We start from the raw sequence: 144,179 nt of genomic DNA, 5'->3' as shown, positions 1-144,179 counted from the left end.
GATCAGGAAAATTATTGTTCAGAAGATTTCGAGCTCGCAGAGAAAAATGAGCCTGCGCTCCATCCTGCTGATACCAAACATTGCGGAAAGCTTCTCCAGCGATATTTTGAATAGCCGGTATCACTTGGTTTCTTAGCAAATTGCAGTAATTTTCTGCATTTATGTTTCCTTCAATGAAAAACGGTTCTACAATATGATTGAGCAATATTCCGGCCCAAACGTTAACCTTCTGAGGATACTGGGCATGACTGTCTCACATCCAATGTGGATTTTCGTCTGCCAAATACCTCATGTTCTGTCGATTTACAGAACCGTTCAGTTCAAACGTAGCTTCATCCGAAAAACAGGTCCAGTTGAAAATCTGATTATCATCAAATCGTGTCGTCATTGTATCGCAAAATTCCACTCTTCTGTCAATCATCTTCGGATAGCTCCTGAACTAGTCGTATTTTATAAGGATGATAATGATGCCTCTTCAAAATTCAATGGACTGATATGGCGCTGACATCATTTTGTTGTACTCCACTCGAGACAGATGTATGAGGATTATCATGTACAGTGTCAGAGTAATAAATCTAATACCTTTTAGATTTATATATTGTATTATCAAAATGACTGCATTATATTGTTTGAGATATAGTTACATAGTTACATAGTTACATTGTTAGTACGGCTCAAAAAAGACACATGTCCATCAAGTTCAACCAAGGGACGGGAAAAGGGAAGGAAAAATTTCTACACATAGGAGCTAATATTTTTTTGTTCTAGGAAATTATCTAACCCTTTTTTAAAGCCATCTACTGTCCCTGCTGTGACGGCTCCTGCGGTAGGCTATTCCATAGATTCACAGTTCTCACGGTAAAGAAGCCTTGTCGCCTCTGCAGCTTGAACCTTTTTTTCTCCAGACGGAGGGAGTGCCCCCTTGTTTTTTGAGGGGGTTTTACAAGGAACAGGATTTCACCATATTTTTTGTATGTGCCATTAATATATTGATATAAGTTAATCATGTCCCCCCCTTAGTCGTCTTTTTTTCAAGGCTAAATAGGTTTAATTCTTTCAATCTTTCCTCATAACTTAAATTCTCCATGCCCCTAATTAGCTTTGTTGCTCTTCTTTGTATTTTTTCCAACTCCAGGGCATCCTTTCTATGAACTGGAGCCCAGAACTGAACTGCATATTCTAGATGAGGCCTCACTAATGCTTTGTAAAGTGGCAATATTACATCCCTGTCCCGTGTGTCCATGCCTCTTTTAATACACGACAATATCCTGCTGGCCTTTGAAGCAGCTGATTGACACTGCATGCTGTTATTGAGTTTATGATTTACAAGAACACCCAGATCCTTCTCAACAAGTGAATCCGCCAGTGTAGCTCCCCCTAGGACATATGATGCATGCAGGTTGTTGGTACCCAGATGCATAACTTTACATTTATCTACATTAAACTTCATCTGCCAAGTGGACGCCCAAACACTTAGTTTGTTTAAATCTGCCTGCAATTCATGAACATCTTCCATAGACTGAACTATATTACATAGCTTGGTGTCATCTGCAAAAATAGAAATAGTGCTATTAATCCCATCTTCTATATCATTAATAAATAAGTTGAATAATAGTGGTCCCAGCACTGAACCCTGGGGTACACCACTTATTACCGGGGACCATTGAGAGAAGGAATCATTGACCACAACCCTCTGGATACGGTCCTTGAGCCAATTCTCAATCCAATTACAAACTATATTTTCTAAACCTATAGTCCTTAATTTACCCATTAGGCGTCTATGGGGGACAGTGTCAAATGCCTTTGCAAAGTCCAAAAACACTAAATCCACAGCGGCCCCTCTGTCTAGGCTTCTGCTTACCTCTTCATAAAAACAGATTAGGTTAGTTTGACAACTTCTGTCCTTAGTAAAACCGTGCTGGCTGTCACTTATAATGCTATTTATCGTCACATAATCCTGTATATAGCCCCTCAAACATTTTCCCCACGATGGATGTTAAGCTTACTGGTCTATAATTACCCGGGGAAGACCTAGAGCCCTTTTTGAAAATAGGCACCACATTTGCCCTGCGCCAGTCCCTTGGCACTATACCAGTCACTAGAGATTCTCTGAATATTATGAAAAGGGGGACAGAAATAACTGAACTAAGCTCTTTTAGAATTCTACGGTGTAACCCATCTGGTCCCGGGGCCTTGTGCACATTTATTTTATTTAATTTAGCTTGGACCATATCTACATTCATCCAATTCAGTATATCAACTGATATATTAACAGCACTGGCACCGGCTACATCAGCTGCTCTTTCTTCTGTTGTATATACAGAGCTAAAGAACCCATTTAGTAACTCTGCCTTCTCTTGATCCCCTGTGATCAACTCCCCATTACCATTATCTAGGGGTCCTACATGTTCAGACCTTGGCTTTTTAGCATTTATATACTTGAAGAATTTTTTGGGATTTGTTTCACTATCCTTGGCCACCTGCCTTTCATTTTGTATTTTTGCTAATTTTATTACATTTTTACAGATTTTATTAAGCTCTTTATATTTTACAAAGGCTACAGCTGTACCCTCAGATTTGTATTTTTTAAATGCCCTTTTTTTGTCGTGTATTGCCCCTTTCACAGAATGTGTAAGCCATGTGGGGTTTAATTTGAGTCGTTTATACTTGTTACCTATAGGAATACATTTTGCACTATAATAACTCAAAGTAGATTTGAAAATCTCCCATTTATCATTTGTTCCATTATTTGACATTAGTTCTTCCCAGTCCATATCCTGAATTGCAGCCCTCATCCTGGGGAAATTGGCTTTCTTAAAATTAAATGTTTTTGCCCTCCCAGCCTGCGTTTTGTTTTTTACAGTATAGGTAAAATGTAACTATATTATGATCACTGTTACCGAGGTTTTCACGAACATTGACATTCCCAACAAGATCTGCATTATTAAAAATGACCAGATCCAACAGAGCTTCACCTCTAGTCGGGTCTTGCACAAACTGGCCCATAAAATTTTCCTGCAACAGGTTGAGGAAATGTCTCCCCTTTGCAGTTGAAGCTGAACCATGACACCAATTAATATCCCAGAAATTAAAATCTCCCATTATCACTACAGTACCCGCCTGTGCAGCCCGCTCCATCTGTTTATATAGCTGAACTTCCATCTCCTCAGTTATATTGGGGGGTCTATAGATTACACCAAAAGTAATTTTTTTCAGTGTTTACCTCCCTTTCTAGTTCCACCCACAAGGTTTCAACCTCCTCACAGTATTCACCCACTATTGTCTCTTTCAGACTCGCCTTCATATCATTTCTCACATACAGACATACACCACCGCCTTTCCTATTTGTCCTGTCTTTCCGAAAAAGTGTAAAACCCTGTAGATTTACAGCCCAGTCATGTGAAGAGTCCAGCCATGTTTCAGCAACACCAACTATATCTATATTTTCTTCCAGTATCAAGGCCTCCAGCTCCCCCATTTTGCTTGCTAGACTTCTGGCATTTGTGAACATACACTTTAACTTGCCTGTCAGTTTTTCACTTTTATTATCAGAAATGTGATTTGACATTAATTGGGCCTTTTTATTTACACTGATGTTTTGTAACGAAAGGATCTCCTTATCTTGTTGTCTAGTCCTCTCCCCACATTCTGTTTCTCCCCCCACCAATATAGTCTGACCCTCTCTAACCTGGCTACCCCTTTTTTTTCTACATTGACCTCCCTCCTCAGCCCTAGTTTAAATACTCCGCCACCGCAGCTAGAATTCTCTCCCCCAGCACAGCGGACCCCCTTCCATTTAGGTGCAAATCATCTGCAGAATACAGTTTGTACCCCAATGAAAAGTCAGCCCAGTGCTCTAGGAACCCAAATCCTTCTCCTCTACACCAAGACTTCAGCCATGCATTTAACTCCCTGAGCTCCCGCTGTCTTTCCTGTGATGCGCATGGCACAGGCAGTATTCCTGAGAATACTACTTTGGAGGTCCTTCCCTTCAGCTTGTAGCCTAGTTCTTTAAAATTATTCTTAAGGCTCCTCCACCTACCATTTATTCTGTCGTTGGTACCGACATGGACCACGACAGCTGGATCATCACCAGCCCCTCCCAGCAATTTGTCCACCCGTTCCACCACATGCCGAACCCTGGCACCAGGGAGACAGCAAACCATTCGGTTGAGGTGGTCTTGGCGACAAATTATTCTATCCGTCTTCCTGATTATAGAATCCCCTACAACTATCAATTGTCTTGGCTTACCTGCATTACCAGCCCGCCGACTACTAGCTGGGCTGTTCTCCCGGCTGTTAGGGAGATCAGTATCCACTAGGGCTGCCATTTCTAAGACTGACACCCTCGCATCATCACCCAACTTGGCAATTTTGCCCGGAATGTCAGAAACCGGATCGGCCTTCCTTTTCTTTGACCCCTTTCTACTGCCCCTAACTACATTAACCCAGCTACTTACCTGATCCTGCTCACCCATGTCTTCACCCTCCAGTTATAACCCACTAACTGCATGCTCCGTGAGCAGCAAGCTCAGCTCAAGATTGTCCATCCTCCTCAGTGTTGCATTCTGCTCCTCCAGATCTCTAATACGAGCTTCCAGGTGACCAACATGCTCACATCTGCCACAGAGATATTCACCCTGGAACTCCGGCTCCAGTCGTGCATACATATGGCAAACTGTGCACTGAAGAAAACCTCCAATCTTGCTATCCATTATCCAAGTTACAAAAAAAACAGCGAACAGTTGTTAATCAAAAAGAAAAAGAAGTAGAAGAGCACTTACTGGGGCTTTAACTCCTCTTTTCAACTCCGGTTTTTGGAACTCCACTTGATCTACAACCCACTTGTTTTTAATCGTCTCATAAATGAATGTATTCCCTATCATCTAAGATACGGTAAAGATGACATCTGACATTCCAAACTGATGAGTACCAGGATTCATATATCTTAGGAAGAAAATCATTACCTTATATGGAAGTATTTTTGGGTGTGTACCTATATGTATTTGGCATCATCTGATTGGAAAATGTGTGTTAAGTGAAAGCATGAACTTATAAATAAAGGCTCCATCCACAGCCATTTTAGATTTCTGTACATCAAACCATTGTATGTGCAATCTCTCCCGATTGGTTATTAATTGTGTATATGAATGAATCCTGGACAAATTCTGTTATGGAGAAAAGGAACTCAGGAGTGATGGGGATTAAAGAGGCTCTGTCACCAGATTTTGCAACCCCTATCTGCTATTGCAGCAGATCGGCGCTGCAATGTAGATTACAGTAACGTTTTTATTTTAAAAAAACGAGCATTTTTGGCCAAGTTATGACCATTTTTGTATTTATGCAAATGAGGCTTGCAAAAGTACAACTGGGCGTGTTTACAGTAAAAGTACAACTGGGCGTGTATTATGTGTGTACATCGGGGCGTTTTTACTTCTTTCACTAGCTGGGCGTTAGGAATGGGAGTGTATGATGCTGACTAATCGGCATCATCCACTTCTGTTCGTTAACACCCAGCTTCTGGCAGTGCAGACACACAGTGTGTTCTCGAGAGATCACGCTGTGACGTCACTCACTTCCTGCCCCAGGTCCTTCATCGTGTCGGCACCAGAGGCTACAGTTGATTCAGCATCAGCGTTTGCAGGTAAGTAGCTACATCGACTTACCTGCAAACGCTGATGCTGCTGCAGAATCAACTGTAGCCTCTGGTGCCGATGTGTCCTCGCTCGTCCGACACGATGCAGGACCTGGGGCAGGAAGTGAGTGACGTCACAGCGTGATCTCTCGAGAACACGCTGTGTCTGCACTGCCAGAAGCTGGGCGTTGTGTAGAGAAGTGGATGATACTTCTCGTCAGAACGCCCAGCTAGTAAAAGAAGTAAACACGCCCAGATGTAACACACATAATACACGCCCAGTTGGACTTTTACTTTAAACATGCCCAGTTGGACTTTAGCAAGCCTCATTTGCATAAATACAAAAATGGTCATAACTTGGCCAAAAATGCTCGTTTTTTAAAAATAGAAACGTTACTCTTATCTACATTGCAGCGCCGATCTGCTGCAATAGCAGATAGGGGTTGCAAAATCTGGTGACAGAGCCTCTTTAATCTCACAACAGTGATCAGAACATCTAAAGCTTTTTTTATCATTACTTGCATGTTTGGGTCTTCCGGATCTTGGTGCGTCTTTGAATGAACCGGTTATTTCGAGACGATGAACAGTTCTTTTAACAGTTGACAATGAAATTGGATCACGGATAGGATAAGTGGCATTGAATAAAGCCGCTACTTCTCGATAGGATCTTATTTTTTCTCCGCCATACCCTCTTGTGATCTTTTCCGTTTCGATCAAATGCATTTTGTGATATGACAATAGAAATGTACAAAAATGAAAATTACTCTCTGAATTAGCGCTCTCTGAAATTCACAAGCAACTACCGAAATGTGTTCACGTAAAATTATGTTACAATCGTAGACAAGGTCCATTTTGTATCGCCGAGGCCGATTTGTAATATGTAATTTAAAGTCACCATGATTGTGACATTCCCAAGCTCACACACACACACACACGCGCCCACACACATTTAGGATTTTACCCGCATGGGAGATTTTGGGTAATGCTAACACCGGCGTTAGCCGATAATGAAGATAACTTTAAACTTAAATATCTCAGCGAAAAAAAAATCTGCATTGTTTTCGTATTGAAAAGAGCTTTCAATTGTGCCCCCACTGTGCCATTTAAGATTTTGCTGCAACCCGTTCGCCTTCCCACCCCATCGCCTTCAAGGGGGTGGGGGTGTTTTTTTTCCACTAACTGTTAGATTTTATGACACCATTAAATCCCACCAAATTTCAACCCTCTACCTCGAGCCGTTCAACAGTTATGAGGGTATTCCGGAACTTTTGGTGGACACCGTATATCTGAAAATGATGCCATGAAAAAATACAACCCGTCCCGCAAAAAAAAAACTCGTACGACTATGAAGACAGAAAAATGAAACCGTTATGACTCTTGGAACGCAATGATGCCCAGACTAACATATGCGTCCAGCTGATTTTCGTCCAAAACCCCACGTCATAATTTGGTAGACCCCCACAGTTGGACCCCGTTGATGCAGCGAACATTAGGACGCTTTGGGGCATTGTGCTGCATATGGGACTGGGGGAGAAGAAAATGTAGGTTTAGCTAATTTTTTCTCATTTCCACAAGGACTGAAGGAGAAAAAGCACCGTAAAATTTGTAAAGCAATTTCTGCCGAGTAAAACAATACCCCACATGTGGTAATAACTGGCTGTTTGAACATACGGCGAGGCTTAGAAGGGAAAGAGCGCTATTTGGCTTTTGGAGATCACATTTAGCAGGAATGATTTGCGGAGGCCATGTCACATTTGCAAAGCCCCTGAGGGGACAAAACAATGAAAACGCCCAAAAAGTGACTCCATTTAGGAAACTACACCGCTTGAGGAATTCATCTAGGGGTGTAGTGAGCGTTTTGACCCCACAGATGTTTCATAGAACTTATTAGAATTGGGCAGTGAAAATAAAAACAATCCTTTTTCTTCAATAAGACGTAGCTTTAGCGCAAATTTTTTCATTTTCTCAACAAATAAAGGAAAAAAAGAAACCAACATTTGTAAAGCAATTTCTCCCGAGTACGGCAATACCCCATATGTGGTCATAAACTGCTGTTTGGGCAAACGGCAGGGCTCAGAAGGGAAGGACCGCCATTTGGAGTGCAGATGTTGCTGGATTGGTTTCTGGGCGCCTGTGGGCCCAAAACAGTGGAAACCCCCCAGAAGTGACCCCATTTTGGAAACTACACCCCTCAATGCATTTACCAAGGGGTGTAGTAAGCATTTTAACCCTGCAGGTGTTTTGTAGAAATTAGTGTGCACTCGATATTGCAGAGTGAAAATGGGATTTTTTTCCATAGATATGCCAATATGTGGTTCCCGGCTTGTGCCACCATAACAAGACAGCTCTCTAATTATTATGCAGTGTTTCCCGGTTTTAGAAACACCCTACATGTGACCCTAATCTTTTGCCTGGACATATGACAGGGCTCAGGAGTGAAGAGTACCATGCGGAGTGGAGGCCTAATTTGGCGATTTACAAAGTATTGGTTCACAACTGCAGAGGCTCAGATGTGAAATAATAAAAAGAAACCCCTGAAAAGTGACCCCATTATGGAAACTGCACCCCTCAAGGCATTTATTAAGGGGTGTAGTGAGCATTTTCACGCCACAGGTCTTTTCCATAAATGAATGCACTGCGGATGGTGCAAATTAAAAATGTATATTTTTCCCTAGATATGCCATTCAGTGGCAAATATGTCATGCCAAGCTTATGACGCTGGAGACACACACCCCAAAAATTGTTAAAAGGGTTCTCCCGGGTATGACTATGCCATATATGTTGAAGGAAACTGCTGTTTGGGCACGCTGTAGGGTTCAGAGCCGAGGGAGCACCATTTGGCTTTTGGAGAGCGGATTTTGCTTGGTACTATATTTGTTTGAGTATTGCTGGTGTTTCCATTTATAATGTGGGGGTACATGTAAGCGGGGCGGAGTATATAAGGGGCATAGTCAGGTGGTATAATAATGGGGTAAAAAAAATAAAATAAAATAATCCATAGATGTGTGTTACGCTGTGAAGCAATCCTTTCTGCACAGGCCAGTGTCGCACTGATAAATGGTGTCATTTCTTATCCCTCTTTTGGTCCACACTCCGCACCTTTGTAGTTTGGGGAATTTTGCTGGGAAAGTGTTTTCCTGGTATAATACGGGCACCCTCGCTTCCAGCGGATATGTTTGGGCTCTCCCCTTCCTGGTTCCCTAATTTTAGGTCCTTGATAAATCGCCTCTTGAAACAGAAGAAATGTTCCCCTCGGGCACATCTGCATATTTTTTTATTTCCTGACTTATTGGAGCCATAACTAATTTTATTTTTCATAGACGTAGCGGTATGAGGGCTGGTTTGTTGCGGGACGAGCTGTAGTTATTATTGGTACCATTTTGGGGTACATGCAACTTTTTGATCACCTTTTATCCTATTTTTTGGGATGCCAGGTAAACAAAAAAACGCAATTCTGGCACAGCTTTTTTTTTTTTTTTTTTTTTATATAGCGTTCACCATGCGTTATAAATGACATGTTAACTTTATTCTGCGGGTCAGTACGATTCCGGCAATACCTAATTTATAGCACTTTTTTATGTTTTACAACTTTTTGTACAATAACTTTTGTAAAAAGAATGTCTTTTTTCTGTCGCCAAGTTGTGAGAACCATAACTTTTTTATTTTTTTGTCGACGGAGGTGTATGAGGTGTTTGTTTTTTGCGGGACGAGCTATAGTTTTTATAGGTACCATTTTTGGATACGTGCGACGTTTTGATCACTTTTTATTCTAATATTTGTAGGGCAAAGTGACCAAAAAAAAGAAACTCTGGTAACGTTTTTTACGTTTTTTTTTTACGCTGTTCACCGCGTGCAATAAATAATATAATATTTTGAAACCTGAGGTCGTGGCGATACCAAATACATATGGTTTATTTATATTTTTCAATAATAAAGGACTTGATAAGAGTAAAAGGGGGATTGTGTTTTATTTGATTACTTGAAACTTTTATTGTTTTCAAACTTTTATTTTTTGCACTTTTTTATACTTTTTTTACACTTTTTCTCAAGTCCCACTAGGGGACTTGAAGGTCCAACGGTCAGATGGTTTTTTTTCTAATACATTGCACTACCTACGTAGTGCAATGTATTAGATCTGTCAGTCATTCACTGACAGCAAGCCGATTAGGCTTCGCCTCCCGGCGGGGCCTAAATCGGCTTCCGTAATGGCAGAGCAGGAGACCATTGTGTCTCCTGTTGCCATAACAGCAGTCGCCAGTCCTGATTGCCTGTCAGGGCTGGCGATCTGCTAGTAACGGCTACGATGCAGCAATCGCTTTCGATTGCTGCATCGAAGGGTTAATGGCAGGGATCGGAGCTAGCTCCGGTTCCTGCCGTTACAGGTGGATGTCAGCTGTACAGTACAGCTGACTTCCACCGCTGATGACGCCGGATCAGCTCCTGACCCGGCGCCATCTTACCGGCAGCTACGGGAGCCGATCAGGCTCCGCCGCCGGGCGGATCTTGACCGGCTTCGGTGCTAGGCAGACCGGGAGGCCAGTATTAGGCCTCCGGATGCCATTGCAGCCACCGGAACCCCGGCAATTTCATTGCCGGGGTTCCCATGAGCTGCAAACACCTTAAGTGCAGCGATCACGTTTGAGCGCTGCACTTAAGGGGTTAATGGCGGGGATCGAAGCTAATTTCGGTCCCCGCCATTACAGCCGGATGTCAGCTGTCAGATACAGCTGAGATCCGGCGATTATGGGACCGACTCAGCTTCTGAGCCGGTGCCAAACATTTGGCGTAAGTATACGACATTTTGCGGGAAGCACTGGCTTTCCATGAGGTATATTTACGACAAGTGTCGGGAAGGGGTTAAACCATCTTACTATACCCTGATATACTCTGCATAGCTTACATATGCCCATACATTATAAACTCAAATTTCTCCCACAAGGCCTCATACAGCCACATCAATTAAAAAAACGTATGGATGCTGAAAGGCGGGCAAAAACGAAAACATTTAGCTGGCCATTAACCCCTTAATGACCAGCCTATTTTAGACCTTAATGACCAAGCCATTTTTTAAGTTTTTCCACCGTCTCATTCAAAGAGTCTTGTTTTTTTCGGGACAAGTGGTAATTTTAATAGCACCATTTTGGGGTACATAGAATTTATTGATTAACTTTTATTAACTTTTTTGGGGGGCAGTAGAAAAAAACCTGCAATTTCGCCACACTTTTTTGCATCCTAAATTTACGCCATTTACCGTGTGGTATAAATAACAAATAGCTTTATTCAGCGGGTTGTTGTGATTGCAACGATACCAAATTTGTATTGTTTTTGTATGTTTTACTACTTTTACACAGTGAAAACACTTTTTTTTTCAAACTTATTTGTTTTTGTGTCTCCATATTTGAAGAGCCATAACTTTTATTTTTTCGCCGATGCAGCTGTATGAGGGCTTTTTTTTTGCGGGACGGTTGCTTCTGCAGAGAGCGCTCTGTGTGTGTTCTCACGGGAGGGAACACAGCGCAAGCCGCCCTGACACTGTGCGTAGCTGATTGGACTGTGTCAGAGCGAAGAGATCACGCCCCCTTGCCATTTAGATAGATAGAAACGCCCCATTGACAGTTCAAGGGCTTATTTACATATCGGGCGCCAAATATAACGGTTTACAGATAGATCACACGCATAACCCGCTGTCATTGAACCCGTCAGGTCTGTGGGACTGATTCAGTGAACAGCGCTAGATCCAGCTGCTCTGTATAGAGAATACAGAGCAGCTGTATTTCAAAAAGTAAAAATAATTTTTAATAAAATGTATTTACTAAGTGTATTAAAACACACTAATACACATTTTTATTTAAAAAAAAAAACAAGACCACTTTCAAACATTTAGGCCTCATGCTCCCGACCGTGTTCAGCCCGTGATATATGGTCTGCATGTCGGCCGCATGTCCCGTACCGAACACAGTGCAGGGAGCCTCGCTGCAGGACAACTGTAATCATGTTTTTAGTACGGGACTGTTCCGCGGACAGGCATCCTAGATAAGTATGATGCTAGGAGCCCGGCTCCCTGCACTGTGTTCGGTCCGTGACATGCGGACCGTATATCACGGACCGAACACAGTCGTGTGCATGGGGCCTTACATAGCTTTTAAACTAAAAAAATATACTTTCTGTACTAAAGGGGTATTCTGTACTAAAGGGGTATTCTGGTTACAACAAGTTACCCCCTATCCGTAGGGTTGGGGGCAAATTGATGATCGGTGGGTGCTGTTAACGTAACTCCCATTCACTTCTATGGGAGTTATGGAAACAGCGTAGCTGAGCGAGCACTCGGCTGTTTTCGTAACTCCCGACCACCTAACCAGGAAGTGGCCGGGAGACAGCGGAGCCGGGTAAGATAGAACGGTGTTTAGGAGGCCCCGTTCTAGAGATAGGTGCGGGTCACAGAGGTGGGACCCGCATCTATCTGACATTTATGACATATCCTGTGGATATCCAAAGAAGTAGTAGGACAACAGCACACGTCTTCAAATCATCAAAGTGGTTTTATTGTCAAGACATCCACAAACGACAAGCAACGTTTCGACCCATAGTGAGTGAAGGGTCTTTGTCAAGCCTAACATTATGTCTAAAAACATCGTTATAAATGGGTGAATACAAATGATCACATGGCCCATTCCAACCAGTGAACATCGTGAATCTGGTCTCCCAGGTGAAGCATACATTAGTCTTAATGACATACATCAAATAGTTATATAATCTTCAAAAACGTGCAAAACTACAATGTGTAATACATCTTTAATACATCATCATCAATAATATATCAATCATTGTTATTACAATAAAAAAGTGAAGGCGGAAAGTTCACCACACTCCAGGTTCCAGCTACGATCACAGAGCTCTACTGTGCATGCTCAGCAATCAATCATCTCTGCTGTGCAAAAAATACAGACCAGCGTTCGATCCAAAATAGTGATCAAAGTATGTATAAATGTAAGACATCCTCAGTCATAACAGGAATCCATCATATTGCAGCTCCATATCTGTATATTTTGAGGCAAAATTAATTCAATAATTAAAAACGTCTTCACTCTGTATAAGTCACATGTGAACAGGGCAGACGGAGGGAGAAGGGATCAGGTTCATATTACTTCATGATATCAATCACTAGAAGTTAAATATAAGACATCCTCAGTCATAACAAGAATCCATCATACTGCAGCTCCATATCTGTATATTTTGAGGCAAAAATAATTCAATAATTAAAAACGCCTTCACTCTGTTTAAGTCACATGTGAACAGGGCAGACGGAGGGAGAAGGGATCAGGTTCATATTACTACATGATATCAATCCCTAGGAGTTAATGTCATCAAATACTATTTAGTGTTAAACCGCCTACATAAATCGGATCACCGAAGTGATTCAAAAACTTTCTAGGGAATGCTTGTAACTTCTGTCCGACAAATCATGTTGGACAATAATACCGCACAAAACACGAGATTTATATAATGATGATAAAAAAGCCTTCATTCCGTGATGTGAAGTCACATGTGAACAGGGCAGACAGAAGAAGAAGGGATCAGGTTCATATTACTACATGATATCAATCACTAAAAGTTAGTGTCATCAAATACTCTTTAGTGTTAATTCGCCTACATAAATCGAATCACTCAAAGTGATTAAAAGACTTTCTAGGGAATGCTCGTAATATCTGTCCAACGAAACATGTCGGACACCTATATCGCACAGAACACGAGATTTATATAATGATGATAGAGCATCAACCATAGCCCACCCAATCAAAAAACCACTATACTCAAAAATATTGCATAAAAAATACAGATGGATGCCAACATGAAAGGAACCGCTATAACCTTCGTTCTGATCATAAATCCGCTGGCGTGTGGTGAATAAACCTCCATCACGAACATGCTCAAATCTGTAAGAAATATTCCAAAAATATCAAGACCCTCAGGGATACAAGACGATGCAAAAAAATAGATGCTACACAATGTGTCAGAAATCACCCATCAAGTGTACAATATTAAAAAAAATGTTAAAAACAGCAATGGGATTTCAGAGTCCAGGAATTATCTTGTATTCTAGATTCAAACCTTTGGGGTATAGGGAATCTAACTCAAAGATCCAACGTAATTCTTTCTTTTTCAATAGCTTCTGTCTATCCCCTCCCCTCCTGAGTATCGGGACACAATCTATTACCCTAAATCTCAATTGATTTAACTGATGATTCTTTTCAATAAAATGCCTTGGTAATGGAAGTTCCATCATTTTCTTTCTGATTGTACTTTTATGCTTATTAATTCTCAATTTAATAGGCATAGTTGTCTCTCCTATGTAAATCAATGAACAAGGACATGTAATCATATATACAACGAAATCTGAATTGCACGTAAATCTGTGTCTGATATTAAAGACCCTCCCCGTATGTGGATGCTGAAAACTATTCCCTTTCACAATATTATTGCAATTGCAGCAATTCAGACAGGGAAAATTACCATTTTTGGGGGGGCAAAGTAGCAATTGTGTATTTTTCTTTCTACTACCCACGTCTGACTTAACCAGTGTGTCTCTGATATTCTTAGTCCTCCGATATGACATAATAGGTGGTATTCTCAACGTGTCAATCTCATTATGTCCCTTGGACACTATAGGCCAATTCTTTCGCAGAATATTACCTATGCGACCACTCAAATTGCCAAAAGTTGATATAAATGGTATACGTTCAACTTGTACACCCTTAATATTGGATTCCAAACAATTGTCTAGTCTATCCTTATGTTTCTGTACAAGTTTCCTAGGATAACCTCTCTTCGTAAATTTATTACACATCTGAGTCAACCTAATTTGTTTCTGTGTAGTATCTGACACAATCCTATCTACCCTTAATAATTGACTCCATGGTAGCGACTCAATCATGTGTCTAGGATGGTTACTACTATATAAAAGGAGATTATTTCTGTCTGTGGGTTTCACAAATAAATCTGTGGAAAATACTCCGTCTTTCCATTGTACCAAAGTGTCCAAAAATTGTAATTCTCGATCAGAACAAACCATGGTAAATTGAAGAGCTGGAATATGAGTGTTAAGTTCTAACAAAAACTGATCAAGACCCAACCTATCACCTTCCCATATGACAAAAATGTCATCAATAAATCTCCACCAGCAGCGGATGTGATCCATATGGGGGGAGGTGTAGACATACTCCTCCTCAAAGGTGGACATGAAGATGTTCGCATACGTTGGGGCCACGTTGGACCCCATCGCCGTCCCCCTTAGCTGTAAATAGAACTGGTCACCAAAGAGAAAATAATTCTTCCTTAGTACCAGCTCCAGCAGCTGGAGGATGAAGCGTCTACACCCTGGGTCACATCCGGTGCTGGCGAGACATTTCTCTATTGCCCTTAAACCTCTATTGTGTTCAATGCTAGTATATAAAGATACAATATCAAATGATACAAGTAATACAGGACCACTGGCCTCAATCAGTTGTAATTTATATAAAAAATCTGTTGTGTCTTTAATGTAAGACGAGGCCTTCAAAACATATTCTCTCAGGATTTTGTCAAGGAAGATTGCAATATTATTAAAAATTGAACCCCTCCCCGACACAATTGGTCTGCCTGGGGGGGCATGGAGATTTTTGTGAATCTTAGGTAGTGTATATAATATTGGAGTAATTGGTTCCTCCACCTTCAGAAACTTCCCCAATTGTTGGTCAATAATACCCTGTTCCACTGCAACATCAATAATACCTTTGATCTCTTTCAATAGCTCTAACTTGGGGTCTCTAGGTAACAATTGATATATCTCACTATCTGCCAATTGACTATAAATCTCTAACTCATATTTACTACTGTCCAAAATGACCGTGGCTCCACCTTTATCGGCCTGCTTTATAGTAATCTCCTTATTATTCATAAGTTCCTTTAAAGCCTTCCTTTCCTTATTTGTAAGATTCAAATTACTCCTTGTATCATGTGTAGTACTCTCTTTTAATGATTTAATCTCATCTAACACAATCTTTGAAAACGTATCAATAATCGGGCTAGAGGGAGGCATATATGTGCTAGTTGGTCTAAGACCCAATTTGCTAGACTGAAACATACAATCAGAATCACTTTTCTCACAGACAGTAACATTATCTTTAGAAAACATTACTTTAAGGTTCAGACGTCTAAAAAAACTTTTAAGATCAAGATCCAATTGGAACCAATCAACATCAGTATCAAGACAAAATGAAAGACCTTTCTGTAACACCTGAAGTTGGTCATTCGTGAGGTCTATAGATGAGATATTTACCACTATATTTTCGTTCTTGGAGGGTTCCTCCTCATTGGGGGTCTCGATCTCGAACGAAATCTGCCTCTTGCGTTGCCGTTGGTGTTTCCGTCCACCCCTCCTAGACCGTCCATACTTCCAAGTGGACCTTTGTCTAAAAAAGGTGCATGATTAGACATAATGTTAGGCTTGACAAAGACCCTTCACTCACTATGGGTCGAAACGTTGCTTGTCGTTTGTGGATGTCTTGACAATAAAACCACTTTGATGATTTGAAGACGTGTGCTGTTGTCCTACTACTTCTTTGGATATACATCGTGCTGGAGTTGGTTTGCCTGGCTTGACAGCGTGCACCGCACCATACTCGGGACTAGTGCTGCTTCAAAAATCTCCTTTTTTCTGATATCCTGTGGATATGTCATAAATGTCCTTCATGGGAAGACCCCTATAAATGCCGTGGTCGCTATTGACTATGGCATTTAACAAGTTAAACGGCCAGGAACAGCGTCATCACTGTTCCTAGCCGTTAGAGCAGCGTGTCAGCTGTAAAACACAGCTGACACCTGCAGTGTATGGAGCGGGCTCAGCACATGAGCCTGCTCCAAACATCATCCCCTCCCCGCTCCATGATGTGCCGGCACATCATGGGTCGGGAAGGGGTTAAGTAAGAAGTGGTCAGGGGGCCCTCACTGCCGGGTCCCTTGACTGCCGACTGTAAGACGCAGGGACTTTTAGCAACATTTATTCTTGCTAAAACCTGCGTCTTATAGTCCGAAAAATACGGTATTATAATTCCATGAGTTTTCCCTCATCCGTTTTAGGGTTTCCAGTAAGATTTTAGCTAGATCCAGCCACGGAAAAAATTAATCTGATTCTGGCATGCGCTTGGCTCTCTCTATTCTGTTCAAGCGCCTGGAATTGGCAGCTTGCGGGCCACACCAGATTAAACGTTTTCGCTATAGGTGCGGGTCCCAGAGCTGCATTTATCAGACTTTTATGACATATCCTGTGGATACAATTAATTCGGAAAGTCTTCAGACCCTTTAAAAAAATTTTTACATTTTGTTATGTTGAGGCCTTGTCGCTGCCAAAGGTGCTTCAACTAAGAACTGAGTAAAGGGTCTGAATACTTACAGGTATGTCAATGCAATATTTTAGTTTTTCCTTTTCAATAATTTTGCAAAAATTTCTACAATTCTGTAGAAATGGGGTCATCATGGGGTATTGAGTGCAAAATGATGGGGAAAAAAGTGAAAGGGTCTGAAGACTTTCCGAATGCACTGTATGCTATAAATGTCTAAGTTGGGAATACACCTTCAAGCAATCTATCCTAGCACTCTAGCACTATTTTATGTTAGGTACAGTAACTCAGATCTCTTAAAGGGGTTTTCCAGCCACTAAAAATCTACGCATTTATTGCTGGCAATTTGAGTTTAATTTGACCTCCTGAGTTTGAGCTTGGACCAACTGTGACCCTTCCTTTGCTGCAGATGTTCTTCAGTGATCTACAATGTTTCCTCCTTTATGCTTATATGCACATTACCAATTAGATTTCTGTATTGTCCAGTGCCGTATCTGTCTGAACATGTAATGCTTTACTTTGAAACATGTAAATTGCATACAAAAAAAATACAATAAAAATAAATGTATTATTACTTTAGCTGCAATTTCATTTTTGTGCAGGTAGTGTTTTTTATGTTTTATTTGCTGGGCTATTCAAATTATGTGTCTTTTTTATGACCTATAAAGCTTTTTTATTCATACGATATGTAGTTATAGATTTTTTTTTTTAGACATTTAAGGGTACATTCTGTAAAAAGTAATAATTACATTTTTCGAATCTCTATTTTCTTCGTTTTGAATTTAGAAATCCTGTTCCCCGTTTTGTTTTGGTCATTCTGATATATTACTTGTATAGTTTTGGGACAATTATGGGTAAATCCTGGATTGGCGGTGATTATTTTTTTGGGGGTAGTTTTTTTTTTTTAGACTTTTGTATAGATTTACTATATATATATATATATATATATATATATATATATATATATATATATATATATTGGCCTGGCAGAACAATAAAGTGTCTGGTGAAGATACAGAAGTTGTACAGTACTTGGGTCAATTACTGGCAACAAAGGATCTACAGTAATCAAAGCGAGTGGCACTGAAATGGCCTTGAGAAGATCTAAGGTAAAAGTTAATACCACGCCTACATAATTGCCCCATAAAGTGCCCACGTAATACTGCCAGACAGACAGTGATTGGGAGAAGGTGCTGTGGTCAGATTAGACTAAAATGTAGCTCTTTGGCATTAACTCAACTCGCCGTGTTTGGAGGAAGAGAAATGCTGCCTATTACCCAAAGAACACCATCCCCACTGTCAAGCATGGAGGTGGAAACATTATGTTTTGGGGGTGTTTCTCTGCTAAGGGCACAGGACTACTTCACCGCATCAAAGGGAGAATGGATGGAGCCATGTACCGTCAAATCCTGAGTGACAACCTCCTTCCCTCCACCAGGACATTAAAAGTGGCTCGGTCTTCCAGCGCGACAATGACCCGAAACATACAGCCAAGGCAACAAAGGAGTGGCTCAAAAAGAAGCAGATTAAGGTCATGGAGTGGCCTAGCCAGTCTCCAGACCTTAATCCCATCGAAAACTTATGGAGGGAGCTGAAGATCCGAGTTGCCAAGCGACAGCCTCGAAATCTTAATGATTTACAGATGATCTGCAAAGAGGAGTGTGCCAAAATTCCATCTAACATGTGTGCAAACCTCATCATCAACTACAAAAAACGTCTGACTGCTGTGCTTGCCAACAAGGGTTTTGCCACCAAGTATTAAGTCTTGTTTGCCAAAGGGATCAAATACTTATTTCTCTGTGCACAATGCAAATAAATATATATAATTTTGACAATGTGATTTTCAGGTTTTTTTTAAATATAATCTATCTCTCACTGGTAAAATTAACCTAGCCTAAAAATTCTAGACTGTTCATGTCTTTGACAGTGGGCAAACTTACAAAATCAGCAAGAGATCAAATACTTCTTTCCTTCACTGTATAACTTTATTTTTTAGTCAACTTAGCTTTATGAGGGCCTGTTTTTTTGCAGGATGAGTTACATTTTTTTCAATTGTATAATTTTGGGTTACATATATTACTCATTGATTAATTTTTATTAAAAAACTTAAGTCATTCACCGTGCTTAAACATTTTAACTTTATCATATGGGCCGTTACGAATGCAGCAATACTAAATAAATATATATACAGCACACAAGAAAATGGCGACAGTACACTGCGAACACTAATGCCACCTAAGCCACTAAATATACATAAATATGCATTACTGCTAGATCTACTTACAATAGGGAGGTTCTTAGCGCACATTTTTTTATCAAATTGTGTGAGCCCACCTGCCACGACAAGGCGACCTCTATGAGGTGGGAACCTAATCTGCACATACACCCAGAACTGGGACTAAACCTCCAAATTTGCAGATCTAGCAGTTGTCACGAAGGATCTGTGAACCCACTGGCCGTACCACCTTGGCGGTAAGGCAGCTGGCCAACAGGGAGCAGGTGACTGTCTATAGTTCTATAGGTACCTGTGGCAGCTCAGACAGCAGCAGGGCAGGCTCTGCTGGGACTTAGGTAGTAGGCGGACATCAGGCGAGGTGAAGCAGGTCAGACGTGGATGCAGCACGGCACAACTTTGGAACAGCACAGTGCTAGACCAGGAAGGTATGGATTGCTAGGATCAGGAACTGGAAACAAGTATAGGGACTGGAACAGGAAACACACTAGGAGGCCATCACCTAGACAAACTATAGGGAACACAACAACGCTCGGGCATAGAACTCGGGGGCTGGACCCCTCTTATAGTCCAGGGTACTCACGGGTCAAAGTTCGTCCATGAGGTCCGGTGCGTGCGCTGCCCCTTTAAGAGCGGGCACGAGCGTGCGCGTGCACCCTACGGGATCCGGCAGAGGTGAGTGGACGCGAGCGCTGGCGTCTCCTGAGGAGGCTGGGGCCAGCGCTTGACGACTCGTGGCTGCGGTTGTCAGGGGGAGGTTGGAGCTGAGAGCCCGCAGCCACGGACATTACAGTATCACCCCTCTTACGCCCCCTCTTCTTGGGACCAGAGCGAGAGAGAAACTTCTTCAGAAGAGTAGGGGCAGTGAGGTTCTCCTCTGGCTCCCAGGACCTCTCTTCAGGACCAAACCCCCTCCAATCCACCAAATAAAAAGGTCTTTCCTCTCACTTTCTTGGTTTCCAAGATCTCCTTGACCTCAAAGATGTCCGAGGGGCCGCTGGAGGCAACCGCAGGGCTGGGAGTCTTGGAATAGCGGTTCAGGATCACAGGTTTCAGGAGGGAGACATGGAAGGAGTTGGGAATCCTGAGGGTAGGAGGCAGCCGAAGCTTGTAGGCCACAGGGTTGATCTGCTGCAGAACCTCGAATGGTCGGAGAAACCTGGGGGCAAATTTACATGACGGCACCCTCAGTCGGATATTCCTGGACGATAGCCAGACCTTAGTGCCAGGAAGAAACCGAGGAGGCTCTCTTCTCCTTGTGTCAGCCCTCCGTTTCATGCGTCCACTGCAGGTACCTCGGAAGTATCAGGCACCGGGAGAGGAATTCGTGGGTACTAGCCGTAGACAATGCAGAACGGTGTATTCCTAGTGGACTCTCTGGTGTTATTATTGTAGGAGAACTCCGCCCATGGGAGCAGCTGCACCCAGTCATCATGGTGCTTGGAGATGAAGTGGCGTAGGTAGTTCTCCAAAATCTGGTTGATCCTCTCGACCTGACCATTAGACTGAGGATGGTAGGCAGAAGAAAAGTCCAACTATACGCCAAGAAGTCCGCAGAGGGCTCTCCAGAACTTCGAGGTAATCTGAACCCCCCGATCAGACACCATATGCTGCGGCAAGCCATGCAGGCGGAAGATATGTTGGATAAATAACTTGACCAACTGAGGAGCAGAAGGAAGACCGGTCAGAGGAACGAAGTGGGCCATCTTTGAAAATCGGTCCACCACCACCCAGACAGCACTGCATCCAGCAGAGAGAGGCAGGTCCGTGATAAAGTCCATCGCTATATGCTGCCAGCAGGTCTGGAGTGGGTGGCCTTGTTGGCTGCACATACAACACAGGAAGAAACGAAGTCCACAATATCCTTGGGCAGAGTGGGCCACCAGAAATGACGAGCAATCAAATCCCGAGTCATGCGTAATCCCGAGTGACCTGCGAGTCTAGAGGACTGACCCCAGCGGAGGATTCTTCCACGATCAGCCAGGCGCACAAAAGTCCTCCCTGGGGGAATGTCCACAATTTGCAGGGGATTGACCGAGACAATGCAAGATGGATCGATAATGTTCTGTGGACTCTCAATGGTGTCTTCTGTCTCGAAAGACCTGGACAAGGCATCGGCCCTCACATTCTTGTCGGCCGGGCGATAATGAAGCTCAAACTGGAACCTTGCAAAGAACAGTGACCACCTGGCCTGACGAGGGTTCAGCCATTGGGCCATCTGGAGGTAGGTCAGATTCTTGTGGTCCATTATTACCAACTTCTTAGGAGGATCGACATCGGGGGAACAGCAGGGGTTGCTGCAAAGTAGGAACCAGACTAGGAAGGGCTCCCTCTCGTCGAACCTCTTGGAGGTATTCATGGATCCATATATCAATCTGGGCAGACAGAAGGGTGAGGTCATCCAGGGTAGATGGCAGATCCCGGGTGGAGCAGCCATCATCCATGTATATAACCCCCATCTTCCCTGTACACAACCCCCTATCATCCCTGTATGTAACAAGCCATCATCCAGGTATATATCAAACATTCCTGTAACCTCCATCATCCCTTTATATACCAGCCAGGCTATACAAGAATGATGAGGGTTACATACAGGGTTGATGGGGGCAGCCATCATCCACGTGTATATAACCCCCATCATCCCTGTACACAACCCCCCATCATCTCTGTATATAACGTCCATCATCTATGTATATACTAGCCATCCTCCCTGTATATAACCCTCATTCCTGTATATACCAGCCATCATCCCTGTATATAACTGCCCATCATCCCTATCTATACCAGCCATCATCCCTGTATATAACCTCCATCATCTCTTGATATATCAACTAGGCTGGTATATACAGATATGATAGGGGTTATATACAGGGATGATGGGGGGTATATATTCTTTCATTTACTTTCAGAGAGGTCTAAAACACTTTCTAATGCAAACCCCTCTGTCAGAGAAAAGGTTAAACTTCAGTAAGAATGTGAAATATAGCAGCATATACAGCACTCTTGCTCATTCAGAATGCTGACCACTATAATTAGAATGCGCTTTTTCAGGTATAAACATGCATTGGAGGGCCCACTCACATGTTCCCCCCCCCCCCCCTGTGCTGAACCCGTAGTTACGCTTCTGGCAAGGACTTATTTTTCTAATGGAGCTAAGTACTGGGATCTAACTACGAATGATGTTGACATACGTCAGACGAAATGGGGCTAAGTATGGTAGTGGGGGGTTTCAAACAAATGTCCCAGTCTCAGAAAGTTTGGGAACCACTGCACTAGGGGACTTGAATCTGCAATCCTTTGATCACTTAATTCCAGTATTGCCCCAATGCATCTCAATGAAAAAGTTAAGCAACTGTGCAAAAAGTCTTGATTAAAAATATCCTATCGTTCTGTTTATTTAGCTCCTATGCAGATCTATGTGTCTCCATGGCTACAGACTACAGACCCTGTGTAGTCTGATCCTGCATTGTCACTACCTTCTATCTGCTTTTTATTTCTTGCTAATCAACAGAATGTAAGATGTAAGGAAGTGACACTCTAGGGTCAGATTACATTGGGTTTGTTTGTAACCATAGAGACACATAGATCTGCATGGAAGCTGTAGATCAAAATTTTGGGGATATTGGAGCAATAAAAAAAATGGCAGGTGTGAGCATAACTAGCTATATCATAAATCAGCATTGTGTGAACTCCTAAATAAGTCAAACTATAGATCCCTTTCTACGTTCAGGTGATGTTCACATGACGGTAAGATAACCCTTGACACAATCTTTTCAGGGCTTTTTGTGTTGCAATAGAGTTGCATTAAATCACACCCTCTATTATTTTTCATTACTTCTTCAATGACAATAACCTTCATTTGTGCTAGAGATAACAAGTCTGTTTACCATAACATTCACAGCATTCTCCCGACCTTGTATGTTCTGTACATACCCACATTCTTACAGCACTTTTAAAAGGGACATATACATTCAAATTAAGTGTTCCCATCAGGGCCGGCGTCAGCACCCGGTGAACCCAAGCAAGTGCCAGGGCCCATTACTCTTGGGGGGGCCCATTTGGCTGCCGGGTGCTGACGCTGCGGTCATGGCTCCTCCAGGAGTGGAATTCCCGGCCAAAGCGTGTTCCCGACCCTCTGGTCGGTGATTCTGCTCCTGGACGAGCCCCAGACAGCGGCATAGCTGAAGCCGGCGCAGTAGCACTGCAATAAATGAATGAATCCAATACATTGCTGGGCAGGCCTGTCCACTGTGCCGTCCAGCCAATCAGCCCACTTCTAGCTGTTTCCCTCTTCCTCGTGACCTAGTGGGAAAGGAATGGTTACAGCAAGACGTCACCGTGTGCATGTTTGCTCCTCCCCAGCAGTACGAGCCACAGTGTCCCGCGGGTTACAGAGCTCAGGAATTCTACACCTGCTGCTCTCTGACCCCTACACCAGATGTATGTAAGTGTCACGGTGCGGGGTGTGGACCCACTGGGCCGTACCGCGTAGCGGGGATGGCAGCTGGCCAAACCGGAAAGTACACAGTTCAATGGTTCAGCGAGAGTACCTGAGGCAATCGTAGGCAGTGGCGAGGCGGACACGTCCAGAACCAGGCGGTGGGAAGTCGTTCGGTGAGGCATAGCAGGGTAGCGTAGATTGTAGCACAGCACGGTAGGTAACGCAGCACGGCAATAGCACTAGGTAGCACGGAAACAGGATACGGAATACAGGAGCAAGGTACACTGGGAGGCTGGAAGACACTGGGAGACCATAAACAAGACGAACAACGGGAAAACTAACAACGCTCTGGCAAAGGGCAAGAGGGCAGAACCCTTTTTATAGCCCAGGGCATCCTGGGCCAGATTGCAGTTTTTGCAAAACGCGCGCACTGGCCCTTTAAGGCCGTGCACGCGCGGGCGCGCGCACCCGCCGGAGACACTCGGAATCCGGAAAAGAGAGTGCCGGCGCCTGACTGGGGGACGACGCTGCAGGCAGGTAAGCTGTCCATGGCCACGGCCGTCGGGGTTAACGACCGATCGACGGGCCGTGGCCATAGACGTTACAGTATCCCCCCTCTTACGCCCTCTTCTTGGGACCAGAGCGAGAGAGAAACTTCCTCACAAGGACAGGGGCATCGATGTTCTCCTCTGGCTCCCAAGACCTCTCTTCTGGGCCGAACCCCCTCCAGTCCACCAAATAAAATGTCCTTCCTCCCACCTTCTTGGTAGCCAGAATCTCCTTTACCTCGAAAGTCCCAGATGGGCCGCCAGGAACCACTGTGGGACTAGGAGTCCTGGAGTAGCGGTTCAGGACCACCGGTTTTAGCAGGGAGACGTGAAAGGAGTTAGGAATCCTGAGAGTGGGGGGGGAGCCGCAGCTTGTAGGATACCGGGTTAATTTGTAGCAGGACTTCAAAGGAACCAAGGAACCTCGGGGCAAATTTGCATGACGGCACCTTCAGCCGGATATTCCTAGAAGACAGCCAGACTTTAGTCCCTGGAAGGAACTGCGGAGGAACCCGTCTTCTTGTATCTGCCTTTCTCTTCATGAGGTCCACCGCCAAGAGGATAGAAGATCGGGTCTGTTGCCATATCTGTAGAAAGTCCCTGAAGGTGGAGTCGGCTGCAGGCACCTGGGACATTGTAGAAACAGGAAGAGGTATACGAGGATGTTGGCCGTAGACGATGAAAAATGGACTGGATGTGGTCGACTCACTGGTGTGGTTGTTATAGGAGAACTCTGCCCACGGGAGCAACTGCACCCAATCATCATGGCGCCTGGACACAAAGTGACGTAGGTAGTTCTCCATAATCTGGTTAACTCTCTCGACTTGCCCGTTTGACTGGGGATGATAGGCCGAAGAGAAGTCCAATTTCACACCAAGGAGCCCGCAGAGTGCTCTCCAAAACTTCGAGGTGAACTGGACACCTCTGTCCGAGACAATATGCAGGGGCAATCCGTGCAGACGGAAGATGTGCTGTATGAAGAGGTCAGCCAACCGCGTAGCAGACGGCAGAGCGGTCAACGGGATGAAGTGAGCCATCTTGGAAAATCGATCCACCACCACCCAGATCACACTGCAACTCGCAGAAGGAGGAAGATCCGTGACGAAGTCCATAGCGACATGTTGCCACGGGGCAACGGGCACAGGCAGTGGTTGGAGCAGGCCCGCAGGTCTGGAGTGAGCAACTTTATTTGCTGCACAGACTGTGCAAGAGGAGACAAAGTCCATGACATCTTTGGGCAGCGTGGGCCACCAGAATTGACGGGTGATTAAATCTTGGGTCTTACGAGCACCCACGTGACCTGCCAGCTTAGAGTTGTGACCCCAGCGAAGAATTCTTCCTCGGTCAACCAGACGCACAAAAGTCCTACCCGGAGGAATGTCTCTGACTTGCAGGGGATTCACAGAGAAGATACAGGATGGGTCAATGATATTCCGTGGAGATTCCATGGCTTCCTCGGTTTCGAAAGATCTAGACAAGGCATCGGCCCTCACATTCTTGTCGGCGGGACGGTAGTGGAGTTCGAACCGGAACCGAGCAAAGAACAACGACCACCTGGCTTGACGAGGATTCAACCGCTGGGCCGTCTGTATGTAGGTCAAATTCTTGTGATCCGTGAAAATCAGGATAGGGTGAACTGCGCCTTCCAGTAGGTTTCTCCACTCCTGCAGAGCCAGTTTGATGGCCAGTAACTCCCGGTCCCCAATCGAGTAGTTACGCTCTGCGGGAGAAAACAGCTTGGAATAGTAGCCGCATACCACGGCCTTGCCTTTCGGTCTTTTCTGGAACAACAGTGCACCAGCACCCACCGAGGAGGCGTCCACCTCTAACGAAAACTGTAAGGATACGTCCGGATGGTGCAGAATGGAGGCAGATGTGAAGGCTTTCTTTCTTAAGGATTCAAATGCGGCTTCAGCCTCCGGGGTCCACATCTTGGCATTCATACCTTTCTTAGTGAGGGTGGAGATAGGTGCTGTCAAAGATGAGAAGTTGGGGATGAAGAGTCGGTAGAAGTTGGCGAATCCTAGAAAGCGTTGGATGGCCCTTAAGCCTTGGGGGCGTGGCCACTGCAGGACGGCCTTTACCTTCTGGGGATCCATCTTGAGACCCTGATCTGAGATAATATAGCCCAGGAAGGATAGAGACTTCTTCTCGAACACACACTTCTCCAATTTGGCGTAAAGTCGATTCTCTCTTAGACGGAGCAACACCTGGCGGACATGACTTTGATGAGTTACTGGGTCTGGGGAAAAAATCAGAATGTCATCGAGATACACCACAACACAAACATACAGGAGATCACGAAAAATGTCATTGACAAATTCTTGGAATACTGCGGGAGCGTTACACAGGCTGAAGGGCATGACTAAGTATTCGCAATGCCCAGTATTAAAGGCAGTCTTCCACTCGTCACCTCGACGAATCCGGATCAGACTATAGGCCCCCCGCAGGTCCAGTTTAGAAAAAAATTTTGCCCCCCGTATGCGATCAAACAGTTCAGAAATTAAAGTCAGAGGATACCTGTTCTTCATCATGATCTGGTTTAGGCCTCGTAGTCGATGCAAGGTCGTAATGATCCATCTTTCTTTTTAACAAAGAAGAACCCTGCTCCGGCCGGGGCTGAAGATTTACGAATGAAACCCCTCTCCAGGTTCTCCTTGATGTAAGCCGACATGGACTGGGTCTCTGGCAAGAAGAGAGGATACACTCTACCACGAGGGGGAGACGATTCCGGAACCAGGTCGATTGGGCAGTCATATGCCCGGTGTGGCGGCAAGGTCTCGGCCTCCTTTTTATTGAAGACATGCCGAACATGGAGAAACAGAGGGGCAAACCTGCCAACGACTGAGGAGGAGCGGGCTGTGGCGACTGGATGTGACTCAGACAGCGGTCAAGACACTTCGGGCCCCACTGGAGAACCTCTCCAGAGTTCCAATCCAGGACGGGGGCATGCAGACGAAGCCAAGGCAACCCCAGCAGCACGGGGTTGACGGCCTTGGACAGGACGAACAGAGAGATGATCTCAGCATGAAGGGCTCCCACTTGGAGTTTCAACAGCTTGGTTACGGACACAACTGGGTCTGGTAATGGCAGTCCATCCACCGAGGCAACGATCAGCGGCCTTTCAAGCGGGATAGTGGGCTACTGTAGGAGATCCACAAGATCCTGGCAGATGAAGTTGGCTGCAGAGCCAGAGTCCAGATATGCGGAGACCTGATGAGACCTCTCGCCAGCAATGATGGTTACAGGGATAAATAGTTTGGAGGAGAGTTCTTGCTTCAATGTGTTGACGCCCAGGGTTCTCTCTCCAACCAAGCCTAGGCGCTGGGGTTTTTTGGCTTGTGAGGGCACAGACGCACGACGTGGCCAGCGAGGCCGCAATATAAGCACAGTCCAGAGGTGCGCCTGCGCTGTTTCTCCTGGACCGATAATTTTAGTCGGTCAACTTGCATCGGAACCTCAGGAAAAGCGATAGAAGCAGGCAAGAGGGGTTGCTGAAAGTTGGGCGCCAGTCTAGGACGCCGGCGCTCCTAACGAACATCATGGGATCTCTCCCTCAGCCTTATGTCAACCCGAGTGGCAAGCAGAATCAAGTCGTCCAACGCGGGAGGCAGGTCTCGAGCAGCCAGTTCGTCCTTGATCTCGGGCGACAGGCCATGCCAATAGGATGCCACAAATGCCTCATTGTTCCAGGATAGCTCTTCTGCCAGAGTCCGGAACTGAATAGTATACTCACCCACGGAGTTGTCCTCTTGGCGAAGGTTGAAGATGGCGGTGGCGGCTGATGAGACTCGTCCTGGCTCCTCAAAAACGGTTCGGAATATTCGTGCGAACTCCTGGAAGTCTTGGGTCTCGAGTCCCTGACGTTCCCAGATAGGGTTAGCCCATGCCAGGGCCTTGCCGGTCAGGAGGGAGATGATAAATGCGATCTTGGCTCCATCTGACGGAAATGCCCGAGAGTGCAGGGTAAAATGAATGTGGCATTGGTTCAGGAACCCCCGACAAGCACTCGTCTCCATCGAACCGAGAGGGCAATGGCAGCGAGAACCGAGGGTCCGTACAGGAACTGCCAGGAGGAGCATCAGGAGGGTCGGCTTGAGGAACTTGCATAGAAGCAGGAATGGAGGCAACTAGCGTCCCTAGCTGCTGCGCCATAGAGTCCACGGAAACGAGGAGCTGGTCCTGCCTAGCTCGGAGATCCAGCAGATCTGCCTGCATGGCTTGGGAGGGTGTCAAGCCCTTGAATTGGCCAGCGGGGTCCATGGCCAGAGCGTACTGTCACGGTGCGGGGTGTGGACCCACTGGGCCGTACCGCGTAGCGGGGATGGCAGCTGGCCAAACCGGAAAGTACACAGTTCAATGGTTCAGCGAGAGTACCTGAGGGAATCGTAGGCAGTGGCGAGGCGGACACGTCCAGAACCAGGCGGTGGGAAGTCGTTCGGTGAGGCGTAGCAGGGTAGCGTAGACTGTAGCACAGCACGGTAGGTAAGGCAGCACGGCAATAGCACTAGGTAGCACGGAAACAGGATACGGGATACGGAATACAGGAGCAAGGTACACTGGGAGGCTGGAAGACACTGGGAGACCATAAGCAAGAAGAACAACGGGAAAACTAACAACGCTTTGGCAAAGGGCAAGAGGGCAGAGCCCTTTTTATAGCCCAGGGCATCCTGGGCCATATTGCAGTTTTTGCAAAATGCGCGCACTGGCCCTTTAAGGTCGTGCACGCGCGGGCGCGCGCACCCGCCGGAGACACTCGGAATCCGGAAGAGAGTGCCGGCGCCTGACTGGGGGACGACGCTGCAGGCAGGTAAGCTGTCCATGGCCACGGCCGTCGGGGTTAACGACCGATCGACGGGCCGTGATTCGCGCAACAGCAGTAAAAGAATGATTGTAAACAGAAAAGCACCACGTGCTTTTCTGTTTACAAACATCCAAACCGAGTGTCATAATGATGGCAGCTGCGTGAAAAGCACGCAGCCGCGCATCATACGGGGCTGACACACGGAGCTGTTAAGTGCCTTTTGCGCACGCAAAATGCCGCATTTTTTGCGTGCGCAAAACGCACACGCTCTTGTAAATCCTCCCTCATAGAGATGTCAAACTAATTTCAACCTGTTTAACCCCATGAGGACATGAATATATTTTTTATTTTGCCTTAGGCTGGATTCACACGAGGTCATTACGTCCGTAATTGACGGACGTATTTCGGCCGCAAGTCCTGGACCGAACACAATGCAGGGAGCCGGGATCCTTGCATCATAGTTATGTACGATGCTAGGAGTCCCTGCCTCGCTGCCGGACAACTGTCACGTACTGTAATCATGTTTTCAGTACGGGACAGTTGTCCCACAGCGAGGCAGGGACTCCTAGCATCGTACATAACTATGATGCTAGGAGCCCGGCTCCCTGCATTGTGTTCGGTCCGGGACTTGCGGACGAAATACGTCCGTCAATTACGGACGTAATGACCTCGTGTGAATCCAGCCTTATAGTGGTCCTAGCTATTTTATTTTTTGGTCAATGTAGCTGTACAAGGCCTGTTTTTTTCCAGGACGAGTTGTACTTTATTTATGTGCCATTTTTTGGTACTTATACATCAGTGTTTCATTTATATCAATTTTTGTTTGGGTGAAAAATGTGGAAAAAAAAATAATCCCCAGAAAATTTTTGGGGTTTTTTTTTTTTATACTATACACCATAAAGCATAAATGTTATGTAAATTTATTGTACAGGTTGGTACGGTTGTGAGGATACCAAAAATGTGTATATTATTATATAGTAAACAATGTGTTTGTGGTTTTATTTTATTCCTTTTTAATTACTCTTATTGTTATTTTTATTTTTTTCCAAAGGGGGATTTTATTTATATGGCAGTACATTAGCCTGTATACGCACGCAATTGTTAGGACATATCTAAGTATGCAGTAATAATAGAGAAAATGGTCCCTGTGTCCTTCAACGGACTCTAAACTGTCTGCCCACACAAGGTATGAGCTTTAATCAGATCACAGGGATATAGCATTGATCATGGCATACAAAGTGTTAAATGGTGGAGACTAGAGTTTTAGGGGGGTGGGGGTCTGCTGCTGTGTATTTCCCTGGGAGTAGAAAAATTGTTCATGTTCCTCTTCATGGTAGTAAGGTTAGGAATCACTGGTCTATGCAGAAGTTTCTTGAAGTATCCCCAAACTAACACTAGATGGCAGTATAGAATACTAGTGTGCAACATTTGATCACAGATTCCCCCAACCTTACTACGGTTTTCACTCCTTCACTCCCATTTTTATTTTAAAGGCTATGTACACTTTTGTAAGCAGGTTTTTTTTACTATCAAATTAATGGATTTTTTGTTTTTAAACAACTTTTAAATTCATTTTTATGAACATTGTTTTTTACTTTTTAAGATATAGATTCTACCGCTCTAACGTAGCCGATTCCGTCTGTTCATCTGAACTGACAGCTCAAATGAGAACAGGTCCCGCGTGGCTCTTAGGCTGGGTTCACACGTGGCGGAATTTCACTTAAATTCCGCTGCGGACACTCCGCAGCGTTAATCCGCAGCGGAGCCGTTTGTCCATTGACTTACACTTTAATTTAGCAGTGTTCGTTTAGACGAGGCGTAAAATTCCGCTGCGGAGCATAGGCTGCGGAGCGGAATTTGGTGTCCGCAGCATGCTCTGTCTGTTGCGGAGCAGTGGCGGACGCATGGCGGAATTTCTCCATTGACTTCAATGGAGATTCTAATTTCCGCAATGAAGTCCGCAGCTGTCATGCACATGTTATGTGTGCTGCGGATCCGTCTTGCTTTTTTAACTTGACATTTCTTCATTCTGGCTGGACCTATGTATTTCTAGGTCTACAGCCAGACTGAGGAAGTCAATGGGGCTCCCGTAATGACGGGAGCGTTGCTAGGAGACGTCAGTAAATAGTCACTGTCCAGGGTGCTGAAAGAGTTAAGCGATCGGCAGTAACTGTTTCTGCACCCTGGACAGTGACTACCGATCACAATATACAGCAACCTGTAAAAAAATATAAGTTCATACTTACCGAGAACTCCCTGCTTCTGTCTCCAGTCCGGCCTCCCAGGATGACGTTTCAGTCTAAGTGACGGCTGCAGCCAATCACAGGCCAATAACAGGCTGCAGCGGTCACATGGACTGCCGCGTCATCCAGGGAGGTCGGGCTGGATGCCGAAAGAGGGACGCGTCACCAAGACAACGGCCGGTAAGTATGAAATTCGTTTACTTTCACTAGGGAAAGTGCTGTCCCTTCTCTCTATCCTGCACTGATAGGGAGAAGGGAAGCACTTTTCCCGCAGTCCGCAGCAGCTAGTCCGCATCAATTTACTGCACATTTTGTGCAGATCCGCAGCAGAATCTGCAACGCAGATTCTGTGCGGCATTGATGCGGACAGTTGCGGAGGAAATCCGCCACGTGTGGTCATGCCCTTACACAGGATCCAGCTCATAACGATCACATCTAAGTAAGATTAATACAGCGTTTATGTATACAGGATACATAAAAATGTTTTTACCATTTAAGATATAGCTTCTAACACAAGTGAATTTGAAGTTCCAAAAAAGTAATTTAATAAAAATAATTTTGCTTACAAATGTGTCCATAGCCTTTAAAGAAGCATTGTGTACAGGAGGGTAAAGTAGGTCAATTCTATCATTCTATATTTTGGCCAAGACTTGTTAACGGTTTGCCTGTACTTCTGCATCTATACATGAAAACCCCTATGAGCAGGCCGAGTTTGCCATCCCTGCTGTAAAAGTGGCAGCTCTTGCCGCTGCTGTCTTCTGGGGATCCCTGGTTAGGCTATGTTCACATCTGCGTCAGGGCTCCGTTCTGACGTTCCATTTGAGCTTTTCGTCGGAACGGAGCCCTGACTGACACAAACTGAAACCATAGGTTTCCGTTTCCACCACCATTGATTTCAATGGTGACGGATCCAGTGCGAATGGTTTCAGTTTGTCTCCGTTGTGCAAGGGTTCCGTTGTTTTGACAGTATGAGTCTACTACATTATTCATCCCGTCAAAACGACTAAACCCTTGCACAACGGAGACCAACTGAAACCATTGGCACAGGATCGGTCACCATTGAAATCAATGGTGATGGAAACGGAAACCTATGGTCAGTCAGGGCTCCGTTCCGACGAAAAGCTCAGACGGAACGTCACTCCAGCTTATGTCATCTCATTCACTGCAGTTCATTTATTTTCATTCGTGTGATACGTGCTACACTACATATCACACACAAAAATAGTATATATAAAAGATACAGTGAAGGAAATATGTATTTGATCCCTTGCTGATTTTGTAAGTTTCCCCACTGTCAAAGACATGAACAGTCTAGAATTTTTAGGCTAGGTTAATTTTACCAGTGAGAGATAGATTATATAAAAAAAAAAAAAGAAAATCACATTGTCAAAATTATAAATATATATTTGCATTGTGCAAAGAGAAATAAGTATTTGATCCCCTACCAACCATTAAGAGTTCAGCCTCCTCCAGACCAGTTACACGCTCCAAATCAACTTGGTGCCTGCATTAAAGACAGCTGTCTTACATGGTCACCTGTATAAAAGACTCCTGTCCACAGACTCAATTAATCAGTCTGACTCTAACCTCTACAACATGGGCAAGACCAAAGAGCTTTCTAAGGATGTCAGGGACAAGATCATAGACCTGCACAAGGCTGGAATGGGCTACAAAACCATAAGTAAGAGCTGGGTGAGAAGGAGACAACTGTTGGTGCAATAGTAAGAAAATGGTAGACATACAAAATGAATGTCATTCGACATCGATCTGGGGCTCCATGCAAAATCTCACCTCGTGGGGTATCCTTGATAATGAGGAAGGTGAGAGCTCAGCCGAAAACTACACGGGGGGAACTTGTTAATGATCTCAAGGCAGCTGGGACCACAGTCACCAAGAAAACCATTGGAAACACATTACGCCGTAATGGATTAAAATCCTGCAGTGCCCGCAAGGTCCCCCTGCTCAAGAAGGCACATGTACAGGCCCGTCTGAAGTTTGCAAATGAACATCTGAATGATTCTGAGAGTGATTGGGAGAAGGTGCTGTGGTCAGATGAGACTAAAATTGAGCTCTTTGGCATTAACTCAACTCGCCGTGTTTGGAGGAAGAGAAATGCTGCCTATGACACAAAGAACACCGTCCCCACTGTCAAGCATGGAGGTGGAAACATTATGTTTTGGGGGTGTTTCTCTGCTAAGGGCACAGGACTACTTCACCGCATCAATGGGAGAATGGATGGAGCCATGTACCGTCAAATCCTGAGTGACAACCTCCATCCCTCCACCAGGACATTAAAAATGGCTCGTGGCTGGGTCTTCCAGCACGACAATGACCCGAAACATACAGCCAAGGCAACAAAGGAGTGGCTCAAAAAGAAGCAGATTAAGGTCATGGAGTGGCCTAGCCAGTCTCCAGACCTTAATCCCATCGAAAACTTATGGAGGGAGCTGAAGATCCGAGTTGCCAAGCAACAGCCTCGAAATCTTAATGATTTACAGATGATCTGGAAAGAGGAGTGGGCCAAAATTCCATCTAACATGTGTGCAAACCTCATCATCAACTACAAAAAACGTCTGACTGCTGTGCTTGCCAACAAGGGTTTTGCCACCAAGTATTAAGTCTTGTTTGCCAAAGGGATAAAATACTTATTTCTCTGTGCACAATGAAAAATAAATATATATAATTTTGACTATGTGATTTTTTTATTTTTTATTTTATATAATCTATTTCTCACTGGTAAAATTAACCTATATAGAAAAAGATGTGGTTATAGCTAAACCATACCTAATAAACATACCCAAAAATGCAATGTAAATATAGCACGGTGCCATTTCTGATAAAAGATATATAGAAAAGAAAAAGAAAAACAAAAGAAAAAGTATTCCAGAAAATTACTAGGCACTCTTGGGTTAATAGAAATGTATGAAAATTATTTTATTATTAACTCCGAATATTTTCGGAAATATAAATATATACACACAAATTAAAAAAAAATCTCCTGGCCAGGAAATTAAACTTAAAATTAACCTAGCCTAAAAATTCTAGACTGTTCATGTCTTTGACAGTGGGCAAACGTACAAAATCAGCAAGGGATCAAATACTTATTTCCTTCACTGTATATACTATTGTTTCTATTTTCAAACGTGTGTCCTCATCTGTGAGGCCTAAGACTCATGCACTTATGTGAAGTAGTTCCTTTAGGCCAGGTTCACACGTCAGTAAATACTGCAGATTTTTCACAACGGTTTGAATTGCGGAAAATCTGCTGCGTATTCCAGTAGCAGAAAAGTGGATGACATTTGAACAATTCTCATCCACAAGCTGAAAAACAGTTAATAATATGACCTGCGGTTTTTTAATTTACAGCATGTAAATTTATGTTGTGGAATCGCTGGTTTTCTGTTGTCGATTTTCCCCATTGAATTCATTGGGGAGGTAAAACCCACAACAAATAGCAGATGTGATTTTTGCAGAAAAACTGCAATTCTGCCACAAAGATCGCAACTCATAAAAAAAAAAATCTCACTTACCCAGATCTCTGTGCTCCTGCGTCCAGCCCGGCCTCCAGGGATGACGTTTCATCCCATGTGACTGCTGAAGCCACTCACAGGCCAATCACAGGCTGCAGCAGTCACATGGGATGAAATGTCATCCCAGGAGGCCGGATGTCAGAGGGAGGTGTACGCCATAGTTACGAGTAAGTACAGACATTTTTTTTTTATGTGCGTTTTGTCGCAGCAGACATTCCGACCAAAAAACTGCACCACAATTTGGTGCGGTTTTCGGCTGGAATTCCCTGCAGCGTCCAGGGCGGATACGCTGTGTACTGTTTTGCAGCGTTTCCGCCCTGAATGAACATAGCCTTAAAGTCAAGTCAATGGAGACACTGAGGGTATAGCTCAAAGATTTACAAATGTCTAAGCTATGAGCCTAAGGATCTGCGTTCTAGCGATCAGTGGAGGTCAGAGCACCCAGACCATCATAAATGCTATTTAGGTCTATTCTGTCTCGATTTCATGTCATAAGAGGCACAAGGGTATGTTCACATGCAAACTCAAAAATGTCTGAAAATACGGAGCTGTTTTCAAGGAAAAACAGCTCCCGATTTTCAGACATTTTTTAAGCCACTCGCGATTTTCGCTGCGTTTTTTACGGCCGTTTTTGGAGCTGTTTTCAATAGAGTCTATGAAAAACGGCTCCAAAAACGTCCCAAGAAGTGTCCTGCACTTCTTTTTCGCGGCCGTTTTGAAAAATGGCCGCGTAAAAAAATGGGCCGTCAGAAGAGAGCGCCATTTTTGGGCAGATGTTTGGAGGCGTTCTGCTTCCGATTTTTCAGGTGTTAACGGCTTGAAAAATGGCAGAAAATAGGCCGTGTGAACATACCCTAAGGGTGAAAGTTACATCTACACTTTAATAAGATATTGAGAACACTGCATTTGTATATTTCTTAGAACCTGCTCAGGAATTTGAAAGCAAAGTTCTATAAATCAACTGTTCCCAGAAGTGGTTTCCGATGGACACGGCCTCTGCAGGTAGTCCATTCAAAAAGACAGACCCTTAAGAGGTGTCTGCATTAATTTGCTTGAAACCCCAAGGGTACCCACATGTTACGGATTTTCCACATCATAATCCACACACGTTATGTGGGGATTGTGCTGCGGATTCCCATTGGATTTCACCCCTTCTACATTGAAGAGTGTGAAATCCGCTGTGAACATCCATAACAGAATGGTTTGACAATCCGCAGCATGCCGTGATTTCCGTGCAGAAAATATTCTGCAGCATGTGGATGAGATTTATTCATATGTCATTCACATATCTGGGACTGTAATCCAATGCAGATTTTCCATGCGCAAATCCGCACAGAAAATCCATTCCATTTCAATCTCAAGTGCGCCTTAAAGACTAACTAAAAAAAAAATATACAGACAAATGCCTTTCTCCACTTAGGAGACTCCTTTCCCGGCTGTTTCTGCTCCTAGATAGGTCAGGTTGCTTTTTTTTCTTCGTGTATAGGTTCAGATAGCACCAGATACGTGGAAGAGTGAGGTTTTGCACGGATAGGGGCCCAACCCAAACATAAATATAAAAGAGTATCCGGCACACCAATTTTGAAAAAAAGGTATTTTTTTATTTTGTTTTTAATGCCAGTGGAAGAGTGCGACGTTTCGGTCTAGGTGACCTTCATCAGGCAATGAGCCGTGCTGGGCAACTGAATTGACGAGCGCTAGTGGTGCTGATAGCGGCTGGCCGCTGTATCATGGCGCTCAGCACCACTAGCGCTCGTCAATTCAGTTGCCCAGCACGGCTCAGTGCCTAATGAAGGTCACTTAGACCGAAACGTCGCACTCTGCCACTGGCATTAAAAACAAAAACAAAATAAAAAAATACCTTTTTTTCAAAATTGGTGTGCCGGATACTCTTTTATATTTGCTTTTTTTTCTTCAGCGCTAACAATTTCGAATCAGCACGCTAAAAATTAAGCACCGTATGAACTACAGCGCTGATTCCCTTTGAAATCAAAGGGAGGCAAAATAGGAGGTGTTTTTCAGGCTGATTCCGAAGCAGAAAAAGCTGTGTGAACTTGGACAGATGCTGCTGCAGCTTCTAGTAAAACTCACCCTAGTGATTCTCTTCTCTCTGTGATGTGTATGGGAGACATCAAAGCAGCTAATCTCTGCCATTTCTGGAGCTCAGCTCTGGGAAAACGGACAATTAGGGTATGTTCACACGCACTGTTTTCAGAAAAATCGGCTCCATTACGCCTACAAACATCTGCCCATTGCTTTCAATGGGTTTTACGATGTTCTGTTCCCACAAGGTGTAATTTTACGCGTCGCTGGCAAAAGACGGCGCGTAAAAAGACGCCCGCGTCAAAGAAGTGCAGGACACTTCTTGGGACGTCTTTGGAGCCGTTTTTAATTGACTCCATTGAAAAACAGCTCCAATAACGGCCATAAAATACACAGCGAAAAACGCGAGTAGTTACAAAAACGTCTGAAAATCAGGAACTGTTTTCAGGCGAAAACAGCTCCGTATTTTCAGACGTATTTTACCAAGACGTGTGAACATACCCTTAGAGAGAATCTGCAAAAGGGGAAAACTGCTGAAAAATACAGAATACAAGTCATATAATGGTCCAGAATAGGGTTATTCCTCATGTACACACATCATATTCTGAAAGTCAAAGCGACCACATTGACTTTCATTACCTGCGATGTAGGCAAAGCCACACAGCAATCTTTAGCTCTGTGACCTGTGTCACAGCCAAAGTCGCTGTGTAGCCCTAATCTAAAGGGGTAATCTGATGTCATATATTTATGACATATACCCAGGATATGCTACAAATAGGCGGGACTGATAGGCGGGACTCCCACATATTAGAAGGATAGGGTTCTGTATCCACGATTGTGTCTTTCAGTCCAACAGAATATAGCTGCAAAGGGGGGGGGGGGTGGCAGGGGAGACTCTGTTGCACTCTCCAATATACCCTGATCAATAAATGCCTGATCCTTCTTATTTTCTTCGACAGCAGACGGATGGTCGGGAGGACCCCATACATGTTAGATTGTCTGCCTATCCCACTAATATCGCTGTGTTCCGACAACTTTTATCTAATGTGTATACAAACTTAAATGGTTACCAACTTTTCAATAAACTTTGCATATTTAATAGTACAAGTAAATATAACAAACTTTGTAATATATCTTATTAGAGAAAAATGCCTTTCTCCACTTATCAAGCTCCTTTTCCCCCTACTTCCCTAACGGTTTATTCAGTCTGAATTTCCTGCTAAACAAGTCTCCTTCAGACAAAATGGCTATCAGCTCACTAAAGGGTCAGGTTACAGCTGCCCATAAAAGTCTATGGGGAGGAGAGGAGAGAGAGATAAAGAGGAGAGAGAGAGAAAAAGAGGAGAGAGAGAGAGAGAGAGAGAGAAAAAAAGAGGAGAGAGAGAGAAAAAAAAGAGGAGAGAGAGAGAAAAAGAGGAGAGAGAGAGAGAAAAAGAGGAGAGAGAGAGAGAAAAAGAGGAGAGAGAGAGAGAAAAAGAGGAGAGAGAGAGAGAAAAAGAGGAGAGAGAGAGAGAAAAAGAGGAGAGAGAGAGAGAAAAAGAGGAGAGAGAGAGAGAAAAAGAGGAGAGAGAGAGAGAAAAAGAGGAGAGAGAGAGAGAAAAAGAGGAGAGAGAGAGAGAAAAAGAGGAGAGAGAGAGAGAAAAAGAGGAGAGAGAGAGAGAAAAAGAGGAGAGAGAGAGAGAAAAAGAGGAGAGAGAGAGAGAAAAAGAGGAGAGAGAGAGAGAAAAAGAGGAGAGAGAGAGAGAAAAAGAGGAGAGAGAGAGAGAAAAAGAGGAGAGAGAGAGAGAAAAAGAAGAGAGAGAGAAAAAGAGGAGAGAGAGAAAAAGAGGAGAGAGAGAAAAAGAGGAGAGAGAGAAAAAGAGGAGAGAGAGAAAAAGAGGAGAGAAAGAAAAAGAGGAGAGAAAGAAAAAGAGGAGAGAGAGAGAAAAAGAGGAGAGAAAGAGAGAGAGAGACAGAGGGGAGAGAGAGAGAGAAAGAGGAGAGAGAGAGAGAGAAAGAGAAAGAGGAGAGAGAGAGAAAGAGGAGAGAGAGAGAAAGAGGAGAGAGAGAGAAAGAGGAGAGAGAGAGAAAGAGGAGAGAGAGAGAAAGAGGAGAGAGAGAAAGAGGATAGAGAGAGAGAAAGAGGATAGAGAGAGAGCGAGAGAAAGAGGAGAGAGAAAGAGGAGAGAAAGAGAGAGAGGAGAGAGATGCTTCTGCAGCTTCCAGTAAGTGTTATATCTCACTCCATTGCTGAATTCACAGCTCATTACTGCTGTATGATGTCCTCCACGTTGCTGCGATTCCTGAGGGTGTCATATAACGGCCAGAAATATTGTTATCCCTCATGTGCACACGTATGACAGCTTATTCTGAAGAGTTACCTTAAAGGTTAGTTACATTACACAATGAAAAAGCTTTGCCTGGAGTGTGGTTTACACCCTTAGACAATCCCTTTAATTTCTCATTTTATTGCAAGACAATACATAGAATATTTTAATCTTTTCTTATTTTCTTTTCCCTTTAGACTTACTAAATTTTAAATTATAAGGTAAAAAGTAACAGTGAAGGAAATAAGTATTTGATCCCTTGCTGATTTTGTAAGTTTGCCCACTGTCAAAGACATGAACAGTCTAGAATTTTTAGGCTAGGTTAGTTTTACCAGTGAGAGATAGATTATATAAAATTAAAAAAACCAGAAAATCACATTGTCAAAATTATATATATTTATTTGCATTGTGCACAGAGAAATAAGTATTTGATCCCTTTGGCAAACAAGACTTAATACTTGGTGGCAAAACCCTTGTTGGCAAGCACAGCAGTCAGATGATTTTTGTAGTTGATGATGAGGTTTGCACACATGTTAGATGGAATTTTAGCCCACTCCTCTTTGCAGATCATCTGTAAATCATTAAGATTTCGAGGCTGTCGCTTGGCCACTCGGATCTTCAGCTCCCTCCATAAGTTTTCGATGGGATTAAGGTCTGGAGACTGGCTAGGCCATTCCATGACCTTAATGTGCTTCTTTTTGAGCCACTCCTTTGTTGCCTTGGCTGTATGTTTCGGGTCATTGTTGTGCTGGAAGACCCAGCCACGAGCCATTTTTAATGTCCTGGTGGAGGGATGGAGGTTGTCACTCAGGATTTGACGGTACATGGCTCCATCCATTCTCCCATTGATGCGGTGAAGTAGTCCTGTGCCCTTAGCAGAGAAACACCCCCAAAACATAATGTTTCCACCTCCATGCTTGACAGTGGGGACGGTGTTCTTTGGGTCATAGGCAGCATTTCTCTTCCTCCAAACACGCCGAGTTGAGTTAATGCCAAAGAGCTCAATTTTAGTCTCATCTGACCACAGCACCTTCTCCCAATCACTCTCAGAATCATCCAGATGTTCATTTGCAAACTTCAGACGGGCCTGTACATGTGCCTTCTTGAGTAGGGGGACCCTGCGGGCACTGCAGGATTTTAATCCATTACGGCGTAATGTGTTACCAATGGTTTTCTTGGTGACTGTGGTCCCAGCTGCCTTGAGATCATTAACAAGTTCCCCCTGTGCAGTTTTCAGCTGAGCACTCACCTTCCTCAGGATCAAGGATACTCCACGAGGTGAGATTTTGCATGGAGCCCCAGATCGATGTCGATTGACAGTCATTTTGTATGTCTTCCATTTTCTTACTATTGCACCAACAGTTGTCTCCTTCTCACCCAGCGTCTTACTTATGGTTTTGTAGCCCATTCCAGCTTTGTGCAGGTCTATGATCTTGTCCCTGACATCCTTAGAAAGCTCTTTGGTCTTGCCCATGTTGTAGAGGTTAGAGTCAGACGGATTCATTGAGTCTGTGGACAGGAGTGTTTTATACAGGTGACCATTTAAGACAGCGGTCTTTAATGCAGGCACCAAGTTGATTTGGAGCGTGTAAGGGTATGTTCACACGACAGCATCCGTAACGGCTGAAATTACGGGGATGTTTTCAGGAGGCAACATCCCCGTAATTTCAGCCGTAACGGCATGTGCAGGCGCTTGAATGCCGCGTCCACTACGGACGTAATTGGCGCTGCTTTTCATTGGAGTCAATGAATAACGGCTCCAATTACGCCCCAAGAAGTGACAGGTCAAATCTTTGATGCGGGCGTCTATTTACGCGCCGTCATTTGACAGCGGCGCGTAAATATACGCCTCGTGTGAACAGACAAACGTCAGCCCATTGCTTTCAATTACTTATTTCCTTCACTGTAAATCTCCTATTAAATGGCATTTTTTTTTCCTGCACCCTTTTATATTTGTCAGTGAACATAATGAGGCAGATTTATTAAGCTGTGTAAGTTTTAGACAGTATAAATTTAGAATAGACAGTCAGAAGATGCACCAAATTGATCACAGTGGTGGATACATTTGGTGCATCTAACTAGACCCTTTTCCCCTACTTATACGGCCTTTGATTTGGCTTATTTTGCGACAGAGTTTTTGGTCACGTCTTTGGCACACTTTAAGCCAGTACCGTTTCTGCTAAGCCCCATGCTTTTTTGGAACTTTTTTTTAATTTTTATTAAAGCCTCTAGAGAGGTGCAAACATCTGTTCTAGAAATTAAATGCACAAAATTGTGGCTCATTTTCTTGACACGTTCTAAGTACAGACACATTAGTAAATCTGCCCCAATGTCTTTCAAGATAGCACACACTACACATTTCAGGGAACTCTAGTTACCACTGGCACTTACCGCATACAACAGTCATGACCAGGACAACTTGAAACAATTGCAGGTAGTTTCATATACTACAAGCCATCCTTGTTGTGGTGGTACGAAAGAGTCTCCATACAGTTCTTCCAAATATCAGGCCTCATGCACACAGCAAAACTGTATACAGAGAGCCTGTTCGGTGGCATTACTGAATCCCTATGTGCTGCATGGTGCCTCTGTATAGCACTGTAATAACATTCTCCCATAGAAGCACAAAACTTATTATTATGGCTCCGTACAACAGAGCTTATACGAAGTCCTAATACAGCCATGTGCATGAGGCCTTGAACCTTTCACCTCCCCAAACATGTGCAGCATGTAATGGGGAGTGCTGCACAAACCCTGGGACACTTGACATTTTTTTCTACCCTCCTCCGTTATTTAGATATCGGTGCCGTTATTTGGCGCCCGATATTTAAATAACCCCCTGAACGGTCAATGGGGCGTGTAATGGCAAGGGGGCGTGTTACTATGGCTGTGACACGGTCCAATCAGATACGGACAGTGTTACAGCAAAAGCGAGGATAGAGGAAAGAGTGCGTGCACACTCACTCTTCAGCTGTCAAGATCAGTCTTCTGCCGAAATGGCAAGGGGGCGTGTCACTGCTACGGATAGTGTAAGAGCTGTGTAGAGGAGAGCGCGCATTTGCGTTCTACTCTCTTCAGCTCTTTCGAGAGATTATTCTTGTACTTTGTCTGCCGAACTGGCAGGGGGCGTGTCTCTGCTACGGACAGTGCAAGCGCTGAAGAGGAGAGCGCGCATGCACGCACTCTCCACAGCTCTTACACTGTTCGCCGCTTTGCCAGTTCAGCAGATGGATCTTGAAAGCGGAAGAGTGAGAGCGCACGAGCGCACGCACGCACACTCCTCGCTCTTGCTGTAACACTGTCCGTATCTGATTGGACAGTGTCACAGCCATAGTAACACGCCCCCTTACCATTACACGCCCCATTGACAGTTCAGGGGTTTATTTAAATATCAGGCGCCAAATAACAGCACCGATATCTAAATAACGGAGGAGGGTAGAAAATAAAATGTAAAGTGCCCCAGGATTTGTGCAGCCCTCTCCATTACCTGCTGCACATGTATGATGGGCAGGTGAAAGGTTCTCTTTAACCCCTTCCCGACATTTGCCGTACATGTACGCCGAATGTTTGGGACCGGCTCAGAAGCTGAGCCGGTGCCATCATCACCGGATCTCAGCTGTATCTTACAGCTGACATCCGGCTGTAACGGCGGGGACCGAAATTAGCTTCGATCCCCGCCATTAACCCCTTAAGTGCAGCGCTCAAACGCGATCGCTGCACTTAAGGTGTTTGCAGCTCATCGGAACCCCAGTAATGAAATTGCCGGGGTTCCGGTGGCTGCAATGGCAACCGGAGGACTAATACTGGCCTCCCGGTCTGCCTAGCACCGAAGCCGGTCAAGATCCGCCCGGCGGCGGAGCCTGATCGGCTTCCGTAGCTGCCGGCAAGATGGCGCCGGGTCAGGAGCTGATCCGGCGTCATCAGCGGTGGAAGTCAGCTGTACTGTACAGCTGACATCCACCTGTAACGGCAGGAACCGGAGCTAGCTCCGATCCCTGCCATTAACCCCTTCGATGCAGCAATCGAAAGCGATTGCTGCATCGTAGCGGTTACTAGCAGATCGCCAGCCCTGACAGGCAATCAGGACTGGCGACTGCTGTTATGGCAACAGGAGACACAATGGTCTCCTGCTCTGCCATTACGGAAGCCGATTTAGGCCCCGCCGGAGGCGAAGCCTAATCGGCTTGCTGTCAGTGAATGACTGACAGATCTAATACATTGCACTACATGGGTAGTGCAATGTATTAGAAAAAAAATAATCGGACCGTTGGACCTTCAAGTCCCCTAGTGGGACTTGAGAAAAAGTGTAAAAAAAAGTATAAAAAAAGTGTAAAAAAAAGTGCAAAAAATAAAAGTTTGAAAAGAATAAAAGTTTCAAGTAATCAAATAAAACACAATCCCCCTTTTACTCTTATCAAGTCCTTTATTATTGAAAAATAATAATAAACCATATGTATTTGGTATCGCCGCGACCGTAACGACCTGAGGTATCAAAATATTATATTATTTATTGCACGCGGTGAACAGTGTAAAAAAAAAACGTAAAAAACTTTACCCGAGTTTCTGTTTTTTAGTCACTTTGCCCTACAAATGTTAGAATAAAAAGTGATCAAAAAGTCGCACGTATCCAAAAATGGTACCTATAAAAACTATAGCTCGTCCCGCAAAAAACAAGCCCTCATACACCTCCGTTGACAAAAAAATTAAAAAGTTATGGTTCTCAAAACTTGGCGACAGAAAAAATACATTCTTTTTACAAAAGTAATTTTATTGTGCAAAAAGTTGTAAAACATAAAAAAGTGCTATAAATTAGGTATCGCCAGAATCGTACTGACCCGCAGAATAAATTTAACATGTAGTTTATAACGCATGGTGAACGCTGTATAAAAAAACACGAAAAAAGCTGTGCCAGAATTGCGGTTTTTTGTTTACCTGGCATCCCACACAATAGGATAAAAGGTGATCAAAAAGTTGCATGTACCCCAAAATGGTACCAATAATAACTACAGCTCGTCCCGCAACAAACCAGCCCTCATACCGCTACGTCTATGAAAAATAAAATCAGTTATGGCTCCAATAAGTCAGGAAATAAAAAAATATGCAGTTGTGCCCGAGGGGAACATTTCTTCTGTTTGAAGAGGCGATTTATCAAGGACCTAAAATTAGGGAACCAGGAAGGGGAGGGCCCAAACATATCCGCTGGAAGCGACGGTGCCCGTATTATACCAGGACAACACTTCCTAGCAAAATTCCCCAAACTACAAAGGCGCGGAGTGTGGACCAAAAGGGGCATAAGAAAGGACGCCATTTATCAGTGCGACACTGGCCTGTGCGGAAATGATTGTGTCACAGCGTAACACACATCTATGGATTATTTTATTGTTTTTTTTACCCCATTATTATACCACCTGACTATGCCCCTTATATACTCCGCCCGGCTTACATATGCCCTACATTATAAACGGAAACACCAGTAAGACTCCAAACAAAACTACTACCAAGCAAAATCCACGCTCCAAAAGCCAAATGGCGTTTCCTCCCATCTGAACCCTACAGCGTGCCCAAACAGCAGTTTCCTTCCACATATATGGCACCGTCATACCCGGGAGAACCCTTTTAGCAATTTTTGGGGTGTGTGTCTCCAGTGGCATAAGCTGGGCACGACATATTTGCCACTGAATGGCATATCTAGGGAAAAATATAAATTTTTAATTTGCACCATCCACAGCGCATTCATTTATGGAAAAGACCTGTGGGGTGAAAATGCTCACTACACCCCTTAATAAATGCCTTGAGGGGTGCAGTTTCCATAATGGGGTCACTTCCCAGGGGTTTATTTTTATTATTTCACATCCGAGCCTCTGCAGTTGTGAACCAATACTTTGTAAATCGCCAAATTAGGCCTCAATTTTACATGGTACGCTTTCACTCCTGAGCCTGGTCGACTGTCCAGGCAAGAGATTAGGGCCACATGTAGGGTGTTTCTAAAACCAGGAAACACCGCATAATAATTAGAGAGCTGTCTTGTTATGGTGGCACAAGCCGGGCACCACATATTGTCCACATATCTGTGGAAAAAATCCCATTTTCACTCTGCAACATCGAGTTCACACTAATTTCTACAAAACACCTGCAGGGTTAACATGCTCACTACACCCCTAGGTAAATGCATTGAGGGGTGTAGTTTCCAAAATTGGGTCACTTTCCACTGTTTTGGGCCCACAGGCGCCCAGAAACCAATCCAGCAACATCTGCACTCCAAATGGCGGTCCTTCCCTTCTGAGCCCTGCCGTGTGCCCAAACAGCAGTTTATGACCACATATGGGGTATTGCCGTACTCGGGAGAAATTGCTTTACAAATGTTGGGTTCTTTTTTTTCCTTTATTTGTTGCGAAAATGAAAAAAATTTGCGCTAAAGCTACGTCTTATTGAAGAAAAAGGATTGTTTTTATTTTCACTGCCCAATTCTAATAAATTCTATGAAACATCTGTGGGGTCAAAATGCTCACTACGCCCCTAGATGAATTCCTCAAGAGGTGTAGTTTCCTAAATGGTGTCACTTTTTGGGCGTTTTCATTGTTTTTTCCCCTCAGGGGCTTTGCAAATGTGACATGGCTGCCGCAAACCATTCCTGCTCAATGCGATCTCCAAAAGCCAAATAGCGCTCTTTCCCTTCTAAGCCAAGCCGTGTCTCCAAACAGCCGTTTATTACCACATGTGGGGCATTGTTTTACTCGGGAGAAATTGCTTTACAAATTTTGTGGTGCTTTTTCTCCTTCAGTCCTTGTGGAAATTAGTAAAAATAAGCTAAACCTACATTTTCTTTGAAGAAATGTTGATTTTAATTTTCACGGCCTACTTCCAATAATTTCTGTAAAAAACCTGTGCGGTCAAAATGCTCACTGTACCCCTAGATAATTTCCTTGAGGTGTGTAGTTTCCCAGATGGGGGTCACTTTTGGGGGATTTTGACTGTTTTGGCACCGCAAGAGCCCTTCAAACCTGACAAAAATAAGGCCCCAAAATCCACTAGGTGTTCCTTTGCTCCTGAGGCCTGTGCTTCATTCCAGTAGCACGCTACGGACACATGTGGGATATTTCCTAAAACTGCAGAAACTGGGCAACAAATATTGAGTTGCATTTCTCTGGTAAAACCTTCTGTGTTATAAAAAAAATTGTACAAAAAATTTATTTCTGCAAAAAAATATGAAATTTGTAAATTTCACCTCTACTTTGCTTTAATTCCTGTGACATGTGTAAAGGGTTAAGACATTTTCTAAATGCTGTTTTGAATACTTTGAGGGGTGAAGTTTTTAAAATGGGGTGACTTTTTGGGGGTTTCTAATATATAAGGCCCTCAAAGCCACTTCACAACTGAACTGGCCCCTGTAAAAATGGCCTTTTGAAATTTTCATGAAAATGTGAGAAATTGCTGCTAAAAGTTCTAAGCCTTGTAACGTCCTAAAAAAATAAAAGGCTGTTCAAAAAACGATGCCAATCTAAAGTAGACATATGGGGGATGTTAATTAGCAACAATTTTGTGTGGTATAACTGCCTGTCTTACAAGCAGATACATTTAAATTGAGAAAAATGCTAATTTTTGCAATTTTTCGCTAAATTTTGGTGTTTTTCACAATTAAATACTGAACATATCGAGCAAATTTTGCCAGTAACATAAAGTCCAGTGTGTCATGAGAAAACATTCTCAGAATCGCTTGGATAGGTGAAAGCATTCCGGAGTTATTACCACATAAAGTGACACGTCAGATTTGAAATATGAGGCTCGGTCAGGAAGGTCAAAAGTGGCTAAAGAGGGAAGGGGTTAAAGTATATGTCCGTCCTGGAACACTGTTTATTTTTTATATAAATGAGTGCTTTTGTTTATTGATTTCTTAATATATCTTCATAGTGGACAGAGATCCATTTTCCCCGAGACAGAGCTCCTAGTCTCCTGCATATTGTTATACATTGAACTCAACAACAAAAGTATGCAGCAAGCTCCCATGCTTCGTCTAGTGGTCCGCAGCCAGCATGTTATCCTTCAACCGTTAGGTGCCACACACCGTACATCTACAGCACCAGCGCTATATCGTTCTTTTCTAAAACAATGTATTATAGTGTTTAGTGCAACTTTGTAACTTGTTTTTATTTTAAAAAAAAAACAACTTTTTGCTGATACAGCTTCCTTGGATAAGGGATACATAGAAGCTTTATCGCAAAAAGTTTAAAAAAATAAAAATAAATGCAAATAAAAATTACAAAGTTACACTAGAAGGCCCAGTACACACTGAGTTTTTGGGCTCCGATTTGGACGCGGAACCGCGGCGGAATCTGTGCCAAAAAACTTCCAAAACCGCCTCCCATTGATTTCAATTGGATGCAGAGCTTTTAGCTGCTCGCGGTAAAAAGAAAGCGACATGCCCTTTCTTGCCACAGTTCCGCCTCTGACCTCCCATTGAAATCAATGGGTGGCAGAGAAAGCACTTTTCGCAGCATTTTTTGCCAGCAGAACTCAATGGCTGTGGGCGAAAAACACAGCGACAATCGCGGCAAAAAATTGCATGCAGCTCTCTCTCTCTCTGCCTGCAGAAAAACTCTGTTTTAGTAAAAAAAATTATTAGGCCCTGTTCACACTAAGTCTTCAAAGGTTTCCATAGCCTTTAAATTCTACTGCAATGGCTGGGATAGGCGATAATTCAGATTCCGGTCATTTAAAGGGGTATTCCGGTTACAAGTTACCCCCTATCCGTAAGGAGTAACTTGCTGATCGGTGGGTGTCAGACAGCAATAACATCCACCGTTTACGGGGACCCCAAAGTTGACCGAACTCCTCGTTTGAACTGAGCGGCAGGTCGCTTATGCGCACTGCCACTCCATTCATTCATTCAATGGGAGCGTTGGAGATAGCCGAGTGCAGTGTTCAGCTTTTTTCGGTTCAAACTTGGGTTTCGGGCAACTTTGGGCTCCCTGTTTTTGTAAACAGTGGGGGTCCGAGCTATCGGACACGCACCGATAAGCAAGTTACCCCTTACCCTACGGATAGGGGGTAACTTGTTGTAACCGGAATACCCCTTTAACCTCCCCCTTACATGGTGAAGGCCGTAAAATAAAAAAATGTAAAAGTTGTCGATTTGTTTTGATTTCACATGTACCCCGAAATGGAACCAACGAAAACTGCAGCCCGATAAAACTATGTCGATGGAAATATAAAAATATTGGCTCTCAGAATGCGACACAAAACCAAAATGATTTCTAAAGAGTTTTTACTGTGCAAAAGTAGTAAAAAAAACAAAACAAAAACAAAACTATATACATTTGGCATTGCCGTAATCGCACTGACCTTCGGAAAAAAATTATCAGGTCATTTTAACCGCCAGGTGAACAGCGTAAAAAAAGCAAACCTCAAAAAACAAATTGGAATTTACAAAATAAATTTATAATAGTTTTTAAAGCACATACGTACCCAAAACGATGGGATGTGATTAAAAAATACAACTCGTCCCGCAAAAAAACAAGCCCTCATACGGCTATGTCAATGGAAAATTACAAATAGTCATAGTTATCAATTCGCAGTGATGTAAAAACGAAAGAAATCTGCTTTAAGGTGTTAAATATTTGTTTGTGCACGGGATTTGAAGCTCTATATGCGAAAAACTGATCTCCGAACACTATAAAAGATAAAGAAATTAATCATCACAATATTTTGGACCTAAATTCGAAGGGATGATAAAAGGTGGCGATTTACTTAACGTCTGTGAAAGAGTAGGAAAAAAGTTCTAATTTTTATCCCCTTAGAGACAATCACTCTTGGCCATGGGTTGTGTGTCTGGTATTCAGGTGAATAGAGCTGAGCTGCAATACCCAACAGCCCATGATGACGAGTGGCGCTGTGTATGCTGGGAGTTGTAGTTTCAATACAGCGGGGGTTGGAAACCACTCATCTAGAGTTTAATATGCACAAGAAATCCATCCATTGGCAAACCAAGTGAACCGCCCTGTCCTGGAAACAGATTTATAAATGGTGGCCGCCATTTATATGACATAATACAAGTGTAAAGATTTATTTTTTTTCCTTATTATGTTTTAGGATTAAAATTACAAGAAAGTACAAATTTATATACAAAATGTTATGTTAAAATAAAGAGATTTATTCAATGTATCATACATAGAAATTATATATTTTATTATTAATGGTAAATAATGGTTTCCCTTACGCTCAACTTGATAGGATGGGATTTAATTTATTTATATTGTGATACATTCTCTGTTTTCTGGATACGGTTAGTCATCGACGTCTGCGTATGGCCCATACAATGGGTAAAGGTTAGCCTCTGGGCAGTCAATGGGGGTTATTCTGTAAAAATTTACATTCATTAAACCGGATTTAAAATGTGGAATAATATAGATTACATTTATACAGATGCAGCAGTGGTGAATTCTAATTTAGTGAGTCTCAAGGGCGTACATACCATAGGACACAGCCCATGCAGCTGCTATGGGCTCCTTCAAGAGGGGGGCCCAGCCCTGGTTGGTCTCAACCCCTTTGCTGATGGGTGGTGAGAACCTCTCCAGCGGAAATGCATTGTTAGCAAACACGAGGATGGGGAATTGGCCCAATGGTCATAGATTAGGGAACAAACACTAGAACTTTCTGTTCTGGGTACTAAAATCTGGAACCATAATGGAGGGCCAATTTCGATCTTTGCTAAGGGGCCCCCTCTATTCTAGGCACACCATTACCTGGAAACTAGTGCAAGCAAAAATCAAAGGTGTTACCCATAGTAACCAGTCAGAATTGCTAAATTAAGGCAGTGATCAGATTGGTTGGTACATGCAAAACCTCCAGTTCTTGTCCGCACGGCTTTTCATACGTGATGTACAATGGGTTGGGCTGCAGTAAAACAGTTAACACATGACAATACCACTATGTGTTATGCCAAACGACAAACTACTTTCTGCTGCATCTGTATTAAAAAAAAATAAAAAAGTACCACTTTCCCCCTGTAATTCTTAGAGGATAACCCCCATTGTACGACCGTGAACTTGATCCAATACATTTCTTAAATCTGAAAATAAAAAATACATTTAGTGAAAAAGCAGCTTCCACATAAGCAATATATTAAAACGGATGATACAAAAGCCTTGAGAGGTGCAGATCGAAATCATTCAGTTATTGCAGTGTACACATCACCAGCACACGGTGGGGCAGCTATTTTGTAAGAACCACCAATGTGATATAGGTTCAACCCCAGCAAGAAACGACGGACTACACAGTATACAGGTGACCGGTACAGTTCAATATGGTTATATAGATACATACAGAACAATCCACTTTTAACAGAATACATTACACAAAATACTTGTACATCAGCAAAGCCCCGGAGAGCCGTCATCATCCTCTCTCCTGACAGAAAAGCTTAATGCTGTAGAAGACAAGTGCATAGGAGAATTTATATTGTAACATCAACCCCACGGTTTTCCAATGCGCTCCACATCCTATAGTCCAGCCTTCACATGGACGAACACACAAATATTATACACATTATTACATTTTCCTCCTATAGTCTCACAGAGCCGGCCTGTGGAACTGGGGACAATAAAATTTAAGCATCAAACCCACGCAATATGCAAACACTTTCTCACACTTTCTACCAAAAAAACAAAAAACACCAGGCAAATAAAGAGCAGCCAAGTAATAAGGGAACAGACTGTAGAAATGGCACAAACACTCTTAGAAAACATAAGAAAAAAAAATAAAATATTATATATATATGTTGTACTTCTATTGCACAAGAAAGATGTCACATGTTTTGGGGTTAAAGGCCATTCCTACGCTATGTTGCAAATTATTTATTTTTTTAGGTGCAATATATATATATATATATATATATATATATATATATATATATATATATATATATATAAAAAACTATTTTAATTTACACTTTTTTTGTACTTTTTCCTTTTTTTCTAATCTAGAGTTAGTGAATTCCATTAATATTGTTTTGGTGTGAAAGTTTCAGGGGTTGTCACAGAGTTTAGGCAAAGCAACTCACTGCTGGAGATGTAATGAAATAACAAAGCAGTCACTAGTCTCAGCGGTCACGTGCCACACACGCTGGCATCAACGCATAGATGAAGGAAAAATAAACAGACCCGCAGGGACCACCGTAGCAGGAACGGCAGGGAATTTAATAGGGGAGTCATTTTTATTTTATCACATTTTGTTTAATACTCTCGGACAACCCCTTTAACTCTGTATAGAAGCTGAAGAAATAGATGACCAAAGCAGGTCTTTTGGAGGATTTAGGAACAGAGAAAAAAAAAACATATTTAAATTTATAACAGAGCCATGACAAATCCGTTTTCGAATGGATCCCATTGACTTGTTATGGGTTCCATCAGATTTCTGGAATTGTTGATGGCAGGAAAAGCATTGCAGACTATGCTATACTTGCTGTCAAAAATACCAGAACTCCTGGCGGAAAGACAAAAACGCAAATGTCAACAAATGCGAATCCTTAATTCAACCCCCATTGTTAAGTACGGTCATGTCACCATCTTGTGCATTTTACTTTTGAACCCTTTTAAATGTTCTAATCTTCACAACAGATGCAGCTAATAAATCATACAAACAGCCGCATGTTAAGGGACGATAAAACTCTACAAGGATCAAACATATTAGAAAATATATATGGTAAGTGCTCTTTTGGAAAAATATATGTTATTCTTGAGGTTGTCAGTATTGGTTACAGACGTTCTAAGATATATATGGTTTATATATTAAAAAAAAAAAGAAAAAAGGCAGAATAAGCTCCTTCAATAACCGTAAAAATATTTCCGAACAAATAAGCATAGCAGCGGATTTAGTATTTCCCACACTGCAGTCCACCCCATTGGTAGTCACCACCTGCACGTCACAGTTCAGTTATACATAGAATATTTGTAATATAAGGTTTTCTTGAAAATGCTGGACCCCTTTTCCAAAGTTTCCTAAATTGAACCAAGATGCAATTACCTAGTTTCAGGACAATCTTATATCAGGATATTCTCCCCAAAAAATAAAATAAAAGGTTATTGCTATGCAAGAAAAGTATAATTTGTGCCGCTTCAGAGGGCACAGTTCTACAGTCAAGTAGGAATCCACAAATAATGATAGCCTGTGACTTGGCAGGGATAAATGCCAAGAAGGTGCCACATGGTATAGGAACCATTGTCTTTGGTAATTTGCTGGGAGCTCAACATCTACATAAGCCGATGTCATGAGACTGCCCTCATATTAAAAAAGGTACAAATGGTGAGATGCCGAGAAGCACCAAACATCCTGATAAATGAAATGTTCTCAATGACCCAGTATTATGGCAAGAGGTTGAGAACTATTTGCAGGAACTCCATTTGTGGGACAGAAATGGACATCAGTCATGGGTACAAGCTCCACTAGAAAAAAAAAATGTAATACCCAAGAAGGAGTGAGCCATTTCATACATAAACAGGTTGGCAATTTTCCGTCTCATTTGACCTTGTGTCTTGATTTTCTTCCGTTGATTCCTCACATGGGGAGGGGTCCATTCGAGATGGCTTTGGATAACGGAACGGATAGCCATTATCATCAAAGAACCTTCTGAAAGTAAATTCATAGAAAGCATGTTCTGTGTGTTTGTTATTAGAAGACATGAAAGTGTCCCAAGCCATAGTGCTGTCTCCACTCTCATTCCAAGGGCCTTCTTCATCCACTGGATCAAAGTTGGATGTGTCCATTGGATGGCTGATTTTTGGGACATAAGGTGCTGGTTGCCGTCGAATGTCAGAGGAGAAGTCAATGGACTTGAAGAACGGGTGAGCTTTAATTTCATCTGCCCCATTTCTGCCAAGTCTGTACTCTGCCGCACAACAAAGTTTGGTGATCAGATCTGTTGCCTCGGGGCTAAGCTTGATCTGGGAGGGAATGTGAAGCGTATTCTCCCAATTAATTACCTTTCAAACAAAATATAAAGCAGATGTTAAAAGGGTAATATATATATAAAAAAGAAAAAACTTAATCTCTAAGAACAAACCATATTAGAAGAAAGATGGCTGTCTTTCTTCTAACATGAATGACCTCAAAGATAACAAAGGGTCTCAGAAGAACAGCAAGGAAAGAAACTTACAAGAAAGAATACATAATATTAAATTAATAACAATAATGACACAGTGAAGACAACTTTGTATTGGCCAGATAAATAGACCTCTTCCAGGCACCACATCCCTTCAACTCAGCCTGCAAATATACTGAGGGAATGTCATCACACAACACTGAACTCAAGGGAGTTCCCACCGACATGGCACTGAGAAGAGTTTTTACACGTTCTAGAATGTGGACCAAGCTCCTGGATGCCAAGTGGAAGCAGGAACCATGCACATTACGTTAGTGGCACAGGCTTGACGGGCACATTAGCAGTACTATGCTGAACGTATGCAACTGTATGTATATACAGTTGCTATTGAAAAAAATCTGCATTGCATGGTATACTTTTTTTTTTTTGCACGTTTCCCTTCCATTTAAAAAGGGAGTTGACTTCACTTTTCAATATTAAGAAATGTATTCCAAATTCTACTAGCCAAACACACCCATACAAAGGACACTGAGGTCTATACGCACATTTCAGGAGCATTTCCCAACATACTAGTCCTTCTCAGTGAATTAGAATATAAAACGGTTAATTTCAGTAATTCAATTCAATTCAAAAAGTGAAACATGTATTCTATAGATTCATTACACAAAGAGTGATCTATTTCCAGCATTTCTTTCTTTTAATATGGATGATTATGGTAACAGTAAATGAAAACCCAAAATTTAGTGTCTCAGAAATTTAGAATATTATATAAGCCCAATTTCAAAAATGATTTTTAATACCGAAATGTTGTCCTACTAAAAAGTATGTCCAGTGCGTGAATTACTGCATCAATGTGGCGTGGCATGGAGGCGATCAGCCTGTGGCACTGCTGAGGTGAGAGTCAACGCAGCCATTTACCAGGAAATTTTCGAGCACTTCATGCTTCCCTCTGCTGACAAGCTTTATGGAGATGCTGACTTCATTTTCCAGCAGGACTTGGCACCTGCCCACAATGCCCAAAGTACCAATACCTGGTTTACTAACCACAGTATCACTGCGCTTGATTGGCCAGAAAATTTGCCTGACCTAAACTCCAATGATTCTCTATTGTCAAGAGGCAGAAGAGAGACACCAAACCCAACAATGCAGACGAGCTGAAGGCCACTATCATACAACCTGGGCTTCCATAACACCTCAGCAGTGCCACAGGCTGATCACCTCCATGCCATGCCGCATTGATAACACCTCAGCAGTGCCACAGGCTGATCACCTCCATGCCATATTGATAACACCTCAGCAGTGCCACAGGCTGATCGCCTCCATGCCACGCCGCATTGATAACACCTCAGCAGTGCCACAGGCTGATCGCCTCCATGCCACGCCGCATTGATGCAGTAATTCATGCAGAGTCTGAGCCCCGACCAAGTATTGAGGGCAGATGCTGGACATACTTTTCAGTAGGACAACATTATGGTATTAAAAATTATTTTTTAAGTTGGGCTTATATAATATTCTAATTTTCTGAGACACTAAATTTTGGCTTTTCATTAACTGTTAGCCATAATTATCAACATTAAAAGATAAAAATGCTGGAAATAGATCACTCGGTGTGTAATGAATCTATATAACATATGTTTCACTTTTTTAATTGAATTACTGAAATAAATTAACTGTTTGATGATATTCTAATTCATTAAGGACTAGTATGTGCCTAACATAGAGCCCATGCATTATGTGAACAGAGCTGTACTGTTATTTTAGAAAAAAAAGTCTTTACCTAAAAACATCAGCTTATTTTTAGTGGATATTCATAGTGTTTATGTTTTACCAAATGGTAGCCAATAAAAAGGTCCATGTTCTGTACTCGGGTGTTTTTTTTTTTTATAAAAGCGCAAATCAATATCTCGAACAACTGCTGGCGTTACTGTAGAGGGTGCTCTTACCTTCAGTTGTGTTTCCGTTGGATTGGGTGCAAGGAAAGGAGGCTGTCCGACCAACATTTCAAACAGGATGACACCCACACTCCACCAGTCACAGAGCTGTGTGTACCCTGCACAATTACATCACACCATGTTATCAGAACGTTCCCTACGGCTGAGCAAGTACAAGGTTACATAGATGATCATTACCTTTACAATGTTAGAACAGGGCTGTATCCTGCATTATTCACTATTAAAACCAAGGATTTATTATATTCAGATTTTAGATGAAAATACCTATATAGTCATATAATAGGGATTGGTAAATTGGGCAAAAGAACACAGCGATGATGTTCATCATATGACCATTATGCAGATCCATTTTATACTCCATTGTCATTAAGTAAAAGCATGTCCTATTTTGTTGTATTTTTATCATAAAATTATGTAACAATTTTCTGACTTGACTTTAAAAAAACCTAAAAAATAACTACCTCTCCCTAAACCACGGAAGTCCCTGGATTCACCAGCTAATTTCCAACCCACCTCTCTGCTAAATATGGACCTTACGGTCTTTTCCAAGGTTTTGGCCATTAAAATCCGCAAAATACTACCTTCCCTTTTATCCCTAGTTCAGGTGGGGTTTGTAGAGAGAAGACCGTACAGAGATGGCACAAGTAGGATGGTGAATCTCCTTTAGATAGCAGAACTTTCCAGAGCCCCTACGATGTTCTTGTCTCTTGATGCTGAAAAAGCATTTGACTGGGTACATTGGGGGTTCGTGAAGGCAGTTTTTGGTTTGGTTTTCTTTGCGATATTGTAAATTCCATTATAGATTTATATTCCAGACCTGCCTCACAGGTTCTGGGTTTCTTTCCTAGCGGTTTAACATTTTGAATGGCACACGCCAAGGTTATCCGCTGTCCCCTCTTGTTTTTGCCCTTATAATGGAACCTATGGCGGAGAGAATGAGGACCTCACTGGAGATATGGGGTGTGGGAGTGGGCACCCAAACGCATGTTACTGGTCTATATGTTGATGACGTTAACCAGTCCATGACTAATCCGGAGACTTCCCTGGCAGGGGCCACTCATGTTCTCACAGAATTCTCTTCTGTATTGTTTTATAGGCTGAATGTTTCCAAATCCCATATCCTGCCTTTCTATATCCTGGAGAGGACAAGGGACAGGATACTTATACTTCACAAATTTAAATTGTTCTCTGATAAGATCTTATATTTGGGGATTCTCTTGCCAAACACTATCGGTAATTTAAGAACTACACATTTTCAAGCCTTATGGGCTGAATTACTGGTTGATTATACAACAGCATTTGTCCTGGATTGCAAGAATGAACGCTGTAAAAATGCTTATCCTGCCTAAGATTCTCTATAAATTCAGATGTCTCCCTCTGAATATACCATTACGACTACTTCAACAACTTCAAACCGATATGTGGATCTTCTAGACCAGTGATCCCCAACCAACGGGCTGCGGTATCTGGTATCCGCCCCGGTGGCCGCAGGGAATTTCGGGCGAAAAACCGCACCAAACAGAATAAATCTGCACTATATCCATCTATATGACATGGAGGGTTGGGGGTGCCAGATCCAACCAGGTATTAGAAGGCTAATTTAGTTGATCAAATTAAAGAATGGTGGTCACCGTCTAGTCCTCAACAGTGGCTGCACATAGAATTCTTTCTTAATGGGTCGTCTTAAATCAATTTTAGCTGCTTTATCCCTAAAAACATTTCCAATTGCTGCAGTCTACTTTCTATACGGAAGCCTACTGTACTGGCAAAAAAGTTCTTTGCCCCGTGTCTAGCGGATATTTCCTTGCCTGCGCTGGAATATCATATACCACTTACCTCTTGGGGAATGGATTGCGAGAGGTATTGATACTATTGCTCCCCTGTCCGATAACAATACTCTAGTGCTGCTTGTAACTCTTCATAAGAATTTCTCTCTACCCAACTCTATGTTTTATCAGTTCTTGCAAATTCGACATCTTCTGTCGACCATAGTTATACCACAGTTATTAGAGGACTATCTTTGGCTTATGCCTTTTGGGGAACTTGGCCATAAAGCCGGACTTTATCGGGGAAGTCTAAGTGGGAAGAGGAGCTGCAGTCCACATTCTCTATGGAGAGACACTTTTTATTGGTCAATTAGATGCTCCCACTGTATAAATCAAGCAGGACAGAATAGAAAGCTACAATTACAATGGTATTTCACTCTTGCAAGACTGTCCAATATTATTCCTAATAATCAGTCTACCTATTATAGAGGCTCACTGGGAGACACACTGGGACTTGGTGACATATGGTGGTCCTGTCCTTCTATAGTTCCTTTGTGAGATTTGGTATTTCAACTACTCTCACAAACTGCTGGCTTTAATATTCAACCCACGCCTGCATCAGCGGTAATATGTTTAGGCTTAAAATATATTCCCCATAATGTACGGTAGCTTTGTGCACATATTCCGACTGCACCTCTCAAGGTGATTGCTTGCAATTGGAAACTAGCTCTTACTCCCCAACTTTCAGAGGTGATAGCTCTGGTGAACCAGCATATGCAGCATGAGATGATATACACACGTAACGCGCAATCCAGGACAAATTGTCTAACCAGTGGCGGGTATGGATACAATCCCACATGCAGTCAGCTATAGTTGCATCTATACTATGACAGGCCTGTTGCCCACAGATGGAGAATTCCCTCTTTCTGAACTCTATATATAATTCTAACTACGTAGACCAGATGTTTGTTTTATACAAATGTATTGTTTTTAGCTGGTTGTAACCAGCCCTGCTGTAAATTATTTTTGTTTATTTTCGATACGCCATTAGACCAAGCTGTACATGTATATACAGCTATGGATGTTTTAGATAGCCTTTATATGTGATAACCGCTGCTTTTCTCAGGTCTCAAATTTTAAATACTGCATATCCGGATGGACACCATGTCTTCAGGTTCCGTTTACTTTTTTATTGTAAAAGAACAATTTTCAAACAAATGTATTGTAAAGTAAAAAGAAAATAATCTAAAAGATCTGTCCACTTTTGATATGTTCCATTTTAAAGGGATTGTCCCATTAGGACAGCCCCTGTTCATGTGGCCCATTGACCTCCAAGTGCCCTATTGAGGGGGTCCTCAGCTCGGTGGCTCCGGTTCTGGAAGACTCAGCAGGACTATGTATTATAAAGTTGCATATTCATTTGAATATGTGCCATGCAATACCACATTTCGCCTGCAGCACCTGCCAGACCAGTAGCGATCAGCAAATCACCTTTGGGTCCTTATTTGGAAAACGGGTTGTCCAGGTGTGACAACCCTTTTAATGCAACAAGCTCTTCTAAAAAGGAAAATGAGTGGGGGACAGGAAGCTGTATCCATGATCAAGGAGATCGGGGAGAAATTGTATTACAGAGATGTTGACTAAAGCTTTTATTGCCAGATCACTAAAAATAGGCTCTTGTGGTGGTCCCACTGACTGCTGAAGTCTATATGAGTGCTTCGGAGACTCTGAGTAGAGCCTCACTAGTGCAGTCTCCCCTCAGTTGGTGAGGCAGTTTTGAAGAAACGTATTATATGACACAAAGGCAGTCTCGGGTTTAGCAACATTACAGACTTATTTTCATGTTCTACTGGGCTCAGGAGACTTTTTTTTTTATGATGAATGAAGGCATTTTCTTTTACATTTTGGCATGGACTACAACCAATAATGAGGCCTAGACACCATCAGATTCTGGCTAATAAGCGTCCCAGTAAAAAAAAAGATTGGGAAGCCGGGGTCTATAGTATTTTGGTTGCGAAGTAGGGAACTTAGAAATTGCTCAACCATCAGATGGAGAGAGGTCAAGTTAAGAAATGATATTGAGGGCTATTGATTCTACTAACCTTTACGAAGGAGGACTTCTGGGGCGATATAGTTAGGGGTCCCTACTAGTGAATGAGCCAAACACCGGTGGTGCTGTCTCTTAGCTCTTTGCTCCAACGTTTTCAACCGATCTCCACATCTGCAGTTTGATACATCATCCCAATGCTCACTGGGTTCCATGCTGTCCTGTCGAATGTGATTCCCTTAAGAGAGAGAGAGAGAGAGAGAGAGAGATTAAAAATAAATCTGTAATGAGCGTAATACTTTCATCAATGTTCCCTATATTGGGGAAATTTCAAAAGTTATGCAGAATATATATAAACTGATAAATATTAATACACAACTAAAAAAAAAGTCTTTGCCCCTATTCTAATAAGTAAGGTGTCCTGCTCCTCCAGAGGAAGAGAAACTTTTTTTAACCACTTTCCACTACAGCTAAATGATGGACGAGGGAGTGCCCTCCAAAGTCCTAAAAGGCTCATTGAAAATGAGTTTTCTAAACCAGACAACGCCTTTAAATTTAATGCAGTAACTTTGAGTAATCACATGATGTCTACATATAGATCTTCTATTACACTCGACATTAAACTTAGATCTTCAAATTATTCAGTTCTTAAAATGAAAAGTTGTTAAAGTGATCTGTGTCCGTATGGCTGGACAAGTACAGCAAACAACTTGAGAAATAAAACCTCAAAAGTGGAAGACCTGTGACCGGAACATTTGCGTCCGGTGTCTTAAGGTGGTTTTACGTGGGCAGATATCGCCTGTGTTTACCACTTTTAAAACAAGCGCTGATCGACCATACAGATTGTTGATCGGTGCTCGTTCCAATGCAATGAATGGAGCAATGATCGCTCAGCATGGGGACAAATAATCGTTACTATGATCGCTCGTCCCCATGCATTTGCATCATGTTGGCAGCACATCTCCCTATTTACACAGGGAGATGTGCAGCAGACTAACGAGAATTCTTTTTAACTGTATAAAAGTGGCGATCAGCCGATGAATTAACGTTTGCTCGTTCATCGGCTGATGGTTGCGGTGTTTACACAGGGCAATGATTGGGATTAAGCATTGATATGAACGCTAGTTTGCCCAATCACTAGCCCATGTAAAAGGGCCTTAGCACTTGCATAATGTATCATAAACCAGCACATTAAACAACTGATATAAGTGATCAGTTTTTGCACACTAGGCACTAAAGTAACCAGAGATTGTTCTCCCATGACATGGCTGATCTTAAAGGGGTTTTTCGGAGCTGCTGAATAAGATAGAAAAGTGTCTATGTGTCTGAATGGTCGCCAGATAATGCCACCACAGCTCAGAAGTTGGTATTTTTTACTTGCTAGAGCTCGCTGTTGGCAGGATTACCATGTAAAGGACTATGGTTCCCATGATTCCTCTTCCCTCTCACATACATTGCATATATTTAAAGCTGCCTGCATGCCGCTCTATTACAAGGTGTACGGTAGTGTTGGAATGACTCACTGTCTGCTGCAAAGACACAGCTCTGCTGTTCTGCTTTTATATTCTCCACTATCTGCTGCCCAGAATGTGAAACATGGTCCCTCCAGAGACAAGGGAGGGAGGGGGAGAGCAGGGAGAAGTGGAGAGAAGAGGCATGTGATGTGTGACGTCCCGTACTACAGGGAGGGGGGGGGGGGCAACTACGTGTTCAGAATACGAGACCTCTCACAAGCATTAGATGTGACTGCATGTGAGACTGGCTTAGGCATTTTAGCTACACACAGTACAGTAATAAGTGGCTAATCTTACAGCAGTTTAAACTATTGTGTCCAAATGGGTTTAAGACCAGAAAACCTCTTTAAAGATAAAATCATCCATTTAATGGTTAGTTATCCTCCCTAGACTTTTGGTCCTTTTACACTGGCCAAACGAGCACTCATAAAACGCTCGTTCCCTATAATTGCCCTGTGTAAACATGGCAGCGATCAGCAGATGAACGAGCAAGCGCTCGATCATCTGCGGATCGTATTGTTTTAAATTACTGAAATATTATCGTTGTCGGCAGCACATGTGCTGCTGACATGATGAGAATGTATGGGGACGAACGATCAGAGTAACGAGCGCTCATCCCTATACTAACTCCTTCTGAAAGGAGCAAACGAGCGCTGGTCAAAGAGCTGTCTCGTTGATCGGCGCTCGTTGCCCCAGCCAAAATTGGCCGATGTAATCAGCATTCACAGATATCTTAGCTAAAATCTGACAAGCCACAGTGCTTGTAAGAGTTCGTTAAAGCCAGAGAGTCGCTCTAAAAGAGAATAAAATAACTTATTCTCTTTAGAGCGACTCTGTGGCTTTAACAAACTTTTACAAGCACCGTGGCTTGTCCGCTTTTAGCTCAGATATCTGTGAATGCAGATGGCACCATAATAAACTTTAATAGAGCAGTCAGCTTAACTTCGAGGCAGAGAAGAACCCAATAATTGTCATATTAATTTATCAGTCTCAGCTTATGTAACCCAACAGTTGTGCCAGGTGTGACCTTCCTGCCATGACTAAGAACGCAGACCGCGTTCGAAACGCGTAGGCTTTGGGTATCTACCCACACATCTCCTACCTTTGCCTTGGGACTGCGTCTCCTTTCCAATTTTAATTTTTTCTACAATAAACATGGGACGTGCTTTTCCCTTTTAAACCAATATCAGCGCTGGATCAATCTCTTCTCTTCTTTATGTAACCCAACCTATGACAATATTTTTTATCTCAAAGACCAGTCGTAAAAAGTGAACATACCCTTTAAGTTAACACCACATAGCTGTGCAAAGGCAACTATCCATATATCAAAGGCCTTTAGTGCGTTTCAAATGTGAGGAAAAATTATATAATTCCCATCTTGAATTTAAATCAAATGCTACCTATGAGAAGGATATTGTGTAGTTGACCCCATGGCTATACTTTAGCAGTGTTATCAAAAAGACACTGGACCTCATCGAGCTAAGAAAATAAATAGTTCATTATTAGATCATCATAAGGTTAGGACTTATATCAAGTTGTAATACAGAAACAGGCCCCCAATATTTGAGAATTTAGCATTCATAGAAAATGCGTGTTATTATTGCCTCGCAGAATTCTTCTCCAAAGGGACGTTAAAAAGGGTTTGGTATTAAGAAGAGATTAGAAATAGCGTACCTCCCTCATGTACAGAACAGTGTGAATAAACATGCATCTTTTGTGATATCACCTCCTTTGGAAGGAGTATAACTTATAATAAATACTTGCTTACCTTTCTGGTAGTATTTGGAGTTGTGTGTCCACCTAAACCCAGTACAAAGTCCAAAATCTGTTAACTTTATATGTCCATCTAGGTCTATGAGAATGTTATCAGGCTTAATATCCCTATGGATGAATCCCATCTTGTGGACACTCTCGATGGCCAGAGTCAACTCAGCAATATAAAACCTGGCCAAGTGTTCTGGAAATACCTCCATGCGTATAAGAAGACTCATCATATCTCCTCCAGGGATGTAATCCATCACAAAGTACAAATTGTCTTTGTCCTGGAAGGAATAGTAGAGTTTCACCACCCACTCGTTATCGGCCTCTGCCAGGATGTCCCTCTCGGCTTTTACATGGGCCACTTGATTCCTATTTAGAACATCTTTCTTCCTCAGGGTTTTCATTGCGTACAAAGCTTTGGTGTCCACTTTGCTGGCCAGGCACACTTCTCCGAAAGCACCGATGCCCAGCGTCTTGATCTTGACAAATAAGGACTTATCCATTTTGGCTCTTTTTAGCCTGTTGTAGTTGGACTCCTTTTGGTAAAGGATTTTCCTCATCTGCTCTTGAATAGCTTCACAAAGTCCAGCCTGCAGAATGCAAAACATACAAAGTATTGGTGTCCGTAAGGTAGCAAAAAAAGACGACCTGTAGTTTAAAATAATTCTCCTGCAATGTCGAGGCAGAGAAGACAAAACAACTCCCATGACGCAGAAGACAGTGGGGGGAGGTTTATTAATACTGTTCAAAAGTTAGGAGGGTAAAACTAGACCATACAGACATGAGCTGTGCCAAATTTGATCATATTGCGTAGGCCAGTGTGATAATTTGGCGCATCTTGCTAGACACACGCAAGACACTTTTCTCTTCCTTATGCCACCTCTTGGTGTAATTTGCACCAATATTTTGCACCAAAAAAGGGACCCGACATATATTCTGACGTGTCGGTTTTAGTAAATACTTGTATTCCCCATGAAATAACAATTCTGGAGAATATTTTTGTTACAACTTTGCATTGTACCGTTCCTCTGTTATTCCTTCTAGAAATTGATGAATAAATTGACAACTGGGCGTTACCATTGTCCTTGTCAAAGGGGTGTGTCCCCGCACAGGATAAGACTGTCAGTACTGATTGGATAGTATCAGATTGTGTAAGGACACACTTCCAACTGGTAACACCTAGTTGTCAATTTATTACAAATTTCTAATAGGAGTAACAGAGGAACAGCACAATGCAGAGCAGGGGCTCTGGACATTCGGGGCTCATGCCCCAGATTTTTGCATTTTCCCCCGGATCTCCAGCAAGTGCTTCTTTAACATAAAATAAAGTTGGAAACTGTGGCTCCATGCCCCGCATTCAACAAGCTACATCACTGCTAGAGAAGTTAAATCTGTCTGTCGTGCACCAGGTATATCTGGCAGTGTATTTGTTCAGACAGAAATCGGAAAGTTAGTGACATTAGCACAGAATCTGGATGAGCAGAGCTGTAAACAATCTCATCGGGCACTAGACTGTGCCCAGAAGTGCAGATGAGGATTAACCCTTCAGTACCCCTCACCTATCCCGTCTACACTTCAGCTCTCAGCCCTTCAGGGGTTCCGTCGGGTAAACCCTTCAACGGAAAGTCAAAAGGAAACCTTAGCTCCTGTTTGCACCACCATTGATATCAATGGTGCCGGAAACATTGCTAATGGTTTCCGTTTGTCACCATTCCGGCAGGTTTCCATTTTTGTGACTGAATCAATAGCGCAGTAGAATGCGCTATTGATTCCGTCGAAAAAACGAAAACCTTATGCAACGGTGACAAACGGAAGCTAAGGTTTCCGTTTGACTTTCCGTTGAGGGGTTCACCCGACGGAAACCTTAGACAGAACCCCTGAATGGAAAGCCAACGCTGATGTGAGCAGGCCCTTATTCACACAGTGCAGTTTATTTTATGCAGTTTTGAAACCACACCCAGGAGTTGATTATAAAGAGGGGAAGTATATATGAAAGATTCTGCTTCTCCCCTTTTTTGAATCCTCTCCTGGTTGTGGCTGCACCAAAAAACTAAACTAAAACTGCACTGCTGTGTGAATATACCCGGAGAGAATGTGTTTTGTACTAGCTAATTAAAATGAATAGCACTCTGTGCAGTCTAACCTCCACTTCTCAGATAAGGGGGAACATGTACTGTACATTTACTTAAAGGGGATTTCCAAGACAGGCAAAAATCTGGCCAAGGAGTCAGGGAAAAAGGTCATGAAACAATAAAAGACCCATTACTCACCTGACAAATCCCCCGGCGTTTCAACGCAGCCACTCTGGTGCATGTTGCTCTTTGTCGATAATGCTGCATCAATAACGTGCCTATCCCCAAGTTATTACTGCAGCCAAACACTGGCCTCAGTGGTAAGTGGCACAATACCACGAAGGTCAGTGATTTGCTGCAGAAATCGCCTGCGTATACACGCATATTACTGTGCAGCACTGTCGTTACTATGTGGTGGTAATATGTGATTATGGTGTGGCGGTATTATTCAGTAACAGTATGGTGGTATTATTCAGTCACTATATGGTTATGGTGTGGCGGTATTATTCAGTAACCGTATGGGGCTATTATTCAGTCACTATGTGGTTATGGTATGGTGGTATTATTCAGTAACAGTATGGGGGTATTATTCAGTAACAGTATGGGGGTATTATTCAGTAACAGTATGGGGGTATTATTCAGTAACAGTATGGGGGTATTATTCAGTAACAGTATGGGGGTATTATTCAGTAACAGTATGGGGGTATTATTCAGTCACTATGTGGTTATGGTGGTATTATTCAGTAACAGTGTGGAGGTATTATTCAGTAACAGTATGGGGGTATTATTCAGTAACAGTATGGGGGTATTATTCAGTAACAGTATGGGGGTATTATTCAGTAACAGTATGGGGGTATTATTCAGTAACAGTATGGTGGTATTATTCAGTAACAGTATAGGGGTATTATTCAGTAACAGTATGGGGGTATTATTCAGTCACTATGTGGTTATGGTGTGGCGGTATTATTCAGTAACAGTATGGGGGTATTATTCAGTAACAGTATGGGGGTATTATTCAGTAACAGTATGGGGTATTATTCAGTAACAGTATGGGAGTATTATTCAGTAACAGTATGGGGGTATTATTCAGTCACTATGTGGTTATGGTATGGTGGTATTATTCAGTAACAGTATGGGGGTATTATTCAGTCACTATGTGGTTATGGTGGTATTATTCAGTAACAGTGTGGAGGTATTATTCAGTAACAGTATGGGGGTATTATTCAGTAACAGTATGGGGGTATTATTCAGTAACAGTATGGGGGTATTATTCAGTAACAGTATGGTGGTATTATTCAGTAACAGTATAGGGGTATTATTCAGTAACAGTATGGGGGTATTATTCAGTCACTATGTGGTTATGGTGTGGCGGTATTATTCAGTAACAGTATGGGGGTATTATTCAGTAACAGTATGGGGGTATTATTCAGTAACAGTATGGGGGTATTATTCAGTCACTATGTGGTTATGATATGGAGGTATTATTCAGTAACAGTATGGGGGTATTATTCAGTCACTATGTGGTTATGATGTGGCGGTATTATTTAGTAACTGTAAGGGGGTATTATTCAGTAACTATGTGGTTATGGTGTGGCGGTATTATTCAGTAACAGTATGGGGGTATTATTCAGTAACAGTATGGTGGTATTATTCAGTCACTATATGGTTATGGTGTGGCGGTATTATTCAGTAACCGTATGGGGCTATTATTCAGTCACTATGTGGTTATGGTATGGTGGTATTATTCAGTAACAGTATGGGGGTATTATTCAGTAACAGTATGGGGGTATTATTCAGTAACAGTATGGGGGTATTATTCAGTCACTATGTGGTTATGGTGGTATTATTCAGTAACAGTGTGGAGGTATTATTCAGTAACAGTATGGGGGTATTATTCAGTAACAGTATGGGGGTATTATTCAGTAACAGTATGGGGGTATTATTCAGTAACAGTATGGGGGTATTATTCAGTAACAGTATGGGGGTATTATTCAGTAACAGTATGGTGGTATTATTCAGTAACAGTATAGGGGTATTATTCAGTAACAGTATGGGGGTATTATTCAGTCACTATGTGGTTATGGTGTGGCGGTATTATTCAGTAACAGTATGGGGGTATTATTCAGTAACAGTATGGGGGTATTATTCAGTAACAGTATGGGGGTATTATTCAGTCACTATGTGGTTATGGTATGGTGGTATTATTCAGTAACAGTATGGGGGTATTATTCAGTCACTATATGGTTATGGTGTGGCGGTATTATTCAGTAACCGTATGGGGCTATTATTCAGTCACTATGTGGTTATGGTATGGTGGTATTATTCAGTAACATTATGGGGGTATTATTCAGTCACTATGTGGTTATGGTGGTATTATTCAGTAACAGTGTGGAGGTATTATTCAGTAACAGTATGGGGGTATTATTCAGTAACAGTATGGGGGTATTATTCAGTGACAGTATGGGGGTATTATTCAGTAACAGTATGGTGGTATTATTCAGTAACAGTATAGGGGTATTATTCAGTAACAGTATGGGGGTATTATTCAGTCACTATGTGGTTATGGTGTGGCGGTATTATTCAGTAACAGTATGGGGGTATTATTCAGTAACAGTATGGGGTATTATTCAGTAACAGTATGGGGGTATTATTCAGTCACTATGTGGTTATGATATGGAGGTATTATTCAGTAACAGTATGGGGGTATTATTCAGTAACAGTATGGGGGTATTATTCAGTAACAGTATGGGGGTATTATTCAGTCACTATGTGGTTATGATATGGAGGTATTATTCAGTAACAGTATGGGGGTATTATTCAGTCACTATGTGGTTATGATGTGGCGGTATTATTTAGTAACTGTAAGGGGGTATTATTCAGTAACTATGTGGTTATGGTGTGGCGGTATTATTCAGTAACAGTATGGGGGTATTATTCAGTAACAGTATGGGGGTATTATTCAGTAACTATGTGGTTATGGTGTGGCGGTATTATTCAGTAACAGTATGGGGGTATTATTCAGTCACTATGTGGTTATGGTGGTATTATTCAGTAACAGTATGGGGGTATTATTCAGTAACAGTATGGAGTATTATTCAGTCACTATGTGGTTATGATATGGAGGTATTATTCAGTAACAGTATGGGGGTATTATTCAGTCACTATGTGGTTATGATGTGGCGGTATTATTTAGTAACTGTAAGGGGGTATTATTCAGTAACTATGTGGATATGGTGTGGCGGTATTATTAAGTAACAGTATGGGGTATTATTCAGTCACTATGTGGATATGGTGTGGTATTATTTAGTAACAGTATGAGGTATTATTCAGTCACTATGTGGTTATGGTGTGGCAGTATTATTCAGTAACAGTATGGGGGTATTATTCAGTAACAGTATGGGGGTATTATTCAGTAACAGTATGGGGGTATTATTCAGTCACTATGTGGTTATGGTGGGGCAGTATTATCCAGTAACAGTATGGGGTATTATTCAGTCACTATGTGGATATGGTGTGGTATTATTTAGTAACAGTATGAGGTATTATTCAGTCACTATGTGGATATGGTATCATTTAGTATCTTCGCTATCTAGGCATCTATCTTTCTCTCTCTATCTATATTTGAAGGAGGGGATATGTCTTAGGGCTTGTGCTGCTGATCTTTTAAGACCCTAGCAACGCCCCTGATGCAGAGTATTAAGAAAAGAAGCTACACAACTGTTATATTATGGGAAATCCAAGAATTTACTAAAACCGACATATCAGCAGACAGGTCCTCTTTAATAAATTTGGCACATTTTACAATACTTTAGCCACACGTCTTTTCTAAACACTTCAAAACGGTCTAGTGAGGCACAAAAAGGGTCTAACACACATTTTTTTTTTAAACTAAAAAAAAACAAAAAACTTATAGCATGGCATCTATGCCACCTTTTTGGAGCAATTTGAGCCAGAAAGCCCGTGCTTTTTACTTCACAAATATCCCCTAATATTTTTCATCCTACTAGACTCCAAATACGGCAATCAAAAAATCCCTGGATCAACGACCCATCTCCAGCAATCTAACAGGTAATCCCATGTAACTCTGATAATCACCCGTGATAGAAATTTTCCCAAAAAGATATAAAACAAATTGTACAATCAACACGTTTAAGTAGAACACTTCCTGTAATTACATTTATGTCAACAAAACATGGAAAGTCAAAACTTCCTACACTTACAAGAAATGTGTAACAGGGACAAAGAACTGCCTGATGTTCCCAAAGTTAAAGATTCACCCCCCATGAAATAAATAAAGGATCTGCTGTGGAGATGGATATTGGTAAGTTTAGTCAAAACAAGTCATCAGACGTTAAAAGGGGTTGTCCAGGATTATAAAAGTGTGTCTGCTAGTATTGCAGCGCATCCCTGTTCAAGCGAATAGAACTAAACTGCAATACCATGCACGGCCTATGGACAAGAGTGGTGCTGTCTCATAAAAAAAAATTATCTGATTTTTATTCAAATTCTGAACAACCCTTAACCTTTTAAACAGCTTCCTCAGTTCTTTACTGGGAGATAATGACATGGCTTTGAATGACTGCTGTTTGGTTTGCTGCAAGTTTGTCATGTCTGAAATAGAAACATTAGCAAATAGTACAATTTGCAGAACAAAAATGGGGAATTTGGAACTTCTCAGGAATATATTTTTGCAACGCACTACAATACAACAGGTAATATTATGCAATACAAAAGAAAAATAAATCACCGAAAATAAAGTCACTCACTCATGCACTCACTATTTTAGTCCCAGGTTTCCAAGAAGCTCCTACCCATTGTATAAACAGACACTCACTTTGTTGATTCCCAGGAATAATTCTTCTACAAGACTGTAGATATAGCGGAAACTAAGTATAGGAAGCCAACATTTTTCAAAGAACTGAAGCAAACATTTTGTAAATTTCATGCCCCCAAACAGAACCGGAGACAGAAAGAAAGCTCCTTGAATCGAAAATAGATCATTCTCTCTACAGCTGTCACAAGGACAGTCACAATTAGACAACCTCAAAATAAATGTTTCAGCAAAATGACTAACTATAGCAAAAAATTGACCACTTCATCTAACATTTATTTTTGAGCGGTGCCCATGGTCTGTCTCTATAGGTCTGACAGAGGAAATGTAACACCAGCTCGGTTACCCATCCAGCAACTGTCTGTTCTCGAATATATTATTCAACATAAAAGTATGTCGTTCATTAAAAGTAATTTATCCTTACATACATATAGACATGCCATTGTTAGGACCACAAAGCTGGGTCTCAAGTCCACTGCCAACTACAGGACCGCATTGAGACGGCCGTAATGCGGCTGCATTTAATAGTCTGTATTACGGCTGCAAGATCCGTACCCTCAGCAGTTCAAATCGAACTAAACTTGGATCACCATCGAACCCTATGGTGATCGAAGTTTGGATCACGTGAACTGTGTAGGGTCCAGGTCTTGTGGCCGTAATACAGATGCTAAAATGCTCTGCATAACGGCCGTCTCAATGTGACCTAAGAGAAAGACCTCAAGAGACAGTGGTTGGGTACGGTCTTATTATTATCGTTATCGAAGACAACTTATACTACTGTATTGACACTCGTGACATTGGCCTACACCTGGGTAAAGCTTGCATTGCAGGCCTCGCCAAATGGCAATGCCCACTTTGGAAATTCCTTATACACGGTCTGAAGGTGAAAATCCATACTACTCTAAAGTATTGCTATTGGGTGTTGAGATCTAGACTTTCTAGTAGGGGGGACAGAGAATGTTTATTCCCTGCATTTCTGAATATTAGTTAATTCTAACTATTAAAAGTCAGTCCATAAAAAAATTACCTCCGCCATCTCTTGTTCCAGCTGAAACCGTCTGTTGATTTTTTGCTGGTAGGTTTTGAGAACATTCTCCACATGCTGTTCCATGTAGAACTTGAAGGCAAATGGTGAGTAGCTTTTGATTCTAGATTCCCTCTTTTCCTCATCTTTGCTGTTTTTACGCACTGGCACAGGTGACGTTTGTATCTGCTTTTTATCCTTCCCAGGCTTACTGGCTTTGGAAGTTTTACTAGCTTTCTCGTGTTTTACATCACCATTGCCCTCCTCCATTTGATTGCTTGTTACGTTGTCCACAACCCGCAGATTTTGCTCTACTCCCTTGCATAAGACATTTAATTCGTGCTGTTCTGAGTGAAAGAAGTGCTTTGGGTAAGGCGGTGGTGGAAATCTCATATCCGGATTGCTATAATCCACTTCAACCCCATATGGACCGGGACCAACAGATAACTGATGGGGCTCGATCTTCTCTAGATTGTCTGAGGCAGTTGTTTGCGAAGCCAACCAGGCAGGGTGAGTTGGGCCTACTGCAGTCTGAGGTTCTGGCCTCATCACCCTCATGCTCTTTACTGGCTGAAGTATGTGGGCAGATGACACAGCCGTGATGGTAGGTGAGCCTATATTGGTATCAGCTTTGTTTTGAGGAGTTTGCCACATCTGCACCTGCTTTGGTTGCTGGTGGTTATTAAAGGAGTTCGTACGGCTTGGTACCTGGGACTCTGGTCTGAAAGGGACATGTTGCCGCGCGGAAGACTCCATTCCAGGACCTTGTAGAGAATCCCGGCGTGATTGTGGATTTTGCCATTGACACACACCTCCCATATCATACATTTCCATATTTATGTTATTTTGCGCTGATGTCAAGAGGTTCTGTGGCGTGTCAGGAAAGTCATTTGTATACGGAGACACCCTAGACATGACAAACATTTGGTGGGAAGGACTTGACTGCTTGTGATGGGGGTGCGGCATGTACAGACCTCCTGGTGCTTGCTGAAATGTGTGGCCTGGGCTGGTTTGTGCCACTGGTCCTTTGTTTTGTATATTAACATAGTTCCCATCTTGCTGTATTTTGTTTTGAAATGATGGGGTTCTTTGAACGCCATAACCCATAGGATCTCCTTGTACTAGAAGATGCTGCCGGGTATAGTGTGGGCTGTTTGATGTATGAGGAGGCTGCATTGGTAGACCCTGGTTGGTAATAGTATAAATCATTGGAGCAGTTTCTACACCGGTGGCATAGGCCTTCTGTTGGTGCGGATGACCAGTAGAAGTATTATGAGCTGTAGGTCTTGGAGATGGTCCGTTCATTACTCCTGGCTGGGGTGCAGAAAGCAAGTAGTCCATGTATTGCCGCGGAACATCATTAAGAACATTTGCGCCTTCAACAGGAAAGTTGGGCCCGTCATAGGCTACATTATTCATTGGATGATAAGGTGGAAAAGGTTCACTTGGTCCTTCAAAGCTTGACCGATGGAGATTATTATTTGGGGTTGAGCCTTTCCCTTTAAAATAAGACACATAAAAAGAAGCATTAACCGCATAGGTTTTCAGCTGGCTTGCCGTATTCACAAAATAGAACTACAAAGTCCTCTGTTTTCACTGAGACAGAATTTCTTAGGCTGCGTTTTTTACTTGGCACTATTTTTTTTATACTAATAACGTCTCGGTTATCATATTAAACTGGAACCTATGTACATACCCCCAACTGTCCTGATGTTTGTGGGATGGTCTCATAAACAGACCTAAAAGGGGAGGGGTTTATGTAAATATGCCTCAGAGTGGGTGTTTCGGGGAGGGTTTGTGGTTATTCCTGGGCAGATCGGGGCAGGGCTTAAAGCAGATCTGGTGCCTCAATTTGCTGCCCTAGGCAAAGGCTAGCATATTACAGGTACAGGTTTATTCTCCCATTAGCCAAAAAATAAATAATTGTGCCGTTTGGCTAATAGGAGTGTTCAAAGAATACACTGGACTCCTAGTTATGAGCGCTCTGCTCGCCTTGCAGTGATTGACAGCTGACTGCGGTGTATCTGCATAAGCAGAGGCACGCCGTCAAATCACTTTGAAGATTTTGGGAAAGGTGGGGAACGCCTCTTATGAATACATTGAACTTATTACTATGTCCAGTGCATCAGGTGCGTGGGATAATCATCCGTGTAGCCGTAAGAAAGTATCTTGTAACCCTCATTTGATCAATTAGATGGGACCAGCTACCTATTCACAATGACATTTCCAGTATAGCCCTCATATTCTAATCCCGGCAAGTGCTTAAAGAGGCTCTGTCACCAGATTTTGCAACCCCTATCTCCTATTGCAGCAGATCGGCGCTGCAATGGAGATAAGAGTAACGTTTTTTTTTTAAACTAGCATTTTTGGCCAAGTTATGACCATTTTTATATTTATGTAAATGAGGCTTTCTAAAGTACAACTGGGCGTGTTTAAAGTAAAAGTACAAGTGGGCGTGTATTGTGTTCGTTACATCGGGGCGTGTTTACTTCTTTTTTGACTAGCTGGGCGTTCTGATGAGAAGTATCATCCACTTCTCTACACAACGCCCAGCTTCTGGCAGTGCAGACACAGCGTGTTCTTGAGAGATCACGCTGTGACGTCACTCACTTCCTGCCCCAGGTCCTGCATCGTGTCGGACCAGCGAGGACACATCAGCACCAGTTGATTCTGCAGCAGCATCAGCGTTTGCAGGTAAGTCGATGTAGCTACTTACCTGCAAACGCTGATGCTGCTGCAGAATCAAATGTAGCCTCTGGTGCCGATGTGTCCTCGCTCATCCGACACGATGCAGGACCTGGGGCAGGAAGTGAGTGACGTCACAGCGTGATCTCTCGAGAACACGCTGTGTCTGCACTGCCAGAAGCTGGGCGTTGTGGAGAGAAGTGGATGATACTTCTCGTCAGAACGCCCAGCTAGTAAAAGTAGTAAAAACGCCCCGATGTAACACACATAATACACGCCCAGTTGTACTTTTACTGTAAACACGCCCAGTTGTACTTTTACTGTAAACACGCCCACTTGTACTTTAGAAAGCCTCATTTACATAAATATAAAAATGGTCATAACTTGACCAAATATGCTCGTTTTTAAAAAAACAAAAAAAAACGTTACTGTAATCTACATTGCAGCGCCGATCTGCTGCAATAGCAGATAGGGGTTGCAAAATCTGGTGACAGAGCCTCTTTAAAGTCATGGGGTATTAAATACGTCCTTATCAGTAAAAGGGTTAAAAGACAAGATGGTTTGAGCATGTATGCAATGACTCAATTGTCCATATATTATTTTACCTGGTGATGTTTGTTTGATCACTTGGACAATCTGCTCATTTCTGGGGTCCAGATATCCCATCTTACTTATAAATTCCAGTGCTGCCTCAATGCTTCTGCTCCCGGTCTGCTTCAAAGCTCGTATTGCCATTTCCTAATAAAAAATAAATAAATATGATATTAATATAATACAAATAATGAGGATAATAATAATAATAATAATGATAATAATAATGAGGATAATAAAAAATAAATAAAATGATTAGGTAGTTAAATAATAATCAATAATGAGGCATTTAAGTATTAACTAGAATAATGAAAAAAAAAATGAATAAATGGAAATAAGTGCAACGGAAGTCAACAGTGGCATGGAGATTATATTCTAGTATCCTTCTGATGTTGCAGTAAATATCAGTAGACTCAAAACCCGTATTTATCACAACCGTAGTCACATAATGCTCCATGGCCGGACATCACACAACAATTCTTGATTTACCTCGCAGGCCACAGAGCGGATAAAAGTAAAGGCTGAAACATCCAATTTCAGCCACCCCACCCCCAATTAATCGCCCAGTACTTGGCCTTTATCTTTCATCCTCAGACAACAGCCAGTGCGGGCACATTGAATCTGGGAGATAAGCGGCTGCTCCTGATATTAGTTCAATTTACAGTTTTTGGACCAAGGTTTATCTACCAATTACATTTAAAAAGTGGCTTGAATGTTCACCCAGAAAAGAAAACGTGGAAGGAAATCTATAGAAAGGAGGTCCAATGAAACGACAACAAATATCAAGACCGGTTCAGAATATGACTTCAGGTTTCCATTCTGAATCAGAATGGATTAAGATTGTTTTGTTAGCACCGCTAAAATAAGAGGTGGTGTGACCGGAGGACACTGCATTGATGTCATAGGCAGGTTTACTGTAACCATCAATTAGATCACCACCAGCAATCCCACCCAAAGAACATGCAGTTCTCTACTTATTAACCCACTTCTAGTCTAGGACTAGAAAACCAAAAAGGACCAGATAAAGATTTAGTTCAAATTATTTTTTTGAGGAGCCTCGAGTGTCACAGACCTGTATTGTCAGGGGAATATCCGGCGATCTCCAGCATCTTGTACATAAAGCTCATCAGTCTTCGTTTACAGGGATATAGATTATTATGACAGTTGTTGGAGTCCCAGTTCACACGTTTTTTTGGCACGAATTTTGATGCAAAAACTGTGTCGGAATCCGCACCAAAAAATGGCTGAAAACACAACCCCCCCCCCCCAATTAATTTCAAAAGGAGGCAGAAGAGGGTTTTTTCCCCCCAGGTGGCTTTTAGCCAATTGCGGGGAAAAAAAAGTGGAATGTCTTTTCTTGCCGCGGTTACGCCTCTGACCTCCCATTCAAATCACTGGGCGGCAAAAAACACCTGTAGCACGCGTTTGAGCGTTTTTTATTTGCTGCATTTTTTTGCCCGCAGTCCTTGCATTAGCTTCAATGGCCGTGGGCGAAAAATGCAGCAAAAAAGTGCAGGAAGGTCAAAATCTGCCTCAAAATTCCTAAAGGGGTTTTGAGGCTGATTTTTTCTGCCTGCAAAAAAACTGAACTCGGCCTAACATTATACAGCGATTTTCTAACTATTTCAGAACCGCGTCCCGAGAGCAATAACAGTTTGATTTTTCGGATGCAGCTGTATGTGGGTTTTCTTTTTGCAGGACAAGTTGTATTTTTTAATTGCACCATTTTGGGGTACATGTAATAAATTGAAAAGCTTCTACACTTTTTTTTGGGGACAACAATTCGACCATTCTTTTTTCGGCATTTACTGTTCAGTATTACAACATTACTTATTCTGCATACTCAACTTTATTCTGTGGGTCAGTATGTTTAAAGAGATGCCAAATTAATATTAGTTGTTTTTTATGTTTTACTGCTTATACACAATGCAAACCCCTTTTTTTTAAATCAATTTGTTGTTTTTTTTTGTTTTTGTGTCACTGCATTGAAGAGCCATAACTTTTTTTTTTACCACCGCCCACAGTGTTTCATGAAGGTATAAACTTTTATTAATCTTTTTTTGGATGAAGGGGTTAATGAAACGCCACAATTCCGCAGGTTGTTTTCTTTTTGACATTTACTGTGTGTGGTATAAATAACGCACTGATTTTTATATAGTATGGGTCTTTACGTGTGCGGAGATACCAACTATGTTTACTTTCTGTCATTTTTGTTTTCCACAATAAAGCATTTTGTAAGGGGGTAAAAAGGTTTTTTGTTTTTTCTTAACTTACATTTTTTTTTCCCCTGAATATATTCTTGAAACTTTTTTTCTATTCCCACTGTGGGACTTGGACATGCAATAGTTTGTTTGCGTACATAATCCATTGAAGTACTTCTGTATCAGACTGTGTAGGGACACATGTAAAAAAAATAATAATAATGTTTTGTGAAGTAAAAAATGTAAAAAAAAAAAAAAAAAAAAAAGGGGCCACATAACATACCAGAAGTGTCTGTCTTCATAGTTCAATGAATGAATGAGGTTAGAGAAAACCACCTATCCGACGGTATCTCACGCAAAGGATTACTTCAAGTCACTGCTGAGCTAATCTGACTTCTAAGAATTCGGAAAAGAATTTTAGATTTATGGCTAAGATTACAAGCAAACTCCAGCTGTGGCGGAGCATCATGGGAGAGCGAATGCTGAAAAGATGAACAACAAATGGTTCTTTGTATGAACCTGTCAGTCATAGAAATGGAAGTACCGCCGACCATAACAACGCCGGAAGAGAAGGACAATTGAGAGGTGGAACAAATAAGAAAATGTATTGTTTATAAAATCTAAAACCATTTACTTTGCTGGTTTCTGGGATAAAGGGCACTAAAAATGTAAGTACCGTAGTTATTAAAACCGGTTTATTATGAGCAGTACCACTTTTTCTGACGTCAGTTTCAAAGGTTATTCCCATCTTTTAAAGTGATGCCATATTGTTAAGATATGCCGTCACTTTTTGGAGGAATGGGGGTCCGACTTCTGGAACCCCCACGGATGCAGAAAATGAAGTGGCCGCAACACTGATTTAGCGCTGCATCCCCTTTTAAGTTTTCACTGCATGGCAGCGCTACCGGCCACCTGGCTGTGCAGGGAACTGCAACACGGCCCCATTTCACTAAGGCTGCCTTTTGTAACCTTCCCATCTTATTTTATAATTGTGCCCATCACTCATCTTTGTACTTTTCACTCCATTGTCCTACAAAACAGCCTCCCACCTTGTTGGCTGCCCATCTCTCTGGGCAAGTACCAAATGCCTCACGGTCTACGATGTCTCCTTTGGGTTCCGGTGTGTCTCTTCTTTCTTTCCCTTTCCTATTTATACCTGCATTCTGTATTCCTCTTTTTCTTCTCCTCCTTATCCTTGTTGTTATTATCTAGGTCAGTTTTGTGATTTGATGATCAAATTGTAATTGTCGAAACACTCAAAAACATTAACAGCTCCCATAGAGGTCATCATGGAGCTTCCTCCCCAGAATGCAGCAATATAGTGGATGGCAATTGATGGATCTCTAGGTAGCCCAACTAGTGAGAACTATCAGATAACCATCACTTAACTAGCAGTATTTGACATTTCATAGAAACGGATATAACAAAGAAATGGCTGGACAGACTTTCTATTAACCGGATAAGTTTTATTTAGTGGGGATTTTTTTTAAGCCCTTTGAGAAGTAGTCAATTTTTGGATTTTCATTTTTTTCTTCTGTATTCCAAAAGCAATAAATTTTTTATTTTTCCGGTGGCATAGCCGTACAAAGGCTTGTTTCTTGCGGGACAAGTTGCATTATTTAATGTGCCATATAATGTACTGGAAAACCGGAAAAAAAAAACACTTTGTGGGGCTGAAATGGGCAAAAAAAACAGCAATTCCACCTTTGCTTTTGGGTTTCGTATTTACGATGTACAAGGTGCGTTAAAAAACGTCAAGTTGACTTTATTCTGTGAGTCAATATGATTACGGCGATACCAAATTTATATATAGTTATGTTTGTTTTTTTATAAAATTGGTAAAACAAACTATTTGTTAAAAACAAAATAGTATGTGGCAACATAAAACAGAGCCATAACTTTTTTATTTTTGTCAATTGAGCGTGTGCGAGCTGTAGTTTTTATTGGTACCATTTTGGGACACGTGACTTTTTGATGAATTTTATACTTTTTTTTGGGGGGGGGGTTGGGATCTAAGGTGACCCAAAAACAGCAATTTGGGCGTTTTTAATTTTCTTTTACGGCATTCACAGAGTGTGTTAAGAAACATTATATTGTAATAGTTAAGACTTTTACGTGGCGATACCAGTTATGTTAATTATTTTTTTCCCTTTCTTAACATCACTCTAGGGGGGAAAAAAAAAAATGGGACAAGGTTTTTTTGTTTTTTTTAAACTTTTAATATTTATTTTCTTGTACATTAAAAAACAAAACTTTAACTTTTTTTGTTGTTGTTAATAAGCCCCCCCAGGGGACTTGAACCAGCCATTGTTGGATCACTTGCATTACATACTGCAATACTAATGTATTGCAGTATATCGTTGTGACGATCTGTGGGTATGTGGACACACTAGGCCGCACCGCCGTCGCGCTGAGACAGCTGGCAAAACAACAGAGTACCCAATAATACAAGATCCAGCTCCAGGGTTCCTGAATAGTCCAGACAGTCGCAGTGGCTAGGCACAGATGGTACTTCAGACAGCAGATGACACCAGGTGTGGTGTAATACAGCAGGCGTGACCAGAGGAACAACACGACTCACACTTCTAAGGCACAGGAACAACGGAAGCACAGGATACAGGTACGGGAACAGGATAACACTAAGGGACCATTTGTAAGACTAACACGGGTAAACACAACGCTCAGGCAATGAGTGAAGGGGCAGGGCCCTTCTTATAGTACAGGGTGGTCATGGGTTAATTGGTCATTATTTTCATGTGCACACACTGGCCTTTTAAGGCCAGGCACGAGCGTGCGCACACACCCTACGGGACACAGCCGAGCAGAGCGGAAGTGAGCGCTGGCGTCTCCCGGGGAGATGCGGCCCAGCGCTCACTGATCCATGGCTGCGGCCGTTGGGGGGTGAGTAATCCCCACGGTCTGCGGCCATGGGCACTACAATCGTGATTTTGATAGCCTCCTATGAAGCACTTCATTAGGCCCCCAGGCTGCCATAACAACCATCGGCGCACCAAGGTTGCGTTGCAGGGGGTGGCCGATGTGCTGTCAAGAGGGGGTCACCCCCATTACTTTAACGGCTTAGTTGCTGCGGTCGCTATTGACCGTGGCATCCGAGTGGTATAAGGGGCGGAATCTAAGTAATCCCCAATTCTGCCTGTAGCAAATAGCCGACACCCACTCAGTATGGAGCGTGCTCAGCCTGTGAGCGTGATCAATACTTCCCCTTGGCGGCTGTCACGTACAGTTACGTGACATGTCACCATGGGGTTAAATGCTTTTTAAAGGGGAATGTATCTTCTATTTTGCTTATTCTATTTTCTGCGTATGATTCTGGTGGCGGCCATCTTGCCTGAGCTGCTATTAACAGCATTTAGGGATATGCTTTACAGCACTAACATGGACCTGTGAAGAAGAGGGGACCCACTGACTACTATAGGAGAGTTTTCTAGGCATGCTCTGTGACCTGTGCAGAAGTTCTTGTGCAGGGAGGGGGAGGAGGGGAAATGTGTCCATCACCTATTGTCAATGGTGGATCCTGTATTATGTATATAGAGGCGTTACCAGTGATTGTAATCCTGCCTGTGTTGACAATGAGACGACTGCGGAGAAGTGATCTCTAAGGAAGTGGAAGGGTCAGTCAGGTGAGGCTTAGTGGTCAGAGTAAAAACTGCAAGATTTCAGGATTATGTTTTAATATAGATAATGACATCGAAAATGTACATAAATAACAAAGATTCTTTATAAATATGTTTAACATAAAAAAGTGATTTGAACAACAGATCATTTTTTCGATGACATTTCCTTTAAAGTTGAAAAAAACCTCAAGTACTCAAGTCTGACCCATCAATATTGGAAGCGGTCATCGAATATATTGTAGGTACAGGTACCGTCCGAAAAAACAATTATTGATATGTAATAAATTCACCGTTCATGCTAATAACGTGGTATTGTAATCCGCAGGTTATAGTCAGGCTTTATACCCTTTCCTGCTATTGAAGACAGCGGCATTTTAATATTTCCAGTTCACTTTCACCACAAAAGATTATCTAGATTGAGAACATATGTCACACAGAGTTGGAGGGGTGTAATGCATTTTTGTGGAACGTGCACTCTACAAGTCATCATTCCTGCCATTCTCTTCTGAGAACGCAAACATTTCATACCTGCTTATTAAAGACAGATTTCTAAGAAATGCTGCGGGTGAAAAGGGTCCATCAACTGCTTCACTTTTATGAAATAGCATGCCTAAGTATTTCAAAGTGATATTACAGCAAAATAATGTATATCAGAGAATTCCCACCAAACTAAACTTCAGAATTCCTGTGATTCCTGTGAACTTTCAGCTCTATATTATAGTTAGGGGGGATTCACACGAGCGTGTATTCAGTCCGTGCGGGCCGCGTGGTTTTCACACGGCACGCATGGACCAATACAAGTCTATGGGGCAGTACAGACAGTCCGTGCTTTTTGCGCAGCGTTTGTCTGCTGCGCAAAAAGCGCGACAGGTTCAATAACTCTGCGTATTTCGCGCATCACGCACCCATTGAAGTCAATGGGTGCGTGAAAACCATGCAGGTTGCACGGAAGCACTTCCGTGCGAACCGACTGAAACAGCGCACCAGCTGTCAAAAGGATGAATGTAAACAGAAAAGCACCATGTGCTTTTCTGTTTCCTAACATCCAAACGGAGTGTCTTTGCGATGAGCGAAGCCGGACAAGCGAACCGAACTTCACCGGGTTCGGCCGAACTCGTTTTGGCCGAACCCGGCAAAAAAATTATCGGTACGCGACGTCAGGAGATAGTCACTGTCCATGGTGCTGAAAGAGTTAAACTGTTTCAGCACCATGGACAGTGACTTCCGATCCCAATATACATGAACCTGTAGAAAAAAAAACGAAGTTCTGACTTACTGATAACTCCTGGCGTCTTCCTCCAGTCTGACCTCCCGGGATGACAATTCAGTCCAAGTGACAGCTCCAGCCAATCACAGGCCAAGCACAGGCTGCAGCGGTCACATGGACTGGCGCGTCATCCAGGGAGGTGGGGCCCGATGTCGAGAGGCGCGTCACCAAGGCAACGGCCGGGAAGTTCTCGGTAAGTACGAACTTTTTCTTTTTTTTCAACAGGTTTTTCGAAATTGTGTTCGGCATTCACTGTCGAGGGTGCTGAAAGAGTTAGCTCTTTCAGCACCTTGGACAGTGACGGGCGTCGACTAGCCTCATCTCTATGATGGCGGCTGCACGAAAATCACGCAGCCGCGCATCATACACGGATGACACATGCAGCTGTCAAATGTTTTCTGTGCGCGCAAAAACGCAACGTTCGTCTGTATCTGCCCTTAACTATATGGCTGGAGTCACACGTGGCGTCATTTTAAGCCACGGATTTGGCCACAGCGGATCCGCCATAAAATCCACATGTTCTATACGGTGATTACATCTGCAACAGAGGATCCGTCAGTAATCTACAGTGCAAATTCTGCCATATTTGACTAGAAGTGTAGTGCAGCATCCAGCGATATTCTTCTAGTGAAAATGACGGACACCGCAATGAAACCCGACAAACCCAACTATAAGTCCTGTGGACTGCTGCATATTTCACCCTTTGCAATGCACATGCAGATTTTGCAGTGGAAGCGTTTCAGCCAAATCTGTGGTGTAATATTATTCCATGTGTGAATGCAGCCATATATCTGTGAAGTGAGGGGGAGGGGGGGGGGGTGGAGTGGCTGCCAGACACATCCGGCACCATTCATCACTGTGCATTGCTGAACAGGACTGGCACATAATTCAACATTACCAATCCTCTTTTTCATCGAACAGTGAGAAGTAATCATGGTCTGACTGTGCACAGCTCCAGATCTGCCATACAAAAATCTATGTGTTTAGTCAAATTCTAAATAAATGAGCATTAGCATTTCAGCTCAAGAGAAAGCCATGGATATACGATTGATGTGGTGGTGGAAGAGCAAATCATGGATCTGGATGTAAGTAGTAGCAGCAATAGTGACATTTCTCAGCAACAACCAGTCACAGACTAACCACTGCCAACTAGTCGCCACCACTTTCAGGCAAACTAGAACTAAGCAAAGTCTCTTTAGGGAAAGTGGCTTCTGAAATCCGTAAAAAAGATCAATGAAAACGTAAAGGAGAAGAACAGATATGTGAACAGAGCCTAAGGAACCAGTGCAAAGATTTAAAGTGGATGTCCCAGAATCAACAATTATCACCTATACACAGGATAAGTGATCATTGTCTGATGGCTCAGTGCCCCACCACTAGGACCCCCACCAATTACGAGAACTGGGGTGCTGAACCTCTGTCGTCCTAACACCACCCCCCCCCCCACAGTGAGATGGAGCTTGAATGGAGAGGCGGTCGAGCAATTGCCTGCCCCTCACTTCAAGGTCTATTGGACTGACAGAAAAAGTAGAGCGGTGTATTTGGCTGTTACCGTCATTCCCATAGACCTTAAATGAAGCGGCAGCGCACATACTCGACCACCGCTCCAACACCCTGTTCCTTCTCACTACTCAATCACAGTGAGGAGGACATTGAATGGAGAACCCCATTCTCACAATTGGTGGGGGTCCCAGTGGTCAAACAACTATGACCTATTTTGTGGATAGCTGCAAATTGTCGATTCTGGGCATACCCCTTTAAGTCAAGGGGAATCAATAGTGAAAGTTCGTGTTTATACACAATAGAGACATTTTGATAAAATATGTTACAATCATGGTCACCATGTTCACTTGCTCTACAGTTGCTGCGTTGGGCTACGTTCACGTCTGCGTCAGAAGCTCCAACATTTGACGCAAAAATTAGCAATGCATGTAAGTCATGCAATGGACCTGGCATGATGTAGTGAATATAGTAGCTTATAAACAAAAGCCATGGCGCAGATGTGCATAGAGCTTTCATAGTACTTATCCAGTAGTCTTTGGGGTAGGTTGAACAAACAGAAGACAACCACCTTAAGTGGGTTGTCTGGGTCTAGCTAAATAAAGCTTATCGACTGTATAATAAAAGTTCCACACCTATCTTTGTGTCTCCACAACAAATAGGTACAGATCAGCAGCACAGGATCAAGAAAATCTAATTGGGTGCACACCTCTTAGGTCACAGTCCAAAGATGACCCCTCAATTTAGACAGAAGAAAGTGAGGCAGCACAACCAAATATTTGGAAAAAGATCCTTTTATTCCACGGGCGACGTTTCAGCTCAGTGTGACGTTTCAGCTCATGCTTGAGAAAGGCTCACACTGAGCTGAAACGTCACACATGGAATAAAAGGATCTTTTTCCAAATATTTGGTAGTGCTGCCTCACTTTCTTCTGTCTATCTTTGTGTCTCAATTACTCGCCATTTCAAGGAACGAAAAAAAGTTATAAAAAAAGTTGCCAAACTTTTTGTTATACAGTGAATGAGAATATATATATATATATATATATATACATATACATATACACACACATACACACACACCTCAATGGATTAGAATATCATCAAAATGTTCATTTATTTCAGTAATTCAATTCAAAAAGTGAAACTCATATTGTATAGATTCATTACACACAGAGTGATCTATTTCCAGCATTTTTTTTCATTTAATGTTGAAGATTATGGCAAACAGTTAATGAAAACCCAAAATTTAGACTCTCAGAAAATTAGAATATTGGGTAAAAGTTGAAGATTGTAGACTCCTGGTGTCACACTGTAATCAGTGAATCAACACAAAACACCTGCAAAGGTTTCCTAAGCCTTTAAATGGTCCAACAGTCTGGTTCAGTAGGCTACACAATCATGGGGAAGACTGCGGACTTGATAATTGTCCAGAAGACAGTCATGGACACCCTCGACAAGGAGAGGAAGCCAAAAAAGAACTCTGTGAACAGCCAGCTTCTTTAGCAGAGTGCTGTATCCAAGCATATTAATGGAAAGTGGAGTGGAAGGAAAAAGTATGGTATAAAAAAGGTGCACAAGCAACAGGGATAACCGCAGCCTTGAAGGGATAGTCAAGAAAAGCTCATTCAATAATCTGGGGGAAATTCACAAGGAGTGGACTGCGGCTGGAGTCAGTGTTTCAAGAGCCACCACACAGACACGTATCCAGGACATGGGCTACAACTGTCACATTCCTTGAGACAACGTCAGAAGCGTCTTACCTGGGCTAAGGAGAAAATGGACTGGTCTGCTGCTCAGTGGTCCAAAGTCCTGTTTTCAGATGAAAGTACATTTTGCATTTCATTTGGAAATCAAGGTCCAAGAGTCTGGAGGAAGAGTGGAGGGTCATCAATCCAAGTGTCTTGCGGTCCAGTGTGAAGTTTCCAGTCAGTGATGGTTTGGGGGCCAGGTCATCTGCTGGTGTTGGTCCACTGTGTTATATCAAGTCCAGAGTCAGCGCAGCGTCTACCAGCAGATTTTCTAGCACTTCATGCTTCCCTCTGCTGACAAGCTTTATGGAGATGCTGATTTCATTTTCCAGCAGGACTTGGCACCTGCCCACACTGCCAAAAGTACCAATACCTGGTTTACTAACCACAGTATCACTGCGCTTGATTAGCCAGCAAACAAGCCTGACCTAAATCCCATAGAGAATCTATGGGGTATTGTCAAGAGGAAGATGAGCGACACCAGACCCAACAATGCAGACGAGCTGAAGGCCGCTATCCAAGCAACCTGGGCTTCCATAACACCTCAGCAGTGCCACAGGCTGATCACCTCCATGCCACGCCGCATTGATGCAGTAATTCATGCAAAAGGAGCCCCGACCAAGTACTGAGGGCATATACTGTACATACTTTTCCATAGGCAAACAGTTCGGTATTAAAAATTATTTTTGAAATTGGGCTAATTTAATTTTCTAATTTTCTGAGAGACTAAATTTTGGGTTTTCATTAACAGAACGGTTAGTCATAATCATCAAAATTAAAAGAAAAAATGCTGGAAAGAGATCAGTGTGTGGAATGAATCCATATAATATAGGAGGTTCACTTTTTAAATTGAATTACTGATATAAAATTAACTTTTTGATATTGTAATTCATTGTGGACGACTAGTATATATATATATATATATATATATATATATATATATACACACACACACACACACACACACACACACACACACACACACTACCGTTCAAAAGTTTAAGGTCATTTAGAAGTTTCCTTATTTTTGAAAGAAAAGCACAGTTTTTATCAATGAAGATAACATTAATCAGAAATGCACTCTATACATTGTTAATGTGCTAAATGACTATTCTAGCTGCAAACGTCTGGTTTTTAATGCAATATCTACATAGGTGTATAGAGGCCCATTTCCAGCAACCATCACTCCAGTGTTCTAATGGTACATTGTGTTTGCTAACTGTGTTAGAAGGCTAATGGATGATTAAAAAACACTTGAAAACCCTTGTGCAATTATGTTAGCACCGCTGTAAACAGTTTTGCTGTTTAGAGGAGCTATAAAACTGACCTTCCTTTGAGCTAGTTGTGAATCTGAAGCATTACATTTGTGGGTTCGATTAAACTCTCAAAATGGCTATAAAAAGAGAGCTTTCATGTGAAACTCGACAGTCTATTCTTGTTCTTAGAAATGAAGGCTATTCCATGCGACAAATTGCCAAGAAACTGAAGATTTCCTACAACAGTGTGTACTACTCCCTTCAGAGGACAGCACAAACAGGCTCTATCCAGAGTAGAAAGAGAAGTGGGAGGCCCCCGCTGCACAACTGAGCAACAAGACAAGTACATTAGAGTCTCTAGTTTTAGAAATAGACGCCTCACAGGTCCTCAACTGGCAGCTTCATTAAATAGTACCCGCAAAACGCCAGTGTCAACATCTACAGTGAAGAGGCGACTCCAGGATGCTGGCCTTCAGGGCAGAGTGGCAAAGAAAAAGCCATATCTGCGACTGGCTAATAAAAGGAAAAGATTAATATGGGCAAAAGCACACAGACATTGGACAGAGGAAGATTGGAAAAAAGTGTTATGGACAGACGAATCGAAGTTTGAGGTGTTTGGATCACACAGAAGAACATTTGTGAGACGCAGAACTGAATAGATGCTGGAAGAGTGCCTGACGCCATCTGTCAAGCATGGTGGAGGTAATGTGATGGTCTGTGGTTGCTTTGGTGCTGGTAAAGTGGGAGATTTGTACAAGGTAAAAGGGATTTTGAATAAGGAAGGCTATCACTCCATTTTGCAATGCCATACCCTGTGGACAGCTCTTGATTGGAGCCAATTTCATCCTACAACAGGACAATGACCCAAAGCACACCTCCAAATTATGCAAGAACTATTTAGGGAAGAAGCAGGCAGCTGGTATTCTATCTGTAATGGAGTGGCCAGTGCAGTCACCAGATCTCAACCCCATAGAGCTGTTGTGGGAGCAGCTTGACCGTATGGTACGCAAGAAGTGCCCATCAAGCCAATCCAACTTGTGGGAGGGGCTTCTGGAAGCATGGGGTGAAATTTCTCCCGATTACCTCAGCAAATTAACAGCTAGAATGCCAAAGGTCTGCAATGCTGTAATTGCTGCAAATGGAGCATTCTTTGACGAAAGCAAAGTTTGAAGGAGAAAATTATTATTTCAAATAAAAATCATTATTTCTAACCTTGTCAATGTCTTGACTATATTTTCTAGTCATTTTGCAACTCATTTGATAAATATAAGTGGGAGTTTTCATGGAAAACACAAAATTGTCTGGGTGACCCCCAAACTTTTGAACGGTAGGATATATATATATATATATATATATATATATATATACATATATATATATATACATACACACACACACACACACATACATATACACACACACACACACACACACACACAAAGTCAAAAGAGCATTACTATATAAAAAGGGAATGGGATAAAAGGCTATATCCTATGTAATACGATGCAAAAAATGGGTAGCACCTCTTGATATTCAGGAGTGTTGCCTATTTTTTGCGTCGTAGATCAATAGATAGACACACACACAAGACTAAAAAACCCATCTTTTATGTTAGCCACCAACGGCATAGATGGATCCTCCTACACGACTACTCAATTTTAAGATGCATTACATTTCAGGTGCTATAAAAGAATTTAAAAAAATATCACATATACTGCTCAGACAATAGGAATATAGTTGCCACACATAAATTCTTGTGTTGCAAGCTGTGTAATTAACTACTAATTCACAATATCTTATGTACACGTGAGTGGAATTCTTTTTTATTTTGGATATGTTTAATCCCCCTTCAGAAATTCACCATATGTGGCTCGAAAAAGATCATTACGTGAGGAATCTTCGTTCTGCAGTATGGCTTTACAAAATCAGCCGGTATGGCCTTTCAGCTATGTGCAGTATGTGTCGAACCAGCAACGTGTACAACTAATTTGGCAAAAGAATTCCCACTCCAAAAATAATATGTCTGGACTAGATAGAACATGGGCAACCAAAGGAGGACACTAGCTGTGCTGTGTCAGAGTCAACCAGGACTCCAAATATAACCGAGCCCAGCAGACGGCAATAAATACATGCATACATTAGAAGTTCTCAAGAAATGATTATATATATATATACACACACACACACACACACACACACACACACACACACACACACACAATATTAAAAAAGGCAGTTTTTTTTTTATGTGATGCCAAATAATCCAAAGATCGTATCTCCAGAATGGAGACCGTATGGAAAACGATTACATCCATCTTATAGCAGGTAGACTCCTATAGGGCTGGTATCTTAGCCGTGTGATACTATTGTAAAAGTTGTCCTGGATTATCAAATTGATGGACTACTTCCTGCTGCTGAGCCTGTGCGCCCATATGTTTTTTGAACCAACACTTACAGTGAAGGAAATAAGTATTTGATCCCTTGCTGATTTTGTAAGTTTGCCCACTGTCAAAGACATGAACAGTCTAGAATTTTTAGGCTAGGTTAATTTTACCAGTGAGAGATAGATTATATATATAAAAAAAAAAAGAATCACATTGTCAAAATTATATATATTTATTTGCATTGTGCACAGAGAAATAAGTATTTGATCCCTTTGGCAAACAAGACTTAATACTCGGTGGCAAAACCCTTGTTGGCAAGCACAGCAGTCAGACGATTTTTGTAGTTGATGATGAGGTTTGCACACATGTTAGATGGAATTTGGCCCACTCTTCTTTGCAGATCATCTGTAAATCATTAAGATTTTCGAGGCTGTCGCTTGGCAACTCGGATCTTCAGTTCCCTCCATAAGTTTTCGATGGGATTAAGGTCTGGAGACTGGCTAGGCCGCTCCATGACCTTAATGTGCTTCTTTTTGAGCCACTCCTTTGTTGCCTTGGCTGTATGTTTCGGGTCATTGCCGTGCTGGAAGACCCAGCCACGAGCCATTTTTTAATGTCCTGGTGGAGGGAAGGAGGTTGTCACTCAGGATTTGACGGTACATGGCTCCATCCATTCTCCCATTGATGCGGTGAAGTAGTCCTGTGCCCTTAGCAGAGAAACACCCCCAAAACATAATGTTTCCACCTCCATGCTTGACAGTGGGGACGGTGTTCTTTGGGTCATAGGCAGCATTTCTCTTCCTCCAAACACGGCGAGTAGAGTTAATGCCAAAGAGCTCAGTTTTAGTCTCATCTGACCACAGCACCTTCTCCCAATCACTCTCAGAATCATCCAAATGCTAATTTGCAAACTTCAGATGGGCCTGTACATGTGCCTTCTTGAGCAGGGAGACCTTGCAGGCACTGCAGGATTTTAATCCATTACGGCGTAATGTGTTACCAATGGTTTTCTTGGTGACTGTGGTCCCAGCTGCCTTGAGATCATTAACAAGTTCCCCCCGCGTAGTTTTCAGCTGAGCTCTCACCTTCCTCAGGATCAAGGATACCCCACGAGGTGAGATTTTGCATGGAGCCCCAGATCGATGTCGATTGACAGTCATTTTGTATGTCTTCCATTTTCTTACTATTGCACCAACAGTTGTCTCCTTCTCACCCAGCGTCTTACTTATGGTTTTGTAGCCCATTCCAGCCTTGTGCAGGTCTATCATCTTGTCCCTGACATCCTTAGAAAGCGCTTTGGTCTTGCCCATGTTGTAGAGGTTAGAGTCAGACTGATTAATTGAGTCTGTGGACAGGAGTCTTTTATACAGGTGACCATATAAGACAGTTGTCTTTAATGCAGGCACCAAGTTGATTTGGAGCGTGTAACTGGTCTGGAGGAGGCTGAACTCTTAATGGTTGATAGGGGATCAAATACTTATTTCTCTGTGCGCAATGCAAATAAATGTATATAATTTTGACAATGTGATTTTCTTTTTTTTTTATATATATATATATATATAATCTATCTCTCACTGGTAAAATTAACCTAGCCTAAAAATTCTAGACTGTTCATGTCTTTGACAGTGGGCAAACTTACAAAATCAGCAAGGGATCAAATACTTATTTCCTTCACTGTAAGGTAGCTATACAATTTAGAAGTATATTGGCAAAACCCGACGATTTTGGCGGGACTGGTCGACCATCTAATGTGTATGGTGGGATCCCAACTCTCCCAATGGCAGATGTCAGGGGAGAGAAGGATTAGACTGTTGGATTCCAAGGAGAATCCCGATCCTTTTGTTTTCAAGAAGATAAGCCACTGCTTGAGGAGTTATTTTTCAGGGGTTGGTCTGGGCCCCTTAGTTCCAGTGATGGGAAAACCTAATGCTTCAGCGTACCAAGACATTTTGGACAATTGTAGCTTCCAACTTTGTGGGAACAGTTTGGAGTTTGGCCCTTTTCTGTTCCAGCATGACTGTTCCCCAGTGCACGAAGCAAGGTCCAGAACGGCATGGTTGGACAAGTTTGGTGTGGAAGAACATGACTGGCCGCATAGGGCCCTGACCTCAACGCTATCCAACATCTTTGGGATGAACTAGAACAGAGATTTCGAGCCAGGCCCTCTCCTCAACATCAGTGTCTGACCTCACAAATGTTCTTCTGGATGAACAAAAGTTCCCAGAGACACTCCAAAATCTAGTAGAAAGCCCTCCCAGAAGAGTGGGAGCTGTTTTATCTGCAAAGAGGGGACCAAATCCATATTAATGCCCATGGATTTAGAATGGGATGTCATAAAAGCTTGTGTAGGTTTAAGGTGTATCAATACATTTGCCCATATGGTATCTGAAATTTATGGTCAGCCTTAAGCCCAAGCAAATGCCAAATCATTGGTTGACTTCCTGTCAGATTACCCGGCATTCTGGACAATCAGTTGTTAACTGGTTCGTTCTGTACCGTGCTATTTTGAGCCTTCAGGGGAGATACATACAATATTATATATATATATATATATATATATATATATATATATATATATGCGCATGATTTTACATTTCAGCTAATTTTTTCTGGTAATATACATTTCTCGTATGATTTTGTACACAGGATCCCTCCTGGCAGAATTTAAACAGCTTATTATCTGAAAATACTAAATCAAATCCTTGAAAACTATATATCCTGGAGCTCCGTATCGCCCCCTCTTTCCTATGCTGCCCTTAGAAAGGGCGAACATAGGCAGAATGACAGAGCCTTTAAGTTATTGGAGTCTTAGGAGACAAGTAGTAGAAAACCTTAGATATTAAGAGACTAACAGATAAAAACCTACTTTGGAACCGCAAGACTTCCGTGAGCCGCAGTCTGATGCGCCATATGCGGAAGAAACAACACTTCTAGGGGTGAATACTTTGGTAATAGGACATTCGATCAGAGGCTTATAGAGGTACAGTAAGGCCCCATGTACCTCTATAGGTGACTTATTATGGTAACACAGCCGGGTGCATATAGCTGAAGTGAACTCCTTGCAAGCCAAGAGGAATGACTCATAGAGGACTTTAGGTAAAGTTCTAGGTTTGTAACAGACACAAACGTTAAACTGCTTAGAGAAATACATTTTTTAAGTTACAAAGTTTAGGAATTTGGAAGAAAAAAAAAAACACAAAAAAAAAAACAACCACACAACATGTTTAGTGGGAGCCAATACATGAATTATATTGACAGAGGAATGTGTAAGATATACATACAGCTCATACCTTCACAGGAAGCAGCTACGTTACAGAGTAAAGAATTCACTTGAGACATTTAAAACTATGCAAGCGCTGCCTTCTTCAGGATCTACATTACACAGTCAGCTCTGAAATGCCCAGAAAACCTTCCCAGTCTAGCACCAAACGTCTTAGGAAAATACTACTTATTGGTTTCTGGGATTTTCAAAATGGACGACTTAACAAAAGCACAAAATAAATTAGTTAATTAATGGCGGGTTACCGCTTTTAATTTTATAGCTTTCTCAGAGACGATAAGACGCATAAGACGATAAGACGCATGCGCAAGTACAGGAGATTCTGCTGCCTGTATCTGAGCATGCGCTAAACGTGTTAGGTTACGGTTCAGCGCCTGAGCAGAAACGGTCAGGGACGACAGAGAAAGCGGTCATTCGGGTGACTACCGCCATATTGCATCAGATTTTCGCTCACCATTTTGGGGTACGTAAAATGTATTCTGTATTATTGTTTTTCACATTCTGCTTTTGCAGCGTTTACAGAGTAGCAATTACGGCAATATCAAATTCTCAAAGCGTCCTTTTTTTGTGGGACGAGTTGTAATTTTCATTGGTATCACTGATTACATTCTATTGCTTTTTTTAGGAAGCAAGATGTACAAAAAAATAAAATAAAATTCCGCCATTTTTTTTAGAGTTGTGTTTTTATCATCATTTTTTACAGCGTTCATCATGCGGGATACATAAAGCTTTCATTTCATAGAACACGTCATTGCAGGTGCAGCAAAACTAATTATACGTCTCTTTATTTTTAAGTTTCAATAAAAAAGCATATTGTAATGAGAAAAAAAAAAGTTTTTTTTGTGAAAACTTTCGTTTTTGTTTTCTTTATTTTTTAGTCACTCTACGGGACTTGCGCATGTTATCACCTGATCGCTTCTATAATACATCGCAATACTTCTATATTGAAGTGTATTGTTCCCGTCCGTGTTACACTGCCAGGTAGACTACTAGGCACCCCACAACTGTCAGAGCCCCCTTCCTCTGTAAAACCACTTAGAAGCCGCGGTCAATTTTGACAGTGGCCTCTAAGGGGTTAAGTGGTCAGGTCCGGAGTTCTCTCACAGCTCATGTGCCTGCACCAGAACTACGATGTAATAGTACGTCGGTTCATGGGAACGACCTGCATGCAATGACGTACTATTGTGTCGCAGGGCGGGTAGAGGATAACGGAGCCAAAATAGGAGACCAAAAGCAGACCATTGTACGGTGGTGAGCCACACTAGACCATATGAATTATTAGGTTAATGGTCTAAACTCATTCTTCTATAGCGGTTTTTATTTTACAAAAGTATATAAAAATCCATATCTACATATAAAACGGATATAAAATGCAAACCATTTGTCCCAAAAATGCTCCATTATTCATGTTAAATATATATATATCCTACACTCTATGACCGCACAGACATTCACACATATGATCCAATAATAATGAGTTCAGTCTGTGTATTCAATAAAAAGTACTAAAGTGGTTGTGTCATGTATGGTATATTTATCCCGCCCAAGAGGTTCAGAACGCTACTAAAAGTGTACCTCCAATAAAAAAACAGCTTCACCCTGCGCTTCGATCCTTAGGAGAGGTATCTTTGTGGAGCCCGTTTCTTCAACGCTCAATCATTTTTGTGCTGCAGACGTAACCTCCTTCCTAATTCACTCCGTTTACTACATCTGCAACATGGCCGGGTCCCTCCTCACCGTTCCTACAAGCCTGATAGCTCACATCACACTCGCCACTCCTCCGTCATCCACGTTCACTACACTCCTGTGGTGACACCTTCTCACACGGCCGAGAGGGCCTGCTTGAATCAGTGCAGAGGCTGCTGTAATCTCCGTACTTTATCAACTAGAAAGTTCCCTCTACAACTTGTATTCCCTGTTTGGGCAAGATATTAAAAGTTATTTTTGCTATTTATCCATCTGTCTGCTCCTGCAACGGACATCAGCAGGGAGTAAGTAAAGGTCTCCAGTAATTCCAGGCTCCTGAAATGAAGGGATAAGGAGCACTCTTTATTTCTAGATTAGAGACTTGTATTTACACATATCCAAAGAGGTTTGTACGTGGATGACTCCCATCATATTCTGGGAGATTATTAACCCCTTAGTGACCAGCCTATTTTAGGCCAGAATGACCAAGCAATTTTTGTCGTTTTTCCATTGTCACATTCAAAGAGCTATAAGCTTTTTTAATTTTTCTGTCAACAGAATTGTATGAGGACTTGTTTTTTTGCGGAAGAAGTTCTAATTTTTAATGCCACCATTTTGGGATACATATAATTTATTGATTAACTTTGGTTAACCCCTTAGTGACCAGCCCATTTTAGGCCCTAATGACCAAGCTATTTTATTAGTTTTTCTATAGTCGCATTCAAAGAGCTATAACTTTTTTCTTTTTTCGTCTACATAGCTGTATGAGGACTTGTTTTTTGCGGGATTAGTTGTACTTTTTAATAGCACCATTTTTTTCTTAACTTTTATTAACTTTTTTTTGGGGGGGGGATTACAAAAAAAAAAAACCTGAAATTCCGCCATTGTTCTATGCGTTTTTAAATTGACGCCGTTCACTGTGCAGTGTAAATAACATGTTACCTTTATTCTATGGATCGGTACGATTACGGCGATACCACATATGTAGAGGTTTTTTATGTTTTACGACTTTTGCACAATAAAAACACTTTTGAACTAAAATTATTTGTTTTTGCATCGTCGCTTTCCAAGAGCCGTAACTTTTTTATTTTTCCATCAATGTAGTGATTTTTTGGGCTTGTTTTTTGCGGGACGAGACGTAGTTTTGATTGGTACTGTTTTGGGGTGCATGGGACTTATGGATTCATTTTTATTATGACTTTTTTGGGGGGCTATGGAAAAAAATTGCAATTTCGCCATTGTTTTTGGAGTTTTTTTTTTTACGGTGTTCACCTTGCGGTTTAAATTACATATTAACTCTATTAATGGAGTCATTACGGTCGTGGCGATACCATATATGTGTACTTTTATTTATTTTTTACACTTTTACTAAATAAAACCACTTACGGAAAAAAAATGTTTTTGTTTTTTACTGTAATTTTTATTAATAAACTTTATTTCACATTTATTATTTATTTCATTAGTCCCACTAGGGGACTTTACTGTGCGATGTTCCGATCGCTTCTATAATGCTCTGGTATACTTCGTATACCAGAGCATTATTGCCTGTCAGTGTAAATCCGACAGGCAATCTGTTAGGACAAGTCTCCGGCGCGTCCTAACAGGCATATGTCCAGGGCAGACATGGGGGCTTTTATCAAGCCCCCGGCTGCCATAACACCCCATCGAAGATCCGCGATTGCATTCGCGGGCCGCCGATGGGTGACAGAGGGAGCGCACTCCCTCTGTAAACAAGTTAAATGCCGCGGTCGCTATTGACGGCGGCATTTAACGGGTTAAACGGCCGCGATCTAAGTAAATTTCGATCGCGGGCGTTGGAGCACGAGTCCAGCTGTCATCAGACCTGTGCAGGACTTCGACTAGGCGAACGTGAAAAGGCGTCAGCCTAATCTAAGGCCCCTTAGTGACTCACGTGAAAAGGCGTATTGGTGGTCACTAAGGGGTTAACTACTTGTGCTAAAAAGAAATATGCTGGTGTATATAGTTTAAGATAGATCATTGTCACCCCAGACAGCAATTGTACTCTTCAAATTCTTCACCATTTCTGCACCAAGAATGATCATCTCGATGAGCACACGGGACAAGGCAATACATAGAAAACTTGTTTCTGCGTCTGTAAAACCACAGTGAGAAGTATATGTCACACCAAATGCAAGTCTAAACACAGTAAAAACCAGACACTTGTCCTGCAGATCTGGAAACCATCCAGCCGGATGTCAGAACTGCCAGAATGTGTGACAAGTCTGGGGTCTTCCCATAAATCGCAGGTAATACGGGATATACCCCTGGTGTGGACGTTCCTGCCGCTCATCGCTGTAGACTGTGAACATTGCCAAGTTTAACAGTCATGTTTTTTAACCTTCCTCAGCAATTACTAAGCAATGATTATATGTCTACACCCAGAACGTTTGGCTTTCTAATAATAAGCAACTTTCCTGGCACAAGCTTTTTGACAGAATGGCTTCAAACATTCAGCAGAAATAAAAATGGCTGGAAGAGGGTCCGGCTTTCTAATGCTAAAAAGTGATATAGTTCCTACATCTCCTTTATCTCCTTCTAGGCTAAGGGTGGTCATACACAGACTAACATCGGCTAGACCTGAGGATTTTGGCAGAACCAGCCAACCATCTGTTTATTCGATTTTTGGCCGAAGTCCGTTTGGCAGATGTCGTGGAAAAAAGGATCGGCCATTTTGAATCTCAACAGGTCCTGTACTTGGTTCTCAAAGAGAACCCCTAGAGGAGACTGGCAGCGGCTTATTCCCCTCTTCCTATTGAAAACATGCAGACTTGGCCCATCTGATGTGCATATGTATTTGCTTGGTCGGGAAGAATAGCTCCTGTCCCATTCATCCGACAGCTATTGAAGGTGTATGGCCATCTTTATTAGCAAGATTCACAACTGCTTCATCATATCCGGACGTGAGCTGGAAGTCCGTGTACACTGTGCATAAAGGGGTTGTCCTGGGGTTGTCTAATATTGTAGCGCATTCCTATTCACGTGAATAAAGAAGCGCAGCAACACCAGAAACAGACCACGTACAAGACTTTTTCCGCTCACCTCGACAAACCATTACGGCGCAGGGTGGGAGAGGTTTATTGACGGAGCAAAGATGGTAGACCAAACGAGGCGGTTTCCAGGAAAAAAAAAAAAAAGGAGAAGTCTACCGTATCCCAGAAAACTGTACTTAGGAGGCACCTGATAGAAGCGCTTTGTATATTCGGGAGGAAGGAAAGAATAGGTCATCAAGGTAAAAGGTATAGAGCCATCAGGAAGATAGCCCAAGACGTTTACACATCTGCTCCTATAAGGCTACATGCACACGGGACAGAAATTATGAGAAAATTCCGCAGCAAGATAAATGAATGTGCTGCAAATTGAAAACTGGTCAATTTCCATGTTTTCTGCAGATTTTTTCTGTAGCCTGTGGAGGAGTGTTTAAATCTTATTCACTTTGCTGCTACTGTAATGCACTGTAGAATTTCCACATGGAAATTCCGTTTGAAAATTTTAGAGGCATTTCTGTCCCATATGCAGGATGCCCTAGGCTACAGTCACGCGAATGTGGCCAACCTTGGAATTGCAGTTTTTCACGTCCGAGGTGCACCCGTGCGGGACGCATTATAACGCATCCCCCATCGACTAGAGTCTATATAGAGATGCGTGAAGCACAAAAAAATAGGACATGTTCTATTTTTATACAGACCCTTCACACACTCCATTGAAAAAAAACGCTCATATGAACGGCCCCATTGAAATACATGAGTCCGTGTGATGGCCGTTGTTTTAACGGCCGTCACACCGACGAGATACATGCTCATCTGAATAAGCCCTTAGGGCGGATTCACACGCGGAAGATTTTGTTGCAGAAATTTCTGTGACTGAAAATTAGATCCATTCATCTGAATGAAACTTGCAACAAAATGTGCCACGTGTGAATCCAACCTAACCGATAATCATACTTTCTTTAGCATCAGATGCCGGATTACAGGAATTTCACTAAATATATATATATATATATATATATATATATATATATATATATATATAGAGAGAGAGAGAGAGAGAGAGAGAGAGAGAGAGAGAGAGAGAGAGAGAGAGAGAGAGAGAGAGAGAGAGAGAGAGAGAGAGAGAGAGAGAGAGAGAGAGAGAGAGAGAGAGAGAGAGAGAGAGAGAGAAAATAGCTCCTCAACCAAGAAGCCCGACCACTTACATACACATGTTTGCTCGATCAGATGGGTGATCTGTTTACAACAGCTCCTTTATTTAGCATCTGAACATCTTTGTGTCGCTGCCACCTAAGGGCAGCCATGACAAGCGTGTGTCCCTTTATTACAGAAGATACTATTACCTATCACATAATACAGAATGTGTAACACTAAATAGATTATATGCAATGGATTTATACTGTGATCATATTCAGGGCAAGGGAAGGGATACTTCCACTCCCTATCCTTCCCTAGTGCCAGTCAGCAGGCTCCTAACAACTTCAAGAGGAAGTCCAGGTGGTTGGCGTTTCACTCCACGCTTCTTCCTTTAATTAATCTTTGCCAAGCACAGTGACCAGAGGTAATAGGGAGTGAGAGGAAGTAGATACAAGATCAGGACATTTTTTCTACAGTCCCAGATAGGAGATATAATACAATGTATAGGAGAGATAGAAATACACGGTGGATTGTAAGAAAAATGCACCAGGATCTGCCGGTCACCACAGACTATTAGGGGGATATGATGAATGCTCTTATTCTTCTTCTTCATTATATGTAGTAATGTTGCAGACACTTGTCACCTAGTATCAGGGGTCCGTTAAAGGAACATTTCAGCAAAACGGATACATTGTATTAGGTTAGTGCAGGGCCTGAGGGGGCGGTGCAGGACACCTCCTCTTTTTGGTGCTTTAAATCCTTGTATCATGCACCGCCACCTCTAGCCCCGCACGGAGCATAACTCAATGATTTCGTTGTGCCCGGAGCATTCCTATAGATTAGCGGTCTTACAATGTTTACTGTAAATCGTCGTAAAATAATCTACTCTCATATGGTCCATCGAAACGTGATGCTCCACCTTTTGTGCACAATTAGTCTTTATCTTATTGTAACGACGGGGGCAGGGAAACTAAGAAGTGAGCCCTAATCTACCCGCCACTCTGTCCCTGCCTACTTGCAACGACCCGCCCTAGGCGACGGGGTACATCTGGGCGGCGGTCCCTACGCTCAGTAAGTGCACGAGACAAACATACAAGGGAATACAAAGCAAAGGGAAAGGGGCAGTTGCCCACGGCAACACCGTGAGCAACAGAGTGGTGAACGAGCCAAGTCAAACCGGGAGCGCACGAGGTACCAAAGGCAGAGCAGGAGAGTAGTCAGTAAGCCAGGGTCAGTATGGAGCAGGATCAAATAGTTAGGAGCTGTAGCTGGGCCAGGAAACCACACGGAAAGAATCACAAGCAAGGGAGGAACAGGAAAGGCAGGTATAAATAGACAGAGGGCGGGAGCTAGCTCCATGTGTCCAGGCTGCGATAGGCTCTCCCACTCCTAAGCCTGCCATCCTGAGTGGTGGAAGATGGAGTCAGTCTCAGAGACGTAGATTCAGGTGTAGACTGATTACCTATGGGAGTTAACCCCGAAGCTGTGCCTGGCAGATCCTTTACAGTACCCCCCCTTTTATGAGGGGCCACCGGACCCTTTCTAAGTGGACCTGGTTTACTGGGGAAACAAAAGGTGGAACTTCCTGACCAATACCCCAGCGTGAACATCCCGGGCGGGTACCCAAGTCCTCTCCTCAGGCCCGTATCCTCTCCAATGGACCAGGTACTGGAGGGAGCCTTGGACCATCTTGCTGTCCACAATCTTGGCCACCTCGAATTCCACCCCCTCAGGGGTGAGAACGGGAACAGGAGGTTTCCTCGAGGGAGCCAAGGACGGGGAGCAGCGTTTAAGGAGGGAGGCATGAAACACGTCGTGTATACGAAAAGATGGGGGTAACTCCAGCCGGAAGGAGACAGGATTGAGGACTTCAATGACCTTATACGGCCCAATAAACCGGGGAGCAAACTTCTTGGACGGGACCTTAAGACGCAAGTTCCTAGACGATAACCACACCAGATCCCCGACCATAAACAAGGGGTTAGCAGAACGTTTTCTATCAGCCAGAGTTTTTTGTACGCTCTGGGAAGCCTCTAGGTTCTTCTGAACCTCGGCCCAGACTGTGCACAGTTCCCGATGAACGACCTCTACCTCGGGATTGTTGGAACTACCAGGTGAAACGGAGGAGAACCGTGGATTAAACCCAAAATTACAGAAAAAGGGGGAGACCCCTGACGAGTTACTGACCCGGTTATTAAGGGAAAATTCAGCGAGGGGAATGAATGAGACCCAATCATATTGACAGTCAGAGATAAAACACCTTAAATATTGTTCTAGAGATTGATTAGTCCTCTCCGTTTGGCCATTGGTTTCAGGATGGAAGGCAGAGGAGAAGGACAGATCAATCTCCAACTTCTTACAGAAGGCTCTCCAAAACAAAGAAAAAAATTGTACCCCTCTGTCCGAAACAATATTGACAGGGACCCCATGGAGACGCAGGATGTGTTTGACAAACAAGGTAGCTAACGTCTTGGCGTTGGGTAGTTTGAGGGGCACAAAGTGGCACATCTTGCTGAAGCGGTCTACTACCACCCACACCACCGACTTGCCCTGAGATGGAGGCAAATCGGTGATAAAATCCATGGAGATATGGGTCCAAGATCTCTGAGGAATGGGCAACGAACGTAGTAAGCCCGCTGGTCGGGACCTGGGAGTCTTGCACCTAGCACAAACCTCACAAGCGGCGATGTAGGCCTTAACGTCTTTAGGCAACCCAGGCCACCAATAGTTTCTGGCAATGAGGTGTTTGGTACCCAGGATGCCTGGATGACCAGATAGTGCGGAGTCATGATTTTCCCTAAGTACCCTTAGCCGGTATTGCAGGGGAACAAACAGCTTGTTCTCAGGAAGGTTCCCGGGAGCTGAACCTTGATCAGCCGCAATTTCAACGACTAAATCAGAATCAATAGAAGAAATTATTATACCGGGAGGTAAAATACAAGCAGGATCTTCCTCCGAAGGAGGGCTGGCCATGAAGCTATGCGACAGTGCATCGGCCTTAATATTTTTAGACCCAGCCCTATAGGTAACCAAAAAGTTGAATCTGGTAAAAAATAGCGCCCATCGAGCTTGTCTCGGGTTTAGCCTCCGGGCAGATTCTAGGAAAACCAGATTCTTGTGGTCGGTAAGGACCGTTACCTGGTGCCTAGCCTCCTCCAGGAAGTGGCGCCACTCTTCAAATGCCCATTTAATGGCTAAGAGTTTGCGTTTGCCAAAATCATAGTTACTCTCAGTGGGCGAAAACTTCCTGGAGAAGTAGGCACAGGGGCGGAGATGGGTGAGGGACCTGGTACCCTGGGACAAGACAGCCCCCACTCCCACCTCGGATGCGTCAACTTCCACAATAAATGGCTCCATTTGGTTGGGCTGAACCAGCACCGGGGCCGAGATAAAGCACTTCTTAAGGACCTCAAAAGCCTGGACAGCCTCAGGAGGCCAGTGGAGGAGATCAGCACCTTTGCGAGTGAGGTCCGTAAGAGGCTTAGCGATGACCGAGAAGTTAGAAATAAATCTCCTGTAATAATTAGCGAACCCCAAAAAACACTGTAACGCCTTCAGGGAGGCAGGTTGGACCCATTCCACCACAGCCTGAACCTTGGCGGGGTCTATGCGGAATTCATGAGGAGTGAGGATTTGACCCAAAAATGGTATCTCCTTTACCCCAAACACACATTTTTCGGTTTTTGCAAACAGTTTGTTTTCCCGAAGGACCTGGAGCACCTTCGTGACATGCTCAATGTGGGAGGGCCAGTCCTTGGAAAACACCAGTATGTCATCAAGGTACACTACAAGAAATATCCCCAGGTAATCTCTCAAAATCTCATTTATGAAATTCTGGAAGACCGCCGGAGCATTACACAACCCAAAGGGCATGACGAGGTATTCGAAATGACCTTCGGGCGTGTTAAACGCAGTCTTCCACTCATCCCCCTCTTTGATGCGGATAAGGTTATATGCCCTCCGTAGATCAAACTTAGAGAACCATTGGGCCCCCTGAACCTGATTAAAGAGATCAGGAATCAAAGGAAGGGGATACTGGTTCCTTACAGTGACCTTATTCAGGTTACGGTAGTCAATGCATGGCCTAAGACCACCATCCTTCTTCCCTACGAAGAAGAAGCCAGCACCTACCGGAGAAGTAGAGGGGCGAATGTAACCCTTGGCCAGGCATTCCTGGATATACGCTCTCATGGCTTCACGTTCGGGACAAGAAAGATTAAATATCCTACCCTTAGGAAGCTTAGCTCCTGGTACCAATTCGATAGCGCAATCGTATTCTCTATGAGGAGGTAACACTTCGGAGGCCTCCTTAGAGAAAACATCAGCGAAGTCCTGAACAAACTCAGGTAGCGTGTTCACCTCCTCAGGGGGAGAAATAGAATTAACAGCAAAACATGACGTCAAGCATTCATTACCCCATTTGGTAAGATCCCCAGTATTCCAGTCAAACGTGGGATTATGCAACTGCAACCAGGGAAGGCCTAAAACCAAATCGGACGATAATCCCTGCATCAACAGTTCAGAGCACTGCTCCAAATGCATGGAGCCAACAAGGAGTTCAAAAACAGGGGTATGCTGTGTAAAATAACCATTAGCAAGAGGAGTGGAGTCGATACCCACTACCGGGACAGGTTTAGGCAAATCAATCAAAGGCATAGCAAGAGACATAGCAAATTCCACAGACATGATATTAGCAGAGGACCCTGAATCCACGAAGGCACTGCCGGTAGCAGACCTACCACCAAAAGAGACCTGAAAGGGAAGCAAGATCTTATTAAGTTTCATATTTACGGGAAATACCTGTGCGCCCAAGTGACCTCCCCGATGATCACTTAGGCGCAGAATTTCTCCGGCTGCATTCTTACGCTTAGGACAGTTGTTCACTTGATGCTTGTCATCCCCACAGTAGAAGCAGAGACCATTCTTCCTGCGGAAATCTCTACGTTGTTGGGGGGACACGAAGGCCCCGAGTTGCATAGGTACCTCTGAGTCTTCCGGGGAGGAACGAAGCAACGGAACCTCGGGAGGCATCATGGGGGAGTCGGAGGAGAAAACACATAAACGTTCACGTTGTCGTTCCCTGAGACGTCGGTCAATTCGTACCGCTAAAGCCATAACCTGGTCTAGGGAGTCAGAAGAGGGATAGCTAACTAGCAGGTCTTTCAGGGCGTTCGACAGACCCAACCTAAACTGGCACCTTAAGGCAGGGTCATTCCACCGAGAAGCTACGCACCACTTCCTAAAGTCAGAACAATACTCCTCAAAAGGTCTCTTACCCTGACGTAAGGTCACCAGCTGACTCTCGGTAAAGGCAGTCCTGTCAGTCTCGTCATAAATGAGTCCGAGAGCGGAAAAGAAACGATCAACGGAGGAAAGTTCAGGGGTGTCAGGAGCCAAGGAGAAGGCCCAGTCTTGGGGCCCTTCCTGGAGCCGGGACATAATTATACCCACCCGCTGGTTCTCAGAACCTGAGGAATGAGGCTTTAAGCGAAAGTAAAGCCTACAACTCTCCCGAAAGGAGAGAAAAGCCCTCCGGTCCCCTGAGGACCGGTCGGGCAACTTGAGGTGGGGTTCAGGAGGCGAGGGGGAACTTCCAAGGTAGCATCAGGCTGGTTGACCCTCTGAGCCAGGGCCTGGACCTGTAGGGAGAGACCCTGCATTTTCTGAGCCAGGGTCTCAAGGGGGTCCATAGTGGTGTCAGGGACCAGGGTAGACTAGGTATGGGCTTGTGATTATGTAACGACGGGGGTAGGGAAACGAACAAGTGAGCCCTAATCTACCCGCCACTCTGTCCCTGCCTACTTGCAACGACCCGCCCTAGGCGACGGGGTACAACTGGGCGGCGGTCCCTACGCTCAGTAAGTGTACGAGACAAACATACAAGGGAATACAAAGCAAAGGGAAAGGGGCAGTTGCCCTCGGCAACACCGTGAGCAACAGAGTGGTGAACGAGCCAAGTCAAACCAGGAGAGCAAGAGGTACCAAACGCAGAGCAGGAGAGTAGTCAGTAAGCCAGGGTCAGTATAGAGCAGGATCAAATAGTTAGGAGCTGTAGCTGGGCCAGGAAACCACACGGAAAGAATCACAAGCAAGGGAGGAACAGGAAAGGCAGGTATAAATAGACAGAGGGCGGGAGCTAGCTCCGTCTGGCCAGGCTGCGACAGGCTCTCCCACTCCTAAGCCTGCCATCCTGAGTGGTGGAAGATGGAGTCAGTCTCAGAGACGTAGATTCAGGTGTAGACTGATTACCTATGGGAGTTAACCCCGAAGCTGTGCCTGGCAGATCCTTTACACTTATATAGTGTTATGATCAGATCCATACTGCTGCTTCAGGAAGCAAATCCAAAGAAATTAAAGTGGTATTCCCAACTAAAACATCTATTGCATAGCCACAGGATATGCCATAAATGTCTGATAGATGCAGATCCTAGCTCTGGAACCAGCACCCACCTTCAGAACAGGGGGGGGGGGTCACCCAAACCTCATCCCGCCTCAGTCGCCACATACAGACGAAGAATGAATGGAAAGGCGGCCGCGCAGAGCTCTACATTCATTTCTATGGAAGAAGTGAAAGCAGCCTAGCACACTTGCTCAACTGTTTTTGTAAGTTTCATAGAAGTGACTGGTGAGAAGAGCGCACATGCCCGGTCATCTCTCAATTCACTCTGTACTAGGATGCGGTGGCGGCATCACCTGGCAGACAGGGGTCGGATGACCTCCGTCCTGGAGATAGATTAAGTTCCCAACTCTGGGACCCGTACCGATAAGACATTTATGGTATATCCCATGAATATGTTTTCGTTGGGAATGCCCCTTTAACCTACAGGACTACGGGGGGGGGGGGGGGGGGGGTTCAGATTCCTTGCAGTTACCCTATAGATATATAGACAGATTATAGGCTGCCTTCTATGGTAACCGGTAGGGTGTAAAACTCAGGGACCATGGCTATGTGGACGTGCTTTGAACAACGTGCTTTGAACAAAAGGGCTATAACAAAATGGCAGAAGAGCAAATAAGTGACCTTGTTTCCCCATAGCAGCCAATGGACGTAACATGTCTGAATAATACGTGCAGCGTAAAACACAGTGGCCAACATACTGTATATTAACCCTTTCAAGACCGAGCTCATTTTGGCCTTCAGGACCAGCCCCATTTTTTCAAATCTGACGTGTTACTTTATGTGGTAATAACTCCGGAATGCTTTTGCCTATCCAAGCGATTCTGAGATTGTTTTCTCGTGACATATTGTTCTTTATATTAGTGGAAAAATTTGGTCAATAAATTCATTGCTTATTTAACACCAAAATTTGCAAAAATTATGATTTTTCTAATTTTAAATGTATCTGCTTGTAAAACAGATAGTAATACCACACAAAATAGTTACTATTTCACATATTCCATATGTCTACTTTATATTTGCATCGTTTTTTGAATATTATTTTATTTTTCTAGGACGTTACAAGGCTTAGTACTTTACCAGCAATTTCTCACATTTTCAAGAAAATTTCAAAAGGCGATTTTTACAGGGACCAGTTCAGTTCTAAAGCGGCTTTGAGGGCCTGATGTACTAGATAGACCCTATAAATCACCCCATATTAAAAACTGCACCCCTCAAACTATTCAAAACAGCATTCAGAAAATTTCTTGACCCTTTAGGCGTTTCACAGGAATTAAAGCAATGTAGAGGGGAAATTTACAAATTTTATTTGTTTTGCTGCAATTCATTTGTAATACATTTTTTTATGTAACACAGAAGGTTTTACCAGAGAAACGTAACACAATATTTATTTCCCAGATTCTGCAGTTTTTAGAAATATCCCACATGTGGCCCTAGTGTGATAATGGACTGAAATACCGGCCTCAAAAGCAAAGGTGCACCTAGTGGATTTTGTGGCCTCCTTTTTTTAGAATATATTTTAGGCACCATGTCGGGTTTGAAGAGGTCTTGTAGTGCCAAAACAGTGGAAATCCCCCAAAAGTGACACGGTTTTGGAAACTGCACCCCTCAAGGAATTTATCTAGGGGTATAGTTAGCATCTTGACCCCACAGGTCTTCTGCTATAGTTATTGGAGTTTGCCTGTGAAAGTGAAAATCTACTTTTTTTCTTAAAAAAAAAAAAAGAAGATATTTACAAGTAATAAAGAATAAAAAGCACCCCAAAACTTGTAAAGCTACTTCTCTTGATTACAGCAATACCCCATATGTGGTACTAAACTGCTGTTTGGATCCACGGCAGAGTTCAGAAGGGAAGGAGCGCCATTTGGATTTTGAAGCACAGATTTTGCTGGATTGGTTTTCAGTGCCATGTCGTGTTTGCAACGCCCTGGAGGGACCAAAACAGTGGAAACCCCCCAAAAGTGACCCCATTTTGTAGACTACACCCCTCAAGGAATTTTTCTAGGGGTATAGTTAGCATTTTGACCCCCACAGTTTTTTTTGCTGAATTTAGTGGAATTAGGCCGTGAAAAAGAAAATCTTTTTTTCTGAAAAAACATAGAAATGTTTAATTTTTACAATGAATAAAAGGAGAAAAATCACCCCAAAACTTGTAAAGCAATTTGTCCTGATTACAGCAATACGCCATATGTGGTAATAAACTGCTGTTTGGACCCACGGCAAGACTCAGAAGCCAAGGAACAATATTTGGCTTTTGGAGCTCAAATTTAGCTGGAATGGTTTTCGGGTGTCATGTCGCATTTGCAAAGCCCCTGAGGTACCAAAACAGTGAAAACGGCCAAAAGTCCCTTTAGGGGACTGGAACGAGCGCTCATTAGGTTGCTGGTACAATACACTGCAGTACTAATGTATTGCAGTATAATATTTCTACAGGCTCCTGAAAAGCGCGATCGCTGTTCCTGTCCATTAGTCCCGGGTGTCAGCTGTAATACACAGCGGACACCTGCAGAATATGGCGCGGGCGCAGCGCATGAGCCCGCTCCATATATAACCCCCCACACCACGACATGCTATTAAGTCCTGGTGCGCGAAGGCGTTAATGCGCAGCGGATGGTGCAAAGTGAAAATGTAAATTTTCCACCGATATGCCATTTTAACGCACAATATGTTGTGCCCAGTTTGTGCCACTGAAGACAAATACCTCATACAATGTTGAGCGGGTTTTCCCGGATATAAAATATCATATATGTGGACGTAAGCTGGTGTTTGGGCACGCTGTGGGGCTCAGAAGGGAGGGAGAGCCATTTGGCTTTTGGAGTGCAGAGTTTGCTTGGTAACTGTTCTGTTTGGGGTTTTGCTGGTATTTCAGTTTATGATGTGGGGGTATGTGTAAATTGGGCAGAGTACATCAGGACATAATAAGAGGGTATAATAATTCGGTAAATAAATAATAATCCGCAGATATGTGGCCGATGTCGCACTGATAAATGGCGCCCGATCTTATCAGCTTTTGGACACTCTGCACAATTTCTGTCGCTATATTCTGAGAGCCAGAACTTTTTTTATTTTTTCTTCACCGGAGCCGTGCAAGGACATTTGTTGCGGGACAATCTATAGTTTTCATTGGTACCATTTTAGGGTACATGTGATTTTTTCTATTAGATTTTTTCGGCAAGCAAACTGACAAAAAAACAAATTCTGACAATGTTTTTTTGTCTTTTTTTTTTTTACACTTTTCACCGTGCGCTATAAATGACATTTTACTTTATTCTGCGGGTCGGTACGATTACGGAGATACCATATGTATATAGGTTTTTTATGTTTTGTGGCATTTGCGCAATAAAATCACTTTTCGAAACTCCCTCCCCTCATTGGCCTACTCTAGACATATCCTGTCGGCCTGGTCGGATCATGATATAGTTCTAGCTGAATTTGACTTTTCCAAACGAGGCGTCATGCCCTTCTCCTGGAGGCTCAATGAGTCACTCTTATCTAACCCTACTGTTCAGCACCAGATTCAGACTGAACTCTCTCAGTACTTTATGGACAACTCCACTCCTGATGTTAACTCACATACTGTGTGGCTTGCCCATAAAGCATTTATAAGGGGCAGGATAATAGCAATGGCATCTCGTTGTAAAAAAGAAAGGTCTCAGGCTCAAAATGCTCTTGAAGCTAAACTAGCCCGACTGGTGGCGGCCAATCAACGAAGTCCTTCCTTGTATCTCATTCGTGCTATTAAAGACGCTAAGCTCCAGATTGATATGTTACTGACCAATAAGACAGAAAAAGCCCTTAGATGGATTCAATCAAAATATTATAAATGGGCCAATAAACCGGATAAACTTATGGCACAACAGCTTAAGGCTCGGCAGCGAATCAATCAGGTGTTTCGTATTCAATCACGCCCGGGACAGACCACTTCTAACCCGGACCGTATTCATGAGGTCTTTACCAAGTTCTACCAAACTTTATATGCCAACCCTTCCCCCCCCCCCTTCTGAGGCTGCGGTGAGGGATTTCTTAGCTTCTGTCAACATCCCTCAACTTTCCGAAAAGGATATTGAATGTTTGAATGCCGAGATTTCGAGCGATGAGGTGGAGGACACTATTAAAGAATTGAAATTGGGGAAGGCCCCGGGACCCGATGGATTCACGGCCTTAGGCCTCATTTACACGAACGTAATATACGTGCGTGCGACGCGTGTGCTTTGCACGCATGTCGTACGCACCTATATTAGTCAATGGGGCAGTTTAGACGATGCGTGAATTGCGCTCAGCGCGTGTGCGCAGAAAAAAACTCACGACATGTTCTATAATCGTGCGTTTTTCGCGCACTCACGCACCCATTGAAGTCAATGGGTGCGTGAAAACCACGCATGCCGCACGGAAGCACTTCCGTGCGAACTGCGTGATTCGCGCAAGAGCTGTCAAACTCCTGAATGTAAACAGAAAAGCACCACGTGCTTTTCTGTTTACAAACATCCAAACGGAGTGTCAAATTCGAGATGAGCGCACCGAACTTCACCGGGTTCGGCCAAACTCGTTTTGACCGAAACCGGTAAAAAATGTTCGGGTACGCGACGTCAGGAGACAGTCACTGTCCACGGTGCTGAAAGCGTTAAACTGGTTCAGCACCATGGACAGTGACTTCCGCTCCGAAAATCCATGAACCTGTAAAAAAAAAAAAAAGACGTTCTGACTTACCGATAACTCCGGTCCGACCTCCCGGGATGACAGTTCAGTCCAAATGACAGCTGCAGCCAATCACAGGCCAAGCACAGGCTGCAGCGGTCTCATGGACTGCGGCGTCATCCTGGGAGGTGGGGCCGGATGACAAGAGAGGGACGCGTCACCAAGGCAACGGCCGGGAGCCCGGACTGGGGGAAGCAGGAAGTTCTTGGTAAGTATGAAAGTCTTTTTTTATTCACAGGTTAGTGTATATTGTGTTCGGCATTCACTGTCGAGGGTGCTGAAAGAGTTACTGCCGATCAGTTAACTCTTTCAGCACCTTGGACAGTGACGGGCGTCGACTAGCCTCATCTCTATGATGGCGGCTGCGCGAAAATCACGCAGCCGCGCATCATACACGGATGACACACGGAGCTGCCAAGTGCCTTTTGCGCGCGCAAAACGCAGCGTTTTTTGCGCGCGCAAAATGCACACGCTCGTGTAAATGAGGCCTTATACTACAAAAAATTCTCTCAGCAGTTAGTCCCGCATATAGTTACCTTTTGTACAGACCTGATGAAAGGTCGGCCCATGCCTACTGAATTCCTCTCCGCCATGATTACAGTTATTCCCAAACCTAACAAGGACCCCTTGATGGCAGGTAATTACAGACCGATATCGTTACTTAACCTAGATACTAAAATATTCACTTCTATTCTAGCCAAACGGTTGAACAGGTTTATGTGCCAATTAATTCATAGAGCTCAAGTAGGATTTATTCCAGGACGGGAAGCACCGGATAACGTTAGGAAAATCCTCAATACTATTCATTCAGCCAACGTTACTAAATCCAAGATGGTCCTTTTAGCATTAGACATAGAAAAGGCTTTTGATAGCCTTTCCTGGGAATACCTATTTAAAGTATTAGAAAGGGTGGGGATTGGGGGCCCCTTTCTTCGGGCTGTCACGACAATATACCACAACCCTGAGGCACACCTTAAACTACCAACTACCACACTTCATCCTATACACATACGGAGAGGTACTAGACAGGGCTGTCCCCTCTCGCCAGCTTTATTTGCACTCGCTATGGAACCGTTGGCAGAACTCATTAGATGTAATCCAAACATTACGGGACCGAGGGTTGGTAAAGGGGAACAAAAGATAAGTCTCTTTGATGATGATCTCATCCTCACGCTCACTAATCCTTTGACTTCCCTCCCGAATCTGATGGCGGCTCTCGGCTCCTTCTCCGCAGTCTCGGGATTACATATGAATCAATCTAAATCAGAGGCCCTGTATTGTAACGTTCCACCTTCCCTGCAAAAACTGATAGAAATAAATTTTGGCTTCCACACCCAAACGCATTACCTCCCCTACTTGGGCATAGCTTTAACCCCCTCCCTTGATACAATGTATAAATACAATTACCCACCGATATTTAAGACCATTAGGGCTGATATGGCGAAGTGGACTAAACTACCGATCTCTTGGGTGGGTAGAATTAATACGATCAAAATGGTGACCCTCCCCAGATTACTTTATTTATTTAGAACTCTCCCTATCCCCCTCCAGAAAGGTGATCTGCAACTCCTCCAGAAAGACATTTTTAAATTTATTTGGAACAATAAACGCCCCAGAATATCGACACGTGTCATGATGTATCATAAAAGAGTGGGGGGGGCTTTCGGTTCCCAATATACTACACTACTACAAGGCGGCTAGGGTGGCTCAACTGTTATTAACGCATCATCCGCCAGATAGGGCACCGGTGTGGGTCTCATTGGAGGCGGCTCAAATTACACCTTATTCATGGGGCGCATTGCTGTGGATGGTATCTCCCCTACCGACTACGTTAAAGAATATCTCCCTTCTATCATATCACTCCCTCATTCTATGGCGATCAGTTAGATTCCGACATGGGCTGCAGTCCCGATGCTTCCTGCTGCTTTCTATGATTGGAAATCCAGGGTTCCCCTCGGGCCTTCAGAGCTCAAGCTATCGTTGGTGGTATTCTAATAACTTAACAAAAATCCATGACTTCAATAGGGCTGATCATCTGATTTCATATGCGCAATTCAATGAGACCCATACCCCCCCTGCCACTGAACATTATAGGGCTATCCAGATGTTTTCTTTTTTGCGCAAACTACTCCCTGCCCAAACTAAAATGACATACACCCTTTTGGAAAGAATATTAATCTTTTCGCCCTCTCGGCAGGGTTTGTTATCTATGGTATATAGTATTTTTAATACCCCCACACCCAGATACCAAATTACCGTATATGTTGAAGTGGGAGGAAGACATGGGGGCCGCGCTCTCACCTGCACAGTGGAGACAATGCTGTGACACTATTAGTAAGGGTAGCTGGCAGGTATCATTGGTTGAGACGTGCACGAAATTGTTACATAGAGCATACTACGTCCCGGCAAAGCTTCACGCCATATACCCAACGGTTTCGGCCGAGTGTTTTAGAGGATGTGCCTTAGATGGAACTATGTACCATACATGGTGGTCGTGCCCACGAGTCTCAATTTTTTGGACAGGTATCTGTACTTTAATCTCTAATATCTGCCAGTTTACCGTTCCAAAACGGCTTCCCACATGTCTACTGGGAGCCATTCATCCCAGAATGCCCAACTCTAAATTTAAGCTTGCCCAGTTTATATTCTTAGCGGCTCGAATTTATATAGCGTCCAAGTGGCGTACAGCTGAGCTTGATATCTCTATAGTTATTAATAGAGTCAATTGTATAGCTATATTTGAAAAACTTGAGGCTGTGAGAACTGATTCACTCCACCTCTATCGTACGGTGTGGGACCCATGGCTCTCCTCCCCTCATTCACCAGACTTTCAGTATACCATTACCCAGTAAAATGTGGTCCAACAATGTGACACTAGGCTCGCTCTACAGTCATATGACTAATATGTACAATTTTATGGCTCAGTTGGCTGGTTTATATTTTTCCCTCCATATGTCCCTCCAAATCCCTTACTTCCCTGTTAATGTCTCCCTGTTTAAAACAAGCATTTATTACTGTTTCCTCCTGCGCGAGGATTGATTAAATGTAATTGTGTATCACATGTCTGTACCGATATACCAATAAATACCTTTTGAAACTAAAATCACTTTGATAAAATTATTTATTTTTTGTGTTACCATATTCTGAGAGCCATAACTTTTTTATTTTTCAGTCAAAAAAGCTGTGTAAGGGCTTGTTTTTTGCGGGACGGGTTGTCGTTTTAATTGGTACAATTTTAGGGTACATGCGACTTTTTAATTCTATATTTTTGGAGGGTTGATGACCAAAAAAATTATGATTGACATTGTTTTTTAATTATTTTTTTTGCGCTGTTCACCGTGCGGGAAAAATAATATTATAGTTTTATAGTTTGGGTCGTTAAGAACGCGGTGATACCAAATATGTGTATTTTTTTTTTTAACATTTTCATTTTTTTCCTATAATAAAAGACTTATTATATGAAAAAAAGCATTTTTTGTTTTTGTAACTTTTATAAAACATTTTTATTACTTTATTTTTTACTTTTTACTTGAAGCCTGGCAGCACTGATCGCTGCTATAATACATTACACTACCTAGGTAGTGTAACGTATTATAAACTGTCAGTGTGACGCTGAGAGTCACACTGACAGGAAGCTTATGAGGACAGGCCTCCGGCTGGCTCTCATAGGCTGCCGTTTATGGCAGACCCGGGGGCCGTTGTATGGCCCCCGGTTCTGCCTTACAACAGACTGCAGCACCCGCAATCGGTCCCCGGGAAAGTTTGTTGTAGCATCAAACTTTCCAGTTCGTTGCTAGAACAAGGTTTCCCTGCGATCACATGACGAGGCCCCGAACCAATTAGGTCCCGGTCATGTCTCCGGGACCAGAGACAGGGGTGAACAGCGCTATCCGGGTGTCAGCGCTACTCTGAGACACCCGGATCGTGCTTTTAACACCCACCGTGAATTCACAGAGCCCAGCAAATGCAGACGTGAATTTACTGTGGGCGGTCGGGAAGCGGTTAATAATGGCATATTGTGCACCAATGAAATTGGAGAGGGTAGTTGGTGAGAATTGTGCCTAATGTATTACAAGGTGCATGCTGCTTAACCCTTGAGGACTGATCAATTATAGCCATGAGGACGAGGACAATTTATTTTATTTTCCTTTTTTGCATTCAGGTGGTCATTACTTTTAATTTTTCTTCGACGTAGTTGTAGGAGACTTTGGTTTTTGCGACCTTTATGTAGGTGCAATATTTTGGTACATATAGACTAGCGTATAATTTATATTAATTACAATTTTGGCAAAAATAAAAATAAATTCTGCTGCAGGTTTTTTGTTTTTTTACAGCAATTTTTTTTTCTGCACGTTTGTATAGGATTTTTGCACAGATTTTTTATTTTTTTTTAATTCCATAAGGTCTTATTGATTTTTTTTTCAAATTTATTATTATATCTATATGCCAGTAGATTAGCCTGTGTACTAATAGTACACAGCCAGTTGTTAGGGACTATACAAATGTATATACCTAGGTATGCCACAACAGTAGATTTGGCCAGACAGCCTACAATGGACCCTGGGTTGTCTGCTCATACAATCTACAAGCCTCCATCACCATACCTAGGTGCGGGATTCCCTGTGGTGTGATTAAAGGGGGTCCCCCACGCCATAAGTCCCTCCCTCTGAATGCTTCGATTAGCGTTTATCGCAGTATTCATAGGGTTAAGCGGTGAAGGTCATAGGTTCCTCTGATCTCCGCCGTTACAGTAGAGCTGTGGCTGCGTATTACAACAGTTGTCCCGCTCACGTTCACATGGGCTCGTCCTGACGCAGCAACTGCCTGCCACTCTGGACGAGCATATTCGTCCTGTGTCCTCATTGAGTTAATGCATTTAGTGCATTTATACCGTAATTTCCTGACTATTTGAATCTCTTTTTATACCCGCTAATGCCCCATGCACCTGACCGTAAAAATAGTCTGTAATTGCGGACCGCAATTACGGACGCATTCACTTCTAATGTCCACGGATACTTTTCCGTTTATTTACGGGACGGTGTCCGGGCCGTAGAAGTATACCGCAAAAGATAAGACATGTCCTATCTTTTGCTTTTTACGGTCCAAGCTCCTATACTTTGTATGGGAGCACGGGCCAAAAATGTGGGCAGCTGTCCGCGACTGTGATTACGGGCACGGCCGTGTGCATCAGGCCTAACTTGAATTTGTCAAAAGGAAGAGTTTAAAAATGGCTGGTCTAAAAGGACATTTACATCTAGACCACGCCCACTTTCTCGGCCATTTCCTTTTTTTTTGTAGTGAGAAGACAAATGTTTCACATTTTTGGACAAATTTGCCACAATTTAGCAGTGACTTTCTAAGCTGAGCAATTTCCACCAAAATCAGGAGTAAACTGAAATCACAAACGTGGGCCAGCGTGTCCGTACAGCGACAATTCATGGGATCACAGCTTAGAGACCATATTTTCAGCACTCGTATATTAAAAAGTTTTTGTATTTTAATTTCCGAGTAAAATAAACCCAAATTACATGAAATCAGAGAGCGGCTTAACTCCTCATGAACACAACCAATACTGGCAATGTCTCTACGTGATAGAAGGACTGCGGGCACCGGAAATAAAAAGATAATTTTCCATTCACATACATTGTGGGGCAAACGTTTCCATATTTGTCATATTTGTAGACATGAATAGTTCTCTTTACATGCTTTGTCCTGGGCAGCCAATTCAATGTGAAGGAAGAGACAACACCCCCTGGAAAAAGCCAGGAATGCTTGTAATTAGCCTGACACATTTCCTCTCCCAGTAACGGGCTGGAGAAACTGCAAGGAAACTCAGGCCACCCCCCACCCAGGACCACACCGCTCCAGTATTTCCACTCTGGAATGTAGGATCTGCTTAACCCGTTTGTCTCTGTCCGATTCTGTGCAGACCACTCGCGTGCAATACAAAGCAGGGTACTGCAATAATCGGATTCTAGCATTTGCCCATATGTGGCGGTAATGGTGCGGCAGAAATTACACTACTAAAAAAAGAATTGCCACAAATAGGGCATTTTCAAAAAAACGTCCTAATGTTTATGGGGCAGCTCAACTGTCCTACAATATGACTGATCATTTATTCAGTAGAGATAAGCGGCACCAGAGGTGCCCGCCAGCCGTTGATCACTCTCCTATTGGCAATAAACATGCCCACTTGGCTGATCTAAGAGGTCAATGATAGAGCCTCAGAACTTTCTAATGAGAATATTAAATGTAAAAAATAGAACTAAACTTCAACTACTGCATCTAGCCAACAAAAAGAAAAAGTTTTCTCTAAATTACAGGACTTGTCCTATTTGGAAAACCCCATGTCAGATTTGAGCAAATAGAAAGGGGTTTTCCAAAGCAGACAAGAGTTCCTTAGATGCTCAGATGCTATGGATTCTGTCAGAAAAACGGAAACCTGACGGAATGGTGACGAACGGAAACTATTACCAATGTTTCCGTCACCATTGATTGTGGGGGTCTCGGTGCTTGGACCCCCACCAATCCAAACTTCTGACATGTCACTATGACACGTCAGAAGTTTGTTAAATGTTTTGGTACACTTTAATAAAAAATATTATTGTAAAAAAAAAATCAAAAAAAAAAAAATCAGCCCCTGAAGATTATAGGAACCTGCCCTCAAGGAGGACAGAATTGTGTATTTACATGTCTATCCAAATGGTCTCTACGGATATACGTTGATAGAGGTCATGGGTGAATCCTTTTTATTCTACATATGGAGGAGGTGGCGGGTTTGGGGGGTTGCCATCTATGGATCCTCCATCAAAATTATTAATCGGATAACCCCTTGAAGGCTAGAGAGTTAGAAATCAGCCACAAGAGGCAGGATCTTTGCTACTGGCTCTGGCTTGGCAACCTATCCATAGTCAAAGGCTGCAATATTTGTGCCCTTGGCTGTTGGCACAGTGCCGAGAATTGCCATGGAGCATTTAAAGCAGCGGTCTCCAACCTGTGGCTCCCCAGCTATTGCAGAACTAAAACTCCCATTGTGGGAGTCGGTGACCACTGCTCTAAAGCGAAGAGGTGCGACACATAACGTGGCCATTTTCTTCAGACTGAATTGACGTTTATTAATTTACTCCGAGATGTCCTCAGAGACTCCATTCAAGTGAAAAACTTCTAAAAATGCAACCGTGCCACCAAGATCAAAGGAATTGCAGAATGCAATCAATAAAAAGATAGATAAGCCAACCCTTAAATTCCAAGACCAACAAGTAACGCAAGATCTAGTAGGTGTAGACCAGCTTAGCAGGAAAACATCCCGGGACTTCTAGATTCCTCTTGAAGACAGTGTCAAGACCTCAGACTTTAAATACACTGAACTCTGGAATGCGATGGGATTATTCTGGTTAGGAGGGAGACTGCTTTATATTTGGAAGAGAATTTGTACAATCTGGTCAATATATTTATATATCCTCCACAAGACATCATTGCATGAATTCAGCTGACAGTGATACTTTCCATTGGAAAGCATTGCCCTATGACCAAATTTGCAACCCTAACCCTTTCAGGATGTCTGCGGCTGTGTCTGCCCCATTCATTGCCATTGAAACAAATACCACACATAGGTACATTTTCTGCCCAATATAATGAACGGGACAATAATCAAGCCATGTATGTGGCTACTAATGGGCACTTCTGATTATCAGAAATGCTTGCGATCGCTAGGAATTTATTTCAGCAATCCTTCCTTTTGTCATAGAAAAGCAGAGACCTCTCACCAATAGTTAGGCCCTGTTCACACAGTTTTTTTGCAGGCCGAATAAGTGTGCCTCAAAACTCCTGTAGGAATTTTGAGGCAGATTTTGAACTGCCTGCTCTTTTATTTCCCGTGTTTTTCACCCGTGGCCAAGGAAGCTAATGCAAAGACTGCGGGACACCACTGATTCGAATGGGAGGTCAAAGGCAGAAGCCACTGCTGAAAAGGACATGCAGTTCTTACTGCGAGTGGTCAAAAGCCGCCCAGGTAAAAAATGCCTCTGCCTCCGATTGAAAAGCAATGGGGGGCAATTTTGGTGAAGATTCAGATGTGGTATTCGCAAAAAAACTGTGTGAACTGACTTAGTGTTTTGGCAAGGCATCAGTCCATTATGACCAGCTTCTCTACAGCACAGCATGCAATAAGCCCCAACATAGACTTTAAATATGCCATATTTTCAACATAACTTCTGCGGGAGTAAAGCACATGCAATAGTTGTCGGCCAATCATGCATGTTTATTTTAGCATGGGAAAAGTTGCTGCAAAACATCTCAGAACAAAGGATCGGGCACGCTGTGCTGCCACCATACACATTAGATCAGATTGTAAAGAATTAGCGGGAAGCTGGGGGCTAGCGCCATGACAGCCGCTCATCGTGAACCTTCAGTTACCGGTGTAGGTGCAAATTGCTAAATCACAAAACTAAGCAATCTCTGGATATATTAATGCTTCAATTCTAGATTTGCCGGTCACATACCTGATCACAGCCCACTTTCACCAGGTCCTGCAGCATTTGTCTATTCACCTCTACCGCTGCCAGGTTTCCAGATTCATTGGCGAAGGGTAGGAGGGAGTAGCGGATCTCCCGAAGAGCCTTCTGGTAGGGTGCAAACTTAGCTGGCTGGCGCAGTTGCTGCTGTTGTCTTCCTGCATCTTTACCATGAAGAACCTTAGAGTCCATTAGGCTGTCATTGGCAGGTCCAACAGATATTCCCTGAGCCAGTGGTTTGGATGGCTGCTTCAATCCCTCGCGGATTTCCTGCAGTCTCTGCCTGCTGTTTCCAGAATATGTGGTCGTGGGGAAAGTTTTTGGCCTCATGGTAAATCCAGCTTATTGTTTTCAGCAGGCAGTTGCCTTATAAAATTGGATTACCATAGGGTTTCCATGTATTATGGTGCAACCACTCACAAGCAGTGAAGAGATCCACATTCTCAACCTGATAGAGAAGAATCAGAATTGAAAAAAGGTGTTACATGTATGCAAGCAAGTCCACATTTTATTCTGCTAGGGAGGGAAGTGCGACAGTCAATAAGTCAGAGGTGGAGAAACAAGATCATTGCACCAGACTCTGAGATCACATGACAATCTGTGCGGCATGACGTCATAGCAGCAGGCCTTGATTGGCTGCAGAAATCATGTGACATGACGTCATCACGTACAGAATCAGGAATTGCAATTTTGTTTTTCAGCTTTATTATACTAAAATATTTATTAATCCTTTATAAAACCCCTTTAAGAGAATATCAATAGAACAGTATGGAATAGATGAGGAACATGGACAGGATGTGACCAGATGTAATAAATTTGGGACTGGTTTTATGTAAAGAGTACATAGCGGTGGAAAATAAACACTATGTGAGAGTGGTTGTCACCTTCAGCATTGCCATGATATGCAGCCGCTAGAGGTTTAGCCAGTGGATTTCCATACATGCTTCAGGAATAGGAAAAAAACAAGTAAAGCCAAGTCTGTGTATTCCAGTGCGCTTAACAACATACCTGAAATATCTCGTGTGTTTATACTAAACTGTCCAAGCATGCAGTCTGGTTAACCTTTATGGAAAGCAGAAGTCACTTAGGATGGTCTTACGTCTCTATCTTGTAGCGTTCGGATGATCTTGTAAGATGGGCTCAACAGAAATCATCTGTACAAGGAGCGGCATGGTCCAAGAAGGGCAATAACTTACAGATTATTAATTATATGGCCAGAAATTCTATTTGAACAAATCTACAACATGCATCAGAGGGGATGGGCACCAAAGGCATGGCATTGAAGTCGTGGCGCTTGAGACCAGATTTGTCCAAGGTCCCAACCACCACGTGTAGTAAAAGCTAGGGATCCATGGCGAGCAACAGTAAATGCGGTTAGCGCGTGCTCAGTGCATCTTTCTCCTATAGAGAAGCAGTAAAATTGCACAATGGTCACTGTAATCCACGATTTTACCATGACATCAAGTCACCTAGTCTAATAGGCTTCACATGACGCAGATATACCTTGACTTCTCTGAGGAACATAGGTCCAGGACCTCTGCCCTCCCTAGTGCTACGCCACTGCAAGAGGACCAAAAAAGGGCTGTCTATTTACCCGATACAAAAAAGGGCTGTCTAACGGCTAGGACTATTGACCTGACCGACCTCATAGAAAAGCCTAGTTGGACCAACCAACCACTTATAAAATTCTAACTGATGCATAGGTCAGCACTTTCAACCATTCTTTTATAGTCTTACAGAAAACAAAAGGAAAAAAAATAAATAAAATTATATATATATATATATATATATATATATATACACACACACACATACACACACACACACACACACACACACACACACACAGACATACACATCAAATAAGATTTGGCAGAGCAAAGTGGGGATCCGCCCACATTACATGAGACTGGCGGACCGTCGGCGATTATCATCAAGTGCATCTGTATAGATATAATAAACACAATAACATTTCTTCCAATGGACAGAAAATCTCTCAGACATACTTCGTGTATGTTGCCACAGGCAGGAGATGCTGTAGATTTTTTGCAACAGAAAATCTGTAGCGAAAACTTAAAAAAAAAAAAAAAGGAAGAAGAAGAATGCAGGTAAGGCCCCACGCACACGGCCGTGCCCGTAATCACGCTCCGCGAATATGGGCACATTTGCGGGCCGTGCTCCCATTATAAAGTATGCTAATTGCGGCCCAAAATTACGGTCATGTGCGTGGGGCCTAAATCAGTCACATAAATGCACAGCATACACTACATCTTTGCTGCACGTTGCTATGGAAAAGCCGCGGATTTTCCGCAGTGGTTTTACCTGTGTATTTAGCGTAAAAGCATTGATTAGAGCAAACTTTATGTGCACCTGCCGAGTTTTAATTGAGTTTCCGCAGAAAAAAAAAAATTATCTCAACTTGCGAGCTTTATTGTGGAATTTATGCGCCTTATTTAAGTATATATCAAACACACAGCCTCTTTGCACAAAATACGCAGAATAAATTTACACGGCAGAACACTTTCCGCACAAGTTTTCTGTGATTTATTACCACCGTGTCGGCCTGAGATTTGCAAAATCTCATTTACTTTGCGGCTATTGTAAATGCTATGAAATTTCTACACAGAAATCCGTTGCGGAAATTCCGCAGTGTTTTCACTGTGTGGGTACCTGGCATTAAAGACGTTTCATTGCAGATGGACAATCAAGTGATTTCACCGATTAAAATTAATTTCAAACTCAAGGTTCATTCCCATAAAAACATTGGATTGTTACTCTGAGAATTGAAGGTCTAAATGACCATTCTCACAAGGACTATCTACAGGGTTACCGTATGTTCTTAAAGGAGAATACCAGTCAACAATGATTGTTCAATACAAAAGATCACATCGACGGAATCCATGAAAGACCACCACCTTATTAAACAAGTTAACCCTGTTGGCACCACTTAGGGATTTCAGTGACTGAAAAGCTGCCTAGAATGACGATGTCAGAAATTGCATCAAAGAGGTTTGGCCTCACTACAGCTTTGCACTAGTAGTAAAACTAGACCTCAGTCCTAACATCGCATTAAAACAGCAATTATTTTCAATTATATTATAAAAAATGGGGACTGCTGGGGCTCTTGGTAGTGATAAGGGCTTGTTCACACATAACCGATTAGCTGCAAAAAATGTCCACAGCATTTACGCATCAACTAGAGGACCATCCGCTGCGGAAAATCCGCACCATTTCATGCAATTTTAACAGCGGCAAATAGTGCACATTTTTTGGTGCGTGTTTTTTGGTGCGTTTTTTTTCAAGGGCGGAGTGATGGCGATATTTCTTCTTCCTGTGATGTCATTTCCACTCCTGTAATAAATTCTGCTGCGTTTCCGCTGCAAATTCCGCACTACATCAGAAAAATGCAGGAAATCAGTCCACTTTCCACAGCAATAATTGACATGCTGTGAAACTAAAATTACGCACCACAGGTGAATTTCTGGACTGAAGTTTTCCGCAGCATGTGGATGACATTTGATCATTTACACCCACTTTGCTGCTACTGTATTCCGCTGCGTATTTTCCATTCGCAATGCCAGACGGAAAATACGCAGCAATTCCGTTACATGTGAACGACTCCTAATACTTCAAGTGACACGAACAATACTGCGCAGTCACGGCTACATTTTATCCCCCATCCACTTTTCATCATGCTCAGTAATACATCTGCAAACAAAATAAAATAAAAAAAAAGGTGAAAAACATTTTGACAAACTAAATTACAATGGAGTGCGACATCATTGTTTCCATCAGATTTCCTATAAATAATATCCGCAGCAATCAGTGATATACTGTGGGGGCGGTTGTCCTGCAAGGAAACATTTAATTGAAGTCTTGGTAGGAAATATCACGAACATATGCTGCAGAGATCCTACAGTACAAGGCAGCGGAGAGAAGTGCACATCTTCTTCCAATTACATCCATACAAGGTATTTCATGGGCTTGTTAAAGGGTCAGTGAAACAGGTTAAAAGCACATCTGGGCTGGTTGATGCAAACTGGATCACAACCCCCCTACCCAGATCAAGAATTGGCAGCAATATACTCTATTTCCTACATAGTGCCAACATATTCCGCAGCGCTGTACAGTAGCGGTCATCACTCACTGTCTATCTGTAGGTTTATTGAAATGTGGGATGAAACTGGACCCGGCGGAAACCTACAAACCCCATGCAGATGTTGCCCTTGATCGGATTCAGGCACCCGCGTTAACCACTAAGATGCCATGCTGCCCATCTTTTGTCATGAAATTCAGTGTCAGATGTCTGCTAGACTCCAAGGATGGATAATGAACTCGGCAGCAGGGTCAGAATAGTCCACGTACCTGTGGTCACAGAGGGATCGCCACCGACGTGTGATTAAAGTCTCATTCCAGTGAGTCATACATTATATTCGTCTTCATTTTTACGTATAAAAAAACGCTTTACAACCAAACTATAAAATAGATGATCTCTCGCGGAATAACTACAAGTCCCAGCATACCAGTGCGCTCATAGGATATGTTATAATGGTGCCAGCAGTTATGGGATTATAAACGAACCAAGACTGCTTTACCTTTTACCACAGAAAACACACAGACCCATAAACGTCTGCCCTCCGCTTTCCTAATCACCTTACATTCCGCTCATGGCCGTAACACACAAGCCTTAAAAAACCTCAACCTGTTTACTCTCTCCACATAAAATTGGCCTCATGACACCCCTCTGTTAAATAGCGCTAAGCGGTCCAAGGACGTGTCCGGCGTGTTGACAAATTGGTTTTAAACACAGCGAACAGTGCAAGGGAGAGTAAACTACCTCGTACACGTTACCTTGGCTCGCCTCCCAGTCCTGGCTGTGCCACTTTCCAGTTAATGGCATGGTAGTTTCCTTCATAGAGGGACGCTGTTTAGAGACTTCTATGTGACAGGAGGAGGAAAAAAAACAGAGGAATAAGACACCTCCTTTCTCTTTGGGAAGTTGCTTAAAGTTCCTCCTTCACCTCCTCCTCCTCCTCTTTCCTCTTGGCGTCAACTCCTCAGTCACAGAGGCACATTCCAAGCTGGGGAGAATTTACAGTCCGATCAGAGTCTTAGTAAAAGAAAAAAAATCCCCATGTGCATCTCATGCAGCAGGAATGAACTAGGCCCGAGCGAGCGCACAAACTTATTATTATGGTTTTCTGTTTCTTTTTTTAAGATACCACAAACTTTGTATAGAGGATTTTGGCTGATAAAATGACCAAACAATAAGCCGGAGATTCCTAAGAGCGCTTAAATAGTATTTTTACCGCAGCTTTGTAGCGCTGAAACCATGTGCCTAACCTGTAATAACCGCATCACAAAACCACAGCAATTTGTGGTAAAAAGCACGCAGTTTTTGCCATGCGTTTTTCAAAACGTGATAAAAACACCCTATGGAATCTCAGCCTAAGCCCTCATTCACACGAGCGTATTTCACGTCCGTGTGCAATCTGTTTAAATAACGGACAGCACACGGACCCATGTCATTCAATGGGGCTATTCACACATGCGTGTTTTTTCACAGAGGGTGGGTCCGTTGCGAGAAGCTCACCGCATGTCCCATTCTGGTCTGTTTTTGCAGACCTTGTCGCTCATTGAAGTCTATGGGCGCGTGAAAAACACAGACAGCACACGGACGACACCTGTGTGCTGTCCGTGTTTCACGCATCAGTTGCTAAAGAAATGCAGAGGGAAAAAAAAAAAATATACAAATATATAAAACCAGAAGTGCTTGCAGAGGAGAAACATGGACGTGAAAACCGGATGCCACACGGAAATGAAATTTATTAAATACAGTCCGTTTTTTGCAAATCGGACCTGCCTGTGTGTGCTAGCGTTTTTTTTTAAATGTAACATGCGTTTTTTAAGGTGTTTGAATAAGCGCAATGTGTTTTTAAAAACACAGGTTCACCATTGTGGAAATATAAGAGAATTGCATAAATAACAATCCACTTAAATGCTATTGAAATCACTGGACTTTCCCTGTTGCGGTCAAGATGCGTTTTTTCCGCAAACCGCTACAAAAATTTCATTTTGAACTCGACATGTGGACTTAGCAGGAGGAGTGGTTTGAATGTAAGGCATTGTATTTTGGTAAATTTCTAAACCTGGGATCACAGAATCTGCAGCTTTTACCCCGTATTTCGCCTCTCACAGAAGAGTGATCTATAGCAAACCCAAACATGACCCACAGAAGGATAGAGCGCGCTATTTGCAGCATGTTTTCAAATCCGGAGATTTTTTTCAAATGGACTTTTCTAATCTTTATTCACATTCATTGTACTGCACTTTGGTGTGGATTTTCTATTGAATATTTGCAACAATCTGCAACAAATACTTGACATGTGAACATGGTCAAAGGGTTATAAACACACACACACACACACACACACACACACACACACACACGACAGAATGAGCATGATGTGGATTTGAAAACCTGCAGAAACTGCCTTTTCATATTCATGGGACTGATTTTCAGTTGCAGAAATTTCTGCAATAAATCTGCCGAGTGCGAAAAAAATTCCGCCATTGCCCCTCAGAACTGTCTGTAGGGTACCGGTTGCTGTACACACTTCTTGTTACCATTACACTGGACAAATGTCAGTTAAAAAGTTTGTTTGTGATTAGAAAAAAAAGGGAGGGACGGACTTATTAACTTTACTACGCCAGTTTTCTCGCAAACGTCAGAAAAGTCACAATTTGCATAAAGAAATGTGTGGCATGTGCATCGATCACACCACTTGTCTAAAATAGTGTTTGGGGCTTAGAGGATGGGGCCACCCACGCGCCGACAAATTTACCATAATTGACACCAGTAACTGACGGAATTATAGCACAAATCTACGCCAGTTCATGGTGGGTGGAAGTTTGACTTTCTGGCACACGGATGGCCAGAGATGCGCCAAAAGTATCAAGAGGCGTTCGTGTCTTAGACACATTTTACTCAACCGTATAAAAAGCCAGTCTTAATAAATTCCCCTTCAAGAGTTGCCGCTGATGTCACTGTCCAGATCTGCCCGGCCCGGAACAGATGCAAAAATAATGCAAACCGGCCGGGAAAAATGGTCGATTTTACCGGCCGATACTCGGGCTCGGACGGGACCCGGTCGTGTGAATCCCGCCTAAGTGTATGTGAGGACATATCAACATCCAAGAAAAATTACAAGATGTGTACCATGCAAAATACAAACACTTTATTAGATTTATAATAAAAACAGATTGGCCATCAAGACCTAAAAATAAAAACATACAATTAAAATACAATAGTGTGGTGATGAGTAGGGACTACAAAAATGACATACTGTGGTCATACAAACAGCATAGGACGGAATGCAGCTTTAGTAGGTTACGCGGAAAAGCAAATGACATGTACAGGGGTCAATTATGAAACAAGAATACAATTTCATAAGCACCAAGGAAATAACCAAACACGGGGGCCCTAGACCAAGTGCCAACCCGTGTGCTGCCTGGTGAGCCCAAACACACCGTCACCACACTAAGAGCCCCGATATCTATAAAAGCAGTGACAAATATTTAGTTTTTACATAAAGTTACATCATACAATGGGAGAGATTTATCAAAAGTGGTGCACAGTAAAAAGTGAAGTAGTTGCCCATAGCAACCAGATTGCTGCTCATGTGTAGGGTCAGTAGGCAGACTATAAAGCTGTACGTTTGGTGAACTTGTTAAATTTGGCCATCGATTACATTACAACTGACAGAATACTGAAAGATTACTAATGAAATACATACCCTCAAAATATTGTGAAATAATGGCATCAATACAGTGGCAAATATCGCAAACTAGATTTTATTACATAGATATAGCAACTAGCACTGGCTGTCCGGTGTGAATTATAACCCTTTAACTGCATGCTGAACAGTTCTATAAACAAAAAGGCATACTAACGAAAGCTATGCCCAAAATCATTTTTTGATTGATCGATAGGAGATAGATAGATAGATAGTATATTTGCTGTTTTAGGAACATCACAGCTCTGAACGTCACTTACAGATAGTAACAAAGTTTCTGACATCTTGAGATGAAAACTGATCATTCATCCCATAATTATCCCATATACCAATAAGCTTTGTGTCTATGATGACAAGATCAACGGAAATCTGCTCCATTAGATAGATCAAAAGTGACAATATTCATAATAGAACTTTCTGCTGTGAATGAAAACTTATTATTTCCCCATTAACAAACTCCTTCACTTTGGCTAAATTAGGGTGTTCAGGGTTCTGCATAGCACAGGTGATAGATGGATGACTTGTGGGGGACAAGTGAGCGCTCGGACCCCAGTAATCTAGCCCCATCCTGTAGACCCCTATTCTCGGCTGAGATATCACATGCAGCTCTGCCTATTATTTACCAACGTTTAGCTGAAGATTTACAACATGGGCAATGCAAATATCGAATACGGATTCTTTCATCTCATATTTCAAGTGGAAACTCATCATCATCATCCTGAAGAGATCTGGACATAGTAACAAAACCAGGGTCAGCACCCAAAGCCCCAGCAAATACCGCTGACCGGGAGGCTTGTGTCAGGTCATCCATACCAATGCCACATTGCCAGTCATACTGTATATATCTATGGATGGCAGCCTGAGGAGCTTTACACTGATGAAACAGACAATACTGACGTTTCGGGTCCTGGATCTATCTGGTACCCGCTATGCTGGAAGCAGGGCTGCCTCATACCCCTGCAAACCATAGTATTTGCCCCCAGCTGGAGTACCCCTATCACTGCTTGCCCAGTATTAATGCACCACGCCCCCTTTAGAATTGCTTGCCCATTGTATACCCCCCTCTAGCATTGCTTGTCCAGAATTTATGCTGCACGCCCCCTTTAGCATTGCTTGCCCATTGTATACCCCCCTCTAGCATTGCTTGTCCAGAATTTATGCTGCACGCCCCCTTTAGCATTGCTTGCCCATTGCATGCCCCCTTTAACATTGCTTGCCCATTATTATGCCACGTGCCCTCCTCTAGTATTTTCCTGCCCATTGCATGCCCACTTTAACATTGCTTGCCGCCCATTGCATACCCCCTTTAGCATTGCTTGCCCAGGATTTATGCTGCATGCCCTCCTCTAGCATTGCTTGCCCATTGCATGCGCCCTCTAGCATGGGTTGCCCAGGATTCATGCTGCGTGCCCAGCCTCCTGATAAATATACCTGGCTGGCATAGCGTGTCGTGTGCATGCTGTACATGTGACTGCTGTGGGGAAGGTAGGAGGGGACATGGGGTATTACCGGTAGCTCAGTCGTTGCACGTTACTGTCCTCGCTGCTGCTGGGTGCAGGTTCCCGGGGGTCTCCTCTCTGGTCTCCCCCCGCAGCACATAGACACAGACACAGAACAGCAGGACGCACTTGGACGTTCACCGCATTGTTTGCATTCCATTGCGATCACGTGTCTAGTGCTGCTTGCGTCATCTGACTGCCTGTAGAGGATTGGAGGAGGCTGTGAAGGGGCTGAGTCCTCACCTCCTACCTTTCTGTGGGTAGACGCTTGATCCTAGGGGAGTAAAGGACCTTTGATGATGTCACGACCATGTGATCAGTCAGATGTGTGGGAGGAGTCAGGCTGTAGGGGTTTCATGTGGTTTTATTTCTATATGTGACAATGTCCTCGTGCAGCAATACAGACGTGTGATCTGCGGCTGCCTACCCTACACGACTCTGCACTGTATGCTTTACACAGGCAGCTCTGCAGGACGCCTCGCCCACAGCTCTGCAGCGTACTCTTTACTCACACACCTCTCAACTGCGTGGAACGCGCTGTGTGTGTGTGTGTGTATAGAGTGCAGAGCTCTGTGTGTGTGTGTGTGTGTGTGTGTATAGAGTGCAGAGCTCTGTGTGTGTGTGTGTGTGTGTGTGTGTGTGTGTATAGAGTGCAGAGCTGTGTATGTGTGTATAGAGTGCAGAGCTGTATGTATAGACTGGAGCTGTGTATGTATAGAGTGCAGAGCTGTGTGTGTTTAAATAGTGCAGAGCTATGTGTGTATAGAGTGCAGAGCTGTGTGTGTATGTATAGAGTCCACAGTTGTGTATTTATAGAGTGCAGAGCTGTGTATGTATAGAGTGCAGAGCTGTGTGTGTGTGTGTGTGTGTGTGTGTGTGTGTGTGTGTAAATAGTGCAGAGCTATGTGTGTATAGATTGCAGAGCTGTGTGTGTATTTATAGAGTGTAGAGCTGTGTGTGTGTGTGTAAATAGTGCAGAGCTGTGTGTGTATAGATTGCAGAGCTGTGTGTGTATTTATAGAGTGTAGAGCTGTGTGTGTGTGTAAATAGTGCAGAGCTATGTGTGTATAGATTGCAGAGCTGTGTGTGTGTGTATGTATAGAGTGCAGAGCTGTGTATGTATAGAGTCCACAGTTGTGTATTTATAGAGTGCAGAGCTGTGTGTGTGTGTATGTATAGAGTGCAGAGCTGTGTATGTATACAGTGCAGAGCTGTGTGTGTATTTATAGAGTGCAGAGCTGTATGTATAGAGTGTAGAGCTGTGTATGTATAGAGTGCAGAGCTGTGTGTGTGTGTGTGTGTAAATAGTGCAGAGCTATGTGTGTATAGATTGCAGAGCTGTGTGTATGTATAGAGTGCAGAGCTGTGTGTGTATGTATAGAGTGCAGAGCTGTGTGTGTATAGAGTGCAGAGCTGTGTGTGTATGTATAGAGTGCAGAGCTGTGTGTGTGTGTGTGTGTGTGTGTAAATAGTGCAGAGCTATGTGTGTATAGATTGCAGAGCTGTGTGTGTATGTATAGAGTCCACAGTTGTGTATTTATAGAGTGCAGAGCAGTGTGTGTGTATGTATAGAGTGCAGAGCTGTGTATGTATACAGTGCAGAGCTGTGTGTGTATTTATAGAGTGCAGAGCTGTATGTATAGAGTGTAGAGCTGTGTATGTATAGAGTGTAGAGCTGTGTGTGTGTGTGTGTGTGTGTGTGTGTGTGTGTGTAAATAGTGCAGAGCTATGTGTGTATAGATTGCAGAGCTGTGTGTGTATGTATAGAGTGCAGAGCTGTGTGTGTATGTATAGAGTGCAGAGCTGTGTGTGTATAGAGTCCACAGTTGTGTATTTATAGAGTGCAGAGCTGTGTGTGTATGTATAGAGTGCAGAGCTGTGTATGTATACAGTGCAGAGCTGTGTGTGTATGTATAGAGTGCAGATCTATGTGTGTATAGAGTGCAGAGCTGTGTGTGTGTGTATGTATACAGTACAGATCTGTGTGTGTATAGAGTGCAGAGCTGTGTGTGTATGTATAGAGTGCAGAGCTGTGTGTGTATGTATAGAGTGCAGAGCTGTGTGTGTATGTATAGAGTGCAGAGCTGTGTGTGTGTGTATAGAGTTCAGAGCTGTGTGTGTATGTATAGAGTGCAGAGCTGTGTGTATGTATAGAGTGCAGAGCTGTGTGTGTATGTATAGAGTGCAGAGCTGTGTGTGTATGTATAGAGTGCAGAGCTGTGTATGTATAGAGTGCAGAGCTGTGTGTGTATGTATAGAGTGCAGATCTATGTGTGTATAGAGTGCAGAGCTGTGTGTGTATGTATACAGTACAGATCTGTGTGTGTATAGAGTGCAGAGCTGTGTGTGTATTTATAGAGTGCAGAGCTGTGTGTGTATAGAGTGCAGAGCAGTGTATGTATATTGTGCAGAGCTGTGTGTGTATAGAGTGCAGAGATGTATGTATAGAGTGCAGAGCTGTGTGTGTGTGTATAGAGTTCAGAGCTGTGTGTGTATGTATAGAGTGCAGAGCTGTGTGTGTATGTATAGAGTGCAGAGCTGTGTGTGTATGTATAGAGTGCAGAGCTGTGTGTGTATGTATAGAGTGCAGAGCTGTGTATGTATAGAGTGAGAGCTGTGTGTGTATGTATAGAGTGCAGATCTATGTGTGTATAGAGTGCAGAGCTGTGTGTGTGTGTATGTATACAGTACAGATCTGTGTATGTATACAGTGCAGAGCTGTGTGTGTATTTATAGAGTGCAGAGCTGTATGTATAGACTGCAGAGCTGTATGTATAGACTGGAGCTGTGTATGTATAGAGTGCAGAGCTGTGTGTGTGTAAATAGTGCAGAGCTATGTGTGTATAGAGTGCAGAGCTGTGTGTGTATGTATAGAGTCCACAGTTGTGTATTTATAGAGTGCAGAGCTGTGTGTGTATGTATAGAGTCCACAGTTGTGTATTTATAGAGTGCAGAGCTGTGTGTGTATGTATAGAGTGCAGAGCTGTGTATGTATAGAGTGTAGAGCTGTGTATGTATAGAGTGCAGAGCTGTGTGTGTGTGTGTGTGTGTGTGTGTGTGTGTAAATAGTGCAGAGCTATGTGTGTATAGATTGCAGAGCTGTGTGTGTGTGTGTATGTATAGAGTGCAGAGCTGTGTATGTATAGAGTCCACAGTTGTGTATTTATAGAGTGCAGAGCTGTGTGTGTGTGTATGTATAGAGTGCAGAGCTGTGTATGTATACAGTGCAGAGCTGTGTGTGTATTTATAGAGTGCAGAGCTGTATGTATAGAGTGTAGAGCTGTGTATGTATAGAGTGCAGAGCTGTGTGTGTGTGTGTGTGTGTGTGTGTGTGTGTGTGTGTGTGTGTGTGTAAATAGTGCAGAGCTATGTGTGTATAGATTGCAGAGCTGTGTGTATGTATAGAGTGCAGAGCTGTGTGTGTATGTATAGAGTGCAGAGCTGTGTGTATGTATAGAGTGCAGAGCTGTGTGTGTATGTATAGAGTGCAGAGCTGTATGTATAGAGTGCAGAGCTGTGTGTGTGTGTGTGTGTGTGTGTGTGTAAATAGTGCAGAGCTATGTGTGTATAGATTGCAGAGCTGTGTGTGTATGTATAGAGTGCAGAGCTGTGTATGTATAGAGTCCACAGTTGTGTATTTATAGAGTGCAGAGCTGTGTGTGTGTGTGTGTATGTATAGAGTGCAGAGCTGTGTATGTATAGAGTGCAGAGCTGTGTGTGTATTTATAGAGTGCAGAGCTGTATGTATAGAGTGTAGAGCTGTGTATGTATAGAGTGCAGAGCTGTGTGTGTGTGTGTGTGTGTGTGTGTGTGTGTAAATAGTGCAGAGCTATGTGTGTATAGATTGCAGAGCTGTGTGTGTATGTATAGAGTGCAGAGCTGTGTGTGTATGTATAGAGTGCAGAGCTGTGTGTGTATAGAGTCCACAGTTGTGTATTTATAGAGTGCAGAGCTGTGTGTGTATGTATAGAGTGCAGAGCTGTGTATGTATACAGTGCAGAGCTGTGTGTGTATGTATAGAGTGCAGATCTATGTGTGTATAGAGTGCAGAGCTGTGTGTGTGTATGTATACAGTACAGATCTGTGTGTGTATAGAGTGCAGAGCTGTGTGTGTATGTATAGAGTGCAGAGCTGTGTGTGTATGTATAGAGTGCAGAGCTGTGTGTGTATGTATAGAGTGCAGAGCTGTGTATGTATAGAGTGCAGAGCTGTGTGTGTATGTATAGAGTGCAGATCTATGTGTGTATAGAGTGCAGAGCTGTGTGTGTATGTATACAGTACAGATCTGTGTGTGTATAGAGTGCAGAGCTGTGTGTGTATTTATAGAGTGCAGAGCTGTGTGTGTATAGAGTGCAGAGCAGTGTATGTATATTGTGCAGAGCTGTGTGTGTATAGAGTGCAGAGATGTATGTATAGAGTGCAGAGCTGTGTGTGTGTGTGTATAGAGTTCAGAGCTGTGTGTGTATGTATAGAGTGCAGAGCTGTGTGTGTATGTATAGAGTGCAGAGCTGTGTGTGTATGTATAGAGTGCAGAGCTGTGTGTGTATGTATAGAGTGCAGAGCTGTGTATGTATAGAGTGCAGAGCTGTGTGTGTATGTATAGAGTGCAGATCTATGTGTGTATAGAGTGCAGAGCTGTGTGTGTATGTATACAGTACAGATCTGTGTGTGTATAGAGTGCAGAGCTGTGTGTGTATTTATAGAGTGCAGAGCTGTGTGTGTATAGAGTGCAGAGCAGTGTATGTATATTGTGCAGAGCTGTGTGTGTATAGAGTGAAGAGATGTATGTATAGAGTGCAGAGCTGTGTGTGTGTGTATAGAGTTCAGAGCTGTGTGTGTATGTATAGAGTGCAGAGCTGTGTGTGTATGTATAGAGTGCAGAGCTGTGTGTGTGTATAGAGTGCAGTGCTGTGTGTATATGTATACAGTGAAGAGCTGTGCATGTATATATACAGTGCAGAGCTGTGTGTGTATGTATACCGTATACAGGGTCGGACTGGCCCACTGGAGAATCTTCCAGTGGGTCCAGGCTCTAAAGCAGAGGCGTAGCTAGGTTCTCCTGCACCCGGGGCAAAGATTCAGATTGGCGCCCCCACCCCCCCCCATTTATTTCCCGACATCTCCGTCCCCCTCGCCATGTTTTGTTTCCCTACCAATCAATGAGGTGTAATTTTTTTTCAGAATTTTTTTTAATATAACTCGAGTATAACCCCTTAATGACCAGCCTATTTTAGACCTTAATGACCAAGCCATTTTTTACGTGGCTTGGTCATTAAGGTCTAAAATAGGTCATTTTTTACGCATTCCAAGAGCTATAACCTTTTTTATTTTTGCGTCGACATCGCTGTATAAGGTCTTGTTTTTTGCGGGACAAGTGTTACTTTTTAATAGCACCATTTTGGGGGACATATTATTTATTGATTAACTTTTATTAACTTTTTTTTGGGGGGGAATAGAAAAAAACCTGAAATTTCGCCACTCTTTTCTGCGTCCTTAATCTACGCCGTTTACCGTGTGATATAAATAACACAATAACTTTATTCAACGGGTTGTTACGATTGCAACGATACCAAATTTGTATCGTTTTTGTATGTTTTACTACTTTTACACAGTAAAAACGCTTTTTTTTCAAAATTATTTGTTTTTGTGTCTCCATATTTGAAGAGCCGTAACGTTTTTATTTTTTCGCCGATGCGGTTGTATGAGGGCTTTTTTTTTGCGGGAAGACTTGTAGTTTTTATTGCTACCATTTTGGAGTAGATGCGACTTTTTGATCACTTTTTATCACATTTTTTTAAAGTCAGGATTCACAGAAAACAGCAATTTTTCCATAGTTTTTTATTAAATTTTTTACGGCGTTCACCGTGCGGGTTAAATAATGTAATACATTTATAGTCGGGGTCGTTACGGACGCGGCGATACCAAATATGTGTAACTTTTTTACTTTATTTTGTTTTATTAATAGTAAAGCAGTTTGTAAGGGGAAAAGCTGGGTTTTTCATTTTTTTTCACATTTTTTTTTAAATTAACTTTATTAAACTTTTTTTTCACTTTTTTACTAGTCCCACTAGGGGACTTTAATATGCGATTCTCCGATCGCTATTGTAATACACTGCAATACTTTTGTATTGCAGTGTATTACTGCCTGTCCGTTTAAAACGGACAGGCATCTGCTAGGTCATGCCTCCGGCATGATCTAGCAGGCATTCGCTCCAGGCAGACCTGGGGGCCTTTATTAGGCCCCCGGCTGCCATTGGAGACACAGACACTCGGCGATCATATCGCCGGGTGTCAGTGGGAGAGAGAGGGAGCTGCCTCCCTCTCTCCAAAACCACTCAGATGCGGTGCACGCTATTGCGCACCGCATCTGAAGGGTTAAACGGGTGAGATCGATACTTATATCGATCTCACCCGGCAGAGCAGGGACGCCCCCAGCCCTCAGCTGCCTCTAGCAGCTGAGAGCAGGGTGATTTGACGCTCCCTGCTCTGTTTACTTTATCCTGATGCAGTGCCGTAAAAAGGCATATGCATCAGAATAAAGCCCGTTAGTGGCCGCCGTTAAAAGGCGTATTGGCGGTCACTAACGGGATAAAAGCATTTTTACATTTTACAAGCGATGTAGTTCTATAATGTAATTAACATAAAAATAAATGAAAATAAAATAAATTAAAGAGGCCACACACAGCTCCCTGTATATAGCGCCACACAGCCCCCCTTGTAGATAGTGCCACACAGCCCGCTGCCCCTTTGTAAATAGCGCCACACTCCCCCCCTTGTAAATAGCGCCACACTCCCCCCCTCCCCTTGTACTTAGCGCCACACTGTGAACAGACTGGTGAGCGGTAGCCTACCGCTACCACTCTCTGCTCTGCCTGGTGTGACTTACCGGAGAAGCCGAGGAGGTCATTCGACGCAGGCAGCGACGGAGTTCCTTCTGATTAGGGTTGGTGACAGCCAGGGCCGGCCTTAGCTTGGATGGTGCCCTGTGCGGGACTCTCTATTGCCGCCCCCTACACCAACCAAAAATTAACCACATATATGGACACGCTGGAACATATATACTGTACATACATAAAGATAGATATTTAGACATACAGGCAAATATACATACACACATCTGGAATATATACATACCGGTAAATATATAGACGTACAGACACATATACGCACACACACCGGCAGATAAATACACAGACCGGAATATATACAAATACATAAAAGGCACAAATATACAAGCACAAAGACACATTCACAAACAGACCCATATATACCCACACAGGCACATATGTACACAGCACAGATAGGCTGGATTCACATGAGCACATTACGTCCGTAATAGACGGACGTATTTCGGCCGCAAGTCCCAGACCGAACACACTGCAGGGAGCCGGGCTCCTAGAATCATAGTTATGTACGATGCTAGGAGTCCCTGCCTCTCCGTGGAACTACTGTCCCGTACTGAAAACATGATTACAGTACAGGACAGTTTTCCGGCAGCGAGGCAGGGACTCCTAGCATCGTACATAAGTATGATGCTAGGAGCCCGGCTCCCTGCAGTGTGTTCGGTCCGGGACTTGTGGCCGAAATACGTCCGTCTATTACGGACGTAATGTGCTCGTGTGAATCCAGCCTAAATGTAGTAGATGTTACCTGCAGTCCTATGTAACACCACAGATAACACAGTGATAACTCTCTGATTACAGATAATGTAGTAGTGTTGCCTGCAGTCCTATGTAACACCACAGATAACACAGTGATAACTCTCTGAGTACAGATAATGTAGTAGTGTCACCTGCAGTCCTATGTAACATCACAGATAACACAGTGATAACTCTCTGAGTACAGATAATGTAGTAGATGTAAGAAACAAACACATGCAGAGACACACACAGAAACACACACACACACACACACACACACACACACACTGTAACATATACACATACAAACACAAAGACACACACTGTATTCACACTACACACACACACATACACACACACACACACACCATGTCTCCTTGCTGACCGCATCACAGGTCAGGACGGGCTGTGGGCTGAGCTTCCTCTCTGCTTCTCGCCATGTGTAACAGCAGAGCTGGAAGGCTGCAGCACGGGAGTGGACCTGTCCCCTGACCTGAGTCTAATCTGACCTCATGTCACTGATGTGAGGTCAGGTGACAAGTCAGGTGACTGGACTGGTCCACTCCATGGCCGTCACAGACCCCAGTCAGAACGCCTTAATTTCCTGGCTCTTCCTAAAGCTGCTGCAGGTGTCCGACATACGGGGCACCTATCAAGCAGCGATCAGCTGCTCTTCGGCTCCCCCCCTTCCCTACCACCGGGATGCGCCCGGGGCACATGCACCGCCTTCCCCCCCCTAGCTACGCACCTGTCTAAAGGTATTATTACATTGCCCGACGTGTGCCGTGTAAACGAGCGCCGATCAGTGAGACAGCTCGTTGATCGGCGCTCGTTTGCTTCTTTCACAAGGATCTATGTATGGGGATGAACGCTCATTACTATGATGGGTCGTCGTCATACTTTTTTGTCATGTCGGCGGCACGTCTCCCTGTTTACACAGATGTGCTACCGACAACGATAAAAGTTTTTGCATTTAAAACGATGCAATCAGCCAGTGATCGAGCGTTTGCTCATTCGTCGGCTGATAGTTGCCCTGTTTACACAGGGCAGTTATCGGGAAATGGGGGCTCACAGGCATATAGCCGCTGAGCCAGGGACTGTTGCGGTGAAGGGGTTAAGTGAGGGTTAGTAGTCTCCCTCCCCCTCCCCTGTTCTTGGGTGGTGGAGTTAGATAGGGGCGTTAAGGGAGGAAAAGGGGTGGGTTTAGGGTAATGGGGTAAGGGTATATAGGGGCTGCTTACCTGGTGTGCGGCCTCTTTTCCGGGATTTTCTTCTCTGACATGGATCGTCAACAGATGCTTCGGGCGCTGTGTGTCACTATTGCTGCGGAAGGGAGCGACTGGCTGCAGTCCTTGCTGTGGGAGACAGCTGAGTCGGCTCCTGCTTCTTTGGCCGGGCGGCGTCGTTCGGCTCGGGCCTCTCGTCCACCTGTCCGGCTCTCTCCTTCCACTTCCGGTGGGGTGCGGCCGGCAGCGAAGGCTGCCGCAAGTGTTCCGGCCCCTCCCCCATCGGTAGTACTACCACCTCCGGCGCCGGTGCTTCCGGGAACGGGGGTGTCGGCGGCCATTGTGGGGGATGTGGTTCCCCCGACACAGGGGACCAGGGGAGCCACGGGTGTGGTGGGCCTCAGGCCCCGCCCACTGGACGGGAGGGGATCTGTGGGCCAGGCCGTAGCACCGGCCTCTATCTTAGCAGCGGCAGCTGCTTCACCAGCTGGGAGCGTTCCGCTTCTCCTGGCGTCAGAGGGGAGAGAGGTGGGGGGTTTTGTAGGGGAGGGGGGGCAGTGGCTGAAGGATTCAGGGGAAAACGGCTCCTTCGATGGCTCGGAGCTCTTCTTTTCGGGCCAGTCGACTAGGCGGGTGGCACGTCAGGCGGCGGCCCCTCCCGCTGATGTGCTGCCGGTGCTGCCCGGGCCGGCAGCGATGGCCACAGTGTCGGGATCACGCATAGGTGCAGTGTGCCGGGAACGGTCCCATAGCAGGCACGTGGCGAGTAGGGCTGAATTGAGGCGGTGCCATGTGTCCGTTCGCAGTTGGTCGCGGAGACATCGGCGCCATCATTCTCGTTGGTATAGGCGGTCTCCGTCTGACTCAACGTCGTCCGACATCTCCCGGGTAGTTGGAGGGCGGACCGGAGCAGTAGTTGTCGTGCTGCGTCTGACCGGGCGACTAGGAGTCGCCGTTCCTCGGTTGGGGTAGCGGGGGTCGATGCCCCTATGGCAGAGGTGGTTTCGGTGGCCCTGGTGGTCACACCGGCTGAAGTGGTTTAGTCCGTGCCTGGAGGTGCGTCTGCTGCTGGACACGGTGAGTATGCCTGCCTTCGGGCTTGGAATGCTGATAACATGTCTGCCACTGATTTATTATCTGTTGTGCAATCTGTGGTGGCGGGGGTCGTCTCTTTGCCCGTGGAACCGTCGTCGCAGGCCGTGGTTGCGTGGTCCACGGTGGAGGCGTCCACTTCCATGGCCACTCCTTCGGTCCCTGCTTTTAGAGATTCTTATTTTTGTATTGGGAAGAATGCTTATATTTATATTTGGTCTCTTTTGTCGGTTGTTTTGTCGCCCGCCCTGTGGGTGTTGGTCGAGGGGAGGACGCCGGCGCACGTGTCCGCGATGCTCCCGTGGTTAAACCTGTATCCCAGGATGGCGGAATCCGCCCTGCTTAGAGTTGGTTTTTGTTTTGGGTTCTATATTCAGTTTACTGCGCAGGCGGACACGGTGATGTCATGAAATTTGAAGTCGGCGGAGGAGTTTCCAGCCGCCATTAGGGAAAAGGTGGAAAGAGAAGTGCAGCTTGGCCTAATAGCCGGCCCATTTTCTGCTTTGCCCTTCCCTAATCTTTGGGTGTCGCCCCTGGGGTTAGTTCCTCAGAAGGAGCCGGGTAAGGTCCGTCTGATTCACCATCTGTCTCATCCTAAGGGGCGGTCAGTGAATGACGGGATTGACGGGGATTTGGTGACGGTCTAGTTTGTTTCGTTTGATCGGGCTGTCGACTTGGTGTGTAGGGCGGGGGCGGGAGCCCTTATGGACAAGTCTGATATTGTGTCCGCTTTTCATTTGTTGCCTGTTCATGCGGTTTGTTTCCATCTGTTGGGGTGTGCTTTGGAGGGGTTATGACATGTGTTTGCCGATGGGCTGTTCGATTTCTTGTTCTTATTTTGAGGTGTTCAGCTCATTTCTGGAATAGGCAGTGCGGGATCTCACTGGTTCTGGTTCTTGATGATTTTTTGTTTGTAGGGCCCGCTTCCTCGGGGCAGTGCCAGTTTTTGTTGAGGTCCTTACAATTTCTTGCTCAGCGGTTTGGGGTCCCCCTTTCTGAAGAAAAGACGGAGGGACCGGTGATGGTGTTGTGTTTTTTGGGCATTGAGATCGATTCGGTTGCTATGGTTTTTCGCCTCCCAGCGGAGGTGGCGAAATTGCGTACCGCCTTGGATATGGCATGGGCTGCGCGTAAGTTGGAGTTGCGTCAGGTTCAATCTTTGTTGGGTTTGTTGGTTTTTGCGGGTCGTATTATACCCATGGGGCGGGTGTTTGCCAGGAGGTTGTCCTTAGCGACAGTGGGCGTTTCGGTGCCTTCCCATCATGTTCGGATTTCTAGTTCTGTTAAGGCGGAGTTGCGCATCTGGCGCACTTTCTTGGAGGATTACAATGAGCTTACGTGTTGGAGAGCGCCTTCCATCTCCAGCGTGGAATTGGAGTTGTTTACGGACGCGGCTGATGTAATGGGATTTGGGGCGTTGCTGGGGTTGGCGTGGTGCGCCGAGGCTTGGCCGGATTCCTAGCGGGACAAGGGGTGGTGTGCAAATTTGACATTGTTGGAACTTTTTCCCATAGTTGTCGCCGTTGAATTGTGGGGGGCACGCCTCTCCAACAGCTCTGTGGTGTTTTGGTCGGATAATATGAGTGTTGTTTTTTCTGTTAACCAACTTACTTCTTCCTCAGGTCCGGTTTTGGCTTTGCTCCGCCATTTGGTGTTGCGTTGCTTGCAGTGTAACATACGTTTTCGAGCTCGCCATATTCCAGGTGTTCACAATGTTGTCGCTGATGCCTTATCTCGTTTTCATTGGCAGATTTTTCGCTCTCTTTGCCCGCAGTCGGAGCTGGAGGGGGCCAGCTGCCCAGAGTTGTTGTGGAGGCTGCTGGATCGGAGTTAGTGCCGTTGGTGAGGTCGTCCCTTGCGCCCTCTACCTGGGCTACTTACGGTAATGCGTGGAAGGAATGTTTGAGCGCTGCGAGGGATAGACTGGTGGGGGTGGATCCGGTGCTGCGCACGACTGTGACGCTTGAATATTTAACAGCTTTGCGCGAGCGTGGTGTTTCGGGGGTGGTAGCTTTGCGGCGTCTGGCCGGGGTTGCTTTCTTTTCCAAGTTAAGGGGGTGGTCGGATGTGACCAAGTTCTTTTTTATTTTACAAGCCTTGAAGGGTTGGAAGAAGCTGGCCTCCAGGAGGGAGTGCGTCGTCCGGTGTCCTTTTCTGTGTTGCAAGAACTTATAGCGGCGCTGCCGTCGGTTTGTTCTTCTCCTTATGAATCCGTTTTATTTTCAGTGGCTTTTTCGTTATGTTTTTTCGGGGCTCTGCGGATTTCAGAGCTAGTTCCGATGGGGGCGGCTCTTCCGGGGGGTCTCCTTTTTGAAGATGTAGTGGTTTCTTCGGTGGGGGTTCGTTTGCGTATTCGTCGCTCTAAGACAGATGTGTTTGGTCGGGGTTGTTGGATTTCGCTTCGGCCAGTCCCGGGTTTGGCTTGTCCGGTGGCGGCTTACTTGGGGGTGCGTAGTTCCGGGGTACAATTTTTGAGGCATGCGGATAGTTGGCCGCTTACTAGGTTCCAGTTTTCTGCTATTTTTCTTTGCAAGTGCTGAAGTTTACTGGAGAGGCCTCCGGGCCTGCGCTGGTTGCAGGTGCTGCCCAAAGTGGTCGACATCAGCCGGCATCGCCTGGTACCAACTGTTTTGCTGGTGCATTTGGGTGGAAATGATCTGTGTTCAGTTAGGTTGGGGGAGTTGATGTCGCTGATACAGTCGGTCGGAAATTATTAGTCTGGTCAGAAATTGTTCCTAGGTTGGTGTGGCATGGTGCTCGGGATGTAAATGCCATTGAGCGGGCGAGGCGCCTCTTAAATACCAGGGTGTCTCGGTTCGGATGGGCTAGAGGTGGTGTGGTGGTTCGTCATCAGGAGTTGGAAGGTGACAACAGAGGATTATTGCTGCCAGACGGGGTGCATCTGACGGACATTGGGTTGGATATTTTCTTGTCGGGGTTGCAGGATGGGGTTGAGCAGGCTCTGTTTTTGTTGGGGGTCGGTGAACCATGTAGTTGAGGAGTACACGGTCAACTTATGGCGGTAGTAGAAGGGGATTTACCTACATGTCCTTGGGTTAGGCAGGCATACAGGTTGTTTATTGACCTTTGTTAAGGTCATTTACTGTTTACATATTTTGTCAATATGTTATTTCAATTTTATTGTATTAATAAAGCTGTGGCTTTAGGTCAACTGCACTTTAAAAGAGAATTACGTGTCGGTGGTTATATTATTTTGATTATGGGGGGGAGACTTATAGGATAAATGTTGCTATAAGCATACAGTCCAAGCATTCTATGAACACTCGTTTGCCCGACAATTGGCCAGTGTAAAAGAGCCTTAAAGGTCCAGCAGAAGACAACCCCATTTGGAGCCAATCGCTTGCCACTAGGATGTATTTCTTATGGGATGATTCACAAGTTACCTATTATACATTAAAGGGGTTATCCGGGGACCAAAAATTGCATTGCATTAATATTTTTATGTAAAAAGAAGTCATTTACTAATGTACTTTCATTTCAAATTCGGTACTAAATGGTGCAGTTCAAACCTGGTGAATTGTTCCCGGAAGTCCTGTAGCTTTTCTAATATTGATGATGCGCCGACACCACCCCATGTGACTGAGGGCTTGCTTCCTGTGCTGTTCGTGTTGGCGTGTTATCAATCGCATGATCGCAGGGGCTGCCACATTACCTATTGCTGGAGTCCCCGAGCATGGAATGCTGGAAGATTTAAGCTCTGCAGAACTGTGAATGCAGCTCTGGATCATAAGGGTGCATCCAGACATGGAGGATTTGCGGTGCGGATTCCGCATTGTAAATCTGCAGCAATTTATAGTACAATACATAGGGGATGGGGTTTTCAAAACTCAATCTACATGTAGTGGAAAAAATCTACACTGAATGCAGAACATGCTGCAGATTTTCAAATAAATTTACAACAGCAAATCCGCTCCAGACCTGCGGCAAAATCTGCATATGTTACATGCGGATTTTCACTGTGGAATTCACCATTTGCAATATTGCTGCAAACCTATAGCGGATTTGCCGCAAATTTGCTGCAAAATCCATAGTGGAACTTGTTTTCCACGTCTGAACGCACCCTAATACAGACTGCAACTCAGGATCAGTACAGGATAAGTGATGCAGTATATTTACAAAGTTACTCAACACTATATGTGAACTGTAAATTGGTGCTCATAAGTCGACATACAATTACTTTTGATGGGCAATCAACATTTAAAGGGGTTCTCTAGGACTTAAACATTGATCGCCTATCCTTAGGATAAATCATGTACCGTATAGAACTCCACCTTCCTGGAAAAATTGTTCCTTCCAGAGATACGGGTTATCCTCTTACACATAAACGTGGTGTTTAAATACACTCTGCCTCCTACATTGTGATGGCTTCAAAGGCCTGGACTTCTCTTCTTACTGTTGGGACTACTACCAACAGCAAGGTCTTTGAGCCTCCAAAGTCTGTTACTTAAAATGTCTGCTGGACATGCCCCTGTAGCCACTGACTGGTGCTTCATATTTTCTTAATATGCTTCTGCTATTATATTTTATACTTGTAAATAGAAGTAAATAGGCTGGCACTGCTCAGTCCCGAGGAATCATTTTACATGCACGGAGTTTATCAAAGGCAACCCTATTCAAAAGCGGACTCAGCTGTGATGTTGCTACAGAGGTACTCAGCAGCCAGGACAGCACAATCACGTGAAAATATTCAAATATAGAACAAATGCTGCGGCGCTCGTCAATACTGAGAAAATATTCTGTTCTGTAGGGGAAAGAGGGAATTAACTTACAACCGTTTTGCGTGTTCCCGCCCTTTGCGTGTTCCCACCCTTTGTCAAAGCCTTAACAAAGCGTGGGATCACGCAAAACGGCTGTAAGCTAAATCCTTCCTCCTCCTTGGTCGTTAAATAAAGGAATATTTTTGCCGTTTTGGTGAGTGCCGCGGCATTTGTTCTGTATTTGAATACTACTTTATTTTATGTTTATAGACATACAGTTGCATTCATCTAGGGTGGAAACGTTTCTACTAATGCCACCATACGTAATGCCTGCAAGAAGTGTGAACATAGCCGGTGCTATAACATGCCTAGATTTAGTGTTACATGCAATATACAGGGGGGTGCATAAGTAGGTATACAGGGGAGGGATCTTTCAATAGTCTAATTATAATTTTGTGGCAATTTTGAATGAAGAAACACAAGGAGACGGCATTATTAGAATAATACCTGGGTCCGATGAAGCCAACTTCAATCTTTCAATTGCTGTTAGTCGGCACAACTGTGTTTATTACTCAACAGAAAACCTCCTTACAACAATTGATGAACAGTTGAATCTCCCCAGGGTTACAGTTTGGGCGGCCCTTTCATGTAAAGGGGTCATTGGAGCGATCTTCTACCATGCAACGGTTACCTCAGACCTGGACCTTAACATGCTCCAAGAAAATGTAATACCACAATTGTAGTTGGAGCATGAAAATGAAGACTTCTATTTTCGGCAAGATGGAGCCCCTCTTCTCTATGCTACAGCGGTGCGTAATGTTCTTGATGAAAAATTACCCAATAGGTGGATAGGTAGACGAGGCCCGGTTGAATGGCCACCACGATCACCAGACTTTACCCCGATGGACTTTTTATTTTGGGGAGTTATCAAAGTTAAGATGTATTCAAGAAAACCACGTGCGGTTGATAACATGATTCAGTTCATAAAAGAAACATGCCAAGAAATGAATGCCAACAAAGAACTGTGTGCCAACGTGTAAAAGTAAAAACTAGATTACAGCAATGTGTAAATAGTGAGGGCCGCCAATTTGAACATATAAGAGATTGTACTTAATTGATTTGTTATTCTATAAAATACTATTTAAACTGTATACCTGTTATTATATAGTGTATACCTTCTTATGCATCCGCCTATATATAGTTTATTATTCTCAAATACCTTGACCTTTATATTTTGGAATGAACATGTTACCACTTTTATTGTTTGATGATAAAGTACGTGATGGTATACTACTTTCCATCTAACATTGCGTAATATTATTGCACCATCATTAAAATGTCAGGGTAGGGAGCCAGTAAAGTGCTTCTTGCCAGGGCTATTGCACAACCTTTATGCTAAAACCTATTTGGAACCATAAATAAAATCTGCATGGATGTAATTCCCCATTAGATTCCTGTGAAAGACATGAACAAGTAACTACGATTTTATGTTGGGGAGATCGACTTAAAAACAGCAATATCTGTAAGAATATTCTTGCTGGACAGAATATTTCATAAACATGGAAAGAGCTCTTCTGTTCTAGAATTTATCAAATGTCAGTCAGGAATGTGTCATCAGTTGGGACCCCCATCGAGGACAGACGTGATATTGATAAAGAGAATGAACTGCCACGTCCTAAATAAATATGATGAGAATTATAGGCATTTGTGTACTTGTAGATTTCCTTAGGTCTAAATAATTTCACATACACGTCATCCCTTTATAAAAGGAGTTTTTCAAGATATACTTGATGCATGCATCGCTCGACATGTATGTTTTATATATGATGGCCATGCCCATTGCTTGACCATTTTAAGTTGTAGGTCTAAGGCTTGATCCATAGCTTTTCCCACATTACTCTTCAGAAAAAGCCCTGGTTAGTTCTCCATATCAGAAAAACCCACATTGACAGGATGACAAATCCAGCTGTTGACCTTCAATTGGCCACCAATCAGGCAATTGCTCGTGCCTATAAAAAGCCCTCGTTCTTTTCTTATGGACAGACCTGAAATGGCAGTACCTGATGAAGGGTTTGGATCTATCCCAAAATGCATTGTATGTATTGGTTTTACCCTGAATACATTTTAAAGGGGTTGTCCCAAGTTGACAAAATTTTTTTTTTTTTAGACATTCTAAGCAGGAAATTAATTTTAAAACATTTGCTGTTAAAAAATTAAAAAAATTCATTTCCTAAGTGCCTTTTTTTTACACTTGATAACTCAGCAAGTGCTTGTTATCTTTTCTAAAAAGGGGCGTGAGCGGCTCGATGTCAATCAAGCCGCTCTGCTCTGCAGTGTGCGCGCTCCCGATGTTGCTAGATACTGTAGTTCTAGCAACATCGGGAGAATGTTCGTCTCAAGCGGGCATGGTAAGCCCGATTGAGACGAATTTACCGTGAATGTCATCAACCCTACACTACACTACACTACACTACATTCACCCCGTTTCGGCAAACAACTTCTCTCTCCCCCCCTGTCACTACATGTAATTTGTGTATCCGACGCACCGGTGCTGAATCAGCACCCGGCGAACAACTAAAAATATATTTAAAAAAATAAACTTACCTAAGACGTTCTAACGGCGCTCTGAACGGTCCCGTCACTTGCCATCTTCCTTCTTCTTGGCGCCGCTCGCATTCATAGTAACAGTGCGTTGTGGCGCAGATGACGTAATCATATCAGGCCCACGTGATTACGTCATCTGCGCCCACCGCTCTGTTATTGTGAATGGGAGCAGTAAGAAGAAAAATGACGGGACCGTTCAGCTCTTCGTGGGAACGTCTTAGGTGAGTTTATTTTTGTATGTATGTTGTCATGTATGTATGTATGTATGTATGTATGTGTATGTATGTAGGTATGTTGTGATGTATGTATGTTGTCATGTATGTATGTATGTATGTTTTCTTGTATGTATGTCGTCATGTATGTATGTATGTATGTTGTCATGTTTGTATGTGTATATGTGCATGTATGTATGTTTTCATGTATGTATGTTTGCATGTATGTTTGTATGTCTTCATGTATGTATATTTTCATGTATGTATGTTTTCTTGTATGTATGTTGGCATGTTTGTATGTGTATATGTGCATGTATGTGTATATGTGCATGTATGTTTGAATGTATGTTTGTTTGCATGTATGTATGTTTTCATGTATGTATATATGAGCATGTTTGTATGTATGGTTGCATGCAAGTATGTATGTATGTTTGCATGTATGTATGTATGTTTGCATGTATGTATGTATGTTTGCATGTATGTATGTTTGCTTGTATTTATGTTTGCTTGTATGTATGTTTTCATGTATGTATGTTGTCATGTGTATATGTGCATGTATGTTTGCATGTATGTATGTTTTCAAGTATGTATGTTTTCATGTATGTATGTTTGCATGTATGTTTGCATGCATGTATGTATGTTGACATGTTTGTATGTGTATATGTGCATGTATGTGTATATGTGCATGTATGTTTGCATGTATGTATGTTTGCATGTATGTTGTCATGTATGTATATATGTGCATGTTTGTATGTATGGTTGCATGCAAGTATGTATGTTTGCATGTATGTATGTTTGATTGTATATATGTGCTTGCTTGTATGTATATATGTATGTTTGCATGTATGTATGTTTGATGGTATAAATGTCTGCTGGCGCCCTGTATCGAAGCCAACTTTGCGGCAGGCTTCTATACATGGTATAACAGTCAGTATCACAAATGAAACTGAAACTAGGGCTACGACATGTTTTATTTCAGGGTTTTTTTTATATATATATTTTTTTACAGGTTTGGTGTTTTGACTACGTCGGTTTCGAGGACTACTTAGATGACGCTTTTTTTTAATCAATAAAATGGTTAATGAGGGTTGTGTTAGGGGTGCTTTATTTCAATAAAATATTTTATCTATATCTTTGTCTTTTCTTTTCAAATTTTATTACTACCACTTTAGTAATGGCCGTTGTCTGAG

At 43.1% G+C, this 144,179-nt stretch overlaps 1 protein-coding gene across 2 annotated transcripts; it reads right to left on the bottom strand.

Moving 5' to 3' along the window:
* Positions 1-51,104: 51,104 nt before the first annotated feature.
* Positions 51,105-125,685, bottom strand: LATS2 (large tumor suppressor kinase 2). 2 transcript variants are annotated; one of them, XM_075851638.1, is made up of 8 exons: positions 125,508-125,685; positions 116,191-116,650; positions 73,508-73,640; positions 70,221-71,716; positions 62,298-62,880; positions 59,071-59,253; positions 55,194-55,300; positions 51,105-53,131 (listed from the first exon to the last, which is right to left on the bottom strand). In XM_075851638.1, the coding sequence occupies exons 2-8, from the start codon at positions 116,530-116,532 to the stop codon at positions 52,637-52,639; spliced, it is 3,339 nt and encodes a 1,112-aa protein (XP_075707753.1). In that variant the 5' UTR covers positions 116,533-116,650; positions 125,508-125,685; the 3' UTR covers positions 51,105-52,636. The 2 variants fall into 2 exon arrangements, with proteins under 2 accessions (XP_075707753.1, XP_075707754.1); XM_075851639.1 differs by lacking the exon at positions 125,508-125,685 and adding an exon at positions 121,054-121,129.
* Positions 125,686-144,179: the final 18,494 nt, after the last annotated feature.

Source organism: Rhinoderma darwinii, chromosome 2 (assembly GCF_050947455.1).
Source record: "Rhinoderma darwinii isolate aRhiDar2 chromosome 2, aRhiDar2.hap1, whole genome shotgun sequence".
NCBI classification, from domain to species: domain Eukaryota; kingdom Metazoa; phylum Chordata; class Amphibia; order Anura; family Rhinodermatidae; genus Rhinoderma; species Rhinoderma darwinii.
Note: the sequence above shows the minus strand (reverse complement) of the source record. Positions and strands in the feature narration are given on the sequence as shown.

Bases quoted from the DNA above. Each gene is read 5' to 3' on its own strand.
- LATS2 (XM_075851638.1), bottom strand. From the start codon at position 116,532: ATGAGGCCAAAAACTTTCCCCACGACCACATATTCTGGAAACAGCAGG. The intron at 62,881-70,220 runs GTAATTTTTTTA...TGCATTCTGCAG, and splicing joins TGGAACAAGAGATGGCGGAG to GCTGGACTTTGTGAAGCTAT. The intron at 55,301-59,070 runs GTTAGTAGAATC...GTAATTGTGCAG, and splicing joins AGAAGTCCTCCTTCGTAAAG to GGTACACACAGCTCTGTGAC.